Source organism: Quercus robur, chromosome 4, assembly GCF_932294415.1.
Source record: "Quercus robur chromosome 4, dhQueRobu3.1, whole genome shotgun sequence".
NCBI classification, from domain to species: domain Eukaryota; kingdom Viridiplantae; phylum Streptophyta; class Magnoliopsida; order Fagales; family Fagaceae; genus Quercus; species Quercus robur.
Window position 1 is genome coordinate 55,381,054 of NC_065537.1, and position 127,226 is coordinate 55,508,279.

Below are 127,226 nucleotides of genomic sequence, written 5' to 3' on the forward strand. Positions count from 1 at the left end.
TCGATCCTGGTTGTTGGTTCCTTGGCTTCAATTTTTTGTTGGACTTTCCAAGGACCATTTTCGATGACCATATTCTTGGGTCATTTGCACCTTATTCAAGGCAATTTTCTCTCTTTATTTACTATTAGGCTTTTATCCCATTCTTCATGGTTCTTCAACCTCTTTTACAAGAGTATCTTTATAGAATAATGGGTCATTTGTATTCACATAAGGCCCATGGTCTAGTTCCTAGAGTTGGGCTTGTTGTTATGATTTTTGTTTATCAACAAGAGGTTATTCCTACCCATATGGATTAAAGGATTCTCTATAAATCTAGGTATCACGACTAATAATGTTACAGAACTGGAAGCTGTTAGATTTGGTTTAAACTTAACTTGGAACTTGGGGCTTAAACATGTAAATTTTTGCATGGATTCTATTTTGGTTTTACATTGGCTAATAAAAGATGGTGTTTACGCATCACATCTTGTTTCGTTAATTGGTGATTGTAGGAATCTTAGCAAGTGATAGTGGATTGTCCTTCCACTTTACACATACTATAAGGCCAAGACTGTAGCTAATGGCTTGGCCAAGAGAGGAAGCTCACAACAAGATCTTGGACACAATCCCTCAAATGGTAAAATTCTTCAAAGCTATTCCCCTCGGCCCCAAAATGGTGTTCACACTTCTTGGACAAATCAAAACTAGGTACTGAAGGGCCTTCTTTGGGCCTAGAAAACATCATGGTTACTAGCTTCCTTTCCATCAAGTAAGCATAGAGATCTGCCATGGGCATGGGTAACGGAGCGTACTCTTGGTTTTCCTTTCTCAGGGGTCGAGGTGGGTCTAGCCTCCCTCTCTGATTAAAGGCTTGGTTAGGTGCTTGAGTAGACTGAACCTGTTGCTGATAAGGTCTAACAGTTGGGGTTGCATAAGCAGAAGTAATACCCCTAGGCCTTTCTGATGCATTGTCGATGATATGAATATCAGCTTCTTTAGCCTTGCGGCCAGTCATTTTCTTAACTTGTTGTTCAACCATGAAACTCAAAGACTCAGGATCCATGATCTTTTTGCTCCTAACACCCTCACCAATACGCTCCCGAATAGGGATGAGGTTGGCAAAATGAGTGGCTTGGGTGCTGATCATCTTCTCATAGTAAGGAGGCTTAAGGTTGTCAATGAACCATTTGATCATCCCATTTTCCATCATAAGGGGTTGCACCTGTGCAACTAGCTCACCCCATTTCTGGGCATATTCTCGAAAAGACTCCCCACTCTTCTTCTCTGTTCTCATAAGGATCGTGCGGTCGGGAGCTATCTCGGTGTTAAACCTATAATATTCCAAGAAAGAGTTATCCATTTCCCTCCAACTAGAGGTCTTTTCCAATCTCGCATACCATGTGGCCGCGGGGCCTGTCAAACTATCAGGGAAAATCTGGCAAAGCAAAGGGTGATTATCCCCATGGGGATTCTACAAAACATATGCAAGTGCGCACAAGGGTCTCCAGTACCATCATACTTGACGAACTCTAGTGCCTTGAAATTGGGGGGCATAATGACTTGTGAGAAGTTGGTTAAGCTGTCTAGATCAACGCTTCCATGGGTGCAGGAGCCCTCTATGATTCAAAGCTTTTCGGCCAGAGTTTCCACTTGGCTCTTGACTTGGTCATACCTGAATTCAAGAGTCTTATCCTTAGAAGGACCCAATTCTTGGTTGTTGCCTTGGGGTGGTATATGGTGGCCCTGATCTTGTTTTGGTAGGGGTGTTTTGATTTTCATTCTCGGTTTGGGGACCTCCTTGACTATGACCAGAAAAGTTTTGTCCTCCTTCTACAACTAGCTATTGCACCATGCACATCAATTCTAACATTTGCTCTTTTATCTGAGTGAACTCGATAGGACTCACTTCGAGAGTCGAAGGCCCACTAGTAGACATCTCTCTTGCATGGAACCTAGTGATGATGGGATCACGATGTGGTAGTAGCTTAGACTATTTCTTTTTAGCAATTTTTAGCAACCTTTTGATCTTGAGAATGAATGGGACGTGATAGAAATGGGCTGCATTTGACAATGTGAAAACACAACACCAAAATCGAGTTAGTTTACATCCTTGTTATTTAACATGCATCTACCATTTTCAAAAAAATTTGGCTTTGCAACCTTGATTGGGTATTTATCATGGTGAGTTTCTACTATGATGCAAGATTAATGCATGAGATTAGCAAGTAATCGAAACTTTCATGACATGCTCAACAATGCAGGAAGGACGCTTCTTTTGATTACATGCTTGTACAATATTTGCTTTCACAATGTTGGGTTCATCAGCTCCAATAGTGGGCCTTTTACAATGCAATCACGAGGAAAAGCTCGACTTTTGACAATGTGGACTTCTTGAGGAAACTCTTGGACACTTAGATCTCTTACTAACTTGGATCTTGGACCCTCCTAGCCACTTTAACAGCTTGTGATTTCTTTGATGTTTTAAGCTTCTAGGCAATCCTTTTGGATCTTTTCTAGGAAAGCTTTGGAACTCTTGATGCTTTGGAATTCTTTACAGCTTTTCTGCAACATTTCCTCCTAAACGGAGTTTTATCTACTTGCCATGAATTTTATCTTTGCACAATTAGGTGATGGAACCAATTAGTGTATACATGAATGCCCTTGTAGGGTTATAAACCCTTAGGGATAGAGTATGATTAGCATGTACAGGCAATGGAGTTGCTTTCCCTTGGGTTTTAATCATGGATGTTGTGCAAGCAGGATAGAAGGAACCTAGAGTAGAGCACAATTTCTTTGGCATAAGCAAAAAGGGTGCACCTGTTACAAAACACTTTCCCCTGACCTCTAGCCCTATAAGGGTATCCTTTCCTAGGCTTAGATGTTCACTCTTTGGGCTTTACCTAGTACTTATAGGCTCTGGGCTTGATCTAGTCCTCACGGGTTTGACATAACTAGGCTAACTATATGCAAAGGCTTAACTAGTAGGTTGTTCATATCCTAAGGGGACTATATCACCATACCCCTCCCTTCATGGAAGTTGTGGGGCAGGAAGGATCAAAGGGGCCTTTTTAGATACTCCTGTCCACCCATGGACCCAAAAGTGCCTACAAAGTTAGCCCCAAATCGAACTATAGGTAACACTGCCGATGTTTGTGTTTAGGCATCTGCAAATGAGGTGATGAAATCCCCAAAGAGATGTGACTACACCAGTAGTGCGGAGCCTGAGTTCGGCTCAAAAAGGGTGTATATGTCATGCAATTCTTAATAAAGGGGAAAGACTTTTTCAAAGCACAATAGAGATATAAAAGCAAATAAAGGTGCAGCGGAAATTAAGTTTTGCTACCCTAATGTTTGCATGTGAAGGAAAGCTGTAAACCATGTGAGGAAAGCCCCATGAAAATACCTCACACCCCTTTTTGGAAAACATTTTTTTCTCTTTTGAAGATAGTCTACTAGGATATAGTAGAAGCCTTTTCCAAAAGGAAAGCCCTGGAGGCCAATGCCAATTTTCGTGTTTTTGAAAGCCAATGTTCAAAGATTATGGTTTCATCAAAAGCTCTAAAGGCTAAACTCTTATATATTCCTAGTGAAGTCTCCAGTCTGTCGATGCCTGGCCTCAAGTGGAGCATAAAACCACCACCAAGCCTTCGTTCGACCACCCACCATGGCGACGCTCTAGCATGCGCGGGGCCCGTTGAAGGCTCTTTTCGATGAGTAGGCATAGAGTGTAGTTTATGCTAAGCTTTGAGTGCTCTCTCTCTTGGTGGAGGAAGGAATTTGTCTACCTTTGGAGGTATGGCAGGAATCTTGGCCAATTTTTAAAGGATTACCAAAGATAGGTGAAGTTGCCACCAATCATTGGGTTTTTCTAAGGTGTGATTAGTGACCTATTTCTAGTTGATTTTATTACCAATCCTAGGCTAAGAAAGAAGGCATTTTTCCTAATCTAACGTGGATGGCAAGAAAATCTTGATTCTTGAGTCCGGAAGTTTGGTTACGTGGGGAAAGTGTTAGGCACCCCACAACGCTTGTCCAATGACAATCATTTGTTTTGACAAAACCTTAAATTTTGGAGATTGGCAGTAAAACATGATTTTGGCATTGGCTTTCGAGGCTTTGTATGCATGGGGACTTTGAGGTTTGGCTTTTGAATGGGTGTGGTTTCAATCTATGCTTTCCTAAGGCATTCGAGAAAAGTATTAGATTTCCACAGCGAAAATTCAGCAACATGTCACCTTACTTTTGTGGCATAAATTAGGCATCGCTTTGCCTTAGGTGACATGGACTATGACAATCATACCGAAAAGGGGCGAGCAGATATATATATACATACATCATGCACAATGCAAGCACATAGAGTAGGAAAGTAAATGCCTACATCCCTAAAGCATGGCCCCAAATATAGGTGCAGAAAAGTAAACAGGGGTCGCCATACTTTAGAGATGAGGACGAATGGTACATGGCATGATAAACCTAATACAACCCATCTAGGAGAGAAATTATGGAGGAAGGAAGGGGGTTTAAAAGAGTACATAACCAAATGGGAGAAGCTAGACCCCCAAATCTACTGAACATAGCCGCTTGGCTTATGTCCACATGCTCGCATCCTCACCCTTTTTGCTTGCGCCCGGGAGACCATGCTCTAGCTCCATGCGTCCTCACTCCATGTGTGTACATGCAAAGGCAAAGACAAGAAACCAGCAGGCAAGCAATGGAGGGGAAAGGTGTAAAGAGCATATGAAAGAGGCATAAAGCAGATAAGCATGATAGGCATGGTAAGCAAAGAAACAAGGAAGCAAGCAAACAAGCAAGAAAGCAAACGAAAGGTGGTGTCTGCGAGGGACAAATGTAGATTTGGATCAGATGTCCATAGCTTCATTGTGTTAAAGTATGGATGACGCACTAGCAAGCAAGACTCATGCATGAACATGTAAGAAAGCGTGTAGAGATGCATAGAAAGCCAACGGGTGGCACAAACAAGCATGGTAAGCATAGCATCACGCGGGGCAGAAAAGGAAAGGGTACACGTAGAGCAAATCAGCATTCGAAGATGCCTTCCAAATAGTCACGTCCAAACAAGGCCTCATGGGCATCAAATGTAACCAAACAAGATCAAGCTCGCAGAGGGCGTCAAGCATGGCAAAGCCTAGAACAAGAGAGGCTAGCACAAGTATAAAGCATAGAAGCGAGCAAGCATAGACATGCAAATAGGATGATCCAAACCCTTTGTTGTGGGCCTTGGTGTGTGGACGATGACAAAGACAATAGGGTCTAGATCGGGTCTGAACCAATAGGCCAAAACACAAGAAAATGCAATAAAGGAACAAAAGGGGTGAATAGCACATGGCATGACAAACAAGGTCTAGGCTTAAACACATAAACATGGCGTGAAGCACGCAAGCACATAGATAATGGCATAAAGCATGTAGAGAATGTCGATCTAAGTATGTAAACACACCAATCTACATGTATAAACATGGAAATGCGCATGTAAGCATGTGGATATACATCTAAGCATGTAGATCTAAACATAAAGGCATGGGAGAATGCAAACCCAAGCATAAAATCATGTGAAGGCATAGACATAGGCATGGGAGCATAGAATATGCATACAAACATGTAGATCTAAGCAAGACATAACCATAGACATGATACCAAGTACGTGAGCATGTAGACCCAAACATCAACAAGGAACAAAAGGAAGAGCAAAGCATAGGAAATCATGGCATAAAGTATAAAGCATGTAGATCAAGACAAATAAAATATAAACAAGCATGGAAAAACATGGATCTAAACTAAGAACATGTTAAGAGCAAGATAAAGCAAGAAACATGTTAAGAAAGGAAATAAATCATGTTATTAAGGCAAAAAGAGCAAAATAATTGCTAGAGAAAGATTTAGAAAGTTAGGGGTGTGGATAGTAGCTAAAAAGCTACATCCACATAGGAATGGCAACGGGTCGGGTTTGGGCCAAGTTTTTGCATACCCAGACCCGACCCGTGGGCCAAGACCCACGACTCGGATCCAGCCCGATTATTAATTGGGTTTTTTTTTTTTTCTGGGGCCCAGACCCGCCCCGTCGGGCCCCACGTGCCTCATTTAGCCATTTGGGCATAAATCTGGCCCAACCAATTTTTTTTTTTTTTTAAGTCCATTAAGATTTTTGGCATATGCAGCCAAATCAATCAAAATCAAAAGTTAATCATAAATCACCTGTTAATTATACATCTATAAATCAATAAATCCTAACTAAAATCACCAACTAAACATAAAAATAAATTAAATCCAACAAATCCAAGAACTAAGTATCACAAGTCCAACAAGTTTAAGAAATTAAAAAGTTACAAAACAAATCCCACAAGTCTAAGAAATTAAAAAGGCTAAGAAATTACAAAAGGCTAAAAAGGCTTAGCATAATTACAAACCAACAAATTAATCTAACAAGTCTAAGAAATTAAAAAGGCTACTAAATAAATACAAAATGTCTAATCATCCACAATTGTGACAAAACTCCCATCCTCTTCATTAGGCTCCCCATCATTAAGAATTGATTGAAGTGTACAATCTCTAGACATAGTTGAAAAACCTACTACAACAATGAATTAAAGAATGGAATAAACTTCATCAAATTGTAACTAGCAAATATAAAAATACAATTTTGATTTTATAAATAGAAATTAGACAATTGCTAACCATTGATTTCACTCCATAACCAATTCTGAGCACACATCATTGCCTCTATAGTCTTGGGATGTAGCCTACTACGGTGTGTACTTAAAAGTCTCCTACTAGTGCTAAAGGCAGATTCTGAAGTAATAGTTGTGACAGGAATGGCTAAAATATCTCTTGCAATCCTTTGTAAAGTAGGATACTTGAGACCATTACTTTTCCACCATCCCAAAATATCAAAATCTTCACTCCTCTTCAACACTCCCTCATCAATGAAATGATCAAATTTCATTCTAGCACTCCCATGTTTCTTTGAACTACTTGAACTATTGTTCACAAATAAATCAAAAGATGACATTGCCCCACTCAACCTAAACTTCATTTGTGCCACAGGGCTTGAAGTACTTGCAGGAATATGAGAACTTTCTTCATTATCTATAGAAGACTCATTTATATCTCCATACTCATCAAGCAAATCATAACAAAGATTCTAAATTTTTTCAATCTCCAAATCAGAATTATCACCATAAATGTTAGGATAATAAAATTCTAATAACTTCATCTTATATCTTGGATCTAAAATAGCAACAATAGCCATAACAACACTAACATTAGCCCAATAAGAATTAAATTTAGCAAGCATGCTTTCTGCCATCGTACTTATCATCTCATTTGAAGACAAACTCCATTCATTCAATTCAATTTTCAACTCACACACCAAATTAAAATACATATTAGTTGTGGGGTACTTACGACTAGAGAAAAACTCAGTCACACTATGAAATAACTCCAACGTCCCACAAATATCTTTGGCTAACTCCCAATCATAATCATATGGTAAACAAGTATAAGATATTTCACGTTTAACCAAACGTGAGAAAACATTTTTATAAATCAATGCAGTAGAAAGCATTAAGTAAGTTGAATTCCAACGAGTTTTACAATCTAAGACTAACTCTTTGGTGCATTGAACACGCAATTAACATGCATTTTCTTCAAATTTCTGCCTCCTTTTTGGTGGTCTAGTCCAATAAATCACACTATCACAAATCCTTTCAATACCATCACCAATAAAAGACAACCCATCTTGAACAATCAAATTCAAAATATGTGCAGCACATCTCATATGCAACATAGACCCATCCAACATAAGAGAACTAGTATCAAGCATATTCAAGAGAAGTCTTATCATGACATCATTAGTACTACAATTATCAATAGTAATTGTGGACAACTTCCTATCAATGTTCCACTCTAAAAAACAATCAACAAGGACTTCAGCAAGGACATCTTTCATGTGTGGAGAAGGAACATAAACAAACCTAGAAAAATAATATGAATAATTATAACATAACTCAATAAACATTCTAAATGTAAAGTCTTCAACATTCAATTTATAGATAAAAAAAATTACCTTAAAACCTGGCTTTGCAACGTCCAAGTATGATCAATAAAATGAGCAGTAATGACCATAAACCCTCTCTTTTTGGTACTTGAAGTCCACATATTAGTTGTAATTGCCATCCTACTTCCATTCTTGTCCATCATCTTCAAAGCTTTCTCCCTCTCATTATCATAGATTTTAAGAATGTCACTCTTCAAAATATTTCTTGTGACAAGTTTAAACATAGGTTGAAGATCAGCCACAAATTCTTTAAACCCAATATGGTCAACCATTGAAAGGGGATATTCATGTAGGATGACCATACGAGCAAGCTTATTCCTCACTCTAACTTGATCAAATTGGTAAGTATTCAAACTCATAGTTCCATCCACCTTATTTTGTTGTTTAATTAAGACTTGTTGTCGCATATCCCTTATATCTTTAAACTTCATCCGTGGACATCTTGCTAAATGATTACGCAAATGAGTTGTAATTTGGCTAGACTCACCCAAGTAAAGTTTGTTACAATGATGGCATTGGGCTTTAACTTTTCCATCAACTTTCTTCCTTGTAAAATGAGACCAAACATCTGAGGTAGTCTTTCTTTTTCTACTTGTATCCAAGTCCTCATTTGTAGGCTCTTGCTCTCCCTCTGTCCCTTCTTGTTCCTCTACCTCTAAGTCTTCTCCCACTAAGTCCACCGTCGGGGATTTCGGATTCCTAATTGGTTCAGTAGTTTGGGAGTTAGAATCAAAACAAATTATCACAAATTTATTATTACACATACTCATTGATTAATAGGAACAAATTCATAATTACATAGATTCACAAATTCTATCAACGCAATCATAATTAAACATGATTAACTACAAATTCAAACACTTACTCATTATTTAATGGTGATCCTGAGGGTGAGCTGCCAGGCGACAATGGCAAGGGTGATCGTGAAAATGGCGAAGGAGACCGCATAGTCGGCAAGGGACACCGTCCGATTCTCACGGGAGAGCCATTTGGTGAGGAAGAACTAGATTTGTTTGTGTCTGTGTTTGTGTCTTCCATCTCCGTTTTAGGATCTGCATTCCTAACAAACACCAAAAACAAAACAATTTCTTCCATTAAACAAACTATTCAGAAATGAAGAAGACACCAAAGTTATCACATGAAACAAGCGTAATGATCAAAGATAATTTAAGGTTGTAGGTTGTTTCCTTGAAGATTATATGCATTAAGAAATAGGTATTATATACTCTGTTCCATATTTATTAGTTCCATGTTAGCAAAATCATTTCTTAAGAAAAGAAATCAATCTATCTATAGGAGTTTAAGGTGCATTTACCAACTGTCCCAGTTACTTTCCTTTTTTTTTTTTTTTTTTATACATGTTATACTAGAAAACAATATATTGAAAAAGAAAACAATCAATAAATGAGAAACTAATAAATCTATAATAAGGATTTATTTTTCACCAAAGCAGTATGATAGACATTAAAGTGTCATATAAGCAATTTCTCAACCAAAAAAAAAAGTATTATATAAGCTAAAAATTTCCTCGTTATGGAAAAATGTTGTGTGCACAACAAAAATTGTTACTTTTATTTGGGGATTACTCTGTGTGTGACATATGTGTGAGTCAAGACCAACAAGCACACAATACTACAACAAGAAGAATCAATCTTAAATTTCAATGACCATAAACAAACTAGAATCTACAGTGATACAACCAATACACCTCAAAAAAACCGAATCAATCAATCAAACCATGACCCCACTGGTACAAAACAAAGCATCCAATTTCTGTACACTTAACCTATGAATTTACATAAAATAAGAGACCCAGAAAGCAACAACCAAAAAAAAGGAAAATGAAAGGAGAAGACAGTGAGAGCATAAACCAGATGGGTCTTCCAAGGAGATCAGAACAAAGCAAAATGAGCTGAGGGAGAGGGAGTGAGGGAGTCGGTCAACAACAACAACAACAACAACAAAAAGAAAAAAAAAAAAAAAAAAAAAAAAAAAAAAAGGGAAAATGAAAGAAGAAGACGGTGAGAGCACAAACTTGATGGGTCTTCCAAGGAGATTAGAACAGAGCAAAATGAGTTGAGGGAGAGGGAGTAAGGGAGTGTTGGTCAACAACAACAACAACAAAAATGAAAGAAGAAGATAGTGAGAGCACAAACCTGATGGAGATTAGAACAGAGCAAAATGAGTTGAGGGAGAGGGAGTGTCAGTCAACAATAACAACAACAACAAAAAGAAAAAAAAAAAAAAAAAAAAAGGAAAATGAAAGAAGAAGACGATGAGAGCACAAACCTGATGAAGATGAGCTGAGGGAGAGGGAGTGAGGGAGGCTGAAGAAAATTGAAATGAGGGATTATCAGATTAGGGATTTAGGGTTAGATTATAGGTTTATATATATAGAGGGTATTTTTGTAATTTAGGGTATCGGGTTTTTAAACAGGCCAGGTTTCGAGTCGAGTCTTGGATTTTTTTTATAAAACTCGGACCCGCTTCGGGTTCTTTTTTAGACCCATACCCGACCCTATTCCTAATTAGATTGGGTAAAACCCGGCCCATTAGGGTTGGGCTGGGCCGGGTACCCGCGAGTCGGGCAAAAATTGCCATCCCTACATCCACACCCCTAAACCCTGAATCCCAAGGTATAAAATCAAGGGAAAGAAGATTGGGTATAAGAACAATACCTTGTATTTTTGGTGAAGAGAGAAGAATCAAGAAGCTCTGATGTGTTTTTTGTGTTTGGAAGAGAGGAGAAATGTGTAGAAAGCGTCTAGGCAGAGAGCAGGCAACCAAGAAGTTGTTCCTTTTTGTTCTAGAGGGTGCCTAGGGCCTTCAAGGGCCACTATCTTCAAATGGCCTCAAATCGGGTTGATCTTGACACCCCTGGAAAGATCTTGATTTCCTGTTTCTGATGAAACTTGAAAATCCAATGGTCAGATCAAAAATTATGGCTCTCAGAAGTTAGTGGTGCATCGATCGGTGCATTATCTCGGTTTTTGTGATATCTCGACCGTTCTAACTCTAATTTCAATCCATGAATAGTTGTTGGATTGAGAATTTGATATTCTTTACAATGGCGCTGGTTTCAACTTGTTTTGATGGCTGAATCAAAATTAGGGTTTCTGGGGCCCGTTAGGAGTTAACTACAGGTCAACTTGGTCAAAGTTGCCAAAAATCTCCGAAAAGCTTAGGTTTGATGTAAAACTATGAAAAGTGATATTTTGAGGGGATTTTGACCTTGTTTGACCTTTGGTCAACCCAAGGTTGACCAAGGGCATTTTGGTCATTTTAGCGGAAAAAGGCATTTTAGGTGCTTCGGTGTCTAAAAGGGTTACGCCACATCATTTTGGATGTTCTCACGGCCACATGGAGAAAAAATAATATTTTGGATTTTTTGGGTTCTAGCATGCAAATCTAGGGCGGACAAAATACGGTATCAACATGTATTACTAAGTATTTAAATGCATGAATATTTAAAAAAAAAAAAAATTGTTTTATTGCAGAATTAACTTGTTAAACACTTTGGATAATATTGTTCAATCCTTACTTTTTGATTAAAATAATAAATTTAATTGTTATCTCAAACATATTTATATTAATGCAATAGATTTTATACATTAAAAAAGAAAAAGAAAATTGTAATAAGGCTAAGGAGAGATGTGACAAATTAACATGAAGTAAAGTTTTCCGAGGCAGGACCTCACAAAGCCCTAAGGGGTGGGGATATGGGGCAAGGGAGTTTGTCCCACCATGTACGGACAGGGTAAGATAAAACCATGCGGGGTAGGGGTGAAGGCCCCATCTTACAATCTCATGCCCCTACCCCATTACCATCCCTGGTTAGAATTTTGGGCATGTAATTGATGATTCCAAGATGTTAAAAATAGCTCCCAGACATTATGCTTGGTCTTTTGGTTCAACCTCATCCTCTATGCTAGAACTTGTCTTTTGCACTTAAGCTCTTTTGCCCAAGCTCTTGGTATCTCTATCAAGTGTTCTTGTTCATAATGACATATCAAGTTATACTTATGTGACTTGATATGACAAGATTCTTTGTATCAAGTTTGAATAGAGTTAGTAGGTTACAATTAGCTCAATTAATAAAGTCTTTTGTCTTTGAATACAAGATCTGAGGTTACCAAAATCCAATTCATGACTTAGTTTGACAATAAAGAACAATTATTAGGAGCAAACGTCATAGATTGAAACTATCTCTTAAAAAAAGTTTGAATAGAATTTAATGTGAAATGTGCTATACCTTTGGAAAACGGATTTGGGTAAATTTATTTTATACCTTACATGATTGGTGATGCTCCAATTCCCCCTCACCCCCTTGAGTAACTCGAAATCCCAGTTTACAACTTACAAATCGTTAAAAATCATACTACGCATTTACTTTAAACACAGCATTATATTTGTGCCATACACAACTTAATTAATTATATATACATAAATAAAAATTATATTGATAATTAATAAGAAATTTGAATTTCTTTAATGAAAAAAAGGTATTGGGGCATAACATAACACCCAAACAAATACATATGTATCGCACAGTTTTACAAGACAAAAGATATAGTTTTTTTATAAAAAAATTATTTATTAAATATATGACAAAAAGATATATATATATATATATATATATATATAGAGAGAGAGAGAGAGAGAGAGAGAGAGAGAGAGAGAGAGAGAGAGAGAGAGAGAGAGAGAGAGAGAGAGAGAGCTGAGTTCAAGTTACACCTGGTGTAATTTTAAGCAATGTTACACCACTCAATATTTTTTAATTGGATGCAAATTTTGACAAATTCACCGTTATATTACATTATTTTTATATATTCTCCATGCTTGCAAAATTTCAAGGTGATCAAAGATTAATAGTCATGTTATCAATCAATTGTTTAAATTCAAGTTTTTGTAATTTAAAATAATGCATAAAAGATGAATTTGTTGATTAAATGGTAAATAACATCCAATTGACATGAAAATTGGCATGAATTGTAAGAACATATAAAACATATAATTCAACGGTAAGATTTTCAAAATATAAATTTTATAATAAGTTATTGGGTGATGTAACATTGCTTAGAATAACATTAGCCACCAGGTGTAACTTGAACCCAACTCATATATGTATATATATATATATAGTTGGGTTGAAATTATATCTAGTGTAATTCTAAACAATATTACACCACTTAATAACTTACTATTAGATGCGAATTTTGACAAATCTACCGTTAGATTACATTATATTCACATACTCTCCATGCTTGCAAAATTTCATGGTAATCAAAGATTAATAGTCATGTTATCAATCAATAATTTAAATTCAAGTTTTTGTAATTTAAAATAATTCATAAAAGATGAGTTTATGGATCACATGGTAAATAACATCTGATTGGCATGAAATTTGGCATGCCTGTTAAGCACATATAGAACATATAATTTAATGGTGGCATTCTTAAAATATGAATTTAATAAAAAGTTATTGGGTGGTATAACATTGCTTAGAATTACACCAGGTGTAACTTAAACTTAACTCATATATATATATATATATATATATGTACGTATATATATTGTGTTAAAGTAAAATTTAAAAGAAAAAAAAATTGAGACAAAAACAAAAACCAAAAACCAAAAAACATTTTGCCCAACCGGATGCCAAATGGATGGACTTTGCTTGACTTTGTGTTAAAAAATAAATAAATAAATAAATAAATAAAACATTTTGCCTAACCGGATGCCAAATGGATGGACTTTGCTTGACTTTGTGTTAAAAATAAATAAATAAAAAATAAAAAATAAAAAACATTTTGCCTAACCGGATAACAAATGGACGGACTTACTTTGCTTGACTGCCTTCTTAGGAAATGCATTTATTCAAGTCTGGTGGCTCAGGAAATCAAGAATCATCTTGTAGCTTACTCTTTTGCTCTTTCTCTGGTTTTCTGCATTCTCATTGCTCATCAATTTTGTTAATCAATCTCTATAGAAAAAGATTAACGCCATGGTGGGATCACCACCACTTCTAGCTATAGCTTTTTGTGCTGCTTTCATCTTCGGCCAGCTGGTGGAGGTAACTCAATCTCAATCTCAATATCAAAATCAAACCCAACCTCGTACAGACCCTGCTGAAGGTGTGCCTCTCTTTTTCTCTCTCTCCTACAGATTATTGGATTATAGTATTAGTCGCAGTGCTCTGCTGCCTTGTGTGTATGTGTATGTATATATATATATATATATATATATATATATATATATTGTTGATAAGTTGGTAAATAGGAGCATAGAGATTTGAAGTCTCTGTGTCTCTGCTGAAAATAGTTAGTTTCAATTGACATTTTGCGTATACAAAGTGAGGTCTTAAAACAAGAAAAATTATTAGGTACTTCCGGAGTATCATAAATGCGTACTTTCTCCTCTCACATGAATGGTGGATCCCTAAATTCATGGTGAGATCCACCATTCATGTGAGAGGAGGGAGTATGCATTTATGGTACTCCGGAATTACACAATAATTTCCCCTTAAACAATAATACAAAACTACTTTTTAATAATATTAAGCTGCTTAATAATACCAAGTTACTCAAACAAGCACAACATTTATTATTATATTTTTTATAGGAAACATTAAACAACAATATAGTTTTTCTCGGAGTACCATAAATGCGTATTTCTTCCTCTCACATGAATGGTGGGTCCCACTAATTAAATTCATGGTAGGACCCACCATATATGTGAGAGGGGAGAGTATGTATTTATGGTACTCCGGAAGTACCTAATAATTTTCCAGTTTTTAGTACAAGTTTTTTTTTTTTTTTTTTTTTTTTTTTTTTTTTTTTTTTTTTTTTTTTTTTTAGTTTTATTCATTTATTCTCCCCCAAAAAAAAAAAAAAAAACAACCCTAATACATCTTCTAGGCTTCTAGCCAAACCTCAACATCTTTTATATATTGGACATGACTAACTAATTTGACTTTGAAGATTATTTAAGGGAAATGCGTAGTATACTGCCAAGAAATACAATGAATTATATAACCAAACATAGAGAAAACTGCAAGATTATATGGTGTCTTCTCCAAATAACAGTATGGAAAAAAATAATAATAATAAACAGATGAAGAATACCGTATCATCTATTTCTTGGTGGGATAACGTTATCTAAGATGGCTTTCCTGTTTTTTGTTTCAACTTTATTATAAAACTAGTACGTAGTCAAACATAGTTCATATAAAAAAATTACATTTTTTTCTTCTTTCTTAAATAGTTATTTAAATTTTTTAAGACACACTAATATAAACCTTATACAAAAATCCTTTCAATTTTTTTTTTTTTTTTTTGGTCACTCTTTAATTATCTTCTTTCTTTCTCTCCCCAATTCCTATCTTCCTCTCCTACCACCCCGTAACCCCCAATCCCCTTAGTGTCTTCTTTCTTTCTTATCTTTGTCACCACGCCGCTCCCCTTTCTAAAATTTTCCCCTTATCTTTCCACCATTTCCCTCTCTCCAAAAGAGAAATTTTATGGACCCAACTAATTTCACAACAAATATGTCAAATTGTTAATGTATGTAAAAAAAAAAAAATATATATATATATATATATTTAGAAAGCTATGTTCACAACATTTTTACTATAAATTTTGAGTGACAAGTAGTCACTGTTAGGCAAAAGAGTGATATTAGTGATGGGCATGAATTAAAGCTAGTAACAGCTTGCCACATAAATATTTTTAAAAATTATTATGAAAATGTTGTGGAAGTTGTATTTTTTTTTATAAAGCATTGCTTCTCTCCAAAAACTTCACCCAAGCTCTATTCTTTTCTTCCATCTCCTTCTCTCCCTTTCATTCTTCTTCTTTTGGACCCAAAAGTCCAAAACCCAATTGTTTCTTTAATGCTCTAACAAAGGGAGACAAAGATTGGAATCATTCTTCACATGTAGTTTCAGAATCTGAGATTGAAGATCTTTGATTGAGCCATTGATCTAAACATCCAAAACTCAATTGTATCTTTAATGCTCAGAGAGAGAGAGAGAGAGAGAGAGAGAGAGAGAGAGAGAGAGAGAGAGAGAGAGAGAGAGAGAGAGAGAGAGAGAGAGAGAGAGAGAGAGAGAGAGAGAGAGGAATTGTCCTTCACAAAGTCATTTCGGAATCTAAGATTGGAGATCTTCGATTGAGCCATGCATGATAGTTGTTGTGATTTTGGGTTGAGAGAAAAAATTTGTTCTTTAGATTTTGGGTTGAGAAAGAGTGTGTTGCTGTGATTTTGGGATGAAAGAGAGAGTGTTGTGATTCATACTTGACATTTTGAGAAAAACCATAGCGTGGAACTTGCATTAAGTTTATTGTATTGACTTTTGGGCCAAAAAAATAATAGTGGAACCTGAAAAAATTAAGCTAACAAAAAAAAAAAAAAAACTCATTTATTGAGAAAATTTAGAGACACAACAAAAGGAGTTTTTTTGTGTGGCTATAGTAGATTATTTTTTGCAAGTCCCACTATTATGTTTTTGGTCGAAAAGTCAATACAATTAACTTAATCTAGGTCTCATGTTATAGTTTTTCTCACCATAACATGTCTGCTAAAAACAAGCTAATCAAACTCACCAAGTCTATGGATATAACTAATTTCACAAATCATAATATTTTTCACAAATCCTAATTTTTTTAATAGCATCATCAACCATGCTAGATCATTTAAACACTCACAAGTTGCAATAAAAGTGGTGGGACCACATAATCAATGATGAGCTCACTATCTAGTAAATCCTTAACATTCTCTAAATTTCCCAATTCCTCTTTCAAGTCCATCACCTCCAATTTTTTATTTGTCCCACAAGGAAAATTATTAGGTACTCTCAGAGTACAATGATGTGGTTCTTCCTCTTTCACATTCATGATTGATCTCATTAATTAAATTCATGGTCGAATCTATCATGAATGTCAAAAAGAGGGAATGCTATATCATTATACTTTGGGAGTATCTAATAATTACTCTGCCCACAAAAACCTTGAACCACATAGGTGAAAATTCCTTGGTTCTTCCTCGCTAAAATTTTTATTTAAAAATAACATAAGGGTTTGATTGAAAGGTTGGACCTATATTTTACATTGTCACCAGTTTTGTTGTGTACATGTTTGGGTGTCCAATATTATTTTTGTTGAACCAAAATTGGTGGGATTATCAAGTTAGGGTGTTTAATTTTTTTTTTTAAGGTAGACAAAATATGTTAGTTTAAAACGAACTTTGTCAGGTGTTCATATGAACACCCTAACTTACATGCAAGGCCATATTTTAGGGAAAATATGGAAATTAGGGATTATTTATATGGAATGGATTAGGGCTAGTTATTTTTAGTTTTTGAATGAGATTTTTGTAATATTTTATTTGTTTGGTGTTGTTATGCCTAATCTTGTTGTTTGGGATATTTTTGCTATTATTTGGGCTCTGATTTTTAGAGTTGTGCTAGAGAAACAACAAATTGTCATAATATTTTCACAACAGTTGAGGTGTCAATCCCTTATAGGTCAAAATAAATAATATAATATTAGATTGAAAATGTTGTGAGATGTTGTTGTTTCTATATAATTTCTCTAATTTTTATTATTGCTATTTAGGATTTTATTTTTTGAACCAAAACTTTTGGGATTCTCAAACCAAGTATTCAATATTTTTTTTTTTAGTGCAGACAAAACATGTTAGTTTAAAAATAGGACAAAGTTTAGCTACAAACCTAGTTGTAGCTTAAATTTATAACCTTACTCAATAAAATAAACAATACTGCATATTTTGAAAAACTAACCGTTAGATTTCATATTCTTTACACTCTTAATGCACATGTCAAATTTTGTATTAATCGGATATTGTTTACTATATGATCTATGAACTTATATTTTATGCATAATTTTAAACTATAAAAACTTGCAATTTAAACAATTTATTAATGACATAGCTATTAATTTTTAATTTTTTAGAAATTTTGCAAGCATAAAGGATATAAGAAAAATATGTAATTCATTGGTTCTTTTGTCAAAATTCACCTTTAATAAAAAGATATTAAGTAAAATTGTAGTCTTAGGTTAGAACTAATTTTGTAGCTAAATTTTATACTTAAAAATAATACCTATATATATATATATATATATATATTTTTTTTTTTTTTTTGAGAAGTGAACTTCCTAACTTACATGTGAAGCTGCCACTGAAAATTCAGCAGCAATTTAGGAGGCAAGGCCATTACTGGATTTTGTTTCCTGAACTTGACAGAACGACTTTTTATTTTGAATTTGATTGCAGTGCAAGTTTTGAATTCAATATTTCAAAAATGGGGGATCACAGCACCATCAGGTCAATGGAATATAAGTGGGGAACTATGCAATGGAGCAGCCATCGACTCAACTGACATTGACAACCTAAACTACAACCCCTTAATCAAATGCGAGTGTTTGTCTAACTCTACTTGCCATATTACCCAATTGTACGTGTCTCACTTTTTATATCCTCATGTTTTGTTTCCTATGCTTCTCAACCTCTTAGATATGGATATGACTTATGAGTAATGAATACTTTCTCTAAAACATTTACCAATGAATTTTATTTGACTATGGTTTTACTGAAATTTTGTTTAACAAATTCAAAATTTACTAATACTAGGAGGATATAGTAATAAATAAATAAATTAAAGGTTCTGCTTAGAATTTTTTTTTTTTTGGTTAACCAAGAACACAAAGAAAAAGCTACTCCGCCAAGTCTTCAAGAGATAGAGAGAGTTTATATCAAGTGTAACTTGAACCCATCTTTTTGGTATAAAAGCTGATTGGTATTCGAAGATTATAGGTGGAAGAATTTTATTTTTCAATCTACTGGCTATTAGAATTTACGCATGTAACAAGCTTCATTAATGGAATGATAATATCGGAGATGAAGAAGAGAGAGATATTTGAACATGCATTGAATTCTCATTAATCAAAATAAACAAACTCTGTTTCTTATATAGGAAATAGATTGGAGTGAAAAGCTATAACCAACTAACAAACTAACCAATGAACAAGTGCCATCTGTCAACTACTCCTAACTAACTTTTCTATACAATAAAACTATATGTAGCCTAACTAACTAATACATAAAACAACCTGTAGTTTATCTTTATGTACAAACTTTATGCTACTATCCTTACATTATAGATTTACAGTAAGACTACATTGATGAATTACAATCTAACATCTATCACTCACCCTCAAGATGAATTGTAAATGTTGATCAAGTTCATCTTGGATAAAAAAACATAAATTGCCTTTGGTGGAGAGGTTTAGTAAACAAATCAGCTAGCTAATGTCTTGTAGGCACATGGAAGGTCTTGATCACTCCATCTTCAATCTTCTCCCTCATTAGGGATCTAAAATAGCCTGAGCATAGGTATCAGGTTCCTTGTGAACAGTGATTGCAATGAAGAAATCCCTTTGAGAGGGAGACAATTTAGTGTAAGAGAGAGTAGATGAAAGGGGATACAAATTACCTGAACTAGAAGCAAAGGAATCATTTGATGGACTGAGAGAAGCTGAGGCCAACATAGGAGCAACAACAAGATTACAATGATAATCTCTTAGATAAGTGGGAGGCCTGTGAATTCTAGAAGACTTCCTAATAGGAACAACATCAGTAACTTGTGGTTCAGGAGGAATAAGACCAATGGAATCAGCTTGATTTGAAACATCAGTAGGATGAACCAAATCAAGGAAGTCATCAGGTGGCACAGCCATATCAGAAAATGAAATTGGAGGGGAAAACTCAGTAGAAGCATTAGGGCTTTTAGAGGAATGATCAAGAATAGAAGGTTGAGGAGGAAAAATAGAATGAAAAGAAGAAGGAGCATTGACATACTTGGAAATCCAAGATTTGAAAGGGAAAATATACTTCTTAAAAACAACATCTCTAGACAAGAAACAAGACTTGGTTCTTAAATCATACAATTTATATCCTTTAAGACCTTGTGGATAACCAAGAAAAATGCAGGACTTTGCTCTAGGGTCAAACTTAGTTCTATCTCTAGCTAAGGTAGATGCATAACAAAGACAGCCAAACACTCTAAGGTGAGAATAAGTGGGTGGATGTCCTAACAACTTTTCATAGGGAGTAATGTCTTGTAATAAAGGACTAGGTATCATATAAATAAGGTAAGTGGCAGTAAGGCTACAATCTCCCTAAAATTTTAATGGCAAACAAGCATGAAGCCTCAAAGCTCTAACTACACTCAGAAGATGTTGGTGCTTTCTCTCAACAATAGAGTTCTGTTGAGGTGTTTCAACACAAGATAATTGGTGTATGATTCCTTTAGAAGCATAGAAAGAATGTAAGGAAAATTCTGGACCAATATTAGACCTAATAACCTTGATAGTTTTGTTAAATTGATTAACTACCAAATTGTAAAAGGACTGAATTAAATGGGAAACATTAGACTTATGTGACATGAGAAAAGTCCAAGTGCATCTACTAAATTCATCCACAATAGTAAGGAAGTATTTAGAACCATTCAATGAAGGAGTGGAATAAGGTCCCCAAATGTCAACATGTATCAAATCAAAACAAGAATTAGAAACATGAATAGAAGATTGAAATGGTAACCTTTTTTGCTTAGAAATTGGACAAATAGGACAATCAAAAGACTTATTATTGCCGCAATTGATAACATCAGGTACAAGAGATTGTAAATTGGCCAATCTTTGAAAAGAAGGATACCCTAACTTGCTATGCCAAAGGCTAGTACTATCAATTACAGAAGCAGAATTACAAGAGTTTATTGAATTTACAAAGCTGAAAGAAGAAAGCTTGGACAACATATAAAAAACAGACTTAGGAAGAACAATATCTGCAAGCTCTAATGTATAAAGGCCTCCCTGCTTTCTACCCAACCCAATCATCCTCCTGGATAAAACCGTAATGAGAAAGAAATATACAGCAACAAGAAGGAGATTGTGTTAGTTTGCTAATAGACACAAGATTAAAGGAGGAAGATGGAATGCAAAGCACATTTTCTAATGTCAATGTAAGAGTTAACTTGATAGTCCCTATATGAGTGACCTTAGCCATGTCCCCATTAGGAAGCTTAACAGAAAAATGGACAATAGAAGTTATTGAAGTAAAGAATTAAAGTGAATGAATCATGTGATCTGTTGCTCCACTATCAAGAATCCAATCAGTGGAACAAAGATGAGCAGTATCAACTTGAGAAGAAAAAACTAAATAGTCCAAAGAAGGAGAAACCAATCTAGGAAGGTGAGATAAAAGAGGAATGGAAGAATTGATACCTAACATCTCATGCCCTTGAAAATCCAAAGAAGTCTGTGAAGGAGGTTGAGTGATAATGGTGGCTACTTAATGAACACTAGAAGTGGATTCTTGTGAAGCTTGTGTACCAAAATGGTTCTGTGAGTTGATCAAGCCAAGTTGTTGTTGATATTCTAATTTAGTGAGATTGAAACTTTCTTCATTGCTGCATTTAGTGGTAACAAGGTAAAAGCAAAATGTCCACCTTGCTGCCCCTTGTTCTTAAACTTGTAGCCAGGTGGATAGCCTTGTAATTTGTAACATTTATCAACAACATGGCCAAAGCTCCACAATGAGTGCACTGAGGTCTACCAGACTTACCCTTATTAGATCCTTTAACAAAAGGACCATTGTTCTTGACTGCTAAGGCAGAAGTTTCAGTGGTGGGATTCTTTCCTACTTTCCTTTGTTTCTCATCTTGAACCAAGAGAGAAAATACCTTGCTTAGAGAAGGAATAGGATCCATTAGCAAGATCTGCCCTCTCACAGCTATGTAAGTGTCATTAAGACTCATCAAGAAAGACATCACACATTCTTCAGCTTGATGACCACAAGAACAGGTCTTGTATTCTGATAGCTCATCCCACAATCCTTTAAACTTTGTATAATAAGCATTGATGGTTAGATCCTCTTGACTCAAAGAAAAAAATTCCTTTCTCAACTCAAAAATCCGAGGACCATTACCTTGAGAAAACCTATGTTGCAGATCAAGCCATACGTCTCTTGTTGTCTTGAAATATACCACAGTAGGCTGTAAATCTTTAGAAATTAAGTTGAACAACCAGGCCAAAACAGTACTATTGCATTCACACTAGGCTGTGTAACAAGGGTGATCAACAGAATGAGGCTTTGGTATGGAGCCATCAATAAAACCCAACTTGGTTTTTGCATCCAAGGCAATAAAAACAGCTCTACTCCAAGTGCTGTAATTTTCTTCAGTTAAATGTTGAATAACAAGGGAAACCCTAGGATAATCACTACTGGACAAGTAGTAAGGACTAGAAGAATTCTCCCAAGGCTGAATAGTTGGAACAGAAGTACTTGAAGTACTATTTGTCATATCCTCAAACTCAGATGTACAATCAAGAACGTCAAAGATTACAATCCAGAATCACACAAACCTCCAAGAACTGTCACTTTTGAACTAGAATTGGGCAATCAACAAATCAAGATCCTCAGACACAAAGAATCAAGTAACAAACTTTCTTGATCAAGGGATTTGAATGAACAAAAATCCAATTGCAATTATCAAAACAATCCAATTGCAAATATCACAATCAACAAGATAAACCCTAAATCAAGAATCCAATTTGCCAATCACCGCAAAGAAATCAAGATCTAAAGCAAAGATTCTAGTGCACGAATCAAGTAAAAGATGAGCAACTTGATTGGAAGAAGAGCACTAGAAACGAAAAAGAAAACAAGAGGAACTGAACTAAGAATTTCAGAGAATATCAAAATTGAAGACTCTGAAATTTAGTTATGCTTTGATACCATGTTAGAATTCACACATGTAACAAGCTTCATCAATGGAATGATTAGATCAGAGATGAAGAAGAGAGAGATATTTGAGTATGCATTGAATTCTCATTGATCAAAATAAACAAACTCCGTTTCTTATATAGGAAACAGATTGGAGGGGAATGCTATAACCAACTAACAAACTAACCAATGAACAAGTGCCATCTATCAACTACTTCTAACTAACTCTTCTATACAGTAAAACTACATGTAACCTAACTAACTAATACATAAAACGACATGTAGTTTATCTTTATGTACAAACTTTACACTACTATCATTACATTAAACATTTATAGTAAGACTACATTGATGAATTACAATCTAACATCTGACACTGGCCATTGTCTTTGACAAAAACTTCTATAAAACATTGCATAAGCTGATCCGGTGATATTTGGTCCTATTTTTGGGAGCTTTTGTTTTGGGGATAAGGACCAAATGGGTGTGATTGATTGATTTCAGAGGTATACCTTTGTTCAAGCATTCCAGCACTATTTTTGTTACATTACCTCCAAAAGATGACAAAAACATCGCCACATCTCTTTAAAAAAGCCACATCATTGTCCCGTTATGTAATGCTCATTCTTTTAAGCACTCCCTAAACTTTAGGGATCATCAGTGTATTTTGGCCAAATCACTTTCTCCAAATAGGCAATCACACAAATGATTCATTTTTATGTTGCCAAGAAAATCTAGGATCACAACCTTTTGTACTACAACTTTACTACAACACTCTGACATGACAAATTGTGAGTGGTGGAAAAAAAGTGATGGGTCCAGCTGGTCACAGTCTATCATATAAGATAGTTGCAAAAAATAGTGTGGTAAAGATTGTGGTCCTAGAAAAAGAACAAAGCTACCATGGGGCATAGGGTTGCCCTTATGGTGCTCCTATGTGCTCTTCTTTAATTAAAATGTTTTGAGCGTGTAATATCATACTCACAATAGACCATCAAATTGAGCATAAGAAAACAAAGCAAATTTTCATTTTAAAATTTTGATAGAATGTATTCTCATGTGCCAATTTAAGTCACAGGCATCTATCAGTCTTACGTAAAAGTACAGATTCTACACTGCAAAATATCTTGCGCATCTTCAGTATATGAATCTTTATTTTCATGTTTGATATTTTTTTTCTATACAGGAGGGTTTATGCCTTGAATGTTGTTGGTGTAATCCCAGATGAACTATGGACTTTAACTTTCCTCTCCAATCTGTAAGATTTCTTCTTTCTATATGTTTGCTTTCTTGTATATTGCATGAATATTGATTAATTATTTTTCATGTAAGTTAGAATCGAACTTAGATCTTGAAACTGTAGTGCATTATGTCAACCAGTTGAAATCTACATTAGATGATGTGGTGCACTAGTTTTACAGGATGGTTCATTTTCATTATTTTCTGTTAAATGTGCTAAGTTTCCAAATTTCTTTCAGGAATTTGGCCCAAAATTACTTGACAGGTAACCTGTCTGCATCCATTGCCAATCTAACTCGCATGCAATACCTGTAAGCCTATCTGAATTTTGATTTAAAACTCATAGGATAGGACATATTACATCTGCTGTTAGTTAACCATTCTCTCTCTTTTTTTCCCTAATGTTTAATAAATTAGGAGTTTTGCTGCCAATGCACTATCAGGGACAATTCCAAAGGAACTTGGAAATCTTACAAATTTATTATCATTGTAAGTTACCCTCATTCAAAATTTGTAAGTCATGTGGCATCATTTTTTTTTTTTTTTTTTTTTAAACACGGATGGTTCAAGGTCCATAGGATGCATATATAACTTCCCATTAAAATATTTGAAGAAGGGTTTCACAATAATATGAATTCACTAGTCTCGCAGATGCAAGTCTACAGTACACCAATTCTGTTACTTTTTGCATTTCGCTTAAATTTTTTTTGGGCTGGAATTATGCCTTTCACATACTTGATCATGATGATCTACACTAAGAGAATCAAATCCTTGGTTTATAATTCTTTTTTTTTTTTTTACTTGTTAATTTTATAGGTCTTTTCTGGGAAATAACTTCACCGGTTCTCTCCCATCTGAGCTTGGGAATTTAGTGAAATTAGAACAGCTGTAAGTTTTAGTACAATATAACTTTCCATTTTCAGTTTTAGTTCAGAAAATCTATTTGATTATATTTCATAGCTGGTTGAGGCAGACTTTGGAATGGTTCTAGTAATATCATGAATGTGGCTTAAGCTCATAAGAACTTTGTCACAACACTTATTATATGCCAATTGCAAGGTTTTGCATATGCAAGACTGTATATGCTATCCCAAGACATTTAAAAAAAATGTGAATCATAATTTTTAAAATATATCTTATATGGTAGAGTACATAAGTATTAGCATTAATGAATTGGTGGAAATGATACAACTATTGCAGAGATTTATCGCCAGCAATCAAATTGGATGTGATATTTAATTTGTAGATACTTACCATTTGAAATTTTGAAATTGTTCTTATGACAAGTTTGCAATTTGATTTAGAATCTAATGATGGCTTGAGCCCTGTCTTTTGGTCATTAAATTCATTAACCATTACTACTAAATTTTATTTAAGCTGATGATAGGAAGTTAAATATCAATTGATTCATGTAAATTTCTACCTTGACAGCTACATAGATAGTTCTGGAATTAGTGGTGAGATTCCTTCGACATTTGCTAATTTAAGAAACCTCCAAAAAGTGTATGAACTACCTCACAACTTTTCTCAATTGCAAACTTTCTAAAATATACATAATGATAATTTTTTATTTTTTATTTAATTGTGATAAGATTGAGGAAATACTTCATATGGTCTCAGGTGGGCATCAGACACTGAACTCACAGGCAGGATACCCGACTTCATAGGGAATTGGTCAAAACTTATTACCTTGTAAGATAATATTGCTAGCCCTAACCTATTTGTTTCTCTCTAAATCATACTTGATAAAGCTTAAGTTTCATAGCAAAGTCAAAGTGAAATATTGTTCACTGTAAGAGTTATGATTTAGAATTTTAGTGTTTACTTGTACATTCTACCTAAAAGATGCAATTGTGCACAATTTATGATTAACTACTTCAAAATACTTTTGTAGGAAGCTTGTAGGAAACTCTTTTGAAGGTCCAATACCCTCAACGTTTTCCAATTTGACTTCTCTGACAGAGTTGTGAGTGTCTACATCTCTTAATTATTTATTTGTATTTTGCAGATCTGTAAAGCTAACAATTTCATGTGTGATATTATTGTAGGAGAATAAGTGATTTGTCTAATGGGAACTCTTCACTAGCATTTATAAAGAATATGAAATTTCTAAATACCTTGTAAGAAACACCAAAGCAACTATGTTTCAAATTCTTAATGATGAACATACCTATTTTCTTTCCTTCTTTATTGTTCTTCCAGAGTATGGTATAACAGTTTAGTTACATGTGTTGCAGATTACTAAGGAATAATAAAATTTCTGATTCAATTCCATCCAATATAGGAGAATACCAACAGTTGACACAGCTGTAAGTTATACCAATATTGGACTTGGAAATGTGTTAGGTTAAATTTGATTATTGTTCACAGAACCCAGAACATATCTGCTATTTATTAGGTTGGACAACTCCTACATGAAGAAAGAAATTTATATGGGTCTTGTACTAAAACTTAAATTATAAATACTCATCATGGCTTGCAAAATGAACTCACCCTATTTGTAATTGAATAAAGGGCCACTTCATATTATTTCAAACTCATCCTGTTTCTTTTAAGCTTCTCTTATCTTTTCTCCGTCTTTTTTTTCTTGTTGGGATGGTGAATCTAGCTTATAATTTACTGACTCTAGTTGCATAAGGATTTTAATTGTTAATTACTTCCTGTAGATAGCTAGTTTTATGTATCACACAACCATGTGATAATAACTTTAGGACAAAAATTATGTACAATACCTTATGTGCTGCTCTTTATGTTTTCCTCTTAAGATTCTGCTATGTGGCGACTTAACTTAAAAAATACACTTCCATTCATGAAAAAAAAAAAAAAAAACTATATGATAAAATCTTAAGAGAGGAACCTAAGGAACAACACTTAAGTATTGTACTAAGTCTTGCTCATAACTTTATTATAACTTTATTATCAATAATAATAATAATAATACTAATATTGTTTTACTATTTTTAGGGATTTGAGCTTCAACAATATAACAGGACAGATTCCAGATGCACTTTTCAATTTGAGTTCGCTCTCTTACTTGTAAAATATACCTCATTTTCTTAATTGAATTTTATACATCCCAATATTGTTCTTTATTGTATTGAACCATATACTATTGCTTTCATTATCAGGTTTCTTGGAAATAATAAGTTAAATGGCACTCTACCTGCACGAAAAACCACATCTCTCCTCAACATGTAAGTACATAAAACATTATTTTAATAAAAGCGCATTATGAAACATTTAAAATGGAGATGTCTAACAACTAGTTTTTTAATTGAAAAAGTCCCTTATTTGTTGATTGCATGTATAAGGTTTTTATGAATCTCTTATGTATATATACAAGAAGTTATATTCAATCTAATGTCAAGGGGGTAGTATGACTCCTATCTCTTATTAACACTAAGCTATTTTAGGGTGGTTTTTTGGTAGAAAACCTTGAGTTTCACATCCCAAAATCTTGTATGAGCTAAGTGAACATTTATATAAAGTGAGCTATAACAATCTAATGGAGAAGATGCTTTTACATTGGAAGGTTATAACACACTTAGATTAAACAAAGATTTGATCTCATGTAATATTTTAGTGATTACTCTAAAATGATGAAGTATTTTCTTTCTTTTTTTCTTTTTCTTTTATTTGGGAGGAGGAGGGGGGAGGGGATTGTTCACCAATTGAAGTGATTATGTATCTAACATCCTAGTTATGTTATGCGTGCAGTGATTTGTCTTACAATAATTTAGAGGGAAGCTTTCCTTCTTGGGTCAGCGAACAAAAGTTACAACTGTATGTATACTATTGTATTTGAAAAAAATTTATATTATATTTACTTTTTCTGATATTCTATAGCCTGCTACTCTGGAATAAAAACTGACATTCTGATCTTATGCTGTATAATGTGCAGTAATTTAGTTGCCAACAATTTCAGTATAGAAAGTTCAAACAGCAGGTAAATTTCTCCATGCTATATTTTCTTATTTTAACGCTTGAAGTTTTACCATAATGAAACAAATTGTTGGTTCTAATCTAGTTTAAAATGTTATTAGTCTCGTCAATTATGGTGGTGAAGCTATTAGAAGCTGATAGCCATATTGCTTTTAACATGGTAACTTGTCGTCTCAAATATTTTGGAACTTTTTTTTTATGCGGAGCATGAATTATCATTAACTCACTACTCCTGAGAATTATAATGTTTTATTAGCACTAAATTATAGATAGAAAATCAAGTAGCTGCTTTCCAGCATGTAAATTACTTAAACATGTCCATTAAAAGAAGTGGACCAATGGACGTCTGATGCAGGACAAATCCTTTGATACCAAATTAATTTGGGATTTTTTGTTGGGTTTTGGGATAGGTAGGGCTACTGTTTTAAAAATTGATGGAAATTGAATAGAAAAAGTGAGAAGTAGAAAATATTCTCTAAGCTTCACACATGGAGATCCTGAGCATGACTAATATAGTTTCCAGCTCCAACAACCTGGGAGTCATCAATTACCAAGATATGCAAATTGAAGAATTAATTTTATTAAGTAGACTGGGTCAAGCCTGGTTATATCATCTTACAGTGTTTTCCTCATATAGAACAATGAGAAAAAATGTGTTGGGAATATATTCCTGTTTCTATGTGTGAATTAAACTATATGATAATAGCCCAAGTAATAGAAACAACTACAAATAGTCCAAGCAAGCACCAAGAAACATGGGTCCTAGAGAAATCAATACAACAACAAGATCTTCCTTATGAATACCTCAACTCTCAGTAGTTATAACACCCAAACAATCCTTCAAGAGATAACCCCCAATTTATCTCCATTGTGTGTTGTTAAAGGTATTGGGTTTATGTTTATGTAATGGCCCAAGAAGCCCAGTTATGTTTTAAGCCTATATAGGGCTAACCTAGCTTCTAGTCTTTATATATACTTTATTAAGGGGTTATCCCACTTCTCTATTTCCTGTTTTAGTCTCTATTGTTTTATTCTTGTCTTTAATCTATGTGTAGCTTGAGCAAAGAAAAAAATATTATTTTTTCTTTAATTTGTGTGTATGCTTATATCTCACACACACCCCTCTTCTTAAAATAAGAGAATGCTGACTTTTCAAAGACTTACTGTAACTACAAGCTCATGAAAGAGCTTCTGTCTACTGTGGGCTGGACCACACCGTGCTATGCACGCAATAAAATGTACATTAATTATGCTGATAAGTTACTTTAGTAACTAGTTCACAAAGTCCAAAAGTATCAATGCTGCCTAAATATTATACGTTTCTCTTTATGGAAGTTTTCTGTTGAGAATCAATTTCATAATATATTTACTTCTTTGTGATTGCAATTAATACCTTAGATTAAAAAAACACAAGTCATAACTCATGTAGTTTGCAGTTAGTAACACATAGCATTCCAGCAGCTTATTTGCTAAATATAAGACAAAAGATATAGTTTTTGGTAAGTTATTGGTTAAATGTGTGAAAAAATAAAAAATAAAAGATACCCTCTTGTACAAAAAAGATATTTTTGTTAAATTTCAAATTAAAATTGAGACAAAATGTAAAAGGCAATTTTTTTTTTCTTTTTCAAACTCACCCTAAAAAGCCCTCTTTCATCATGGGGCAATGATGGGTTAGTATTATTAGGATAATGTTTATTTGCATATCACCAAGAGATCATTTCTCATTACATGAGTGACAACTTAATCCTAATAAGAATATTTGTATCAATCAGATATATATATATATATATATGCTTTAATAACTAGTGTTTCATGTGCACCAATAATCACTATATTCCTTGTCTAAGTGTATTTCTGTTCTGCTTTTAGTGTTTTGCCTTCAGGATTGAACTGTCTTCAACGGGATTTTCCTTGCAATAGAGGCACTGGATTATGTAAGTACAATTAACATAATTGTAAGATTGAAAAGCATTAGCAGGTACTGAGGCCGAACAATGAGGAGATTATACTCTAGGATTGTTGTTTCTAAGAAGAATTCAGATTGATCAAACCTCAAATGTTTACAAAATATTGATATGGATGCAGTACAACCAGGATGCATTCCAAATTTTTAGTAGACAGGAAAATTGGATCTATCTTTTTAAAGGGCTAAATTGGAAATGGATCATAACTATATTCCAGTGCCAATTCGGTATTCAGTAATTGATAATGGCGGCGTAATGTACTTCAGAAAAAAATTGCAAGGTCAACATCTATCAAGAACCCTTTACTGGTGATCTTTAGAAGAGTATTTAAAGCTTGGGTCTGATTATGACTATAGACCCTCCAAGCTCTTGCTTGCATCCAACTTTACCGAGTCCTTTCTTCTATGCGGTCTTGCTAGTTGAGCAACCAACCGCTATTCAACAAGTTGAACTTGGATTTAAACTTAGGCTTTCTAAAAATTCCCAATACCAATCTTCTCTCTAACACTCAGATAAGGTGTAGATGGTGATGGTAAAAATCCTCTCAAGGTATTGGCATGGTGAGAGGGAAAGAGAAGAGAAATGCTATGGTTTCACTCTATGTGTGTAGGTTTTCTCTCTCTAAGATTGAACACAAGAATCTCTACAAAATCACTTTATTTGTTTTAGGGTTTCTTGGATTTCTGGAGTTGTAGAGATACAAGAGGATGGGTGTGTGTTATTCTTCATATATATATATATATACCCACACACACAGAAAAGATATTAGGTCATAAATATCTAGATATGGATATTGCATTTTTTTTGGGGTGTGTGTGTGTTATTCTTAAGCTGGTTGTGGATTGGATCAAGTAGCTAGAATTTTTCCATGATCTTTTCTGAGATTACACATCAATGACTGCTTCTTTTATGTTGGATTTCAGATTATGACTTTGCAATTAAGTGTGGTGGTCCTCAGATTACCTCTTCTAAAGGGATTGTGTATGAGAGGGATAATGAGACACTTGGTCCAGCTACATATTATGTGATTAACACACACAGGTGGGCAGTTAGCAATGTTGGATATTTTAGTGGGACCAATAATCCTCAGTATACAAGTTCTTCATCATCTCAGTTTACGAATACTTTAGACTCAGAGCTATTCCAAACAGCTCGACTCTCTGCTTCATCATTAAGATACTATGGCTTAGGGCTTGAGAATGGAAACTACACTGTGAGCCTCCAATTTGCAGAAATAGCTTTTGATAACACTAACACTTGGCGAAGTCTTGGGAGACGTGTATTTGATATTTATATCCAGGTCTGCATCATAATATCAAATTGTTTTAGAATTACAATGTTTTATTTTAAAATGAAGTTTGCTTTGCCTAAAAAGTTTTTTCACCCTAGTATACAATCACATGGAAAAAAAAAAAAAAAAAAAAGTGTATGCAGCAAATATATTGACTGTCTTATTCATCAATGCATAAATTAACTTGAATATGATGCATATATATGATTGAAGGGAAATGTCTATTACGAATTGCATATCTACCTATTACAGACAAAGGTTTTTTTTTTGATGTGTAATTGTTTATGTAGGGGCTAGAACCCCTAAGCTAACGATCATCAAGTAATCCGGGTACCACTTAGGCCAGGAGGTCCGGTGGTCCTATTATAGGCAAAGTTGTGTGTAAAGTTTTTTAAAACTGAAATTGTGACTTCACAATTCTAGTTTTAAAAAAGTTTACACATAATTTTGTGTGCACTAATCATTTCCCTACGATTGAAATTATCAAAGTAATTCTAAATTGACCACTAGAGGTTATCTATTTTGGACCCACCACACATTTTCTTTAACCATCTAATTAGCTCTTATTTTTTCATAACTGCAGTTGACTATGGTAAAACCGCTACCTATGTAATTTCTTCACTACTTTTGCAATTAATTCCAAAACCGAATATAGCTTTGATATCCAAAATATCTCTATAATCATGATAAGGATTTTGAATGAAACCTCTGATGTAGTCCCTCTCCAATTTTCCCATAAATTACCTCCTTCCTCTTATCCTCATTCTTGTTTTTTTGTGAACCTTTGAATATTTTTACTCCAGGGCAATCTTGTAGTAAAGGATTTTGATATACGAAAGAATGCCAGTAGTGCCTCTTACCGAGCAGTTCAGATGCAGTATAATAAGGTTCAGGTATCAGAAAACTACCTTGAAATCCATCTCTTTTGGGCTGGAAAAGGGACTTGCTGTATACCTAATCAAGGCACTTACGGACCTTCTATTTCAGCCATCAGTGCTAGCCCAGGTAATAAAGTGCAAAAACTGTAGTTTCAAATCAGAAGATTAGGTACTAGTTTCCTCACATGTTAGTAACCCTGTTATTGACTATCTTATTTTGGTATAGAATTTACACCCACTGTTAGTAACAGACCTCCAAGCAGCAACAAGAACAGGACTGGTTTGATTGTGGGTCTCGTTGTTGGTGTTGGGGTTTTGAGCTTTATGTCTGTTTTCGTGGTTTTTTGTATTGTTCGAAGAAGAAAACCTTCAACCAATGATGATGAAGGTAAGCCAAAAATCATGTTGCACATACATGATAGTTGTCAAACTTGATTCAATTTTCTCTACTTGTTAGCAATATGGAGCTCTTTCCTTTGTTTGTTGCTATATTACTCACTATTAGTGAGGTGGCCTCTACATACTGCATATTAGGTTGAGCAGTGTATCATTTCATGTATACATTGGCATTTTTACCAAAATCTCTTCTATACGTGTCTTGGAATAATACACATGCACACACAGACATAAATGACCAGGGAGAAACATAAGTTATGTGGCCAATGAAGCCCCAGGTTATAAGCAAATTTCCACAATTAAGCTTGCTACCAAATCTCCAGCATCAGTCCAACAACTTTCTGTTCTAAAACACATTGATGGTTGATGCTTAGGAAAAGGATAGTTACTCAATTTAGCATGCAAAAGTTTTCTGCATTTTCTGTTTTAAACCACTAAACCATATCAATTACTAGATAATAGATTCAGTGTTATAGCCTGTGTTTATGTTGAAATTGCAGAGCTCCATGGAATAGATGCTAAAACATTCACTTTCAATTATACTGAACTAAGGACTGCTACAGAAGATTTTAACCCAGATAATAAGCTTGGAGAGGGAGGATTTGGACCAGTTTATAAGGTAATCCCTTATTCCAATCAAGAACTTTAGTGGCTGAACCCAAGCCATTGCCTTAAATTTGACTATCTGATATAAGTTCAGAGCTGCTATACATGTATTGCTATTTTTAAGAAATAACAATTAACAAAGCACATATTGAAACATCACCCTTTATCTTTTTGGTTTTTACCTTTATATTCTTTTTTCTTTTTGTTGTGAATTTGCATGGCACTCCTTAACATGATATCTTGTTCTTGTGACTGGCAAGAAGTTGGCAATTGCAATATTGTACAAGTATGTTGATCCAAAAATAAATGAAGATTCATGACCCCATAGCCTGAAACCATTTCTATTTTTGTAGTAGTTCTAATGCACATGGATCTTCTGTTATTGTTTTCTTTCAACTTTAGTAAGAGTTGCAAGTTATTCAAAATATTTTCTTAATCAAATGAACAACCTATTTTTCTAGTTGTTTTCTGATTCAGGCCATTTTCCCAAATTTAAACTTGTCTAAGTTGACATAACATAATATATTTAACACTTTTTTTTCCCCTTTTTGGCCTGATTACTCATTCAAAATTATGGTTTTTGTGCCTTCTTTTACGTGTACTGTGGATTTGTAGGATTCTTAAATCTTCAGTGTAACTTGTTCTTTATACTTGGTATACTTATAAAAGAAAGCATCTTATGTTGAAATGAGGATCTCAATTGCAAGAAGTGAATCTGTTTTTGAAAATCACTCATTTACAGCAAACTACTTATAGAGGCTGATGAATTGATAAAAGGGGGAAAAATACATTTAAAACCTTATAGTTTATGATTAATTTCAAATAAACCCTAAACTTCAAAAAGTTATATTTAAATCCGTGTGGTTTCTCAAAAGTTTCAATTAACCCCTTCTGTTCATATTTCCTATAACTCTATTATAGGAATCAATCCAAACTATTAAGGTTTTAATTGAAACTTTTCAAAATTTAGGGTCTAAGTGCAATCAACCCAAAGTATATGGCTTAAAATATAATTTAGCCAAAAAAAAAAATTGAAGTCATTAGCAAACAAGATTTTCGTTTTTTTACTAATTATTTGTTAGGAGCATCAAATAACAATTTCATTTTTCTTTTCTAGACGTACATTTGTATGGTTGGTTACCTGATCTAAGAAATGGGATCCATAGGATGATCTTTTCGGTAGTTAATTTACAGCTTGCTAGATGTATTGCTTGTATCATTGGAGGGATAAACACTCTAGAAAGTAAATATTAGATTTTAAAATTCCAAGTTTTGGGCCAAATTAAAGCAATCTAGTGTGTTGTAGAACATTTGTATTGGGCAATCTTGTCATCCCTGCCGATTCTTTTCCTATGAATAGTATGAGTCATGAAATTGAAAATGATTAAACTGCACATCATTTTAATTTTATGGTGAAGATAACCCATTCAGCAGCTACCGTGTTTTGAGTTTTTCCATATATATTTTATATATAAATTGTTATTGTGTGGTTTTTTTTTTTACATTGCATTACTTGAGCCATCAATCAGATAAGCGTAAATTACATCTATTAAGCCATCCATCCCAGTTTGCCAAACTCTCCTTTTTCTATTTGCTTTGATGGATTAAATCCATATGCAGATCAATAATTATTTTTAAGAAACATTTTGTTTGGTACTTTGTAATAGGGAACACTTAAAGACGGGAGAGGAATTGCCGTGAAGCAACTGTCCGTAACATCACACCAAGGAGAGAACCAATTCATAAATGAGATTGCTACTATATCTGAAGTGCAGCACCGCAACCTTGTGAAGTTGTATGGATGTTGCATTGAGGGAGATAAAAAACTCCTTGTGTATGAGTATCTAGAGAATAAAAGTCTTGATCAAGCATTATTTGGTATGTGAACACATCTTTGCTGTTGCTCTATATGTGGGTGTGCATACAATCTAAATTAAAATTTACATACTTGCATGAGACAGGAAACAGAACTTTGAATCTCGATTGGTCAACACGCTTTGATATATGCTTGGGTGTAGCAAGAGGTTTAGCTTATCTTCATGAGGAGTCACGGCTTCGAATAGTGCACAGAGATGTGAAGGCCAGTAATATTCTACTTGATTCTGATCTTATCCCCAAAATATCAGACTTTGGCTTGGCCAAACTTTATGATGATAAAAAAAGCCACATAAGCACCCGCGTTGCAGGGACCATGTAAGATTTTAGAGGCATAGCTGTCACCTTGTCTTTTTGAATTACATAATCATATATTTCATATTACTGATATATTTATGTTAGTACTATTTGTTCATGTGATTATTACTGATATAGTGGGTATCTTGCACCGGAGTACGCCATGCGTGGGCACCTTACAGAGAAGGTTGATGTGTTTGCCTTTGGTATTGTGGCTCTAGAGATTGTTAGTGGGAGGCCAAATTCTGACTCAAGCTTGGAAGAAGAAAAGAAGCATCTTCTTGAATGGGTATGAACAATAATTTTGTCCCTCAAAAAGTTTCTGTAGTATTTATCTTCATCTGGATATGTGTTTGCATGACAACCATGATCCATCCACAACTCTCTCTCTCTCTCTCTCTCTCTCTCTCTCTCTCTCTCTCTCTATATATATATATATATATATATTTTTTTTTTTTTTTCTGCCAAAAGTTGAAGTACCATTAGAACTTGGATCATAACTTATCAAAAATAAATAAATAGATAAAACTTGGATCACATTAAGAGGAAAGTTTGGATTTCCAAACGAAGCAGAATAATTTTATTTTCTTATTTAGAATATTTGAAAATGAGTCCACTTGCAACATGTCTCAATACCTAGGATGCACGGACGCGGCAAAATGGCCGCTGCACCCGCGTCTGACACGGCAAAATGGCCGCCGCATCTGCTTTCGACGCGATGAATTGCGTCCATTTTTTTTTCCATTTCCGGATTCACGCCGACTCGCACCGATTCAGCTCCGACGCGCACCAATTCTCGTTGAACCGGGCCGATTCACGCCCATTCGGGCCGAATCGGATCATATCGGCCGAATATCGGTGTGTTTTGGCCAGAAAAAGGAAATCAACTGGTAAGGAAAAAAAAAAAAAAAACTTAAAACTGAAAATACCAGTGGATTTGATACGCCGCTATCGCCGTCTTCAACAGCCTTAACCCCTTTCCTCTTCTTCTTTGTTCTTTGTCTTCTTCTCCCCCTTTTTTCACGAGCCTAGGTTGTCGTTCTGTTTTGTTTTTTTGTTTTTTTTTTTTTTAATAAGTTTTGTTTGTTTGTTTTTTTTTTTTTTTTTGAAAAGAATTGTTAAATGCGTTTGGTCAGAGAGGCTTTATTTTGTTTTTTGTGCCTCTCACGTGAGCCACATCTCCCTCTTTTTCTTTTTCTTTTTTACCTTGGGCCACTGAACCACTAAGCCTTTGGTACGTGAGCCACTAAGCCTTTGGTCAGAGAGGCTTTATTTTGTACATTATTATTATTATTATTATTATTATATGAGTTTTCTATTATTATTATTATATAAAAAAGCATGCTTAGCAATATATAAATAAAAATATTTTTAATAATTTTTTAATTGCCGAGTCCCGCTGCACCTGCACCCACCATTTTCAAAAATTGCCAAGTCCTGCACCTGCACCCGAGTCCTGAAACACACCCGTACTTCATAGCTCAATACCCAATCTACCCTAGTAAGAGCCTTTTTTTTTTTTTTTTTTGTGACCAAACATTATGTAATGGTCTCTTTCCGAGTTATTTAATGAAATTTAAGATAACACATAAGTTTATTTTTAGTTTTTGGTTTTTCTTGTTTATACATAATTTTTTATGCTCCTGGTTTTTAAGTTTACTTATTCTTTGATATTGAATTGTATGTCAATCTTGATTTGTCACAAAACATTTAAAATAAGTGCTTAAAATGGAGTGTTATTTAGATTCACAAAATAAGCCTGTGAATGAGTTGAGGGAGAACTATAGGATTTATCTAGATCCCCTGTAAATACCTGTCTCATTTATTCAGATAATTAGAATACTCATTACCAGTACTCTTATACTATATTATGAACAGTTAGATTTTTTGAAGTAAAGAGTATGACTTTTAAAATAGCATGATAGAAAAGAATACATATGGCTGACCCTAACTAATCTATTGAGAATTCATAGTCAATCTCAAAAAATTTGGTATTAAGGCTTGATTGTTACCGTTGTTGTTGTTGTTGTTAGACTCATTAAAAAAATTGGATTATTCACTTGCACCACTTCTGTACTATAATAAGTTGACTCATTGAAACAAATTAATCACTCACTGGCACCACTTGCATACAATATGGTAAAAGTACTTTGACAACTCATCTATCTTTCTCAGAATTGGCAATTGCATGAAAACAACCGTGAAGTTGATCTTGTGGACTTTACATTATCAGAATTCAATGAGGATGAGGTAAAACGACTGATAGGAGTATCTCTTCTATGCACTCAAGCATCCCCAATTTTACGGCCATCAATGTCGCGTGTGGTGGCAATGCTTTTAGGAGATATTGAAGTGAGCACTGTAACTTCAAGGCCAGGATATTTGACGGATTGGACATATGATGATATAACCAATGCATTGATTGAGGGTGCAACTATAGGAATTGATACTAGCTATGTCAATTCATCATCGACAAGTACAAGCATGGTGGTTGCTGTAGAAAATTCAACAGCAATTGAATCTAACCCTATGCTTGGTGAGATTATTAGTGAGGGTCAATGAGAATTATTCTCTATTTTTCTTCAAATTTTATCTAAGTGTGTAAATTGAAGAACTTTTTTGTGTATTATTCAATTCCTAATTGTGTACATATTTAAATCATCATAGATATAATTGAGCACTGTAACTTTAAGGCCAGGATATTTGACAGACTGGAAATTTGCCAGGATATTTGACAGACTGGAAATTTGAAGATGTATCCAAATGAATGAGGTTGCAACTAAAGGCATCGATTACAGATTATCATCATCAAGTACAAGCATGGTAGGTGATGCAGACATTCCACCAACAAATGCTTCTAAACCTATGGTTGGTGAGACTATCAAAGAGGTGAAATGAGAATTAGTCTTTATTTTTCTTCAAAATTTTTCTGGTGTGTGAATTCAAACACTTTTGTGTATTCTTCAAATCAAAAATCGTATACGTATTTAAATAATCATAGTCATAGATGTAATTGTTTAGCATGAATGTTTTTCAATCTTCCTTTTGTGGGTTTGACACCGTAGTTTCATTATACTTCTTGGTAAAGGCATTGTTTGTGTCATGTTGTAACTAAAACATTGTCATATGTACTATTCAAGAAACTGTACAAATGTTTTACATGGAGATGTACTTTTTTTTTATACTGCTACTAGATGAAGTTCTTATTAAAAAAAGGCCATCTCACTTATCCATTCAACAAGGTGAAATTGATAGTATACAAAAATAATAAATAATAAATATTTAATATTCGGCATAAGGCTGGATTGTAATTGAGTCAAAAATGTATAATTAATGGATTTTTCTATAGTGGATATATCTGAATCCTTACCAGACTAAAATGACTACTATTATTGGTATCAAACTAATAGTGATTCATACAAGATAAATCTTCTAATTGATAATTGGGCTAAAGAAAGAACTTTAATTTAATTAGTATCTTTTTATCTCTATAAAGATCTTTTTATTCAAACTTGATCGCAATCACAATTTTCTTAAAACTTATTTACATTGCAAAATACAATATTTTTATGTATACCGTTTCTATTCCTTGAATTGTAACAAATTAGAATTCTCAATTCTCTATGACAACGCCTTGGGGATTAAAAATTTCCAAGTTAAAGAAAATCATATTGATTTTTGTCTCTATTTCTAGTCATTTTTTTTCATTTAGTGCAATGGATTCATCAAAACTCTTCTTATTCTTATGAAGATAGGCTGGGATTTTTTCTAGGTATTTTTGATGAATTTGTTGCTTAATCTTAAGAACCAATAAAATACCTATAATTTGATATTTAAAAATTTGTCCATCCGTTTTAGTTGGGAATAAGCTAGTTTGGACATGACAAATCAAACTATCCACAAGCATTTTTAAAACAAGTTACATGACTCATTAGATAGGTCATTTGACTAAAGTACGCATGAATAATTTAATCAATCACTATATAGTGAGTTGCAGAAATGTTTTTCCAAACTAATTTAGAGGTGAATTTTTTCAATTAGCCTGAACCTCACGTCAAGAGTGTGTGAGGCTAAAATATGAAAATAAGAAGATAGCTGATTAATGATAGTTAAACTACACATTTCAGATATGTAAGCTTTGTTGGCATGTAAGACATGCTTGAGTATGTTAGATAGTCATAGACTCCCATTCAATTGAGACTTTAGAAGGAAAGAAGAGATTTAATCCCCCAAAGAATCTTGTCTATATTTAAGTTACACCAAAGAAGGATATTACTTGATTGGCAAGCAATAGCTTTGATCTACCGGAATTCTTGGTGTGTTACGCTAAGGCAGGCAAATTAGAGGAAGACTTCCTAGTAGAACACTTAACTATACCAAGTTGTCACCTATATAGGGCTTGTGAATTAACCCGAAAATGAAATGTGAATATGTACTACCAAGTTGTCACCTATACCAAGCTTGTGAGTGGGGCATGATGTGACATCCTAACTGAATTATGTAGTTTTTCTATTAACTATATAAAAAGAAGCTATGCCTCTACAGTGATTTGGTACTGTACAATCAACGTTTTTCACACTGTTTGTCTACGATGTAATTTTGGTGAGTACTTCTTTTTTGTCCGTTTGTGGAGGGCTAAACTATGCGTTTTGGTTGAATAGCCTCTCTCCTCTGTATCTCTTCTCTATCTTTTCTCTCTATCATTTCAGGAAGAGAGGACCAGATCAGCATTCCGGTTTCGTCAATCACTGCCCAAAATCAAACACATTGTGGTTAACAACTCAAACCCCATCATAATCATTCAAAAGCCAAATATACCCTAAAAAGAAAAAAGAAACAAAAGAAAACACACAAACACAAACAAATTCACAATCTTTCCCTCAAAAATATCTTATTTCAAACCACAAAAAACCCATTTAAAAAAAAAAAACTAAACTGAACACTGCCCAAAATCAAACACAATCTGGTTAACAACTCAAACCCCATCATAATCATTAATCATACAAAAAGCCAAATATACCATAAAAAGAAAAAAGAAACAAAAGAAAACACACAAACGCAAACATTTCAGGAAGAACTCTCTATACAAATATACCATAAAAAGAAAAAAGAAACAAAAGAAAACACACAAACGCAAACAAATTCACAATCTTTCTCTCAAAAATATCTTATTTCAAATCACAAAAACCCCGTTTAAAAAAAAAAAAAAAAAAACTAAACTGAATCCATATACGATCATTCAAACCCATTGAAAATAAAATACATAAACAAACCTCAAAGAAAGCATTGTGAGAAGGAGCATCAAAATTCGAAATCTTCCATAAAACTTCCTGAGAATAGCGAAAACGGCAGAGGAAAGACTGACACTCCAAGAATTGTGATATTAAGGGGCAGAATATGGTGGTAGCAAGTAGCAAACAGTGGAGGTGAAGGCAGAGAAGCGAGGCAGACGTTTATGGGAGAGGGAGAGTTTGGGGCTGGGCGGCTGATGAAAGAGTAAGAGGTGGGTATAAATAATTCTAGGGTTATAAAAAAAGAGCTGCTGACGTTTTTTTTTTTTTTTTTAAGCTAAATACCAAAACGACGTAGTTTTGGAACTAACATTAAACTTAATGTCAGATCCAAAACTACGTCGTTTTGGTATCAGAGTATATATAAAATATTTTTATATTATAAAATAATATCTATAGAAAACCTAACGCTCTTAAGGTTTCTGTAGTGTTCTATGTCTTTCTTCCTTGCCTCTCTCAAACCCACTCTCTTGCCGGTCAGGCCAAAATGGCTCATTAGCATTAATTTTTGAAATATTTAGCAACAGAGCACTGTTTCGGAAATAATTAGGGAAATACCACTTTTTCTGGTACTCGAGCATGGTGAGCTCGAGTACCATCTTTTCATTGGTCAAAAATCTTCTCAAAAAAAAAAAAAACACCGCTATAGGGCCCGAAAACGTCACTATAGGGCTTAAAAACGCCACTATAGGGCCCCTTGAACCTGTTATGGGGACTTATAAAAAAATTTTGCAGGAAAACGCTGCTATAGGGCCCAAAAACGTCACTATAGGGCCCCTTGAACCTGTTATGGGGACTTATAAAAAAAATTTTGTAGGAAAACGCCGCTATAGGGCCCGAAAACGTCACTATAGGGCTTAAAAACGCCACTATAGGGCTCCTTGAATATGGGGCGACAGTGGATTAAAAAAAGCATGGTACTCGAGCTCACCAAGCTCGAGTACCAGAAAAAGTGGTATTTCTCTAATTATTTCCGAAACAGTGCTCTGTTACTAAATATTTCAAAAATTAATGCTAATGGGCCATTTTGGCCTGCCGGTCAGATCCTGAACAGTCCTACACTACTGCTTTTTCTTTGTTTTATTTGGGCTTATCATTGTTTTAATTGGGCTTATATGGGCTTAATTTTCTCTTATATTTCAGCAAATGATTTTGCCTGAGAAAGAAAAGCAGGTCTGGCGGGCAAAAGTGGAAAAAAATTTGTTCTTCTTCTGGAGTCTGACAGAAAGATAAGCTTAGCTGAGTACGTGTGTGGTTCTGTTGCAATCCGTACATATTTGGGGAGATAAGTCTCAAAGACAGAGGGTTGTAGGTTTGTAGGGGTAGAAGATTGTGCGGTTTAAAGGATGGCCGTGGGTTATGTGCTTTTCTTGAAAGTTGAAATTGTTGGTGGAGATTGTCAAAGCATATGGGTTTGTTGGAAGTTGAGAGAAAAGAGTGGAAGATCAGATAAAACTTTTTACTGTTCTGTAGTTCAGCATTCTCAACTAATCACAATACAGGTATCTCTCTAAAGTTCTCTTCTCTACGGCTTGATTGATTTTTTTTTTTTTAAGACTGATTTATCATTCTTTTATAGTTCCGTTTTCTTCTCTATGGATTGATTGATTTCTTAAAGACTGATTTATCATTCTTTTTTTAGTTCCGTTGCTTCATTTTTTATTAAATATCTGGTGAAAAAATATGGAGTTTATGGGTTGATTGATTTTTAAAAGATTCATTATCATTTTATTTTAGTTCCGTTAAACATTTCATGAAGAAATATGGAGTGGTTGTTGAATATTTATTTTTATACATACATGTTATTAAGCTTTGTTTTCTGATAGTGTTTGTTTTGGAATTTGGGATGTAGAGCAACCAAATTGGGATGAGTAAAACTAATAGTATATATTCATCATACTTTGTTTTTCCCTTCTTCTATTAATCTGGAGCCTACAACATATTAATTCATTTTTCAACAATATTAAAAAATTTGTGACCTTTGGTATTTTATATCTCTCTCCCGTTTAATTTTGTTTTCAATTTGGTGATATTTTTTTTTTTAAAACAAATATTTTATATTATTGTTTCAAATATTTTTTTTAACTGGTATGACAGCTAGCTAAAGGATCTCAGTCTAATTGGAGCTCAGCCTGCTGAATTAGGAAATCTTGCTCAGTTGTCAAAATTGTAAGAGAAATATGCATGTTTTGCTCAATTATAAAGGTCATAAACTCATCATATTATTATTTTCAATTATAAAAGTCATAAACTCATCATGTTATTATTTTGCTCAATAATTCTTAGAGATTATTAATTTTTCGCAGTTGTTAATGAGTAATCCATACAAATTCCCTTGTTTTATTTTTATACATGCATGTTATTAAGGTCAGATTTATTATTCTGATAGTGTTATACATGCATGTTACTAAGTTTAACACTCTCTCTCTCTCTGTTTCTGTATCTCTGTGTTTGTGTGGAGCTGGTGGGAATGCATTCAGGGCCAATCACTAGGCCTCTGCAGCTTCAAAAAGGTATATACATATGAACAAAACAAAACCATTTTCACTATGTAATTTTCGGTACCCTTTTGGTATTTATTGAAGTATGGCTTGCATTTATGGTTGAACAATTTTACGTTTTGATATTGTGTTTCCAATTTTCAAATTCATTTCTTGTTTGTTCCTACCCCCAGTTTCCTTTTGGGGGATTACATGTTGTAATAATTGTTAATAATAATAATAATATATATATATATATATATAATTGTTAGGCATTAAATACATCTTGATCAATGTTTGGATACCTTCCAAAGATATTAAATTTATTTCCTTTTTTTTTTTAATTTTAGAAATTGGATGCATATGCCTTGCACTTTGAGCTTAATTATCATACTTTTAAGCCTATAAAAATTTAAAAAAAATTTAAAAAAAAAAAAAAAAAACCATGCATTAAGCAATTTGTAACAAATTTGAGATCCATATGTTCAATTTTACATTGAAATTGCGTGACACACTTTTGAATAGAACCAATTCCAGGTTGTCATATTGGTTATCCAAATGACAGTGGTTCTCTTTTTTGTGTGTGTGTTACCCGAGCCAAGGTGAGGAGGGGGGGGGGGGGGTTGTTTATTGAATTAAACCCCAGTTTGTATGAATTCCAGGGACCGATACTGTTGGAGTTTTATAATTACTATGAACAAAAAAAATTTATATTTAGATTATATGGAAATATGTGATACTATAAGCTAAAGGCTTTTATGTTTCTTCGTAAACTCTTTAAGCAAGGTTAGATTTTGAGTTAATTTAACATTTCCCATAGGAAGAGCTTGCATATTCTTTTATTTTAAAAGATAATTTTGATAATCATAAGAACTTAAGAACCATTCACAATTTTATCTGGGGTTTAAGCGCATTGTTATTACAATTTTTTTTTTTTGTTCTTGAAAATTGTTATTTTCCTAGCCAACAATGCTACTTTTTAGACTTCAAACGATGTTGTCCTATTATTGCATGTGTTAGGATTTGGCTGGATTGTCTTTTCACTTATGCAGCACTCTAAACGAAGAACTTTGTTTAATCTCAAGGATAGAGAAAACTATTGCTAAAAAAAGAGTTTTATCCATAATGATATAAGCTCTTCAGTTTCTAGAAGTGTTGTGATGCTTTTTTTTTTTTTTCAAAAAAAAAAATCCTTCAAAGCTTTAGTAATCATGTTAAGTCAAATATTTCCCTTTTTAATTAGTGGCATTTAATTGGTTGTTGCTTTAGATGCATTCTGGTTTTCGATATTAAGCAACATTATATGGAAATTTATAAAGCTCCTTTTGCTCCTGTCATTTATCATTACTTGGGTCGCTAAGGATCACCTCTTCACCTCTGCATGAAGAAGTGATCTCACTCTTTTCTTTGGACAAATCTGAGAGATGGAGAGTGGGGTGGGTTTAGTGTTTTTACTCAAATTACACTTCAGGTATTTTTTTTCTCTCTAAAAAATTTATCTTTCTCTATGGTTTGCTTCTTTTCTTCTTTCCATTCTTTTTGGTTTCATTTCTTAAAATTTTAACAACTAAATTTTCGGATGAAGAAGATGTAGTGGTGGTTGTTTTTTGTTTTTGGTGTATTGTATTGGGGGCATGATTTCTGAATAAAGGTCTCTGTCCCTAGGGTTGTATACATATAGAAGGGTACCATATCAACATAGGAAGATCTGATTGCAAATGATGAGACGCATAAATGTTATTTTTATTTTTATTTTTTTTTTGGGGTACTGCTTTCATTCTTTTCTTTGGTATGACAGCCAGCTAAAAGACCTCAATCTAATGGGAGTTTAGCCTGCTGAATTTAAAAATATTTCTCATTTGTGAGAACTATAAGAAAAACATGCATGTTTTCTAGCATTATACAAGTCAATTAACCTAATCATGTCATCATTTTTTTGCTGAATTTTTCTTAAAGATTATTGATTTTGGAGAGTTGTTAGTGAGTAGTCCATGCAAGGTCTGTTGCTTGAGTCTAGGGAAATTGTCTGATATGTGACTTGTGTGTGATAGTTTTCTGCTGTTTGTGTAGGCCCTGTAAATAGCTTTTTGGAACTATTACCGTGTACTGTTAGTGTTAACTGTATAGCTGTTCCAAGTAGCTTGATGTTGGTTTTATGGACTTAATTTGGGTTGTGGCTTAATTTGTTGATTTGTTTTTTGAAAAATGAAAAATTCTATTTAAATAACCAAACTAGCTGTAGTGCTGTGTTTTAAATAACCAAACTAGCTGTAGTGTTGTGTTTTTGTACTTGGGTCCTAGATATAATGTCTATTTTTTGTTTTCTTGACCAAAGGTTTTGTTGTGGATTATTGATATGTTGATTGTAATAGTTTTAGGATGCATTAACTAAGAGGGGGTAATAAGAACAACCTTTAATTGAGTTCATGTTTTAGTGTTTTAAATCATTGGTTTTTACCTTATTTATTAAATTTGATATTGCCCTCATGTTGGACTTTTGGTTGGTTAAGTTTTTGTTATACCATCATAAAACCAACTATGACTATGATCATTGTATTCATTTCAGGTGGCATGACATTATCACTTGGTAAGATAAGAGATTTACAGTGGCGACAAGTTTTCTGCTGAACTTCTAGATAAAACATTCAAAATTAATCCTTTTAAGAAGAAAAGATTGGATCAACTTTAGCATGCAAGGACAACCTGGAGAAAGCTATAGTGCTTTGCTGTTATGGTGCTACTGCAACAATAAAAAAGGGGATATTCATTGTAGCTCTTAGAAAAGCTCTTGGGGAAGTTTTTTTTTATAACCTTTGGAAGTTTTTGGAGAGTGATTAATGATTAGGTTATACTTTTACATTGTATAGCTCTAAAAAGATAACTTAATTATATAGATAAATCTGTATCTTATATGTAAATCTATTTAATACACTCAGTTAGTATGGCTATCGAACGAGTGTCTTCTCCTTTTCCTCTTTTTTTTGGTTTCTGGATTAATCAACTTGCATAAAATACATTGTTGTATTCAATAAAGTTCTTGTAAACCCCAGTACTTTTGAAGTTATATAACTATTATGAACAAAAAAATTCAATACATATTATATGAAAATGTATATGACAGTAAGCTAAAGGCTCTTATGTTTCATTTTAAACTTTTTAAGCAAATTTAACTATCCTTTTATTTTAAAATATAATTTTGTTAGTTATAAGAACCATTCACAATTTCATCTGCGGATTGCACATCTTTATGTTTGGGTACAGAGGATTGCACATATGTGGTCATGCACCCCTTATAGGACACTCAAGTAGACTGCTACACAAGAGAAAGGATTCTTTGTTAATAAAATAGACAGCAAAAGATTTCTGTGAGAGAGAGAGAGAGAGAGAGTTTATCCATAATGATATGAGGTCTTCATTTTCTAGAAATGTTTTGATGCTTTGGAAAAAAAAAAAAAAAAAAACCTTCCAAAGCTTTATTAATCATGTCAAATAAAATATTTCCTTTTATACAGCTCTTTCTGCTTCTTCCTTCATTAATTTTGTTTTCAATTTGGTGATTTTTTTTTAAAAACAAATATTTTATATTATTATTTCATATATATTTTTTATTTGGTATGACAGCTAGCTAAAGGATCTCAGTCTAATTGGAGTTCAGCCTGCTGAATTAGGAAATCTTGCTCATTTGTGAAAAATGTAAGAGAAATATGCATGTTTTACTCAATTATAAAAGTCATAAACTCCTCATGTTATTATTTTCAATTATAAAAGTCATAAACTCATCATGTTATTATTTTGCTCAATAATTCTTAGAGATTGTTAATGAGTAATCCATACTAATTCCATTGTTTAAATCCATGAAAATTGTCTATGCTTATAATTTTTGTGTGATAGTTTTCTTTTGTGTATAAGTTCTATAAACAGCTTTCTGCAACTGTTATCATATTCTTGGTATTAATTGTGTAGTGTGTGAAATTAGTCTTTGTTATAACTTAATTTGACCAAACTTTGACTGTATGTGTATCTCTTGATTTGTGTTAATTGCAACTGTTTTGATTCATAAATTTTTTTTTAAATGTCAAACCAGTAGCATTCTTTGTGAAATAGGCAGTGTATATGGAGAATGATGATTTAATATATCAAGAAAACAACCTATGACACAATAGAAACATTTAAACATAAATTACCAAATAACTCTTTCATTTGCACTTTGTATGGCTAATTTTAAAGGTTTCATTGTTTTAGTTTGTAAATGGTGGAATATTGTTTTTCTATTGTATATGTCTTTCACAATGTTATCCATTGCTTCATTTTTTATTAAATACTAGTCGCCAACCCGTGCTATGCACGGGAACCTACCTATTTATGTGGTAAACTAAATTGATTTTATAAAATTTTAAATTGATTAAGAAACTATATTATTGCATGAATTGCTCTTGTATAACTTTAATTTGTGTTACAATTTGATAAAGAAGTCATTGTTTGAACGTGCAATGACTTACGAAAAATATTAAAGAATAGTTCATGACTATAAACTTATAACTATTGAAAAGAATCAAAAGATTAAGAGCTTAAAAATTATAAAAATATATGTGTGTGTGACTACACAACAGAGAAATATAAGAGAAAAATTTGTTACACTCAAAATAATAATTCATGGTTATAATTATTGAAATTTTCCAGATAGTTTTGGATATTACAAAAATATAACTCAAAAAGTCAGATGTTAAAACTTCCAAAAGGCCAAAAAATATTAAGGAATCATAAGATTTACATCCTATAAATTATTGAAACAAAACTATATATATATATGATTTTATAATAGAGAAATATAAAAGAAAAATTGATTACCTTCAAAAGAATAATACATGGTATAGTTGTTGAAATCTGCTAAACATGTTCAAATATTGCAAAAACTAACACAAAATATATGACTATTCAAAAGAGAAAAATAAGAAGAAGAAAAAAGTATATGAACCTATAAAGTAATTAGTTTTAAATTTTAATGGGTCTAAACTTTAAACAATGAAAAAAAATCACATGTTAGGTTGTGTTCCTAGCAACCTTGAAAGTAAAAGTAAAGGGAAAAAAAAAACCATGAAATACCATCAGCCAATAAGTTTTAATGGGTTTAAACTACAAACAATGAACAAAAATAATCATAAACAATCATAGGTGCAGGGTTTGGTTACCAAGATCAGATGGTTGTAAAACACAACATTTCAACATTGATTTAGGGTTATGCAGAAGGCAACATAAATGACAGAAAATTGTTTTTACATTGTCTGCTATGCCAACCATCTAAATATATTAATTCCAAAAAAAATTAAATAAAATAATTCCTAGAATTATATGAGATAATTAAGAAGAACATCAAGCCCTTGCGTGGATGTTATTTGTGGACGACTGTCTATCACTGCAATTCATAGACTTTGTTGTTAATAAGACAATCGAGTTCAAAACTAAAAGCAATTAGGTGGCCTTTGTACTACAGGATTTGTTCTCGTTGAAGAATCAACTTGCTTCCTGCTATGGCTTCAATTTGATATATATGTATGTTTTCTTTGTGAAAATTTGAGTGAGTATGAAGGGTTTCGACCTTGGTAGAAGTTTATATTTGTGAAAATTTTTGTTATAGAATTTTAGTTGAAATAGAATTTTCAAGCTTTTGAAACATATATCTAATAGAATTTTATTTAAACTAAACTATTGTAATACTTGATAAGATATAAAACCAAAAATAAAAAGAATCTAAAATAAAAAGAAAAGGAAAAAGAAAATAGTGATGACGTGGAAAATTGTGGGAGCTCCAAAGGCTATTTTCAAGCTTTTGAAACATATATCTAATAGAATTTTATTTAAACTAAACTATTGTAATACTTGATAAGATATAAAACCAAAAATAAAAAGAATCCAAAATAAAAAGAAAAAGAAAAAGAAAATAGTGATGACGTGGAAAATTGAACCAAAAATAAAAAGAATCTAAAATAAAAAGAAAAAGAAAATAGTGATGACGTGGAAAATTGTGGGAGCTCCAAAGGTTTCGGTTTTATATATATATATATATATATTAGCCACAAACCTGCGCGTTGCGCATGATAATTATTTTTATGGTAGTTTTATTAAATTTTTTTTATACAATTTAAACTAATTTAATAAAGAGTAATGTATTTTGTAATTATATTTTTATTCATTATAAGAATAATCATAAATGTAATATAGAAACAATCATAAATCATAAATTTAATAATTTTTGTTGTACTAAAATGAAAAAAAATACAATTTTTCTCAAAAATTCAAAAGGCAATTTAACGAAAATATTTATTTTTTAATAAAAGTTATTTATAACATTTTTGTGAATCATTAAAAAGAAAATAAAATTTAGAAATTATTCTTTTAGTTTTAAACAAACTTTCTCAAACTTATTTTTTCTACCTACAATCCAAAACACTGAAAAAAGTAACTAAAAAAATTAATAAAACTTAACTATGATTAATTGAACCAATTAGGAAAAAAAATTGTTATTTATAATCTACTAAGGTTATTTTCTTTGCGGAAATTGTAATTTCGTCCACCCAAAACATATTATCAAATAATCAATTATTAGCAAAATCTAAGAATTAAATTTTTATATATGCATTGTTATAAAATAATAATAATAATAATTAAAGTAAAATTGCGAAAGATAAAATTTGTCTCTCATCCAATAACTTTTGTTTAGCCAACCTTTGCTTTTCTCTAAATAAATTGCATTATAGAGTACTTTGTCTACCACAAAGGATTAAAAAATAAACAAAAATGATTAAAGTCTCATAGTTTAACATCTAAATTAAGCACTATAAAAATCATGCTATCAAATTACAGTAGCTACCAAATTAAATTATCCAAATCATGCTATGTATTAGAATAATATTATATTTTTATATTTAATCCTTTATAATGCAATAGGATAACATTTAACAATCAAAGAGAGAGAGAGAGAGAGAGAGAACTGAATCGCATTAACCTAAAGTAGATTAAAGAATATAAAAAATTATCAACCTAAAGCGAAGATGCAAGAAAAATAAAAAATAAAAATTCACTCAAAAATTGTGTGTGTGTGTGTGTGTGTGTGTGTGTGAGAGAGAGAGAGAGAGAGAGAGAGAGAGAGAACCTTTTTTTTGTAAGGAAAAACTATGCATGGAATGAATGAGATAGTGACAAATTTATAGTAAGAAAGTGTGAATAAGAAGAGACAAAAATAGAAGAAGATGAAGGGAAAGATGAAGAATGATATTAATGTAGAGAGTAGTGGGGAGATGAGAAGGTGAGAGAATGAGAGAAGGAGAAATGTTAAAGAAGTAGTGGGGAGATGAAAAGGTAAGGGATGAAGAAAGGTTAGAGAAGTGTAAATATGAAATAAAAAAAAATTATAAATAATTATAAGAAAATGGGAAAAAAAAAAAAAAAAAAAGATGATGACGTGGACGTTGACGTGGCTCAACGTGAGCGCAGCAGCATTAAACGCTACGTTTCAGCTTTTAGTAATATATTGATTTGATGAAGAAATATGGAATCTATGGGTTGATTGATTTTTAAAAGATTCATTATCATTTTATTTTAGTTCCGTTAAACATTTGATGAAGAAATATGAAGTAGTTGTTGAATATTTATTTTTATACATGCATGTTATTAAGGTCAGCTTTGTTTTCTGATAGTGTTTGCTTTGGAATTTGGGATGTAGAGCGACCAAATTGGGATAAGTAAAACCAATAGTATATATATATATATTTTTTTTGATAAGTAATAAGAATTCATTGATAATAAAAAGATACACCCAAGCACATAGGTAGTATACAAGGGGGAGCAAGTCAAGAACGAAAATTACAAAAGTCAAGTAAATCCAAAATAGAAAAAGGATGGTTTCTCCACACAGAGAACCATTCAAGTAAGGTTCAGAAGAAAAGAAGCTTGAGGTCAGGCATAGCACGCTCAGAGTCTTCAAAGCATCTACTATTCCTCTCCTTCCAAATACACCACATCAAACAAAGAGGAATGACCTTCCAAATAACTCCATTGCGGAGGCGACCAAAGTGACCTTGCCAGCAAGCAAAGAGACCAACAACAGACGAGGGCATGATCCAACACACTCCAAATAAACCAAAAACCATATCCCATAACTCCGAAGCAACCGGGCAATGAAGGAAAAGATGGTCAACACTTTCACTACTACGCTTGCACATATAACACCAATCCAAAATGCAAACCTTTCTTTTCCTAAGATTGTCAATAGTCAAACATTTCCCCAAGGCTGCGGTCCAGACAAAAAAAGCCACTCTAGAGGGGATCTTCTGCTTCCAAATACTTTTCCAAGGGAAAAAATGCTCACTATGGCCAACAAGAAGATGGTAGTAAGTACTAACCGTGAACCCCTTACTCTTACAAGGCAGCCAAAATCTCTTATCCTCCTCGATTCCCCTTACAGGAGTGCTATAAATGGAGTTGATGAAGCACCTGAAAGCTTCCAATTCACGATTATGCACCTCCCTACAAAACTGAATCTCCCAATGGAGGACTCCATTGGAGAATCTCATAAGATCCGCCACACTTGCCTCTTTGCTACAGCTAATCCTATATAAATCGGGATAGCGGACAGCGAGAGAGGAAGTCCCACACCAACGATCTAGCCAAAACTGCACTTTTGAACCATCACCAATCTCATACATAATAAACCGAGATAAAGAGTGCCACCCCCTGCTAATATTTTTCCACAAACTGACACCATAAGGACTAGAGGAAGAGCTAGAACACCAACCACCCCAATCACAACCATACTTTACCGCTATCACTTGACGCCAGAGAGCATCCCTTTCTTGCCCGAATCTCCAAAGCCATTTCCCTAAAAGAGCTATATTGAAAGTTCTCAGGTTCCTAATCCCTAAACCACCTGAAGAAAGCGGGGTACACACCGTAGACCAATCAACCAAATGAAATTTGGGCTCATCTCCTAGGCCACCCCACAGAAAGTCCCGCTGAAGTCTAGCAATACGGTTGGCCACAGAGGCAGGAATAGGGAATAAAGAGAGAAAATAAGTAGGAAGGTTAGAGAGCGTGCTTTTAATTAAAGTGACTCTACCTCCCTTAGATAAATATAATTTTTTCCAGCCTGCTAATTTTCTTTCCATCTTCTCAAGAATTGGATTCCAAATAGACTTGTCTTTGAATTTTGCCCCCAAAGGAAGACCCAAATATTTCATTGGGAGAGATCCTTGTTTGCAGCCTAAGATAGCCACCAAAAGATCCATGTTATGGACAGCCCCCACAGCCACCAGCTCAGACTTACCCAAATTGACCTTCAAACCAGACACAGCCTCAAACCAAATGAGCACCATACGGAGAATCAGCAGTTGATCAATATTAGCATCACAGAAAATTAGAGTATCATCAGCGAAAAGGAGATGAGAAACCATCAAAGATCTACCAGAAGAAGCACCTGCATTAAAACCTGACAAGCGACCTTCATGGACCGCCTTATCCAACATCCTACTGACAGCCTCCATAACCAGAACAAATAATAAGGGAGACAAAGGATCACCTTGCCGTAACCCCCTAGAACTTCCAAAGAACCCATGGGGAGTACCATTAATAAGGATAGAAAAACGAACAGTAGATAAACAAAAAGAGATCCATCGCCTCCACTTATCAGGAAAACCACAACGCTCAAGCAAGAGAGTAAGAAAGCTCCAGTTCACATGATCGAATGCTTTCTCAATGTCCAGTTTACATAACAACCCTGTTTGACCAGACTTCAGTCTACTATCAAGACACTCATTAGCAATAAGAACAGAGTCGAGAATTTGCCTATTAAGAATAAAGGCATTCTGAGGAGCAGAGATGATCTCGCCTAAAACCAAGCGAAGACGAGAAGCCAAAACTTTAGCAAGAATTTTATAAACTCCCCCAACAAGGCTAATAGGCCGAAAGTCTTTTATTTCCACAGCTGCGGCTTTTTTTGGAATGAGAGCAATGAAGGTTGCATTCAAGCTTTTTTCAAACTGGCCAGTGACATGGAAGTGATGGAACACCGCCATGATGTCTGTTTTGAGAATCCCCCAGCAAGCTTGAAAGAAAGCCATCGAAAAACCGTCAGGCCCAGGAGATTTATCCCCATTAAACTCCTTGATGACTTCTAAAACCTCAGATTCCTTGAAAGGTTTTTCTAACCAATCCGCATTGTCCCCAGAAATACATGGGAAATCCAATACATCCGGAAAAGGGTGCTGCACTTGCTGCTCAGAGTATAGGTTTATAAAGAATTGTTCAACATGGTCAACAATCCTATCCTGGTTGGTAGTCACAGCCCCATCAATCATAAGGGTTTCAATACAATTATTTCTTCTATTAGAATTAGCCATTCTATGAAAAAATTTCGTATTAGAGTCGCCCTCCTTTAAAAATAACATTTTGGACTTTTGCCTCCAACTAATCTCCTCAAGCAAGGCAGCCTTCTCAAGATCGACGCGAAAGGAAGCTTGATCCAATTTTTCCTCTTCAGATAAGGGTTGAAAGTCCTCTTTGACATTTAAAGCATTCAACTTACTCCAAAGCAGCTGCTTCTTTGCTGTGATATTGCCGAAATCGGACTCATTCCACTTCTTTAGGTCCGATTTTAGAGCAATCAACTTCTTGGCAAGAATGAAACTAGGGGTCCCTTGAAAATGGTAATTCTCCCACCAGGACTTCACCTTATCTAAGAACCCTTCCGCCTTCAACCACATATTCTCAAAACGAAAAGGAATTCGCCCTCTTCGATGACTCCCACTCTCCAAAAGAATAGGGAAGTGATCGGATAACACTCTAGGAAGCCTTTTTTGGGAGAAGTGAGTGAAGTGATCTACTAGAGTCGGAGAGAAGAGAAACCGATCAATTCTAGAGGCTGAGGTGGAATTAGACCAAGAGAAGAGACCTCCCTCTAAAGGAATATCCATAAGCCCATGAAGAGCAATAAAATCCGAGAAGTCATACATGCAGCGAGAGAATCTTCCTGCCCCTAATCTCTCCGAAGGAAAGCGGATAACATTAAAATCACCTCCCAAACACCAAGGCAAATTCCACCAACTAATCAAGCCAGCCAGCTCTTCCCACATAAGATGCCGATTCCTGTTTAAGTTTGGACAATAGATGCCAGAGAAGGCCCACTCAAAATGATCAAAGACATTTTTGAACCTACACGAAATCGAAAAATTCCCCACTGCTTCCTCTAACTTTTCCACCACCCTTCTATCCCACATGAGAAGGATACCACCCGAAGCACCCTGAGAGCCTAAATATAACCAATCAATGAAGGGACAACTCCAAATGCTTCTAACTAGGCCTCTAGTAACCCATTCCAGTTTTGTCTCTTGCAAACAAACAATATCAGCCCTCCAAGAGCGTAAAAAATTGCGAATCTTAAGCTGTTTATCTTTGTCATTCAAACCTCTAACATTCCAGGATATAATCTTCAGATTCATTGGGAAACAAAGAGAGCCCTGTCCTTACCAACACTAGAGCGTCTTGAAGACGCGGAACCATAATTGACAGAGCTGAATAAGCCCCTTAATTCTCTTATTCCTTTCCTCCCTGAGCTCTTCTCGGCTTTGACAGTTTTATCCTTAAAGTCCCTCTGCTGTATCTCAGTTTCAACAGCTAACAAGAATTTGGTTGCTGGCTCTTCTAATCCTTTAAGGGAAGTCCCAAGAAAATCATCAAAGCCACAGAATTTATCCTGAAACCATTCCGAGTAACTGCCTTTACCCAGCAAATTCTCTACTACCAGAGTTGCTGGCTGATCAGAAACATCCGTGGCAGCCAAAGGTAAAGAGAAAGCCAGAGGATCGACATTGAGGGGAGGCGAAGAATCAGTGAATTGAGAGGCATTCTCGGAAGAAAAATCTAAAGACCAATCCTCCACAATAACATCAATCCCTTTTTCCGACTCAGAATAAAGCTCCTTAGATTCCGAATCCTTCGCCGGAACTATCGCTAAATGGTTTGAGTTGTCCACTCCGACAAAGTCATCTCCCGGAGGCAAAGAAATATGAATCGGAACTGCCACCCTCTTCCCATCTCGAAATTCGAGAACCCACTGGTCGGAATTTCCCCATTTCCTGATGACATCATCTGAGTGCTGCTGAATGATCTGTTGGATGTTGCGATGCAAATCCACATCATCATCGGAGCACCAGGAATCATTTAAAGAACCATCGGAGGCCATAGACTCAGAGACGGAGGCGTTGGAGTTGTCCAGGACAGAGAGAAGCTTGTCGGTGCCTGTCGGATCCATGTGGGTCAGAGGCAGCACCGCGTCGGACATCATGCTACTCGTGAATGAAGGTGACGGAGAGAAAGGGAGAGTGGGAAGAGATTGGAAATGAGTCAAAGAGGTCCGGTGGGGTTTGGGCTTCAAAATATGGGAGGGTTTAATTTTGGGTAATGGGTTAGGGGCTGGAAGGGCTTTGGGTTTAGAATTAGGAGTGGGCTTTGTGTTTGAGAAAGGCTTAGGCTTAGGGTTTGAGATGGGCTTTGGGTTTGAGATGGGCTTTGGCTTTGGGCTTGAGATAGGCTTAGGTTTAGAGGCTTCTGAGTTTCGGCCAACAGTAGGAGGTTTGGGCTTAAAGGGATCAGAGGGTTTTGGCTTTGGGCTTGAGATGGGCTTTGGGTTTGAGGCTTTTGAGTTTCGGCCAACTGTAGGGAGATTGGGCTTAAAGGGATCAGTGGGTTTTGGGTTAGAGGAATGGCTAAGTGGAGAGTCACCTCAGTGACATTGGAGCAACTGATCTCCCACGTACCAAGAGGCCCACGAAACAATCTAAAATAAATGTCTAATTGCACCTCACCTTCAGTCCCATCAGAGGAGACAGGAGGGAGCTTCGTCCTGATCAAATTTTTCTCCTTCCCAAGGAAGCTCTCGCGAGAATCCTGAGTCTGAGAACCCAGAATTGCTAAGTTAGGATTTCGAGAGTCCAACATTAAATGCCCAGGATTTACTTTGTCGAGAGAATCCTGGGTCTGAGGAAGCTCCACCTCTGCCAACCTGTGAGCTTTGGGTTCACTTCGACGGCCATGAACCACCGCTGCTGCAAAGGATTTGGAGGCTTGAAGTTCAGACCCAGGAAGGAGTTTAATGGGCAGATTAATAGCACTATCCCCCGGAGCTAAAACCTTCTTCAAATGCCCAACAAAACCTCTCCAACCATTGCCCATTCTTCCTTCCGGGATTACCAAGAAACCTTTCTGACTACCATGTACAAGTTCAGAAATCATAAGAAAAGAACCATGAGCATTGGAGCCTGATTGAAGAATAAACACCGTCTCTCCCTCTCTAACAGTACGAGCAAAGTGACCAGGGGATTCAGAGTAAATAAAATTCTCCATTAAAGATAACAATCTCTTAGCACTCTCTTTGCCCAAGAACACTGATCGGAGAGAATCTCTGCTTCTCTCAAAGATACGCAATAAGAAAAAAGAACCCCCTTCTTCAACAGAGAATTCAAAAGATTTTGACTCAACGAAGAAAAAGAGAGAGCCACCCATATTGAAAAAGAAAACAACAAAAGAAGCATAAAAAGCACAGAAAGAAGCAGTAGGACAGAAAAATCTATGGCTAATTCAAGGTAGCCAGGCCTTCAACAAAGGCAAACTTGCTGAACACTTCTACTTTTGACATACCTGGAAAAGTTTTGGGAATTGTCACATGAATCCTACAGAATTTCTACCTACACCTCCATAATATTGTGATCAGAAAATTTCTTAAGGGGTTAATACTCTTATCAGAAACATGAATATCCTCACAAAACCTTATTTAGTGCCACTAACAAATTGGATTTACCAATAGTATATATTCATCATACTTTGTTTTCCTCTTCTTCTATTAATCTGTAGCCTACAACATATTAATTCATTTTTTAACAATATTAAAAAATTAGTGACCTTTGGTATTTTATATCTTTCTTCCGTTTAATTTTATTCTCAATTTGGTGATAATTTTTTTTGTAAACAAATATTTTATATTATTGTTTCATATATATATATATATATATATATTTTTTTTTTTTTTATCTGGTATGACAGTTAGCTAAAGGATCTTAGTGTAATTGGAGCTCAACCTGCTGAATTAGGAAATCTTGCTCATTTGTGAAATATGTAAGAGAAATATACATGTTTTGCTCAATTATAAAAGTCATAAACTCATCATGTTATTATTTTGCTCAATAGTTCTTAGAAATTATTAATTTTTGGTAGTTGTTAATGAGTAATCCATACAAATTCCATTGTTTAAGTCTATGAAAATTGTCTATACATATGATTTGTATGTGATAGTTTTCTATTGTGTGGAAGTTCTATAAACAACTTTCTACAACTGTTATTGTATTCTTGGTGTTAATTGTGTAGTGTGTGAGATTAGTCTTTGTTATAACTTAAATTGGCCAAACTTTGACTGTATGTGTATCTCTTGGTTTGTCTTGATTGCAAGTGTTTTGATTCATAATTTTTTTTTTAAATGCCAAACCAATAGCATTCTTTGTGAAATAGGCAGTGTATATGAAGAATAATGATTTAATATATCAAGAAAACAACCTATGACACAATAGAAACTTTTAAGCATAAATTACAAAATAAGTCTCTCATTTGCGCTTTGTATGGCTAATTTTAGAGGTTTGATTGTTTTAGTTTGTAAATGGTGGAATTTTTTTTTTCTTGTTGTTCTTGTGAATTTTTTGGAGTTTTCAGAGTAATAAAGTTAAATTGTTCAATTCTGATTTATATTTATTATTATTTTTTTTTCCTTTATGGATTTGTAGAAAGTTTAATTCTAGATGTGTATAATATAGATTAGCTACCTATCGAATTTTCAATACAATTTGTGATAATATTGCTATGCTTTCACTTGCTATGCCTTGTAAACAAGGTACATAATTGGCTATACCTTAGAAATTTAATGGGAACGTTAATAGTAATTGTATGGAGTTACAAGATTATTTATTTTTTTGGCTTAAGCTCAAATGGCCAATGTTAATGTATTTAGCAATATAGAAAATAAGTTCTGATTATGCCGTTTGCAATCTAATTTATGAAATTTGACTATCTTCTCAATATCACCATTAGCGGTCTTGTTGAAACTGGTTCAAAATGTTATACTCACTACACAAAAGATAAAGTATATCTTCAGCTTGTGTTTTATAGAGATAAAGAATCAAGAAACTTTGAATCATTTGTTTTGCTTGTTCAATTTTCAATTGCCAAAGCAATATGGTTTGCTTGTAGTAGCAAGGTTTGATTTGTTGCAACCTCAATAACTTTTTAGCGATTACCAATTATTTTGAACATGATTTTAATAATTACTTCTCTATAGTTTTGATGAAAAGTGTCTTATTCTTTGCTTTATTTTGATTATTTGGTTTTCTAGAAACAAAGCTATGTTTGAAAGATAATCTATATTACCTAAAGAGATGGTCGAATATAGCATATGGTAGGCTTATACATGTAAAGGAATGCTTGTTGCTGAAATTAATCTAAAAAATGATGCAAGCCTTTTATGAAAAAATATAATCAATTTTTAGATGATGCATTTTTTTGGTTGTTATGTTTTGTTTATCTTTTGTTTGTGTGTGTGTGTGTGTGTGTTTTTTTTTTTTTTTTTTTTTTTAATTTTAATTTATATTTTATTTATAAGTTCATGGTGTTATCTTCATAAATGTTGCTTCTTGTGTTGCAGTTCATCTGGTATTTTACTCTCTAGATTGTGATAGTACTTGATCTCCAAAGCAACAAGTAAGTTCAATTAACGCTTCAAATTACATGAAATTGTTCTCAATTTGTGAACTTTATCTTTGGAATGTATAATGATTCTATTGTTTATCGTTTACTATTATATCTTATTTACCCCTTTTTGTATATTGCTTTTTTCTTTTCTAACTCAAAATTTGTGGATATTTGTTTTATCTTTGTAGTTGATTTCACTGTTATTGTTTCTTCCCAACTTTGTTATCATTTATTGCTCTCTTAATTTCCACGTTTTTTCTTTTAATCAAAATATGGTAGCCTAGAATTACATGGAGAGTGAAGATTTAGATGATACCTCAATTAAGAGGAATTCCTATCGTTCTAGCCAAAAAAGGAAAAGCAAATCGACATCTGATGAAGTGATAAACTATAACAATAATGATACAATCATTATAAATCCAACAGATCCCTTAGTTACTACTTCAAAAAAAAGAGGTAAGTTTAAGTATATGAAAACAATAGTCTTTTAGGTTGAATTTTAAACATGGCGCTAATTTTTTGTCACCTTTTATAAATATAAAGGTATTACAAAAGGTCCTAAGAGAAAAAAAATATTGGTACGGTACACTATCTAATGAACAAAAAAAAAGATTTATGCAAGAAAAGGAGAGAAGCATATGCACAAAAGAAAGCTCTTGCAAAAGAGGCAATCACAAACAACCAATGTAAGTTTATATATGTAAAACAGTACACTTTTCATCTGATCTAGACATGTGGTGTTAATTTGCTATTACTTAATATGAATAAAGGTGTTAGAGGACAACAAAAGAGAGCAGAGCATTGGTATTCGTGTAGTGCATTATCTGAGGAAAGGAAAAGAGAAATTTGCAAGATAAGAAGGGAAGCATATGCACAAAGAATAGCTCTTCCAAAAGAAGCTATTAAGAATGCTTAGATCAACTCAATTGCAAGTACGGAAACTTCTAGAGAAGTTGATGCTCCTAGAATGCACATTTTAGTAGAAGAAGATATCAATAAAGGGGGATCTAGGATGAAAAGAAAGCAATGTATTGCAACAGTTGATGATAGAAATGAACAAATGCTTAAGAAAAAATCTAAAATATGTGCTGTTGAAAGTGATAGATGTAGAAAGTTTGTCCCGGTTAGCAATCATGGTATACTGATCAATGAAGATTCTCGAACAAATATAGGTAAGAATTGACTACTAAAAATATTATTCTAGCCACAGATATGGCATCTTAATATCCTGAAATACCAACTATTCCCCTGATTTGAACTTTTAGAAAACCGACACTACCACATGATGCTAAGGCAGAGTTTGGATTCAACTTATTCTGCGTTTGCGTTTTTGTCTTTTTTTTTTTTTTCCCTGCCGTTGTTTTTGACTTTTCAACCTATTCACTGTACATTTTTCATCAACTCATGTACTGTTTACAACAAAATAAGCCGTGGAATGCACACCAGTAGGTCCCATTTACTGTTCACGAACCCACAAACTTCACTTTTCAACAATTTTTTCATTAAAAATGGGTTCCATAATACTATTCACACATTTAAAAATTATTTTGCTACAGTGTTTTCAGTTTTCAGTTTTCAGTTTCAACAAAATAAGTTCTATCCAAACAGATCCTAAATCTATCTGATAGAGGAAAGAAGCAAATTAGTGAGTACAGCATCTTTGAAGTTGGTAAGTGTTAGTCAAATAGTTTAAATCTTCTATATTTCTATAAGATTTGCATTAAAGTTTTGAATAATAAAATGTCATTCAAAATAGGATCATGCTCTACTGGAGTAACCAGTTTGATTCCAACAAAATTAGTGCAAAGCTACACAGGTACGGTACCTCATAGATAAAAAATACTACCCCTACTAGGCTATACGTTTTAAATACTTGTCCTTCTAAAGATTTTAGATTTCTATTAGTTTACAGCTAAACTTGAATTAATAGGTTCTTGTTACTCTTGGTATCTATCTTCTTTTTCTGCAGTAAAAAAAATTTGAAGTTGCAAAAATCTTAGATCTGTCTTGCAAAGTATACCGTTCCAAGCAGATACTTTGTTACCCGTATCAGCATGTATGCATTGTCAAGCAAAAAGGTTCAATCATGAGCCTAAAGGATTTTGCTGTTCTGATGGATAGATTTGCTTGGTCTCCAATGGTGTTCCTGATGATCTCTATAGCCTGTTCACTTCTAATTCAGAAGAATCAATAGAGTTTCTCAAATATATTCGTACCTACAATAACACATTTGCATGCACATCCTTTGGTGTCAAATATGACCAAAATTTTTGTAAAAGAAACAAGGGCATACACAGATTTAGGGTTCAAGGCCAAGTGTACCATTATATAAATGACTTACTGCCATTAGATGATCATCCTTCATACTTGCAATTGTATTTCTATGATACTGAACATGAAGTACAAAACAGGCTATATAATTCAGATCGACTAAACCCATCCATTTTGACCCAAATAATAGATATATTAAAAGTAAATCCATATTGTGCATTCTTTCATTCTCTTAAGAATATACCAACTTTGAAAGATCTCCGTATTCATATAATATCAGATGCTGCATTAGACCAACGTGTCTATAATACTCCTTCAGCTTCACAAGTAGCTGCAATATGGGTCGAAGATTATAGTTCAAGAGACTATAGTAGTCGGGACATTATTGTTTATAGTCATTCTGGGAGTAGTCATAGGGTACAATACTACTTTGGTTGTTATGACCCTTTACAATATCCTTTGTTATTCCCCTATGGAGATACTGGTTGGCATCAAGGAATACAAAGAGTTGAAAAGGGAAAGAAATATTTGCCTTCTAAAGTTGAAGTACTAATTAATCCATGTGAATCAAGCTCTGCCACAGAACTAATTAACAAGGAAATGAAAAGTAAACATTATCTTAAATATTAGTGTTGTTGCTTATAACGTAACATATAGGATTATTTAGCTTCTAACATTATGCCACTATATTTTCAGTACTAGAGAAGAAGAAGAAAAGAGGCGTGGTCTCATGCCGTGAATATTATTGCTATAAATTACAAATAAGAGTTTTTATAAGATCAATCTTATTGCATTCAGGTTGGCTCTTTCAACAATATGTTGTTGACATGTATATCAAAATTGAAACAGCTAGATTAGATTGTTTTCGAAACAAGCAAGATGAGATTCGAGCTGAGGCCTATCAAGGCATTATTGATAGCATTCATATGGGTGAAACGCGTGGTTCTAAAGTTGGACGTAGAATAATTTTGCCAGCTTCATTCATAGGTGGACCAAGGGATATGCGAAAGAGGTACATGGATGCAATGGCATTGGTGCAGCGCTTTGGAAAACTGGATTTCTTTCTCACTATGACATGCAACCCAAATTGGCTAGAAATTAAACAAGAATTACGATTAGGAGAAGAAGCACAAAATCGACCTGATTTGATTGCCCGAGTCTTTAGAGCAAAATTAAGGAGCTGAAAATTGAATTATTTAAGAAACAAGTATTTGGAATCATTGCTGCATATGTATATGTAATTGAGAATCAAAAAAGAGGACTTCCACAGGCGCATTTCTTAATCATATTAAAGAAAGATTGGAAAATTATTGCACCTGAAACATTTGATGATATTGTATCAGCAGAACTTCCAAACAAAGATAAAAACCCACACCTATATTCAGCTGTTGTGAAGCACATGATGCACGGTCCTTGTGGTGCTCTTAATCCGAAGAACATATGTATGAAAAAAACTGGTCGATGCAAGAACCATTATCCGAGAGATTTTTGTGAGCAAACTACTGTAGGCAATGATTCATTCCCCAAATATAGACGCCGGGATGATGGTGCAAGCATTAAGATCAGGGGAAAAGATTTAGATAACCGTTGGGTTGTACCATATAATGCTTACCTGCTTGCAAAATTTGATTGCCATATAAATGTAGAGATATGTTCAACAATCAAAGCAGTTAAATATCTATACAAATACATATATAAGGGGCATGGTCGTGTTGCTTTCCATGTTACTCCAGAAGATAATTCACAAGATATAGATGAAATTGAAAGATTTCAATTAGCACGTTGGATAACTCCCCCTGAAGCAATGTGGAGAATTTATGGTTTCGAATTAAATGAGATGTATCCCTCAGTCTATACTTTACAATTACATCTTGAAGATCAACACTCTGTTAGTTTTAGAAAATATGATGATCTTAGTCGTGTTCTAAGAGATGATTCTTCTTCAAGATCAATGCTGACTGAATTTTTTTGTAGAAATAAGATAGATGAAAATGCACGTATGCTATTATATAAAGAATATCCTGAGCAGTTTGTATGGAATCAACGAGATAAAATATGGACTCCAAGAAAAAAGAAAAATGTGATTGGAAGAATTGTTGCAACAAATCCTGTTGAAGGTGAAAGATATTATTTGCGATTGTTGTTGAATCATGTGAGAGGACCAACATCATTTGAAGACTTAAAAACTATTGGTGGTGTCGTAGCTTCAACATTTCGTGAAGCTGCTTTGCTATCTGGACTGCTAGAAGCTGACAATAGTTTAGACAAGTGCTTGGAAGAAGCATCTATGTATCAAATGCCATATAGTTTGAGGCGCTTATTTGCTACAATATTAGTCTATTGTAATCCAAGCAACCCTAAATTATTATGGAACAAGTTTGAACAAGTGATGTCTGAGGACTTTAGACAACTCAATGGTGTTGTACTCAATGTTAGAACAAAAGTCTTGCAAAGTATTGCTTCCACACTTGAATCAATGGGAAAAGATATAAATAGTTATAACTTGGTTGATTTTAAGGTTACTTTTGATGAAGATCAAGTGGGATCAAGGGAGATTCATGATGAACTAAACATAACAATTTCAGAAGATCTACTTGCAGCTGAATCACTAAATGCAAAACAGAAATATGCATATGAAAGAATACTACAAAAGGTTTTCTCAAATACACTTGGGGCATTTTTCATTGATGGACCTGGTGGAACAGGAAAGACTTTTCTTTATAGAGCTCTTCTTGCCACAATAAGATCAAAACACCTTGTGGCTCTTGCAACTGCATCATCAGGAGTGGCTACTTCCATACTACATGGGGGTCGAACAGCACATTCACGATTTAAGATTCCTCTCGAGGTTGAGAACAATATAACTTGTTGTGTTAGCAAGCAAAGTGGACTAGCCAAACTTTTACAAGTTTCAAAGTTAATTATATGGGATGAAGCACCAATGTCAAGAAGACAAACAATAGAAGCTCTAGATAAGATGCTGCAAGATATAAATGAATCTGAGTTACCATTTGGCAGCAAAGTAGTTGTATTTGGAGGTGACTTCTACCAGGTCTTACCTGTTGTTCCAAAAGCATAAAGACAAGAAACAATTGATGCTAACTTAGTCAAGTCATATTTATGGCCTACATTAGAAAAGATCAAATTAACTGAAAACATGAGAGCACAATTAGATCCTGCCTTTTCAGATTACTTGTTACGAGTAGAAAATGGAACAGAACAAATAGTTACTGATGATACAATAAATCTCCCAACTACCATGATTATACCATACATAGATGACATGACTTCTTTAACTGCTTTGATAGATGCTATATTTTAAAATATAAATGATTATCCAAGAAATTTACATCTTATGATTAATAGAGCTATTTTAACACCTAAAAATGATTGTGTTGATGAGATAAATAACTTGCTTATAAAAAAGTTTCCGGGTGAGGTTACCCGATATTATAGCTTTGATGAGACCATAGATAGAACTGAACAAGGTCTACAAGAAGACTTCTTAAATAGTTTAACACTAAATGGACTCCCTCCACATGAATTAATGCTTAAACCAAATTGCCCTGTCATATTGCTTAGAAACATTGATCCCTCTCAAGGATTATGCAATGGAACACGATTGATTTGTCGTCAATTTAAACCAAATGTAATTGATGCAGAAATTGCTGTAGGTCATTATCGTGGTAAAAGAGTTTTTCTTCCAAGGATTCCATTTTTGCCTCTCCAAAATGAAAAGCAACCATTTCCATTCAAAAGAACCCAATTTCCCATTAGACTAAGTTTTGCTATGACAATAAATAAAGCCCAAGGACAAACGCTAGATTATGTGGGAATATATTTACCTCAACCAGTTTTCTCTCATGGACAACTCTATGTAGCATTATCTAGAGCAAAAACTGCAAATTCTGTTAAAGTTCTTATTCGACCAATTTCTATTGATGATTCTAATGACACTTGCACAAAGAACATTGTCTATAGAGAATTATTAGCGCTGGTAAATTGATTTTTATATTTGAAAGCTATTTCAAATAAACCAAGTAATTAGCTTAGCTTCTCTCTCTCTCTCTCTCTCTCTCTCCTTAATTTGCTTTTATTACATTTGCATTTCCTTATATGTTTTTGCTTGGTACTTATCATTTTTATCAACATCCAAATCATTCTTATTAAATATTGTACTATTAACTATAGCTAATGATTATTTTTCTTATTTCCATTGTTAATTCAATAGGATGCGCAAACTATATAACTCTATTAAAGACATTAATCCAAAAACTAGAAATTGGAAAGTGAAGGTTGTTGTTGCTGAAAAGACAATGACACGTACATCAATGCAAAGCCCAACCAAATATATGAGGCTCATATTGGCTGATAGCCAGGTAAATTAACAATCTATTTTTTAAATTTTATATAATAGTGCTTATAAGATAGATGTTGATTTTCACCCTCTCACATCTAACAATTCTACTTATATAGGGAAACAAAGTACAAGTTGTTATCTTCAATCAACGTGAGATTGACATGTTTGACCATTTGCTACACATAATAAGGACATACTACATCCATAATGCAATCGTCAAACCAATCAAACCAGAGCATCGAATTGTTGATAATGTTTATCAATGGACGATCAATGCAACTACGTTAATTGAAGAGATATCAAATGATGATTCATCACTTTCTGCACCTTCCTTTAGCTTTGTTCCTTTTGTCGAGCTTCATAAACATATGGATTACTCTGCACTTGTCGGTAAGAATTGGAATGTTAACTTAATTTACTTATCAAAAAAATTAATTGCAAGATTAATTCTCATACCTTTTCTTTAGTTTAATATTAACCAACAATAATATGACATTTATTTATTTCAGATGTTATTGCTGTTGCAATTGATGTGTGCCCAGCTCGACAACTACAAACTAGAAATGGCTCATCAACAATCCAGGAAGTCATTCTAATTGACCAATTGTAAGATTTAATAATTTCTTCTATCTTTTCTCACAATGGATTTCTTTATGATTCAATTCTTTATACCTAGCCAATCTAAATCAGCTACTACTACTATTAATAAAAAGTCATGTATAAACCAACACTTTTAAACTGTTCTTTCACATAATAACAAAATAAAATGCATTCAAGAGCTTTAAATTTATTTTAAGGGTTTTAATATACCTTTGGTTGAGGAATTTATAATATATATATATATATATATATATATATATATATACCTCCAATCAAGTTTGAAAGATACTTCTTGTGTATGTGTCCACCAAGCGTTTGACGAAATGTTCTGCTATCACAGTTTGTTTAGCAATTCATGATTCAAAGATGAGAGCTTTTTTCACAGCATATATACTTAGCTTTATAATGTACCTTTTAAAGCAAATGTATGAATTTAAACTATAAGAATTTAAGTGATAGCTCAATGGTAATAATATATTTTGTATTGATCCTATCTATGATTCAAAACTTGCCTCCTCTTCTCTCACTATCTATCTATTAAAAAAATTATATATTTGAAATACATTATAATGTTCATATTATATCAATTCAAATATTTTGTCTCACTATTTATACATTACAGGCTGAAACCAATAATTCTGACAATGTGGGATCAATTTGTTACCAATGAATCAGCTGCCATTGCACAGATTATCACTACCAGACCTGTTATTATGGCAATCAGATTAAAAGTTGTTTCCCACAATGGTAAACTCTTTTCAAAAAAGAACAAAATATTGGCTTAGTAGTTGCTTATTACCCTAACATTTTTATCTATCATAGGTTTGTCTCTCTCAACAAGATCATCAAGTTTCTTCATCATTGATCCACGCATTCCTGAAGCAACTGCATTACAAACCTGGTACATTATGCATCTCTTTTAAATTCTTTATTACTTCATATAAGTGATTAATATCCACTTTTTAAAACATTGAGCAATATGACTTCAATTCAATTTATAAATGCATCAGTCTTTAGTAAACTTTAGGATTGATGTGCATCAACAATCTACTACAACAAATAGATTCCTTTTTTCCCTTTTTATTTTTTTACCTCTATACACAACCAAACACCTTGTGTATATTACACTCTTAAAAATCTCCAACTAATTGAAAATCATCCTTCTATATAAAAATATTAATCATTATAAAAATATTATATCTTTACCTCTATTGTTATTGTGAATTTTTTGGAGTTTTCAGAGGTAATGAAGTCAAATTGTTCAATTCTGATTTATATTTTCATTTTTTTTTAATAAATACAATTTTGACAAGTGTATAATTTTTATGCTTTGTATTACTTATTAGTTGTATGATTATTTATTTATTCTTTTGCTTTGTAGATTTCTAGAAAGTTTAATTCTTGATGTGTATAATATAGATTAGCTACTTGTTGAATTTCCAATACAATTTGTGATAATATTGATGTGCTTTCACTTGTTACGCCTTATAAACAAGGTGCATAATTGGCTATACCTTAGAAATTTAATGGGAACATTAATAGTAATTAAATGGAGTTACAAAATTATTTATTTTTTTGGCTTAAACTCAAATGACCAATGTTAATGTATATATTATTATAAAAAATAAGTTTTGATTATGCTGTTTGTAATCTAATTCATAAATTTAACTACCTTCTTAATTTCACCATTAGCGGTCTTGTTGAAACTGGTTCAAAATGCCCTATTCACTACACAAAAGACAAAGTATATCTTCAGCTTGTCTTTTATAGAAATAGAGAATCAAGAAACTTTGAATCATTTATTTTTGCTTGTTCAATTTTCAATTGCCAGAGCAATGTGATTTGCTTGTAGCATCAACATTTGATTTGTTGCAACCTCACAGTCTTATCTTCATAAATGTTGCCTCTTATGTCGCAGTTCATTTGATTACAACTTTTTCCTCTATATAGAATGCAATGGAAATTAACATCAGAATTTAAAACATTTTAGTCATTGGAACAATATTATTCATTTACTGTTATAATCCTTGCAATATATGTATTTTTATTTTTCATAGGGCTACTGAAAAGGAAAAGCAGCTAAATGAGATAATCACTGAAAAGCATTATCTCACAGCTTCATCAAGCTCCCTGGCACCAACAATAGAAAATACTACCGAGATTGCTTTAATAGCAACTTTGGTTCAAACGGTGATATCTATTTCTACCTCTTATTATAGTTTCTTTCATCTAGATTAAAAAAATAAAAACTATCAACTAATAATGGAAATGTGTAACAATCAATTGATGTAGCGATCCAACTTTTGGATAAATGCAACAATATCCATTACAAAGTTAGACCAACATTTTTGGTACATGGCTTGCAATAAGTGTCACAAAGCCACTGGTGTAGACTATAATGAACAATTTTCATGCTTATATTGCAAGGAAAAGGCTGTTGCAAATCCACGGTATGTACACTACTAAAAACCCCGTTTGTAACACTAATGATATGGATAAAAAAAATCAGTTAATCTTAAATTTATATTTGTATACAATTGATTATTAATTTTGTTGTCCAACTTCTAGATGCCGACTGGAAGTTAAGTTGGATGATACAACTGGACATTTAATGGCAACTCTATTTGGAGATGAGGCTGAAAATTTTTTATCATGCTCAGCAATTAAGCTGATGAAGGAGACTACAGAGGTAACAAACAATCATAACTAATCTTTAAATAAATAGTTTATTCACTCTAACATACAAACATGACAGAAAATTTAAAAGCTAAATTTTTTACTTTTTATAACAAAATATTAAAAACTTCATATTTTTGACATATGATTTGACCTTTTGGCTCTTTATAAGAATAATAAATGTAATCCATACAAATTCTATTGTTTAAATCTATTAAAATTATCTATACATATGATTTATGTATGATAGGCAGTGGGTTTGCATTTTCTGGAGCTGTTAGTGTTTTTTGGGTTGATGTTCTGGGTTTTTTTTTTCTTTTCTGCTTGGTTTGCTTGTGTTTTATGGGTAACTGTTCTGTGCTGTTCTGGGTTTCTGCGTTGCTCTGTATTGATTTTCTTTTCTAGGTTGCTGCATTTTCTGGTTTTTGGATTGCTGCATTTTCTGCTTGCTGCACATTTTCTGCTTGCTGCATTATGTGATTTCTTCCTGAGTGTTGCTGCATTTTCTGGTTGCTATGTACTGTGATTTCCTCCTGCGTGTTGCTGCATTTTCTGGTTGCTATATTCTGTCATTTCTTCCTACATTTTCTTCCTGCATTCTGTGATTTGCGATGGAGAGAACTCAAGTCTCTAATACTTGAGTTCCAAACCTTAGCTAACTAATAAAATAGTTTGGCTTTTATAGTGGTTATTTTTTTAAAAAAATCCCTAATTTTAGACATTTAATCTAAATATATATATAAAACCGAAGCCTCTGCTAGCACCACAATTTTCCACGTCAGTATAATATTTAAAAAATAAAAAATAAAAATAAAAACATTATAACACCTCAAAACCCTAGCAACCTTACCCTCAAAACCCTAGCAACCTTACCCCTCTCTCAAGTTAAGAAATATAAAGCCACAGTTTCTGCAAACTCTCTCTCTCCAAACGTAAATATCAAATTCAACCCCTTTAATTTCTCTTTATATTTTTGAGGCTTCTATAGAGTTATAGTGAGTTATGCTGATTTTGTTTTTTTGGTGTGTGTGTATAGATGTTCATAATACTCCGGTATTCCAAGAAAAGTTTTTGTTTTCGTTAATTGAAGGTCTTAGAGAGATAAGTGTTGTAGTTTGGAACAGCAATACAAAAGACGATTTCATTGGCAGCGGAAAGTAATTACTTTGTCTCATATTTTTGTTTTTTGAATTGATTTTGTGTGCTTTTTAGACCCTTTTGGATCAATTTTGTTAATTGGGTGTTTTTTTTTTTTTTTTTTTTGATAGGGTCCAATTGGGGAAGGTTCTTTCAAAGGGTTACGACGACCGCACTTGGTATCTGTATACTAATAGTGGGGGGTAAGTGCTATAAATTACTAACCCTTTTAAGTGTATAATCTGTTTCTAAAATTATCTATAATATTTTGTCCTCCGAAAATTTTATCTTTTTAATTTTATTATATTGTGTTTCTTAAGTTATAGACAGATTTTCTTTGTTTCTTATTTTCAATAATAAATCATTTTATTGCAATACCGGTAATTGTTTGAGAAATCCAATATGTTCATATCTCTATAGAATAGAGAATAGTAGAAACCAATTTTATTACAACTACTTAAATTGAGTTGACTTAATTCCGTACAATTACAAAGTATAGCATGAAAGATAATGGAATTAATTGTTGTAATTTTTATTTTCTTTCCATGTTTTGAATTTCCATGTTTTTATTGTTGATGAGAAATTAAGGCTCAGTTGCACAATATGTGTAAATTCTTCAGAAGGCTATTTTAAATAGTAAGTCAATGTGTCTCTTACATTTGGGTATTAGTTGGAATTATTTTCAAATGATTGTACCAATAAAAGTGAATGTGTATAAATTTTATTTAACTATCCCGTGCATCGCACGGATTAGCGACTAGTTGTCTTAGTTTCTAAATGATAGAATATTGTTTTTCTATTGTTCTTGTTAATCAAATTCTTATTTTAGTTTAATTAAGTGTACTTATTTGGTTATAGGATGGAATCAAAAATATTGAAAGCTTTGTCAAGCTCTCCACTGATAAGAACTTTCTCATCCAAGTGAAAGCAATAAAGTTGGACACCCCTGCAGAACCGCGCTATAAGTTCAACATCGTTGCCATTCATGATCCACCTCAAGAAAATCCATGAAAATGAAGTTCAAAAAGAACTATGTAATGCAAGACATCTTATATTTTGGAACGATGTAAAAAAAAAAAAAATAGGCACATACAAAAGACAAATAGATACATTATTCATATATAATGTATCACTTTGTCTTTTCATATGACTAAATGAAATCATCAAATCATTACCTCATTTTTGTTACTCCATTATGTGCCTATTATTAGAAATCAACATTTTGGGTTTCTTTTTGCACATCATATATACTTATCATATGGTGCTTTTCAAAGCGCATGTATATATTTGAAGTATGTAAATCATATATACTTATGATATTATCCACATGTATATATTTGAAGTACGTAGAACCTATATACTTATACTATGGTGCGTTTCAAAGCACATGTACTTATTTGAACTTTGTTAATTTATTATGTTATGATGCTATAATTGTTAGATTATGACTTCATTAATATCCAGGAGTTGAGTTGAGTGGCTCTATGGAGCAGACACCGCCCAGATTATTTTGAATGTCTTAAGGGATTTAATTGCTATCTTGGTTATGATTTAATTTCCCTGCCTTATTTGATGTACCTGGTACCTTATTTATAGGCCCACAATAAACATTATTGTTATTTTGAATTTGATGAACCCTTACTGGTGAAGCCTAAGGTTTATCTTGTTCTGTTTTTTGCCTTTGCCCTGCATCACTCTAGCTATATTTAAAGCATCATAGGGATGATAAACTGGGTTTGAAACTTTGACTTCTACCACCAATCCTGCTGGGAGAACCACACATGCCTGGAAAATATTCTGGTACTTGAAGAGCCCTGGAGACTGTATTAGCATAAAAAAAAAAAGAAAGATAACGAGAAAGAAAAAGAAGATTATGGCTTTCTATGATTGAATGGTAAAATGAAAATTCTATGTTGGGCATTCATATAATCTGTGTGAAAGTAGCCTATGAAAATTTTATTTTTTTAGTAGGAAAATTTTAAACTTAATTACCTTTTTTTTTCACTAAAGCCAGCACGTGCCTTGCACGTGCGGCCCTACCTAGTATAACTAAAAAATGGTCAACCCTTATGTCCCAATTGGCAGTTTATGTAGTTTTTAATAGTTTACCAAGGGGATACGAACGTGGGGATTTGGATATATACATAGGAAATTCTTTGTTTTTTTTTTTGGCTGAATAGGAAATGCATTTGTCAGAGATTGGTCTGGTGGCTTTGCAAGTCAAGGAGAAGCCTTTATCTTCCTCTATTGCTCTCTCTCTCTCTAGCTCTGTTGCATGAATGCTCGTCTATTTTGTTAGTCAATCAATCTCATAGAGAAAAATTTAAGTCATGGAAGGATCATCACCTCTTCTAGTTTTAGCTTTTTGTGCTTCTTGCATCTTTGGCCACCTGATTGAGTTAGTTCAAGCTCAAAATCAATCCCAAGCTACTACAGATCCTACTGAAGGTGTGCCTCTCTCTCTCTCTCTCTCTCTCTCTCTCTCTCTCTCTCTCTCTCTCTCTCTCTCTCTCTCTCTAACACAGTTTCTTACCTTACATATTATTTGTTCTTGGCTGAGTGCTTTGTCCTCTTTGGATATATTACACGTAATTATTTTTTTAAAACATTAATAGTTGGAGATGGGATGTGAATATTAAATGTCTCTGTTGGAAATGCTAAAATATGCCAGTTAAACTAAATGTGAATATATTACACATTATTAAAGTTTGCTTTTCTTATTTTCTTGGTTAGAACTTATAACTAATAAACATGATGAATACCGAAAACTGTGTTTGGTTTATAATTGTTGAGTGTAAACTTGAAGTATAAGGCTTAAAATTGGTAGGACTTTCAGAATTTGATCGTGCTGCTATAGCTTGCAAATCTTTGGATGAAATCGATAATAGGCTTAGTAACTTCATACTCAGTATTATACAAACTAAAGAATCATGTTGCTGAAAAATAAAATAGATATTGAAGTTTTGATATTGGTGATGGAAATTGGTTAATACCAAATACAAAATAGTGGGGCTTAGATGCCTTGTAAATTCGGGTATATAGTTACATATTGTTGGAGGCATTTTTAAAGCAACAAGCCATGAAACAAAGCCCACTTCCACGGCCCAATATCCACCAAAAAAAAAACCCACACCCTGTTAAAATTGAGTCTACAGATTCAAAAAAACCCAAATTTCAGCCCAATCATGAAACAAAGCCCACAAATTATTCAAGGGCTACAGCCCATACCAATGGTCAAAGTAAGCTCAAGCTTCAAGGAATTGATTTAGTTCGGATCTGGGCCATGAGATTAATTGGGCCAATACTCAAGTGGGTTAGGTCCACAAGTGCTTGGGAACAAGATATCTATTGGTTTGTTTTTTAAAGCTGAACCAACAAAGGGGGAAAGGAAAACATGGGCAAAGCCTAGGTATGAAGCCCATCTCTAAACCACTCTCACAGCCCACACGTGTTGGGCTATACCAACCGGTGAAAAACAAAATCCAACGGCAAATCAGCGGAACGTCTTGTTGAAATTGTCGTATTAGAGCTGAAACAAATCAAAGGGAAGTCAACCAAAGCTAAGTGATTGAGACAAGTAAACAAAGAACTCATAAAGACCCCCAAACACATACCACCCTAGTAATTATAAAATAAAAAGACTTATTGGATATCTAATAATAATAATAATAATAATAATTAGGGCTTACACTTCTTAAGATTTAAATTTGGATATAATCAATTCAAAAAATATATAAATATATATGTGTGTATGTATGTATAGTTGAAAGTTGAAACTGTGATGGGTATGAATGATTTGAAAGGGATTATTATTATTATTTAAAATACATAACATTTTGTTTGTTTTTTTTTTTTTTTTTTTTTTTTAAGTATAACTTTTAAAAGATTCTATTTTTTAGATACACCATAAATATTTAACGACCAAAATAAACTATTGGTCTATCAAGATTATTAAATGAGCATATTTTGGTCAAAGCTTTAAATTTTGTTAACTGCAATTAATCTCCTTACTTATCTGCCTAATAAAACATTTTTATGTTAAGTGGTAGCGCTATTTTGAGACTTCAAGGACTAAACGCATTTTACTAAATTAAATTCCAACACTAACAATATAATTTAGCCCATTTTAAACAAATAATTTTATCAATCACCGACTTAGTGGTTTTGTTTCCCAAACTCAAACAAAATCGTTATTATTTAGCCCATTTTAATCAAATAATTTTATCAATCACTGGCTTGGTGGTTTTGTTTCCCAAACTCAAACAAAATCATTATTATTATGATCAAAATGATATTTAATAACTGTGAATTTGATTGCAGTTAGAGCATTGAATACAATATTTCAAAAATGGGGGATCTCAGCAAATTCAAAGCAATGGAATATAAGTGGGGAACCATGCAGTGGAGCAGCTATTGACTCCACCAGCTTCAATGACGGAAACTACAACCCCTTGATCAAATGCGATTGTTCGTTTAATAATAGCACTACTTGCCACATGACCCAATTGTACGTGTCTCTCTTTTATATCCTCTTGTTTCGTTTTTGTTTTTGTTTTTTTGTTTTTTTTTTATAATGTAATTTTTTCTTAGAATTACTTAAATATGGCTTAATTGTCCCTTAAAAATACATAGCTGTATTGAGTTTAATAGTCTTAATTATCCCTTAAAATATAATTTTATTTGAATATCATTACTCAATGCAACCATGTGTTTTGAATTTAAACGGAGAACCTAGTGTGTGTTTGGCTCTAAATTAAAAAGTCGACTTATTTTACTATTCAGCTTATTTTTGCTACTATTTATGGGCTCCACTACACTTTTTGGTACTATTTATGGATTTTACTGTACTATTTCAGCTAACTTTTACTTTTATTTACAGTACTTTCAGCAAAAAATTTTCACTTTCAGCAAAAAATTTTCAATTTTAGCAAAATAAGTGGATCCCAAACAGACCCCTAATGTGAAGTTAACTGTGTCCATTTTCTCTTTTTGAGAAACAAACATATACACACACATAAGGGAGAGAAAATGAGGTTTTGACACAAATGCATACCACAAACTCCACTAAAAAGTAAAAAATCATGGTAACTTTTAAGGAATGGGAAGACAAGTTTTACTACACACAACACACTTTTAAGGTCTGTTTGAGATTTGTTTATTTTGCTGAAACTAAAAACTTTTTGCTGAAAGTACTGTAGATAAAGATAAAAGTTAGTAGAAATAGTATAGTGAGACCCATGAATAATACCAAAAAGTGCAATGGAACCCATGAATAGTACCAAAAATAAGTTGCATATTAAAATAAGTTGGCAAAAATTATTTTTGCCAAACGGACACTTAAGCAATGTGAACTATATCTAAGTTTTGCACTTACAATTTATATGCATTACCAAGGGTTAAATTATGTGTCTCTCTTTTGAATTTTTTTTTTACTAAATTACATTTTAAACCCTCCACTTTAAAAAGTTACAAACTAAACCTTATAATTCCAAAATTAACAAATCAAAGCCTAAAGTTTCAAATTAAACCAAAAATTGTGGAGAGCTTGAGAGATCAACTCCTTGCCGAGAGCTCGTTTGTAAGCACTTTGTTTCATTGGTCTCGAACTTGAGGACTCACATCTAGGAATTCCATTAATGTTTATAACTCTATTCTTTCTTGTACATAGTAGTTAGTTTTCTTTGTACTTTTTTGGCTACTTCATGTCTTTTCTGCATTTTTTTTTTGGCATGAAATAGTCTTTTTTTTTTTTTCCAATTAAATTAGTTATAAAAAAAAAAAAAAAAAGGAGTATACAAGCACTAGTTGAGATGCCATTTAGCACAAAATATAGAACAAAATCCTTGCAAAGGATAATCAGGTTGGGCCTTAACATTATATGTATTATTTTTGCAAAGTGTAAGTTAAGGGGATTCAACCCTCAAATCAAATCCCATAAGAAAAAAGTGGAATGCCACTAGGCTATATGGCCATTAATTGGCAACTCATCATTATATGTAAACATTGCTCTTGTAAAAATCTAGTGTATGATATTAATCACTAATATTCTTGAGCAGTCATTTAATGCAAGCTTACAATTTTAGCAATCCACAAGTTTTTTTTTTTTTTTTTTTTTTTTTTTTTTTTTTTGAGAGAGTTTCAACCTATGGTGTTCACTCCTGATAATAACTCCTAATCAACAAACTAAGACACCAATTGGTTTTTGGTATAGGCGGGAAATTAGACCTCTTATTCAACCATCAGAGATTTTATTAGTTAAACTAACTGGAACCCACTTAGCAATCCACAAGTTAATTTCATATACAAAATCATTTCGTATAGATTTTTTTTTTTTTTTTTTGGATTTAAAATTAAAATTCTTTGGAAATTTTGCAAAACTTGGAAAGAGACCAGGATGTGGTGTATGTAATAGTACAAAACCTATACTTCAACATATATCTTGAGCATCTTCAGTATATCTGTTAGTGTATAGCTTAGACTAGTTTAGCCCATTGGGCTTAGCCCAGTATACTGTACTTGTAGTTTACTCCTTTTACTTGTACTGCACACATACCTAGCCTATATAAGGCTCTCTATTGTATATTATTTTATATACATTAATATACAGACTATTCAGTCTTTCTCACACTTTATATTCTTAACATGGTATCAGAGCCAATCCTCTGACTTTCTGGTTCCTGTGGACATCTCCGGCGTTCTTCCGCTGCCCTCGCCTTCATCCAGTAGCCACTGTCAGAAGCGAGTCACCGCCGTCACGCCCACAGTCCCAGCAAATCTCGGATTTCAATGTTCTGCTCATCCAACTGCTAAAACAAAGGCATTGAGTGACAGAACACACAATCCCGAGAAAAACCCAACCAAGAACGGCCAGAAAACACTTCACACGCGCCCCCACACGCCGCCTGAAGTTTCTGCCTCACGAGCACGCGCTCCACGCGCCGCCACGCGCCGCCACGCGCCGTCTGTCTCACTCACGCGCCCCACGCGCCAGACCGGAATTCTTCCACGCGCCCTCACGCGCTTACACGCGCCCCACGCGCCAGCTCTGTTTCGCGATTTTCCACGTCAGCCCTAGTGTGACGTCACCCTGCCACGTCAGCACACGTCAGCCGTTGACTGGACCAGACTTGACCGTTGACTTTGACCGTTGACTTTGACCGTTGACCAAGTCAAAATTTTTCAACAGGACCTGTCTTGCTCAGTTTTTCGCGTAGATTCTGATTTTGGGCTCCTTTTCTGCATTTGAGGTATCTAAATATCACTTTTTGGTCATTTTCTTCATTATGGCTCAACAAAATGAACGAGATATCATACGTCCTATCACCATCATGTTGGATGGTCCTACTAGCTATCATGCATGGTCTCAGAATATGACCATCTTTCTCAAGGGTCGTAAACTGTGGAGATATGTGACTGGTTCAATTCCTAAGCCAGTACCAAACCCTAAGTCCAAAGCCACAGCTGCTGAAGAGTCTTCCAAGACTGCTGTTACAACAGATGATTATGAAGAACGTCTAGAAGAATGGGAGAGTATTCAGAGTAAGATTTTATCTTGGTTTATCAATACCTCTATTCCCTCTATTCATAATCTTCTTCCTCGTCTTGAAACTGCTGAGGCTGCTTGGAAATTTTTGGCCGATCGTTATAACTGCACTAATGATTCAAGCTTGGAGTTTCACATTGAATCCAAGCTTTATCAAATGCGCCAAGAGACAGGTCAGTCTATTTCTGATTTTTATTCTCAGACTTCTACTATGTGGGAACAACTCTCTGCTGCAGATCCTCCACTGGTGTGTTCTAAGGACATTGAGCTCTTTGTCAAATATCGGGATCGCCGTAGATTTATGCACTTCATGATGGGTTTACGTGAGGATTTTGAGCCTACTAGGGCTTCTCTACTTAGCCGATCTCCTACTCCTTCTCTTGATGCTGCAGTAAAGGAGCTCATTTCTGAGGAGAATCGTCGGCCCACTTATCACATGACATCATCTGATCATGTCTTGGCTACACCCTCACCACAGCCTCCCATTGTTGCATTCACTGCTCCTCCGCGAATAAACTCCGGACGTCCCACCTCTCAGTCTTCCAAAGGTGCTCACTGCAAGTTTTGCCGTGCCAAAGGCCATGACATCTCTGTTTGTCGTAAGCTACAGAAATTTGTGCAAGAGCAGAATAAAACTTCTCTTCCTCAGGCAGCTGCTGTATGTCCTTCAGATCCATCGGTTCCTACAGGTCCATCTTTGGCTTCCTCACTTACTACGGCTGATATTGAGGCAGTTGTTCAACAGGTTTTATCCCGCACTTCCACTGCCCTTTCTGTCACCTCAGGTAAACAACCTTGGTTTTTTGATACTGCATGTTGTAACCATATGACTCCTGATGAATCCCAATTTTCTGATAAGGCACCCTTAGAACATCCAATCACCATTTACACTGCTGATGGAACTCCTATGCCTGTTAGTCATAAAGGAACAATCTCTTCTTCTTGTTTATCCCTTAGTGACACTTTTCATATTCCAAAGTTATCCCTCAATTTGCTTTCTGTTGGTCAACTTTGCGAATTAGGCGTAGATCTTCTATTTACTAATCATGGTGTGGATGTGCAGGATCCTCGGACGGGTCAAGTGCTTGGGACAGGCCGTAAGGTTGGTCGCATGTTTGAGGTTCATGACTTGAAGATTCCTTCACAAGTTGTTTCTGCAGCTGCTACAACTGCCACCTCCTCACCTGATCTATGGCATGCTCGTCTTGGTCATCCATCCTTATCTCGTCTTCAATTGTTAGCTTCTCAAGGTCATTTAGGTTCAGTTCAGTTTTCAAAATTTGATTGTACTTCCTGTCATTTTGGCAAACAAACAAAATTGCCATTTAATAAAAGTGACTCATTTTCTTCTGCTCCTTTTGATCTTATACATTCTGATATTTGGGGTCCTGCACCTGTTCCCACTGAGGGGGGATCTAAATATTTTGTCATATTTGTGGATGATTTTTCTCGGTATACTTGGATTTATCTGCTTCACCATAGGTCTGAACTTGTGTCTATTTACCAAACATTTCATAAAATGATTGAAACACAGTTCAATTGCACCGTTAAAGTCTTTCGATCAGATAATGCTCAAGAATATAATGATAAATCTTTCCTATCCTTTTTAGACAGACATGGTACTCTTCCTCAGCGGTCTTGTCCTTACACCTCTCAACAAAATGGTCGTGCAGAACGAAAACATCGTCACATTCTTGATGTTGTCCGCACCCTTCTCATTTCTGCCTCTCTTCCTGAGCGATTTTGGGGTGAGGCCGCACTCACTGCTGTGCACACTATTAATCGTATTCCTTCACCAACTACACACAACAAATCACCATTTGAGCTTCTCTATGGTCAAACTCCTGACTACTCCTCTCTTCGGGTTTTTGGTTGTGCTTGCTTTGTCTCTAACCTCGTACTCGTCTCTGTTGTTTCCTTGGTTATGGTGTGTCTCAAAAAGGGTTTCGCTGCTATGATCCCATTTCTCATCGCCTTCGTGTCTCCCGTCATGTTGAGTTTTGGGAACATCGTCCTTTCACGAGTCTTCAACAGTTTCCTACATCTTCTTCCTCAGAGTCTCCCATTTTTACTGATCTTTTTCTCCCTCTCTATCCTGAACTTGTGGAGGATTCTTCAGCATCGACTGCCTCTCCAGACGACTCATCTCCGGTTCTGTCTCCGGCATATGACCCGCCTGTCTTGGATCTTGTGGCACCACCCTCTCCTGAGTCTCCTATTGGTCCTGAACTTCGTCGTTCCACTCGGGTAAGCATTCCTCCCCCTTATCTCACTGATTATCATTGCTCTTTTGCTCTTGCCACTCTCTATGAACCTCACACCTATCGTGAGGCTCATACTGACCCTCTTTGGCAGCAAGCTATGAATGAAGAACTAGATGCCCTTCATAAGAATCACACGTGGGATATGGTTGATTTGCCTCCTGGTCAGTCTGTAGTAGGTTGTAGGTGGGTTTACAAGATCAAGACCAAGGCTGATGGATCTGTTGAACGATACAAGGCTCGCCTAGTTGCCAAGGGCTTTACTCAGGAGTATGGTATTGATTATGAGGAAACATTTGCTCCTGTTGCTCGTCTTACATCTGTTAGATGTCTCATTGCTGTGGCTGCTGTTCGCCATTGGCCTCTTTATCAAATGGATGTGAAGAATGCTTTCCTCAATGGCGACCTCCATGAAGAAGTGTACATGCAACCACCCCCTGGCTATCCACACTCAGGCAATCAAGTTTGCCGCCTTCGCCGTGCTCTTTATGGCCTCAAGCAGGCTCCTCGAGCTTGGTTTGAAAAGTTTAGCTCAGTTGTTGCTCAGCAGGGTTTCACTTCGAGTCCTCATGACACTGCTCTCTTTGTTCGGAGATCCTCTGCTGGTATCACTCTTATTCTTCTTTATGTTGATGATATGATTATTACTGGAGATGATTCTGCAGGTATCCGCTCTCTTCAGAGCTTCCTTAGTCAGCATTTTGAGATGAAAGATTTGGGCACTCTCAGCTATTTTCTTGGGCTTGAGGTTACCTCATCCTCTGATGGATACTATCTTTCCCAGGCTAAATATGCTTCTGATCTTCTCTCCAAAGTCGGTGTCACTGATAACAAGACTGTTTCCACTCCTTTGGAATACAATGCAAAGCTCACACCCTTGGACGGTGAACCTATATCCGATGCTACTCGCTATCGTCAGTTGGTTGGCAGTTTGATCTATCTCACTGTTACTTGTCCGGATATTTCACATGCCGTGGGTATGGTTAGTAAGTTCATGGATGCACCTCGTTCTGTCCACTATGCTGCTGTTCATCGGATTCTCCGATATGTCAAAGGCACACTTTATCATGGTCTGCATTACTCCTCTCGATCTTCTCTCGAGCTTCATGCTTATTCAGATGCTGACTGGGCAGGTGATCCGACTGATCGATGCTCTATCACAGGTTTCTGTTTCCTGTTAGGTACTTCTCTGGTCTCGTGGCGCAGCAAGAAGCAGGATGTGGTTTCCCGTTCTAGTACTGAGGCTGAGTATCGTGCCCTTGCCGACACCACTTGTGAGCTTGTTTGGCTTCGCTGGCTCTTGGCTGACATGGATGCTCCACAGCCCACTGCCACTCCTCTTTATTGTGACAATCGTAGTGCTATCTACATTGCTCATAATGATGTCTTCCATGAACGCACTAAGCATATTGAGATCGACTGCCACATCACTCGCCAGCATCTTAAGAAAGGAAATCTCCAGTTATTCTCCATCTCCTCTGCTGACCAGCCTGCTGATATCTTTACCAAGACTCACCCGCCTGGTCGTCTTCGAGATCTTATATCCAAACTCCAGTTGGCTTCCTCCTTGCCACCTCGAGTTTGAGGGGGGATGTTAGTGTATAGCTTAGACTAGTTTAGCCCATTGGGCTTAGCCCAGTATACTGTACTTGTAGTTTACTCCTTTTACTTGTACTGCACACATACCTAGCCTATATAAGGCTCTCTATTGTATATTATTTTATATACATTAATATACAGACTATTCAGTCTTTCTCACACTTTATATTCTTAACAATATCAATCTTTCTTTTGGTTGATGTTTTATTATTTTATTATTAAATTTTCTTTTTTAGGAAGGTTTATGCTGTGAGTGTTTTTGGAGGAATCCCAGAAGAATTATGGACTTTGACTTTCCTCTTCAATCTGTACGATTTCTTCTTTATGTGTTTGTTTACTTGCTTTTTGCATGAATATTGATTACCTTCTTTTCATGTAAGATAGGATTGAACTTAGACCTTGAAATTGTATTACATTATGTTAACCAATTGAAATTTATACTAGATGTGGTGTACTAGTTTTGCAGGATGGTTCATTTTCATTAGTCTATTAAATATGCTAAGTTTCCAATATTTCTTATAGGAATTTGGCCCAAAATTACTTGATAGGTAACCTGTCTGCATCCATTGGCAATCTAACTCGCATGCAATACCTGTAAGCCTGTCTGAATTTTGATATGAAACTTATAGGACATAGTACATTTAATGTTAGTTAACCTTTCTCTTTTTTCTGATGTCTAATAAATTAGGAGTTTTGGCATCAATGCATTATCAAGGACACTTCCAAAGGAACTTGGAAATCTTATGGAGTTATCGTCATTGTAAGTTACCCTCATTCAAATTTGTAGGTCATCTATGTGGCGTCTTGGTGGTGTTGTCCTTTGTTTATTTAGGTACTAGTGGTCTTCAACTACAACCATTTATTTATTATAATATATTTGAAGAAAGGATTTTTGAATGACATCTATCTCAAATGGCATTTCCTCCTCCCTCAAAATAGTGTGGAGGTAAGGTCTTAGGTTCAAGGTGCATAGATGCAAGTGTAACTTCCCATTAAATATATATGAAGAAGGGTTTCACAAAATATAAATTTAGTAGTCAACCAAATGCAATTGTACACCTATTTTGATGTTTTCTACATTTCACATTACTTTTTTTGTTGGGTTGGAATTCTTCATTTCACATACTTGACCTTGATGATCTACACCTAAGAGAATCAAATCCTAGTTTATAATTCATATATTGTTTTACTTGCTAATTTTGTAGATCTTTTTCAACTAACAACTTCACTGGTTCTCTCCCATCGGAGCTTGGGAATTTAGTGAAATTACAACAGCCGTAAGTTCTAGTACAATTAATATAGCTTTCCATTTTCAGTGTCACTTCTGAAGTCAATTTAATTGTATTTTATAGCTCGGTGAGGCAGACTTTGGAAATTGTTCTAGCAAAGCTTCTAGTAATATCATGTTTGTGGCTAAAGATAATTAGAATTTTGTGAGAAAAAATCCTTTTGATAATTTGAGAGTTGGGGAAGGAGAATTTGAACCCTGGATGTCTCATTTGAAAACATCAGAAGGTACCAACCAGTTGATTTATAAGGCTCTTAACAACTTTGGGACAACAAATCTTATATGCTATATAACAATTTTCTTTTGCATATGCAAGACTATATATATTATCCCAAGAAAGAAAAAAAAAAAAAGTAGTCATAATTTTTTAAAATATATTTTACATTATAGAGTCAATCACTATTAGCAAAAATGATTTGGTGGAAATGGTACAGCTATTGCAGAGATTTGGTGCCAGCAATCATGTTAAATTTGATATTTAATTTGTAGATACTTACGGTGGGAAATTTTGAAAATTTTTCTCATAACAAGTTAGTAACATGAATAATCTAATGATGGCTTGAGACCTATCCTTTCGTCTTTATTCATTACTGTTTTTACCAAATTTATTTATGCTGAGGATATGATATCAAATATCAATTGATTCATGTAAATTCATTACCTTGATAGCTACTTTGATAGTTTTGGAGTTACTGGTGAGATTCCTTCGACATTTGCTAATTTAAAAAGCCTACAGGCGATGTAAGAACCAGCCTACTACTTCTTTTTTCAATTGCAAACTTTCTAAAATTTACATAATGATAAATATAAATACAAAAAATTGTGATAGGATTGTGTGAGGAAACACTCCTTGTGGTCTTAGGTGGGCATCAGACACTGAACTCACAGGAAAGATACTTGACTTCATAGGGAATTGGTCAAAGCTTAATACCTTGTAAGATGATATTGCTAGCCCTATCCTACATAATGAAATATTGTTTATTGTAGAGTTCTGATTGAGAAAATTTTAGCGTTTACTTGTACATTCTACTGAAAAGATGCATTTGTGCTCAATTTAAGATTGACTACTCCAAAATGCTTTTGTAGGAGGCTTGAAGGTAACTCTTTCGAAGGTCCAATACCCTCAAAACATTTTCCAATTTGACATCTTTGTAGGACTTGTGAGTCTCTAAATCTCTTGGTTACTTTCATTTGTATTTTGCAGACATGTAAAGCTAACAATCTCATGTGTGGTATTATTGTAGGAGAATAAGTGATTTGTCTAATGGAAGCTCTCCACTGTAAAGGATATGAAGTCTCTAAGTATCTCGTAAGAAAACACCAAAGTAGCAATGTTTTAGATTCCAAATTATGAATATACACGTAGCAGTGTTTCCTAATTATGAAAACACCAAAGTAGCAATGTTTCAGATTCTTTCCTTCTTTATTGCTCTTTCAGAATATTATATGACAGTTTAATTAAATGTGTTGCAGGGTGCTGAGAAATAATAATATCCCTGATTCAATTCCATTCAATATAGGAGAATACCAACAGTTGAAACAGTTGTAAGTAATGCCATTGGTCGATAACTGTTTAGATACACTTTTTTTTTGAGAAAAAAAAAATTGATTATTTGTTTAGATACACTTGGAGTTAGAATTGTGTTCAGTTAAATTTAATTATTGTTCAAACCAATGGAACTAGGAACATCTCTACTATTTATTAGGTTTAACAACCTAACCTGAAGAAAGAAATTTATATGGGTTCATGTACTAAAATTTAAGTGGTAAATGGTACTGATCAAATTAAGTGATATAATTCCCTGTTTGTAATCAAATAAGGGGCCACTTCATAGTATTTCAAACTCATCCCGATTACTTTCAACTTCTCTTATCTTTTCTTTATCCTTTCCTTGTTCCTTCTTTTGTGTTGGGATGGTGTATCTGGCTTATATTTTACTAGCTCTAGTTGTATAAGGATTATAATTATTAATTACTTCTTGTAGATAACTAGTTTTATGTATCAGATTGATTCCAGACTTGCTTTTCAATTTGAGTTCACTCTCTTTATTGTAATAGACCTCATTTTCTTAATTGCATATTATACACCCAATATTATTCTTTTTTGGTATTGAAACATATTTTATTTTGTTCATTATCAGGTTTCTTGGAAATAACAAGTTAAGTGGCACTGTGCCTGCACAAAAAAGCACTTCTCTTCTCAATATGCAAGAAAATAAGACATTATTTGCATTTAACAACATCATGAAACATTTAAAATGAAAATGGAGGTGTCTAACAAATAGCTTTTTAATTGAAAAAAGCCATTTGTCGATTGAATGTACAAGGCTTTTTTGATTCTCTAATGTACAAGGAGTAATAATCAATCTGATGTCAAGGGAGGGGTATTATGATTCTAATCTCTTATTAACACTAAGCTATTTTAGTGTGGTATTTTGGTAGGAAAACCTTGAGTAACACATCCCATAATCTTGTATGAGCTAAGTGAACATTTATATATAGGAGCTATAATAATTATACGAAGAAGATACTTTTACATTGGGAGGTTAGATGCTTTTAATTGACTGGTTATAACACACTCAGTTTAATCAAAGATTTGATCTCTATGTATTAACTTAGTGATGAAACATTTTCTGTATATGTAGATGCAAGAATTTATAGAAAAGTGTATTCTGTATTACCACTGGAGTAATTGTACTGGCCTAATCTTATAGTCTCAGAAAAGAGTAATCCCATGCTAGATTCGTAAGTTTCCATGTGTAGCTAATAGCATAAACAAGCATGGTATTATTAGCAAACATGGAAAAATAGAGGTTCTGGATTTCAAATGATGTGGTTTCAAAATTTTGTTTCAAAGTGTTAAAGATATTGGATTTATGTTGATATAATGGCCCAAGAGGCCTAGTTATGTTGTAAGCCCATGTTGGGCTAAATCAAGCTTCTAGCTAGTCTATATAAATACCCTGTTAATGGGTTCATTGTGTTGGTTTGAGTACACAGTAAAGATGTAACCGCTAGGGTTTTATCTCATGAATGTAGCTAGTTGACTAAACCACATAATCCCTCGTATTCTCTCTTTCTAGTTTTCGCTACTTATATTATTTTATTCTCAACTTTAACACAGAGCATCAGTGTCACATAACTTTACCTATTTACACGTTGAATAGATCAAGTATCTAACATCCTTGTAATGCTATGCTTGCAGTGATTTGTCTTACAATAATTTAGAGGGAAGCTTTCCTTCGTGGGTCAGTGAACAAAATTTACAGCTGTATGTATACAATTGTATTTGAAATTTTTATATTATATTTAATTTTTCTGATATTCTATAACCTACTACACTTGAATAAAAACTGACATTTAGATCTTATGTTGTATACTATGCAGTAATTTAGTTGCCAACAATTTCTCAATAGACAACTCTAACAACAGGTAAATTTTTCCAAGCTATATTTCTATTTTAATGCTCGTGTTTTACAATAATGAATTTTTTTTTCTGCTCTAGTTTAAAATGTTATTAGTCTTGTCAATTATGGTGGTGAGGTTGTTAGAAGCTAGTAGCCATGATGCTTTCAACATGGTAACTTGTCCTCTCAAATGTTTTGGAGCTTTATGTGGAGTGTGAATTGTCATCAACTCACCACTTCTGAGAATTATAATGTTTGACTAGCAGTAAATTATCGATAGTTAATCAATTATCAGATGTCTAGCATGAAAATTACTTAAGACATTTCCAGTAAAAGGAGTGGACCAATGGGCGTCTGATGTAGGAAAAAACCTACCTACCAAACTAGTGTAGATAGGACTTGTGTTTGTTTTCAAGAAGGCTGGAAAATATTAGAAAGTGAAAAGAAAAAAAAAAGTAAAATTAATTGAAAATTGCAGGAAGTTGAACAGAAAAAGGAAGAAGTAGAAAATATTCTTTGAGCCTCACATCCTGAATATGACAAATCGAATTTCCAGCTCCAACAACTCATGAGTCATCAGTTATCAAAATATACAAATTTTTTATTAATTAGAATGGGTCAAACTGGTTGCGTCATCTTACTGAGATTTATATGGTCAAATGAGCATCTAATCTATGTTATCCTGCCACAGAACATTGAGAAAAAAGTAGAGTAATTATCTGATTTGATACCTAGGAGAGTAAAGGGGACGATCAAAGTCTGATTGACAAAGTGCCACTCCCCCCTCCCCAATATACCGATTCTGCATAACTCATTTGAAGAAACCTTTTTCATCATGGGCAAACATGAGTAGAATTATTAGGAGAATGCTTATTTGCATTTTGCCAAGAGCTCATTTGTCATTGCATGAGTGAAAGCTTAATTCTAATAAGAATATTTGTATCGATCAAATAAATTTCTTTAATAACTAATGTTTCATGTGCACCATTAAACTCCATATTCCAAATCTAAGTGTATTTCGGTTCTACTTCTAGTGTTCTGCCTTTAGGACTGAACTGTCTTCAATGGGGTTTTCCTTGCAATCAAGGCACTGGAATAAGCAAGTACAATTTAAATCTTAGTTGATTGTAAGATTCTAAATCATTCATTGGTATTGAGGCCAAAAAATGAGAGCTTAGACTCTAGGATTGGTGTTTCTATGAAGAATGCAAAGTAATGAAACTTCAAATGTTTACAAAATTGATATGGCCATGGAACAACCGGGATGCATTCCAAATTTTTGTTAGAAATGAATATTGGATTGATCTTTTTAAAGGGCTAAATTGGCAATGCATCATAGCTATATTCTAGTGTCAATTCAATTTTCAGTAATTGATGATGGCAGTTTTAGAAAAAATTGCAAGGTCATTGAGCCTCTGTCAAGAACCCTTTACTGGTGATTATTAAATGAGTATTTAAAGCTCAGGTTTGAATACGTCAATCTTTTGTCACACATTCAACTTCTAGATAAATTAAAGTGTTTTTCAACTTAAATTTTAATTTATTTATAATAAATCACTAGAATTGATTAGGCTTCTAATTCAATCATTGTTGACAATTGAAATGTATAGTATGCTTATGAGCGCACAAGTTTAATTACCTTTTCTGAGCTCATATCAATCAATACTTCTTTTATATTGGATTTCAGATTCTGGTCTTGCAATTAAGTGTGGTGGTCCTCAGATTACTGCTTCTAATGGAATTGTGTATGAGAGGGATAATGAGACACTTGGTCCAGCTGCATATTATGTGATTAACACAAACAGGTAGGCTGTTAGCAATGTTGGATATTCTTTTGGGACCAATAATGCTCAATATACAAGTTCTTCATTATCTCAATTCACAAATGCTTTAGAATCAGAGTTGTTCCAAACAGCTCGACTCTCTGCTTCGTCATTAAGATACTATGGCCTAGGGCTTGAGAATGGAAACTACACTGTGAGCCTCCAGTTTGCAAAAACAACTTTTCTGAACTCTGATGTGTGGCAAAATCTTGGGAGGTGTGCCTTTGATGTTTACATTCAGGTCTGCATCATCTTGTAAAATTCTTTTAGAATTACTGTGTTTTCTTTTAAAATGAAGTTTGCAAGTTTGCATTGCCTAAAAAGTTTATTCTCCCTTGTAAATAAGTGTTACTTTTATTTTGCTAACCATTAATACGTAGAATAATTTTCTTCTCCTCTCGTTAGGAGCTCTTCTTCTCATCTTGGGTGAGACCTTCTTCCTACTCTATGTGGGAAAAAGCAATACACACTTTCACTACTGATACTTTCCACTAGTGACGCACCAGCATTGTGGTTGCTCAACATGGATTCGGATTTCATAGAACGCTTACGACGAGTGAGTTTGATGCCAGAGGGGGGTGAGGTCATACAGGTTCGTTTTGAGCATCGCAAACAAATACTAGAAGAATGCTCCTTGTGGGTAGGTTCCTCAAGACCAAACCCATAAACCTTAGGGCAGCAAAAAATCTCTTGAGGTCAGTATGGAAGATGGGCAGCGACTTGAAGATTACTAATGTTGGGGACGGGCTTATACAGTTTAAATTCACCATCGAGAGTCAATTAGTGTGGGTTCTTAACAATGGTCTATGGAGTTTTGATAACCATACGTTATTACTCCGCCGATGGGAGAAGGGGATAATAGCTTTCTCAGTAAACTTTCAATATGTGCCCATTTGGGTCCAAGTGTGGGGTTTACCGTTCAACCTCATCAATGAAAAAGTAGGAAGAGATATAGGGAAGGGAATTGGCCGAGTCATTGAGGTGGATTGCAAGGCAATTGCGTCAGACCAAGCAAGGTTCCTTCGTATTCGAGTAGAGATGCCAATAGACAAACCAATTCGGTGCAGCGCTCCTGTGATCAGCCCAGAAGGTGATCAAGTTTGGGTGGCATTCCAATATGAAAGGCTCCAGGGTTTATGCTTCCACTGTGGCTTGCTAGGCCATGAAGCTAAGTCGTGCATAGTCAGGCTTAGGGATGGCGAGGAAACTCCATATGGGGAGTGGCTGCGTGCTAGTTTTCGGAGGCCGAAATTCCAACAAACATGGGCACCACCAACCCCACCACGTTGGGACCAAGGAGATAAAGTGCAAGGGCTCCACCGCTGACCAGCCACACCCCTGAGACGGCAAATCCTCCACCTATAAGTCACGTGATTAATGGCATTGATGAGGGAGTAACGGACATGCAGCCCGCCTTAAATACACATAGAGAGACATTCGTTTCTATTCAAGCTGATTCCGAAAACGGTCCTGAGTTTATGATACACACCGAAGTTAATGGGATAGAGCACAATCCCAAAAATCATGGAGCACAGCTTGTTAGTGTTCCTATCTCCTACGTGGAAATTGTGGAGAGCAAAGACTCTGAAACCCTTGGAAACACAAGCACGAGGGAGTCACGTGACACAAAAAAGAAACCAAATGCAAAAACTCCAAAGTTCAAAAAAATTCCACACCTAGAACATGACGCCACAAGTAAACCCGTGGTCTCTGAAGGCTTGGTAGGGAAGAAGCGAACTTGTGAGGCGGAGTATGAGGTTGTTGAAGGAAGGAAGCGTACAAAAACATGCACAACGGCGGCGGCTACCACTCAGCCCCGCCAAGCACAATGATCGTCTTGAGTTGGAATTGCCGGGGGCTTGGGAACCCCTGTGCAGTTACTGTCCTCTCTCACTTGGTGAGGGAAAAAGCTCCCAACGTTTTGTTTCTCAAGAAGATGAAGCGTACAGTAGACGAGATGAAAACAATACAAGCCGATTTGCACTATGATGCCATGCTTGTGGTTTCCTGCATTCGTAGAGTCGGTGGACTAGCTATGCTATGGAAAGTACGAGTAGATTTACATGTCCAAAACTACACTTAAAACCATATCGATGCTCATATTAGGACTGACCCATTTGCACCATGGAGAATCACAGGTTTTTACGGCAAACCGAAGGAGTATCGAAAGCATGAATCTTGGAGTTTGTTGAGACACCTTCATATTAGAGACTCACTGCCATGGCTATGTTTGGGAGATTTCAAAGAAATCCTCTCATCTGAGGTGAAGCAAGGACGGATTCCGAGATCACTTCGTCTGATGGAGGAATTTCGGAGTGTATTGCTGCATTGTGAACTTATTGATCTTGGCTTCAATGGAAACATGTTTACTTGGAGGAAAGCTGGGATGCATGGACGCGGCTCCCAGGCCGGCGCACCCGCGTCCGACGCGGCGGGACGCGGCGACGCGGGAGGGACCCCGCAGACCGCGCGTCTGTCCCGCGTCGTGCCGCGTCGCGCCACGTGGCGGATCCCGACTCGGGCCGACGCGGCCAAAGTCGACGCCGACGCGGCTGAAATCGGCGCCGACGCGGCCGAAATCGGGCCGACTCGGTCCGTATTGGCCGTATCGGCCTATATCGGCCGAAATTCAAAAAAAAAAAAAAAAAAAAAAAAAGGGTGCAAACGCACCGTTTGACTTAAGGGGTCTTAACCTAAATACCCAGACCCCTTAAGTCACTCACATTTCATCCAAATCTCCTCTCTCACTCCGTCCCTCATCTCCCTTCTGCCTTCTCTGTGTGCTTCACTGCTTCGTCCCTCATCTCTGTGTGCACACTGCGCTACTTCAGCCTTTAGGTGTGCTCTCTCTGCTCTTTTCTTGAATTTTTATTCTTTGTTCTTTACGATTTCTCTCTTTCAAATTGCTTAGAAATAAATTTGTGAATCTGAAAATTTATGTGCTTGACTGCTTGCTGTGTTTTTTTGCTTGTTTTTTCAATTCTTGTGGGAGTTAAAGGGTTTTGTTAACCTATGATTTGTGATTTGTGGTTTGTGGGAGTTAAAGGGTTCTGCGTTTTTTTTGCTATGAACCTGGTTGCTGTGTTTTTTTTACTGTGAACTTGGTTTGATTTATCATTAATTTATTTAGTTAATAGTTATTATTTGTAGGTTATTTGTGGGGAGTTAAAGGGTTTTTTTGGTTTTGTGGTTTTGTGTTTTTTTGCTGTGAAGTTCACGGTGTGAACCTGGCTGCTGTGTTTTGTTGCTATGAACTTGGTTTGATTTATCATTAATTTGTAGGTTAAATTGAATCTATTGAATTTACAATGGACGAAGTTAATAGCACAGAAAGTTCACAAAAAGTGTCAAATGCTGAATCCCCTCTTTGGCAGTATGTGACTAAAGTAGAAAAACCAGCTGGTGCATCTGTGAAATCTGGTGGAAACACATATTTTAAGTGCAACTATTGTGATATAGTTTTTATGGGATCCTATTCTAGGGTTAAGGCTCATTTATTACAAATTTCTTGCAAAGGTATTAGAGCATGCCGTAATGTGTCAAAGAGCCATAGGTTGGAAATGCAGCGAATGCATGATCAAGTTGAGGCTAATAAGTTAGAGCAAGAACAGAGAAGTCATATTCCCTTACCCCCACCTCCCCCAGGCCGTGGGATACCTATTTCCCCATTTCGGAGACAAGAAGGGAGTGATAGTAGTCATAGTACAAATCCGGTTGATGCTAAGAAGAGGAAAGTGACTATGAATACTACTTTGGAGAAAGCATTTCAGAATAATGCTAGACATGATTTAGATAGTAGAATTGCTAGGATGTTTTACACCGGTGGGCTTCCGTTTAACTTTGCAAGGAACCCACATTATCGTAGTTCCTATGCATTTGCTGCTACTCATAGCATTCCGGGTTATCTTCCTCCTGGATACAATGCTTTGAGAACAACACTTTTGCAAAAGGAAAGAGCTCATGTTGAAAGACTCTTGAAACCAATTAAGGACTCTTGGCTTGAAAATGGTGTAAGTATAGTTTCTGATGGATGGTCAGATCCACAAAGGAGGCTTCTTATTAATATTATGGCTGTATCAGATGGGGGTCCAGTGTTTATAAAGGCAATTGATGGGTCAGGTGAGTTCAAAGATAAGCATTACATTGCTGGGGTGTTGAAGGATGCTCTAAAAGAGATTGGACATGAAAAAGTTGTCCAAGTCATCACTGATAATGCAAATGTGATGAAGGCTGCTGGAGCTCTTATTGAGGGTGAGTATCCTAAAATATTTTGGACACCTTGTGTTGTCCACACTCTCAATCTAGCTTTGAAGAATATTTGTGCAGCAAAAAACACTGAAAAGAATGAAGTTACATATGAGGAATGTAGTTGGATTACACGTGTTGCTGATGATGCATCCTTCATACGTGTTTTTATCATGAACCATTCTATGAGGTTGGCAATGTTTAATGAATTTTGTCCATTAAAATTGCTCCAAGTTGTTGATACTAGATTTGCTTCGGTGGTTGTAACGTTGAAAAGGTTGAAGTTGATAAAAAGATGCCTTCAAGCCATGGCTATTAGTGACCAATGGGCTTCTTATAGGGAGGATGACGTTGGAAAAGCTCAAAAGGTGAAAGATATGATTCTAAGTGATCTTTGGTGGGATAATATTGATTATATCCTTGAATTCACGGCACCCATTTATGATATGCTACGAATAGCCAACACAGATAAGCCTTGTCTTCATCTTGTGTATGAGATGTGGAATTCCATGATAGAGAAGGTGAAAGCAGTGATATATCGGCATGAAAGCTTGGAAGAGGATCAATATAGCTCATTTTGGGGTGTGGTGTATGATATACTCATTGATCGGTGGACTAAAAATTCTACACCACTACATTGCTTGGCTCATTCCTTAAATCCTAAGTAAGTACATTTATTATCTATTTTCCTTAGTTCACCCTTTTAGTAAAACATACGTTTGATCTATATTTGTTTTTTAATCTTTAACTAGGTATTACTCCATTGAATGGATTTCGGAGAATCCAAAACGCATCCCTCCACATCGGGATCATGAAATTTCTATGGAAAGAAGCAAGTGTTTGGAGAGATACTTTGAAGATGAGAATGACTTAACGGTGGTGAAGTATGAGTTTGCTAAATTTTCAGGAGGGAGGTTTCCTTCACCAAGTGCCTTGACGGATAGGTGGACCTTACTACCTTTGGTTTGGTGGCAATACCATGGCTCCGCATTTCCAACTCTTCAAACCCTTGCCCTTAAACTTCTTGGACAACCTTGCTCATCCTCATGTGCTGAGAGAAATTGGAGCACGTACAAATTCATTCATTCCTTAAAAAGAAACAAAATGGCTCCTGCACGCGCTGAGGATTTGGTATATGTGCATTCTAATCTTCGACTCTTGTCAAGGCGCAATGAAGAGTACATACATACCGCAACAAAGATGTGGGATATTGCAGGAGACTCTTGGAATGAGAGCGACATGCATGGAGGAGCTGGAATTCTTGAGAATGCAGCTCTTACACTTGATGAGCCAGAGTTGGAGGCTATAGTTATTGGGAATGTTAACACTAGTGCTACTACTAGTGAAAGTGAAGTTCGAAGTGAAGCTATTGATCTTGAGGATGATGATATTTGTGTTTGATTGTCTTGTTGATTATCTTTTATTTTGTTTTAGTTTCAAACTTATGAGTTGTATTCTAATTTCCAAACATCATGGAATGTTTTAGTTTCAATCTTGTGGATTACATTTAATTTATGAACATCATGTTTTAGTTGTTATCTACTATTGCTCTTAAATTTGGTATTTGTTTATATAATGTGAAAAAGTAAAAGTATGCTTAGCAATATATTAAACATATATTATAAAAATATTTTTAATAATTTTTTAATCGCCGAGTCCTGCCGCACCCGCACCCACCCTTTTCAAAAATTGCCGAGTCCCGCATCCGCACCCGCACCCGAGTCCCGAAACGCACCCGTGCTTCATAGGAGGAAAGATAGATGGGGTGACGTGTTTGTACAATAAAGATTGGATCATGCTTGCGCAACAACTGAATGGAGGGATATCTTTCCAAACAATAAGTTATACCATCTTCAGGCAGCATATTCGAACCATGACCCAATCATGCTCAATACCCAAGCGTGTACACAAGGTGCTCATTGGGAAAAAAATACTGAAGCATTTTGAGGAGAAGTGGGCCTCTCACTCGGAGTGCGATAATGTAATCTTTGAAGCCTAGAATGGAGTGGTGACCAGCGGCAGCCCCATGTTTGAACTCTTTGAGAAGATTAAAAAATGCCGAATGGCTTTAGTGGCATGGGGAAGAAATTTGGGAAACTCCAAAACAAAAATTGAAGAGAAGCACAAACAATTAGAAGCACTGACTTCTATGAATACGGCGGACACTGACTTCTATGAATACGGCGGACAATGTTGAATTAATACAAAAGGCGAGGGATGGGATTCAGTTGCTACTCTTCCAAGACGAACTATTCTGGAGGTAGAGGTCGAGATCAATATGGTTATCAATAGGCAACAAGAATACAAAATATTTCCAACAAAGAGCTAGTCAAAAGTGGCGGAAAAATCAAATCCATGGTTTCTTAGACGAGAATGACCAATGGTGCACCTTTGAATCTGATACGGCTAGGGTGGCTGAAGCATATTTTCAGAATTTATTCACATCAACAAATCCAACAAATCTGGAATTAGTGTTGGACTCGGTGGATGGAGTAGTAACTCCAGACATGAACCACTTAATACAAAAGGTGAGGGATGAGATTCAGTCGCTACTCTTCGAAGACGAACTATTCTGGAGGCAGAGGTCGAGATCAATATGGTTATCAACAGGCAACAAGAATACAAAATATTTCCACCAAAGAGCTAGTCAAAGGTGGCAGAAAAATCAAATCCATGGTTTCTTAGACGAGAATGACCAATGGTGCACCTTTGAATCTGATACGGCTAGGGTGGCTTAAGCATATTTTCAGAATTTATTCACATCAACAAACCCACAAATCTAGAATTAGTGTTGGACTCGGTGGATGGAGTAGTAACTCCAGACATGAACCACACACTGCTCCAACCATACACTCTTGAAGAGGTGAAGCAAGCTCTATTCCAAATGCACCCCTCCAAATCACCAGGATTGGATGGTATGTCCCCTTTCTTTTTCCAAAAATATTGGCACATAGTTGGAAGGGATGTTTGTAACGTCCTGTCATTTAAAAAAAAGAAAAAAAAGAAAAGATATTTTTGGTTTCACATGTGTTGTGAGGTGGGTAGAGCCCCACCTAACCCCACTACCCACCACACAATCACTCTATCTTTTCATTCCTTGGCCGGCTCACTCCCTCACTTCTCTTTTCTTTCTTTTTCTTCTCTTTCATTTTCAGTAGAACACTCTTTGCTCTCATCCTCTCCACCAGCACTTCCACACCACCACCATCACCATTTCCACCATCTTTTTTTTGGCAAGATCACCGGAAAATTTTTGGAACCCATAAACATCTTCACATCTTTTTTTTTGAGGTTCTAGCTAATCTCCTTTGACCTTGGAGAATTAGGATTTTGCGGTCGCGAGGTAAGTAGTTTTTTTAAATGGGATTTTGAAAAAGAACCATGTTATATAAATGTTTTTGGGTTAGACACGCTTTTGGAAACTACCTATGGAAATTATATTTTCCTAAAAACTATTGTGTCGTAACCTTAATATATATATATATATATATATATATATATGGAAATGCATATTTGGTATTGCATTTGGGGAAATGCATGAATTGTTGATATGAAAAAATGAGCATCTTTTATTTAATCTTTGATAAGAAAATCATTGATTTTATGGTGTATTGAAAAATTTAAAGATGCTTATCTTGTCTTGTATTAATTGGGAAATTGATAAAAAATCTCTTGACAAGAATGAAGTTGAAAACCTTACAAATTTTGAAAAAGTTAGATTATTTAAGGTTTTTTGAAACTACTTGGATATGAACTATGTGTTTTAAAGTAATGTAACCTGTGAGTTGTTTTAACACCATGCTATGTGTGATTTCTTGGTGATTACCTGATTTGGTTTCAGTAGTCTTTGTGACAACGGAATCAAATCCAAGTCAGTGCCCTTTCACTTTGGATGACGTGTTCTTCCCTGTTGTCCATGGGGGGAAGAGGTTCCTTAATTGTGTGTGGGTGAGGCTGCTGCCCATAGGACCAAGAGAGGTCCTATTTGACGCACTCTCTCCTGCCCATGGGGGGAGAGAAAAACCTTGAGAGTATGGGTGAGGCTGCTGTCCATGGGGCCAAGAGTCTGCATATCAGAGAGGACAATATCATGCTAATTGTGAATGGGTGGATCCCATGACCGGTTTATGTGGTAGTATGGTATATGATAAATTACCATATGTTAGATTTTATGGCTTTGGAAATTATATTGTTAGTGCTCACAAATTATAGTATATAGTTTCAAGGTATTTATTTTGAGAAACTTTGTGTTTCATTATTAAATCATTCTTGTCATATTATTATTATTATTATTGAAGATGAAACTTGCATTTCCCCCACCCCCATTAAATATACTACTTACTGTGTTCTGTCTCATCCCATTATTTTATAAACTTTTCAGAGTAGGCAACAATATTTTGAGACAGCTTTTTGGTGGCTAATAGTAATTAGACTAACTATTGATGGAGGCTGAACTTTTGTAATGGAGATATTAGATGTTGTACATCTTAGAATAGGCTTGACTCATTCTTTTGTATATTATAGTAGTTGTGACTTTATTTCCACTAATGGGACAAGCTATTGATATGTAATTATTTATTCAAACCTCTATTATTTTGTGGCCAGTTGTCATTGTAATTAATGCTTAGAGCTCTGACTTACTCTGAGAGTATATTCAATGGAATTATAATGATAATTCTTGATATTAGAACTTGATATAATTTTTGTGGATTGGATTGTCTTAAAGGAAAGAAAGAAAAAAAAATCTACAGGTACTTTAAGATGTGATTTCTCACGCCGTGGACCCTTTTGCTTTTGGGGCGTGACAATTATGGTATCAGAGCTTAGGTTATGATTCTGTAGACTTTGAAAATAGGAATTGATTTTGATTTAAGTCAGAGCATTAGGGGGTTTGATGAATTCTTTATTTTGTACCTTTATTTTAGCTTCCACCTACTATTCTTTTTTTTTCCTTATCTATCTTTTCTATGTTAACCTTCTATGTTGCCTTGTGATTTACTTGCTTGTTTCTTGGGTATAGGTATAAATACCTTGGTACATTATGCCTCCTAAAAAGAAAGCACGTAAAGTAAGGCATGTGGATGAGGTTACAGCTCCAGAGCATGGCCATAGGCATTGCCAAGAGCATGAGAGATCTGCCACTCCTAATGGTGGCGAGATTGATGAGGTGGCAAACAGGATTTATGCTAGGACTGCTAGAGTAGTCCAGGGTGGTGAGCGTAGGAGGGAGGGTTGCACTTTTAGGATTCCATAAGCAAAACCCTCCAACTTTTGATGGGGGACCTGATCCTATGGTAGTAGAGAATTGGCTGCTAAAGATGGAAAAATTACTAAGAGCCCTTGAATGTACTGATGCTCAGAAGGTGTTGTATGCCACTTATGCTCTTCAGGGTTCTGCTGATAGATGGTGGTCAAGCACTGAGCCATTGTTGAGTACGGAGTTGGGAAGGGACACTTCCATTACTTGGGAGAAGTTTAAGGAAGTTTTCAATAGGACATACTTCCCTGATGTAGTAAGGGACCGTAAGGCAAGAGAATTTTCTGATTTGGATCAAGGGGCTATGACAGTGGAGGAGTATGTTGCTAAGTTTGTTGAGCTCTCTCGCTTTGCTCCTTACATGATTCCAAATGAGTCCAAGAAAGTGAAAACGTTTCGGGAGGGCCTTAATGGTAGGATTCGCCCTCTCATTATAGCCTCTGGAGTGGATACTTTTACGGAGGCTGTGAAGTGGGCAATGAGTCTTGAAGAAGACTTTAAGTACAACCCCAGTTCCAAGGAGAGTGAAATGAAGCAAGGGCCCTTTAATTCTCAACATGGTAAGGGTCAAGGGCATAAGAAAGGATTCTTCAAAAACTCGGGTAATAGAGGACAATCTTCTAGGCATAGCAAGAATGCCTATCCTCAGTCTAGTGATAAGAAGTCTTGCTCTCGTTGTGGTAAACTTCATGATGGACAAAATTGTGATAGGGTCAAGATTTGTTTTGTTTGTAAGCAACCCAGACACTTTGCTAGAGATTGGCCAAGTTCTAAGGGCTCGGGTTCCTCTTCCTCATCTCAAGTTGCAAAGGGTAATGACAATGGGAAGAAGGTGCAAGGTAGAGTGTAAGCCTTGACTACTCAAGATGCTCAGGTCACAGATACAGTGGTGGCAGGTACACTTCCTTTATTCTCTACACATGCTAAAGTTCTTTTTGATCTTGGTTCTACACATTCTTTTGTTTCTTGTGCATTTGCTAAAAATCATGACAAGAGCCCCGAACTACTTGATTTTGAGTTATCGGTTTCTACCCTTGTTGGTGATACTTTAATGACTAATCTTGTGCTTAAGTCTTGTATTATTTGTATTGAGGGTAGAGAGTTATTGGCTGATTTGGTGTTGTTAGATATGCATGATTTTGATGTCATTTTGAGCATGGATTGGTTGGCTTCTTACCATGCTAGTGTGCATTGTTTTGAGAAAGAGGTGGTGTTTAGGCCTCCAGGTGAATCAGAATTTCTATTTAAGGCTTCATGTTTTCCTTTTATGCCTCGTGTGATATCATGCATACAAGCAAAGCGCTTGCTTAGAAAGGGATGCCAAGGATTCCTTGCTAGTGTAGTGGATTTACAAAGTGGAGAATTGGAGATAGGAGACATTCCCATTGTGAGGGAATTTTCGGATGTTTTCCTGATGATCTACTTGGGTTGCCCCTTGATCGTGAGATTGAGTTCTCTATTGATCTCCTTCCTGGCACTGCACCTATTTCTAAGGCACCATATAGAATGGCACCCACAGAGTTGAAAGAACTTAAGGAGCAATTGGTAGAACTACTGGACAAAGGGTTTATTCGCCCTAGTGCCTCGCCTTGGGGAGCTCCAGTTTTATTTGTCAAGAAAAAGGATGGGTCTATGAGGTTATGTATTGATTACCATGAGCTTAATAGAGTCACCATAAAGAATAAATATCCTTTGCCTCGTATTGATGACCTATTTGATCAGTTGCAAGGAGCACAAGTCTTTTCTAAGATTGATCTTCGTTCTGGTTACCACCAGTTGAAGATTAAGGGTGAGGACATACCAAAGATGGCCTTTCGGACTAGATATGGTCATTATGAATTTTTGGTGATGCCGTTTGGATTAACTAATGCCCCTGCTGCTTTTATGGATCTGATGAATAGGGTATTTCATGAGTACTTGGATCAATTTGTCATTGTGTTCATTGAGATATGGTCATTATGAATTTTTGGTAATGCCGTTTGGATTAACTAATGCCCCTGCTGCTTTTATGGATCTGATGAATAGGGTATTTCATGAGTACTTGGATCAATTTGTCATTGTGTTCATTGATGATATTTTGATTTATTCTAAGAGTCAAGAAGAGCATGAAGAACACTTGAGGATTGTTTTACTGATTCTAAGAGAAAGGAAGTTGTATGCTAAGCTGAAGAAGTGTGAATTCTGGTTGAATCAAGTAGTGTTCTTGGGTCATGTGATATCTAAGGATGGAATTACAGTGGATCCTAATAAGATAGAAGCGGTGGTTAATTGGGATAGGCCTACAAATGTGAGTGAGGTTAGAAGTTTCTTGGGCCTTGCTGGTTACTACAGAAGATTTGTAGAGGGATTTTCCCACATTGCGGCTCCTTTGACACAATTAACTCAAAAGAATGTTAAATTCGAGTGGAATGAAGAATGTGAGAAAAGCTTCCAAGGGCTAAAGCGGAGATTGGTCACAGCTCCAGTGTTAACTATCCCTTCAGGTACAGGGGGGGTTTTGTCATTTATAGTGATGCTTCTCATAAGAGCCTTGGTTGTGTGTTGATGCAAAATGGGAAGGTTGTGGCTTATGCCTCTCGTCAATTAGAAAATTATGAGAAAAATTACCCCACAATGGGAAGGTTGATGCAAAAAGTTGTTGTTGATATTCTAATTTAGTGAGATTGAAACTTTCTTCATTGCTGCATTTAGTGGTAACAACATTACTGGTAAAAGCAAAATGTCCACCTTCCTGCCCCTTGTTCTTAAACTTGTAGCTAGGTGGATAGCCTTGTAATTTGTAACATTTATCAACAACATGGCCAAAGCTCCACAATGAGTGCACTGAGGTCTACCAAACTTACCCTTATTAGATCCTTTAACAAAAGAACCATTGTTCTTGACTGCTAAGGCTGAAGCTTCAGTGGTGGGATTCTTTCCTACTTTCCTTTGTTTCTCATCTTGAACCAAGAAAGAAAATACCTTGCTTAGAGAAGGAATAGGATCCATTAGCAAGATCTGCCCTCTCACAGCTATGTAAGTGTCATTAAGACTCATCAAGAAAGACATCACACATTCTTCAGCTTGATGACCACAAGAATAGGTCCCGTATTCTGATAGCTCATCCCACAATCCTTTAAACTTTGTATAATAAGCATTGATGGTTAGATCCTCTTGACTCAAAGAAAACTCTCAACTCAAAAATCCGAGGACCATTACCTTGAGAAAACCTATGTTGCAGATCAAGCCATACATCTCTTGTTGTCTTGAAATACACCACACTAGGCTGTAAATCTTTAGAAATTAAGTTGAACAACCAGGCCAAAACAGTACTATTGCATTTACACTAGGCTGTGTAACAAGGGTGGTCAACAGAATGAGGCTTTGGTATGGAGCCATCAATAAAACCCAACTTGGTTTTTGCATCCAAGGCAATAAAAACAGCTCTACTCCAAGTGCTGTAATTTTCTTCAATTAAATGTTGAATAACAAGGGAAACCCCAGGATAATCACTTCTGGACAAGTAGTAAGGACTAGAAGAATTCTCCCAAGGCTGAATAGTTGGAACAGAAGTACTTGAAGTACTATTTGTCATATCCTCAAACTCAGATGTACAATCAAGAACATCAAAGATTACAATCTAGAATCACACAAACCTCCAAGAACTGTCACTTTTGAACTAGAATTGGGCAATCAACAAATCAAGATCCTCAGACACAAAGAATCAAGTCACAAACTTTGTTGATCAAGGGATTTGAATGAACAAAAATCCAATTGCAATTATCAAAACAATCCAATTGCAAATATCACAATCAACAAGATAAACCCTAAATCAAGAATCCAATTTGCCAATCACCGCAAAGAAATCAAGATCTAGAGCAAAGATTCTAGTGCACGAATCAAGTAAAAGATGAGCAACTTGATTGGAAGAAGAGCACTAGAAATGGAAAAGAAAACAAGAGGAACTGAACTAAGAATTTTAGAGAATATCGAAATTGAAGACTCTGAAATTTAGTTTTGCTCTGATACCATGTTAGAATTCACACATGTAACAAGCTTCATCAATGGAATGATTAGATCAGAGATGAAGAAGAGAGAGATATTTGAGTATGCATTGAATTCTCATTGATCAAAATAAACAAACTTCGTTTCTTATATAGGAAACAGATTGGAGGGGAAAGCTATAACCAACTAACAAACTAACCAATGAACAAGTGCCATCTATCAACTACTCCTAACTAACTCTTCTATACAGTAAAACTATATGTAACCTAACTAACTAATACATAAAACGACATGTAGTTTATCTTTATGTACAAACTTTACACTACTATCATTACATTAAACATTTACAGTAAGTCTACATTGATGAATTACAATCTAACATCTAACACTGGCCATTGTCTTTGACAAAAACTTCTACAAAACATTGCATAAGCTGATCCGGTGATATTCGGTCCTATTTTTGGGAGCTTTTGTTTTGGGGATAAGGACTAAATGGGTGTGTTTGATTTGATTCAGAGGTGTACCTTTGTTCAAGCATTCCAGCACTATTTTTGTTACATTACCTCCAAAAGATGACAAAAACATCGCCACATCACTTTAAAAAAGCCACATCATTGTCCCGTTATGTAATGTTCATTCTTTTAAGCACTCCCTAAACTTTAGGGATCATCAGTGTATTTTGGCCAAATCACTTTCTCCAAACAGTCAATCACTCAAATGATTCATTTTTATGTTGCCAAGAAAATCTAGGATCACAACCTTTTGTACTACAACTTTACTACAACTCTGACATGACAAATTGTGAGTGGTGGAAAAAAAGTGATGGGTCTAGCTGTTCACAGTCTGTCATATAAGATAGTTGCAAAAAATAGTGTGGTAAAGATTGTGGTCCTAGAAAAAGAACAAAGCTACCATGGGGCATAGGGTTGCCCTTATGGTGCTCCTATGTGCTCTTCTTTAATTAAAATGTTTTGAGCATGTAATATCATACTCACAATAGACCATCAAATTGAGCATAAGAAAACAAAGTAAATTTTCATTTTAAAATTTTGATAGAATGTATTCTCATGTGCCAATTTAAGTCACAGGCATCTATCAGTCTTATGTAAAAGTACAGATTCTACACTGCAAAATATCTTGCGCATCATCAGTATATGAATCTTTATTTTCATGTTTGATATTTTTTTTCTATACAGGAGGGTTTATGCCTTGAATGTTGTTGGTGTAATCCCAGATGAACTATGGACTTTAACTTTCCTCTCCAATCTGTAAGATTTCTTCTTTCTATATGTTTGCTTTCTTGTATATTGCATGAATATTGATTAATTATTTTTCATGTAAGTTAGAATTGAACTTAGACCTTGAAACTGTAGTGCATTATGTCAACCAATTGAAATCTACATTAGATGATGTGGTGCACTAGTTTTACAGGATGGTTCATTTTCATTATTTTTTGTTAAATGTGCTAAGTTTCCAAATTTCTTTTAGGAATTTGGCCCAAAATTACTTGACAGGTAACCTGTCTGCATCCATTGCCAATCTAACTCGCATGCAATACTTGTAAGCCTATCTGAATTTTGATTTTAAACTCATAGGATAGGACATATTACATCTGCTATTAGTTAACCATTCTCTCTCTTTTTTTCCCTAATGTTTAATACATTAGGAGTTTTGCTGCCAATGCACTATCAGGGACAATTCCAAAGGAACTTGGAAATCTTACAAATTTATTATCATTGTAAGTTACCCTCATTCAAAATTTGTAAGTCATGTGGCATCTTGGTGGTGGTGGTTGTGTGTGTATTTTTTTTTTTTTTTTTAACACGGATGATTCAATGTGCATAGGATGCATATATAACTTCCCATTAAAATATTTGAAGAAGGGTTTCACAATAATATGAATTCACTAGTCTCCCAGATGCAAGTCTACAGTACATCAATTCTGTTACTTTCTGCATTTCGCTTAAACTTTTTTTTGGGCTGGAATTATGCCTTTCACATACTTGATCATGATGATCTGCACTAAGAGAATCAAATCCTTGGTTTATAATTCTTTTTTTTTTTTTTTACTTGTTAATTTTATAGGTCTTTTCTGGGAAATAACTTCACTGGTTCTCTCCCGTCTGAGCTTGGGAATTTAGTGAAATTAGAACAGCTATAAGTTTTAGTACAATATAACTTTCCATTTTCAGTTTTAGTTCAGAAAATCTATTTGATTATATTTCATAGCTGGGTGAGGCAGACTTTGGAATGGTTCTAGTAATATCATGAATGTGGCTTAAGCTCATAAGAACTTTGTCACAACAATTATTATATGCCAATTGCAAGGTTTTGCATATGCAAGACTGTATATGCTATCCCAAGACATTTTAAAAAAAAAATGTGAATCATAATTTTTAAAATATATCTTATATGGTAGAGTACATTAGTATTAGCATTAATGAATTGGTGGAAATGATACAGCTATTGCAGAGATTTATCACCAGCAATCAAATTGAATGTGATATTTAATTTGTAGATACTTACCATTTGAAATTTTGAAATTGTTCTTATAACAAGTTTGAAACTTGATTTAGAATCTAATGATGGCTTGAGCCCTGTCTTTTGGTCATTAAATTCATTAACCATTACTACTAAATTTTATGTAAGCTGATGATAGGAAATTAAATATCAATTGATTCATGTAAATTTCTACCTTGACAGCTACATAGATAGTTCTGGAATTAGTGGTGAGATTCCTTCAACATTGCTAATTTAAGAAACCTCCAGACAGTGTATGAACTACCTCACAACTTTTCTCAATTGCAAACTTTCTAAAATATACATAATGATAATTTAAAAAAAAAAAAAATTGTGATAAGATTGAGGAAATACTTCATGTGGTCTCAGGTGGGCATCAGACACTGAACTCACAGGCAGGATACCTGACTTCATAGGGAATTGGTCAAAACTTATTACCTTGTAAGATAATATTGCTAGCCCTATCCTATTTGTTTCTCTCTAAATCATACTTGATAAAGCTCAAGTTTCATAGCAAAGTCAAAGTGAAATATTGTTCATTGTAAGAGTTATGATTTAGAATTTTAGTGTTTACTTGTACATTCTACCTAAAAGATGCAATTGGGCACAATTTATGATTAACTACTTCAAAATACTTTTGTAGGAAGCTTGTAGGAAACTCTTTTGAAGGTCCAATACCCTCAACGTTTTCCAATTTGACTTCTCTAACAGAGTTGTGAGTGTCTACATCTCTTAATTATTTATTTGTATTTTGCAGATCTGTAAAGCTAACAATTTCATGTGTGATATTATTGTAGGAGAATAAGTGATTTGTCTAATGGGAACTCTTCACTAGCATTTATAAAGAATATGAAATTTCTAAGTACCTTGTAAGAAACACCAAAGCAACTATGTTTCAAATTCTTAATGATGAACATACCTATTTTCTTTCCTTCTTTATTGTTCTACCAGAGTATGGTATAACAGTTTAGTTACATGTGTTGCAGAGTACTAAGGAATAAAAAAATTTCTAATTCAATTCCATCCAATATAGGAGAATACCAACAGTTGACACAGCTGTAAGTTATACCAATATTGGACTTGGAAATGTGTTAGGTTAAATTTGATTATTGTTCATGGAACCCAGAACATATATGCTATTTATTAGGTTGGACAACTCCTACATGAAGAAAGAAATTTATATGGGTCTTGTACTAAAACTTAAATTATAAATACTCATCATGGCTTGCAAAATGAACTCACCCTATTTGTAATTGAATAAAGGGCCACTTCATATTATTTCAAACTCATCCTGTTTCTTTTAAGCTTCTCTTATCTTTTCTCCGTTTTTTTTTTTCTTGTTGAGATGGTGAATCTAGCTTATATTTTACTAACTCTAGTTGCATAAGGATTTTAATTGTTAATTACTTCCTGTAGATAGCTAGCTTTATGTATCACACAACCATGTGATAATAACTTTAGACAAAAATTATGTATAATACCTTATGTGTTGTTCTTTAGGTTTCCCTCTTAAGATTCTGCTATGTGGCAACTTAACTTAAAAAATACACTTCCATTCATGAAAAAAAAAACTATATGGCAAAATCTTAAGAGAAGAACCTAAGGAACAACACTTAAGTATTGTACTAAGTCTTGCTCATAACTTTATTATAACTTTATTATCAATAATAATAATAATACTAATATTGTTTTACTATTTTTAGGGATTTGAGCTTCAACAATATAACAGGACAGATTCCAGATGCACTTTTCAATTTGAGTTCGCTCTCTTACTTGTAAAATATACCTCATTTTCTTAATTGCATTTTATTCATCCCAATATTGTTCTTTATTGTATTGAACCATATACTATTGCTTTCATTATCAGGTTTCTTGGAAATAATAAGTTAAATGGCACTCTACCTGCACGAAAAACCACATCTCTTCTCAACATGTAAGTACATAAAACATTATTTTAATAAAAGCACATTATGAAACATTTAAAATGAAGGTGTCTAACAATTAGTTTTTTAATTGAAAAAGTCCCTTATTTGTTGATTGCATGTATAAGGTTTTTATTAATCTCTTATGTATATATACAAGAAGTTATATTCAATCTAATGTCAAGGGGGTAGTATGACTCCTATCTCTTATTAACACTAAGCTATTTTAGGGTGGTTTTTTGGTAGAAAACCTTGAGTTTCACATCCCAAAATCTTGTATGAGCTAAGTGAACATTTATATAAAGTGAGCTATAACAATCTTATGGAGAAGATGCTTTTACATTGGAAGGTTATAACACACTTAGATTAAACAAAGATTTGATCTCATGTAATATTTTAGTGATTACTCTAAAATGATGAAGTATTTTCTTTCTTTTTTTCTTTTTCTTTTATTTGGGGGGAGGGGATTGTTCACCAGTTGAAGTGATTATGTATCTAACATCCTTGTTATGTTATGTGTGCAGTGATTTGTCTTACAATAATTTAGAGGGAAGCTTTCCTTCTTGGGTCAGCAAACAAAAGTTACAAGTGTATGTATACTATTGTATTTGAAAAAATTTTATATTATATTTACTTTTTTTGATATTCTATAACCTGCTACTCTGGAATAAAAACTGACATTCTGATCTTATGCTATATAATGTGCAGTAATTTAGTTGCCAACAATTTCACTATAGAAAGTTCAAACAACAGGTAAATTTCTCCATGCTATATTTTGTTATTTTAACGCTTGAAGTTTTACCATAATGAAAAAAATTGTTGGTTCTAATCTAGTTTAAAATGTTATTAGTCTCGTCAATTATGGTGGTGAAGCTATTAGAAGCTGATAGCCATATTGCTTTTAACATGGTAACTTGTCCTCTCAAATATTTTGGAACTTTTGTTTTATGCGGAGTATGAATTATCATTAACTCACTACTCCTGAGAATTATAATGTTTTATTAGCAGTAAATTATAGATAGAAAATCAAGTAGCTACTGTCCAGCATGTAAATTACTTAAACATGTCCATTAAAAGAAGTGGACCAATGGACGTCTGATGCAGGACAAATCCTTTGATACCAAATTAATTAATTTGGGATTTGTTGTTGGGTTTTGGGATAGGTAGGGCTACTGTTTTAAAAATTGATGGAAATTGAATAGAAAAAGTGAGAAGTAGAAAATATTCTCTAAGCTTCACACATGGAGATCCAGAGCATGACTACTATAGTTTCCAGCTCCAACAACCTGGGAGTCATCAGTTACCAAGATATGCAAATTGAAGAATTAATTTTATTAAGTAGACTGGGTCAAGCCTGGTTATATCATCTTACAGTGTTTTCCTCATATAGAACAATGAGAAAAAATGTGTTGGGAATATATTCCTGTTTCTATGTGTGAATTAAATTATATGATAATAGCCCAAGTAATAGAAACAACTAGAAATAGTCCAAGCAAGCACCAAGAAACATGGGTCCTAGAGAAATCAATACAACAACAAGATCTTCCTTATGAATACCTCAACTCTCAGTAGTTATAACACCCAAACAATCCTTCAAGAGATAACCCCCAATTTATTTCCATTGTGTGTTGTTAAAGGTATTGGGTTTATGTTTATGTAATGGTCCAAGAGGCCCAGTTATGTTTTAAGCCCATATAGGGCTAACCTAGCTTCTAGTCTTTATAAATACTTTATTAAGGGGTTATCCCACTTCTCTATTTCCTGTTTTAGTCTCAATTGTTTTATTTGCATATCACCAAGAGATCAGTTCTCATTACATGAGTGACAACTTAATCCTAATAAGAATATTTGTATCAATTAGATATATATATATATATATATATATATGCTTAATAACTAGTGTTTCATGTGCACCAATAATCACTATATTCCTTGTCTAAGTGTATTTCTGTTCTACTTTTAGTGTTTTGCCTTCAGGATTGAACTGTCTTCAACGGGATTTTCCTTGCAATAGAGGCACTGTGTAAGGTTGAATTTATTCAACCATCTAATTGGCTTTATTCCGTGCCAAATTTGCTTGTAATTCAGCATTTAGTAACCCTGTATTTAGGTGGGATTGTTGTAAGGGTAGTGAGTGAGATAGTGTGAAGATTGCTCAAGAGTGTGCAAGAAAACAGAGTGTCGCGGCTGGGACTCGCTGGTGGACTCGCGGCTTCAACCCGCCAGAAGATGCACACGTGCCAAGCATGCTGGAAGATGAACAGTCATGCTAGCTGGAGCACTACAGGACAAAACAGGACAACTGGCCATACGGTTAACTCGCGACTTAGTCAAGCCGCGAGGTCAAGCCGCGAGCCACCCCTGTTTTGGAAAAACCTGACGTTTCGCATTCCTCTTCACTCCAGTATAAATACCCTTTTAACCCACGATTGAAAGAGAGCTTCCAGAGAGAATTTTGAGAGAGAAACCCTAAAGAAAAACCAGATTGTTTCACCCACAATCTCTACCTTAGAGTCTCATCAAAATCCCTCACTCTCTTCCTCTCCATTGTCAAATCCTTGAGAGGCATTATACCAAACCTGGTTCTCACCATTATCATCTCTGTGAGACAGACGTTTGGAGTTCTGGGAAGCAGTTAGGAAGGAGCCAATCTTCATTGGTTGATGCTACGGTGTAGTAGCGGAATCCGGAAAGCTAGAAAAGAAAAAGGTTCGGCGCAACCTCGTTGGAGCAAGAAGCTTGGAGGGCTTAGGTGCATTGGGTAGATTAGGCTTGGAGGGTCTATTGCTGTCCTTGTATCCCAACTGTATTTTCTAGTGGATTGATTACCGCTTGGAGGGCGGCGGAGAGGTTTTTCGCCGAGGTCTTCGGTTTCCTCTTCGATAACATATCTGGTGTTATCTCTGTGTTTGCATCTTCCTTCCTCTCTATCTCTGCCTTTACATTATCTGCTGTGGTTTATTTTGTTGTGGCTTAGATAGTTGTTTAATCAATTCCTTATTATAGCATATGTTAAGTTTCCGCACACTAGTTGTTTGACATATTGCTTGGGTTGGTTAAGTTGGTTTTTGGGGGTCTAAACGTTCAAAAGTGTTTTTGTACACGTTTTTGAACTTTCACACTGGATTATGTAAGTACAATTAACATAATTGTAAGATTGAAAAGCATTAGCAGGTACAGAGGCCTCACAATAAGAAGATTATACTCTAGGATTGGTGTTTCTAAGAAGAATTCAGATTGATCAAACTTCAAATGTTTACAAAATATTGATATGGATGCAGTACAACCAGGATGCATTCCAAATTTTTAGTAGACAGGAAAATTGGATCTATCTTTTTAAAGGGCTAAATTGGAAATGGATCATAACTATATTCCAGTGCCAATTTGGTATTCAGTAATTGATAATGGCAGCGTAATGTACTTCAGAAAAAAATTGCAAGGTCAACATCTACCAAGAACCCTTTACTGGTGATCTTTAGAAGAGTATTTAAAGCTTGGGTCTGATTATGTCAATCTTTTGTCATTAGCACTTAGTCGCACATTCAACTTGTAGAGAATAGATGCAATACAAGATTGACTATAGACCCTCCAAGCTCTTGCTTGCATCCGACTTTATCAAGTCCTTTCTTCTATGGGGTCTTGCTAGTTGAGCAACCAACCACTATTCAACAAGTGGAACTTGGATTTAAACTTAGGCTTTCTAAAAATTCCCAATACCAATCTTCTCTCTAACACTTAGATAAGGTGTAGATGGTGATGATAAAAATCCTCTCAAGGTATTGGCATGGTAAGAGGGAAAGAGAAGAGAAATGCTACGGTTTCACTCTATGTGTGTAGGTTTTCTCTCTCTAAGATTGAACACAAGTAGCTCTACAAAATCACTTTATTTCTTTTAGGGTTTCTTGGATTTCTGGAGTTTTAGAGATACGAGAGGATGGGTGTGTGTTATTCTTCATATATATATATATATATATACACACACACACAGAAAAGATATTAGGTCATAAATATCTAGATATGGATATTGCATTTTTTTGGTGTGTGTGTGTGTTATTCTTAAGCTGGTTGTGGATTGGATCAAGTAGCTAGAATTTTTCCATGATCTTTTCTGAGATTACACATCAATGACTGCTTCTTTTATGTTGGATTTCAGATTATGACTTTGCAATTAAGTGTGGTGGTCCTCAGATTACCTCTTCTAAAGGGATTGTGTATGAGAGGGATAATGAGACACTTGGTCTAGCTACATATTATGTGATTAACACACACAGGTGGGCAGTTAGCAATGTTGGATATTTTAGAGGGACCAATAATCCTCAGTATATAAGTTCTTCGTCATCTCAGTTTACGAGTACTTTAGACTCAAAGCTATTCCAAACAGCTTGACTCTCTGCTTCATCATTAAGATACTATGGCTTAGGGCTTGAGAATGGAAACTACACTGTGAGCCTCCAATTTGCAGAAATAGCTTTTGATAACACTAACACTTGGCGAAGTCTTGGGAGACGTGTATTTGATATTTATATCCAGGTCTGCATCATAATATCAAATTGTTTTAGAATTACAATGTTTTATTTTAAAATGAAGTTTGCTTTGCCTAAAAAGTTTTTTCACCCTAGTATACAATCACATGGAAAAAAAAAAAAAGTGTATGCAGCAAATATATTGACTGTCTTATTCATCAATGCATAAATTAACTTGAATATGATGCATATATATGATTGAAGGGAAATGTCTATTACGAACTGCATATCTACCTATTACAGACAAAGGTTTTTTTTTTTTTTGATGTGTAATTGTTTATGTAGGGGCTAGAACCCCTAAGCTGACGGTCACCAAGTGATCCGGGTACCACTTAGGCCAGGAGGTCCGGTGGTCCTACTACAGGCAAAGTTGTGTGTAAAGTTTTTTAAAACTGAAATCGTGACTTCACAATTTTAGTTTTAAAAAAGTTTACACATAATTTTGTGTGCACTAATCATTTCCCTATGATTGAAATTATCAAAGTAATTCTAAATTGACCACTAGAGGTTATCTATTTTGGACCCACCGCAAATTTTCTTTAACCATCTAATTAGCTCTTATTTTTTCATAATTGCAGTTGACTATGGTAAAACCGCTACCTATGTAATTTCTTCACTACTTTTGCAATTAATTCCAAAACCGAATATAGCTTTGATATCCAAAATATCTCTATAATCATGATAAGGATTTTGAATGAAACCTCTGATGTAGTCCCTCTCCAATTTTCCCATAAATTACCTCCTTCCTCTTATCCTCATTCTTGTTTTTTTGTGAACCTTTGAATATTTTTACTCCAGGGCAATCTTGTAGTAAAGGATTTTGATATACGAAAGAATGCCAGTAGTGCCTCTTACCGAGCAGTTCAGATGCAGTATAATAAGGTTCAGGTATCAGAAAACTACCTTGAAATCCATCTCTTTTGGGCTGGAAAAGGGACTTGCTGTATACCTAATCAAGGCACTTACGGACCTTCTATTTCAGCCATCAGTGCTAGCCCAGGTAATAAAGTGCAAAAACTGTAGTTTCAAATCAGAAGATTAGGTACTAGTTTCCTCACATATTAGTAACCCTGTTATTGACTATCTTATTTTGGTATAGAATTTACACCCACTGTTAGTAACAGACCTCCAAGCAGCAACAAGAATAGGACTGGTTTGATTGTGGGTCTCGTTGTTGGGGTTTTGAGCTTTATATCTGTTTTCGTGGTTTTTGTATTGTTTGAAGAAGAAAACCTTCAACCAATGATGATGAAGGTAAGCCAAAAATCATGTTGCACATAAATGATAGTTGTCAAACTTGATTCAATTTTCTCTACTTGTTAGCAAAATGGAGCTCCTTCCTTTGTTTGTTGCTATATTAGTCACTATTAGTGAGGTGGCCTCTACATACTGCATATTAGGTTGAGCAGTGTATCATTTCATGTATACATTGGCATTTTTACCAAAATCTCTTCTATACGTGTCTTGGAATAATACACATGCACACACAGACATAAATGACCAGGGAGAAACATAAGTTATGTGGCCAATGAAGCCCCAGGTTATAAGCAAATTTCCACAATTAAGCTTGCAACCAAATCTCCAGCATCAGTCCAACAACTTTCTGTTCTAAAACACATTGATGGTTGATGCTTAGGAAAAGGATAGTTACTCAATTTAGTGTTATAGCCTGTGTTTATGTTGAAATTGCAGAGCTCCATGAAATAGATGCTAAAACATTCACTTTCAATTATACTGAACTAAGGACTGCTACAGAAGATTTTAACATGATATCTTGTTCTTGTGACTGGCAAGAAGTTGGCAATTGCAATATTGTACAAGTATGTTGATCCAAAAATAAATGAAGATTCATGACCCCATAGCCTGAAACCATTTCTATTTTTGTAGTAGTTCTAATGCACATGGATCTTCTGTTATTGTTTTCTTTCAACTTTAGTAAGAGTTGCAAGTTATTCAAAATATATTCTTAATCAAATGAACAACCTATTTTTCTAGTTGTTTTCTGATTCAGGCCATTTTCCCAAATTTAAACTTGTCTAAGTTGACATAACATAATATATTTAACACTTTTTTTCTTCTTTTTGGCCCGATTACTCATTCAAAATTATGGTTTTTGTGCCTTCTTTTACGACTACTGTGGATTTGTAGGATTCTTAAATCTTCAGTGTAACTTGTTCTTTATACTTGGTATACTTATAAAAGAAAGCATCTTATGTTGAAATGAGGATCTCAATTACAAGAAGTGAATCTGTTTTTGAAAATCACTCATTTACAGCAAACTATTTATAGAGGCTGATGAATTGATAAAAGGGGGAAAAATACATTTAAAACCTTATAGTTTATGATTAATTTCAAATAAACCCTAAACTTCAAAAAGTTATATTTAAATCTGTGTGGTTTCTCAAAAGTTTCAATTAACCCCTTCTGTTCATATTTCCTATAACTCTGTTATAGGAATCAATCCAAACTATTAAGGTTTTAATTGAAACTTTTCAAAATTTAAGGTCTAATTGCAATCAACCCAAAGTATATGGTTTAAAATATAATTTAGCCAAAAAAAAAAATTTGAAGTCATTAGCAAACAAGATTTTCGTTTTTTTACTAATTATTTGTTAGGAGCATCAAATAGCAATTTCATTTTTCTTTTCTAGACGTACATTTGTATGGTTGGTTACGTGATCTAAGAAATGGAATCCATAGGATGATCTTTTCGGTAGTTTACAGCTTGCTAGATGTATTGCTTGTATCATTGGAGGGATAAACACTCTAGAAAGTAAATATTAGATTTTAAAATTCCAAGTTTTGGGCCAAATTAAAGCAATCTAGTGTGTTGTAGAACATTTGTATTGGGCAATCTTGTCATCCCTGCTGATTCTTTTCCTATGAATAGTATGAGGCATGAAATTGAAAATGATTAAACTGCACATCATTTTTAATTTTATGGTGAAGATAACCCATTCAGCAGCTACCGTGTTTTGAGTTTTTCCATATATATTTTATATATAAATTGTTATTGTGTGGTTTTTGTTTTACATTGCATTACTTGAGCCATCAATCAGATAAGCGTAAATTACATCTATTAAGCCATCCATCCCAGTTTGCCAAACTCTCCTTTTTCTATTTGCTTTGATGGATTAAATCCATATGTAGATCAATAATTATTTTTAAGAAACATTTTGTTTGGTACTTTGTAATAGGGAACACTTAAAGACGGGAGAGGAATTGCCGAGAAGCAACTGTCCGTAACATCACACCAAGGAGAGAACCAATTCATAAATGAGATTGCTACTATATCTGAAGTGCAGCACCGCAACCTTGTGAAGTTGTATGGATGTTGCATTGAGGGAGATAAAAAATTCCTTGTGTATGAGTATCTAGAGAATAAAAGTCTTGATCTAGCATTATTTGGTATGTGAACACATCTTTTCTGTTGCTCTATCTGTGGGTGTGCATACTATCTAAATTAAAATTTACATACTTGCATGAGACAGGAAACAGAACTTTGAATCTTGATTGGTCAACACGCTTTGATATATGCTTGGGTGTAGCAAGAGGTTTAGCTTATCTTCATCAGGAGTCACGACTTCGAATAGTGCACAGAGATGTGAAGGCCAGTAATATTCTGCTTGATTCTGATCTTATCCCCAAAATATCAGACTTTGGCTTGGCCAAACTTTATGATGATAAAAAAAAGCCACATAAGCACCCGCGTGGCAGGGACCATGTAAGATTTTAGAGGCATAGCTGTCACCTTGTCTTTTTGAATTACATAATCATATATTTCATGTTACTAATATATTTATGTTAGTACTATTTGTTCATGTGATTATTACTGATATAGTGGGTATCTTGCACCGGAGTATGCCATGCGTGGGTACCTTACAGAGAAGGCTGATGTGTTTGCCTTTGGTATTGTGGCTCTAGAGATTGTTAGTGGGAGGCCAAATTCTGACTCAAGCTTGGAAGAAGAAAAGAAGCATCTTCTTGAATGGGTATGAATAATAATTTTGTCCCTCAAAAAGTTTTTGTAGTATTTATCTTCATCTGGATATGTATTTGCATGACAACCATGATCCATCCATAACTCTCTCTCTCTCTCTCTCTCTCTCTCTCTCTCTCTCTCTCTCTCTCTATATATATATATATATATATATATATTATTTTTTTTTTTTCTGCCAAAAGTTGAAGTACCATTAGAACTTGGATCATAACTTATCAAAAATAAATAAATAGATAAAACTTGGATCACATTAAGAGGAAAGTTTGGATTTCCAAACGAAGCAGAATAATTTTATTTTCTTATTTAGAATATTTGAAAATGAGTCCACTTTGCAACATGTCTCAATACCTAGGATGCACGGACGCGGCAAAATGGCTGCCGCATCAACTTCCGACGCAACGACGCGCGAGGGATGCCGCTCCCTACCCGTCGAATTGCGTCCATTTTTTTTATTCCATTTCCGGATTCACGCTGACTCGCACCAATTCAGCTCCGATGCGCACCAATTCTCGTTGAATCGGGCCGATTCGCGCCCATTTGGGCCGAATCGAATCGTATCGACCGAATATCAGTGTGTTTCAGTTGGAATAAGGAAATCAGCTGCTAAGGAAAAAAAAAAAAAAAACTTAAAACTGAAAATACTAGTGGATTTGATACACCGCTATCGCCATCTTCAACGGCCTTAACCCCTTTCCTCTTCTTCTTTGCTTCTTTGTCTTCTTCTCGCTTTTTTTTCGCGAGCCCAAGTTGTCGTTCTGTTTTTTTTTTTTTTTTTTTTTTAATAAGTTTTGTTTTGTTTGTTTTTTTTTTTTTTTTTGAAAAGGATTGTTAAATGCGTTTGGTCAAAGAGGCTTTATTTTGGTTTTTGTGCCTCTCACGTGAGCCACATCTCTATCTTTTTCTTTTTCTTTTTACATTGGGCCATTGAACCACTAAGCCTTTGGTACGTGAGCCACTAAGCCTTTGGTCAGAGAGGCTTTATTTTGTATATTATTATTATTATTATTATTATATGAGTTTTCTATTATTATTATTATATAAAAAAGCATGCTTAGCAATATATAAAATATATAAATAAAAATATTTTTAATAATTTTTTAATTGCCGAGTCCCGCCGCACCCGCACCCACCATTTTCAAAAATTCCCAAGTCCCACACCCGCACCCGAGTCCTGAAACGCACCCGTACTTCATAGCTCAATACCTAGGGATGGCAACGGGTCGGGTTCGGGCCGGGTTTCTTAATGCCCGAACCCGACCCGCGAGTCTGTCCCAAAAACCCGAACCCGCCCCGTTTAATAAACGGGTTTTTTTCCTGTGCCCCAGACCCACCTCGTCGGGCCCCGCGGGTCTCGTGGGCCCCGTCCAAGATCAGAAATCCCCAAAAAAAAACCCCAAATCACGTTCATCAATCTACATCAGTCTGATCAGAAACCCAAAAAAAAAACCCCCAAGACGCCGAGAACATGTTCATTAACCTAGATTAGAAACCCAAAAACAAAAACCCCAGATCATATTCTTCAATCGAAACAGAGTAGCAACTAAAAGCCCAAAAACAATCACAAAGATTTCAGATTTTTTATTTTTACTTTCAAAATCACAAACACAAACACAAATCCTAACACAGAAATCACAAACCCAAACTTGATTCTCAAAAAAAAAAAAAAAAAAGGAACCCAAACTCCCTAACGATCCCAAAGGTCCCAAACCATAATGAACCCAAACAGAACGAACTGAGATCGGCGGTGAACGGTGACACTAACAGAGCTTGGGACGGCGGCGAAAGCTTGGGACGGCGGCGAAAGGTTGGGACGGCGGTGAGAGGTTGGGTAGTTGGCCGAAGGTGAGATTGAGATTTGTGAGTGAGTGAGTGAGATTGTGATTTGTGAGTGAGAGAGTGAGATTGTGTGAGTGAGAGTATTACAGATGAGAGGCGGGCTGCAAGTGAGCTGAAATGAAATGAAATGAAGAAGAAAATGTTGGGGTTTATAAAAAAATATATATAGGAGGGTATTTTAGTATTTATATATATATATAACCGGGTCGGGTCGGGTTAGGGCCGGATTTTCATAAAACCCGGACCCGACCCGAACCCGGTTCGGGTTTTTTTTTAAGACCCAAATCCGACCCTATTCCTTATCGGACCGGGTAAAATCCGGCCCATTAGGATCGGACCGGACCGGGTACCCGCGGATCGGGAAGAAATTGTCATCCCTAAATAAACTGCCCTTATTTACATTTCCCTTCATATCATTATCTTTTTGGTTTTTTTGATTCTATTCTCCCCTGCTTTTATTGTCTCCATGCTCATTAATTTTGTCTCTCTGTGGAATTTTGTCATTGGCTGCCAATAAAGTTGAAGATTGGAATTGTAAAATTGGAAATATTTGGATCTTATAAGGGTAAGATACAAAGAGCTCACCTTTAGATATTGAGCAATCTTTTTGAGTCAAGCCAGAGTATTAGATACGGTTTTGTTTTCCTTTTTTTATGGAGATGTAATTAATTTTCTGAACTTTTCATATCCTCAATCCGAAAAATACTAGATTTTATCCCAGAATTTGCTCCTACTAACTTATAATTTTTTTTTTTTTAATTTCAAATTAGTACACAAGAGAAGTATGGAAAATTATTAGGTACTCCTGGAAATCATAAATGCATACTCCTCCCTCTCACATGAATGGTAAGTCCCACCATGAATTTAATTAGTGGATCCCACCATTCATGTGAGATAAGGGAATACACATTTATGGTACTCCGAGAGTACACAATAATTTCTTGAGAAGTATATATATTTGTTTAATTTTCATGCACATCTTCTTTAATAGTGCTTTTCTATATATATATATTTGATAGATACGAAAATATATGAAAAACGATTTTAAATTTTAGTGGGTCTAAATGTAACTTTTGATTAAAAAGTTATTTGTTTATTTTAAAAATTAGTTAAAAATGGTTACTAAAAAAAAAAAAACAATAAGAGTTTAAAAAGTTGTACAAAGGAAAAAGTTTTTGTCAAATAGACATTAACTTTAGTTTGTAAAAACATCTATTGTAGTACTATTCTTTTTTTCTTTTTCTTTATTTCTTCTTTTTGGCTAAATGACTGAGTTGTATTATACAACAAAATCACAGGGACAGGGGTCCATACCATGTTTAATGTAAAAGGAAGATTCTCATACCATTTATCGAAAATTCGCTGGACTACATTTTGCATTATTAAGTTCTTTAAATTTCTTAATTTATATTTATTTTTATTTTTATTTTTTGCTTAATATGTATGTTATTGTTCTTTTTTTTTTTTTTTAAATTTGAATATTGATATTTTATTAAAGGGTCTTTGAATTTTTATTTTTATTTTTATTGAAATGCAGAGATTTTTCTTATGCACAATTCGAATTTTTGTTTTTATTTTTATTGAAATGTAAAAGATATTCATTTTTTTGTAGAATTAAAAAAAAAGATATTCATTTAATTTCTAATATTTCCACCCTTCAACTATATGTTGCATATAATCTGAGACATTTTATGTTCTTTATCTAGAATTAAGCAAGAAATCCATCACCGCATGGCTTGCTGTGGTTGGCTTTAGCTTTAGTAATCTACTTATCCTCGTCGGATTAATGTATCAAGGCTCTGCTGCTGCTCTATTCCATGAACACAATGCAATCATGCTAGGCCTAATAATAGATGTAGTTACTTTCACTACAGCATTGGCAGCGTGGGTACTAGCCACTTCCAACAGAAATTCTCCCTTATTCTTCAAGAGCTTCTTATTTTGGGGGTTCTGGCTTGTGACTTACTCCTCTTCATCCTTAACCCGATCTTGGGGTGGGTTATTTATGCATTATGTGCATCCACTCTTGTACATTTACTTTATGGCTCCTACAAACAAGTTTTCGAGTCCTATCAAGAAAATTTTCAATCAATTTCAAACTGGCTTAAACAAAAATTCCCACAAATTTTCAAGTCCTGCCAAGAAAATCTTCAACCAGTTTTAAATTGGTTCGAACAAAAATTCCAACAAATTTTTGAGCCTTGCCGAGAAAATATCCAATCAGTTTCAAACTGGTTTGAACAGAAATTCAATTCCCAATCAATTTCCCAAACTTCTTCCCAAGCATCCAATGGATTTCTCATGCTTACTCCCAATGTGACAGTGAAACAAGCAATGAAATCAGAAGAATGCTTGACTGAAGGTTAAGCACAACAAATGGAGGGAGGTTGTGTTCTTATTATGCATTGATTTGGAATACAATAAGTCTAGTAACATTTTGTCTACAACATGTTGAAGTGGTAGGTTGTGAGTGATGAGAAAAAAAGATATGGTATTAGTATTAGGTCCATGTGAAAGTGACCTTCTTCAATTCACAATTTGTTGTCATAACAAGTTGTGAAATAATTTACGATATAAACTGTATTTGTAACAAAGTAATATGTAACAAGGTGTTAATGTTTTATAGTGAATCCTAATGCACAATATTTATGTGATTATTGATAAATTTGTAACGTATGCAATATGCATCAAAAGAAAATAATTAGTTTTGGTTTGAAGATATGGCCTAGTTATCGAGAGCCCATTTATGCCTCCTACAAACAAATTTTCGAGTCCTATCGAGAAAATTTCCAATCAATTTCAAACTGGTTTAAATAGAAATTCTCACAAACTTTTGAGTCTTGCTGAGAAAATCTCTTACGAGTTTTAAATTGGTTCGAACAAAAATTCCAACAAATTTTTGAGTCTTGCCGAGAAAATATCCAATTAGTTTCAAACTGGTTCAAACAGAAATTCAATTCCCTATCAATTTCCCAAAATTCTTCCCAAGCATCCAATGGATCTCTCATGCTTACTTCCAATGTGATAGAGAAACAAGTGACGAAATTAGAAGAATGACTGACTGAAGGTTAAGCACAACAAATGGAGGGAGATCCGTGTTCTTATTATGCATTGATTTGAAATACTATAAGTCTAGTAACATTTTGTCTCCAACATGTTAAAGTGGTAGGTTGTGAGTGATAAATAAAAAATAATAAAAAAAAAAAAAAAGAAAAAGAAAAGAAAGAAAGATATGGTATTAGTGTTAGGTCCATGTGACAACAACCTTCTACAATTCACAGTTTGTTGTTACAACAAGTTATGAAATAAGTTATGATATAAATAGTATTTATAACAAAGTAATATGTAACATGGTGTTAATGTTTTATAGTGAATCCTAATGCACAATATTTACGTGACTATTGATAAATTTGTAACGTATGCAATAATTAGACATGGCAAAATAGGTTAGAATTTTTTGACCCGACCCAACCTGACCTGATTTTTTTTACCTGAAGCAAAAACAAGTTAACTTGTGACCCGACTCATGTTTTTTGTGGGTCAACCTGACCAACCCGTGACCTGAACCATTTTTTTAAACTTTTTTTTTGGTATAAAATTAATAAAATTAAGACAATATTGGTTTATTTGTTTATTGTTATCTTTAATGAAACTGTTAGGTTCTAAGACTTTAGAAACTAATGTATTAGAATTTCAATATGTATTATATTGGCAAACCATAATCAAAACAAAGAGTCTAGGTTTAGGCTTGCTCAAAGTGTGATATATTGTAAAATTGGAATTGAGTGATTGCAGGATTTATTGGACAAACTTTGCAAGGCTCAATCGATCGAAAATTAGACACGATCGATCAAAACTCGTGTAGATTTAATTTTCTATAGAAACTCCAATTCAACCTAAGCCCATATAACATGTAGGGTTTTGTGTTTCACTCCAAGTATAAAAGGAAAAACCCTAGCTACGTTTTAGAAGTCTTTGGAGAGTTGTGTGTTGAATCTTCTATGAGATCTAGAGATGTTTACCTTCATACACACACATAGAGTTGTCAAGATCAAGATTCGCTTCAAGAACTTGATGATATCTTCAATTGCTGTATAAAGAACTTTAAAGAAGATCTGAAACCTTTGAGTTGAGTTTTAAATTCACAAGTAGGAGAACTTGTGGTTGCTGCAGATCAAAGAAAGAAGTAGTTCATGGACTCGGAGCTGTCATGTGGTCGTGGTAGTAAGTTTTCTACTCTAGGTAGCAATAGGATGTTAATGGTCTATCCTTGAACAGAGTGACGACTTCATCAAGTCCGAGGTGGATCCAAAGGATGATAGTGTCGTTCTTGCCCAGCCCGTTATGGACCAGCCCGTTATTCCTCTAACCCTGTTAGCCAACCCTCCAAATGCTGAAGATCCTTCAACTCAAGATGTCCAAGACCCTCCTCCTAAAGGTGACAAGATCCCTTAAGACCCCCCGACCTCCTGAACTTGGCCTTTTTCTTTCCTCTTTATTGTAAATTTAATTTAATTTTCGGAAAATGTTTAAGGCCCCTTTTTTTTTTTTTGGGCTCTGTTTGTAAAAACTTCACTTTATTTATGGTATTTAATATTCATCATTTTCAATATGTGTGTTGCTTATTGCCCTTGTGAACCCGTCTTTTTTATAACTTAATAATTTCATCTATTTGTGGGCTAATAAACTTCATAATGGACTCGTCCACTTTATGGGCTAAGAAGCTTGTTCCTTTGTGGATTATAATCTCTTCATGTGATGAATTTGTCCACTTGTGGACTTTTTAAACTTTATAATGGACTCGTCCACTTTGTGGGCTTGATCATAGATCCATCCACTTTATTGGACTCATCAACTTTACGGGATGAATTCGTCAATTTTGTAGGATGAACTCGTCAACTTTATTGACTAAGTTATGAACCCTTCTTTTTGTGAATCTGTCTTCTTTGATCATGGATTATATTAAGTCATCCTTGCGGAATGAGCTCGTCTACTTCATGGATCAGTCCATTTGTGGGCCAAATCATGAACCCATCCACTTGTGGGATGAACTCGTCCTTTTATGGACCTATGAATTCGGATACTTGTTGATTTTATGTTAATAACTTATCCTTTATGGGATGAACTTATCCACTCTATGGGCTTACTAGCAAACTTGTCCACTTTATGGACTTATTAATAAACTCGTCCATCTTATGGACAATAATTCATCCTCTTGGAATGAACTCGTCCACTTTATGGACTTACTAATAAACTCATCCACTTTATGGATTCATGAACTGTCCACTTTATGGACTTAATAATAAACTTGTCCACTTGTGGACTTGAAAATATTTTGTAGAAAAACACATTAGTCATATCTGAATAACCTCCTCTTATTATGATAAATCATGCATTCATAGAAAAATTGTTCCCTAAAAAAAAACCTGCCCTTTGGGCTTAAAAAGTATTGTAGCAAAAATTAACAAAGGTAAACTAAAAAATTGAGGACTGTAGCTAAAATTAACTAAAGTAAGTGGAAAATGAAGAGTGTTGCTTTCCACGCTATCAACTCTACTGGTAGTACTTACGTAGGTGCTTGGTGTTCCATGGATGGTGCAACTTCCATCCATCTAGTGTCTCTAGGTGGTAGGTGCCTTTCCTCTGCCATGACGTAATCTTGTAAGGCCCCTCTCAGTTAGGGCCGAGCTTCCCTTAGGTAGGGTCTTTAGCAGCGTGCATTACCTTTCTTAAAACGAGATCTCCAACCTGAAAGTCTCTGTTTCTGACCCGAGAGTTGTAATGCTTGGCCATGAGGTCCTGGTACCGTGCGAGTCTTTGTTCGGCTGTCACCCTAACTTCGTCCAATGGATTGAGCTGTAGATGCATAGCCTCTTTGTTTTTTCTTTCATCATGGTTGTCCACCCTGTAACTTGTAAGCCCGACCTCGGCTAGAATGATTGCCTCACTCCCGTATGTTAGCCGAAATTGTGTCTCTCTAGTAGGTGTCCTTGCTGTTGTCCTGTACGCCCATAGTATTCTTGGCAGCTCTTCAGGCCATATACCCTTTGCCCCCTCAAGCTGAGTCTTGATAATTTTAAACAATGATTGGATTGTGGCTTTAACTTGTCCGTTAACTTAAGGGTGGGCAAGAGAGGAGTAGTGGTTTTTGATCCCCAACTGCGAGCAAAAATCTGGGAAGGAGTCATTGTCGAATTGTTTCCCGTTGTCTAAGACCAGGACCCTAGGGATCCCATACTTGCAATTGATGTACCTCCAGACAAAGCTTTGTACGTTATTCTCTATAATGGTTTCCAAGGCTTCAACTTCCTCCCACTTTGTAAAGTAGTCTATGCCTACTATAAGAAACTTCAACTGTCTCACTGCTATCGGGAATGGTCCCATGATTTCTAATCCCCACTGAGCAAATGGCCATGGGACTGTCATCGGGGTCAGCTCTTTGGATGGCTGTCTGATGATGTTGCTGAACCTTTGACACTTGTCACAGGTTTTGACATAAGTCTAGGCATCCTTTTGCATGGTGGGCCAATAGTACCCTACTCGAATCAATTTGCATACCAACAATCATGACCTTGAGTGCTTTCCACAAATCCCTTCGTGGACTTCTCTCATGACGTAGTTTGCTTCCTCAGGGCCCAAATACCTTAAGTATGGGCTGGAGAAGCCCCTCTTGTACAAGACGTCCTTTATTAGAACGAATCGTGTTGCTTAAACCTTCAGCTTTCTTGCGGCTTCCTTCCCATTTGGTAACATGCCATTTTTCAAGTAGGAGACTAATGGTGTGGTCCAGTTATTTTCATAACCAATCTCCTGCACATCGACGGAATCTATTAGTGGAGAGAGCTAAACAATGGAGAGTACATTGCCAGGGATGATCATATGTTCTACTAAAGCAGCTTTGGCAAGGCGGTCGGCTTGCTAATTTTCTCCTCTATGGATTTGAACAATCTTGGCTTGTAAGTCATCTACCCTTCTCTTTACTTGCTACAGGTACTTCTTCATCCTTTCACCCTTACATTCGTAATCCCCGTTTACTTGGTTGGTGAAGATCTGGGAGTCGCAATGAATGACCACACTTGTAGCCCCCGCCACTTTGGCTAGATCAAGTCCTACCACTAAAGCTTTGTACTCTGCTTCATTGTTGGTGGTAGGGAAGTCGAGGCTAACCATATATTCAATATTATCTCCTTTTAGAGAAAGAAGCATGATACCTACTCCACCAACCTGTCTGTTAGACGATCCATCTATATGTATGCTCTGCCAAGGACACTCATCTGCCCCCTTGCCTTCCCCATTGGTGAACTCTGCTATGAAATCAGTGACGACCTATCCCTAGATGGTGGTACACGGGCGATACTAAATATCAAATTCACTCAACTCTATAGCCCATAGTGCCAATGATCCAGTAGCTTCAGGGTTGCTCATCGCCCACCGTAATGGTTTGTCAGTTAGGATGATCATCATATGGACTTGGAAGTATGGTTTGAGCTTGTGGGCTACCGTGACCACAACAAAGGCGAGCTTTTCCATTGGCAAGGACCTTTCTTCTGCACCACAAAGCGCCCGGCTAGCGTAGTACACGGGCTTTTGAATCTTGTCTTCTTCCTTGACTAAGGCCATGCTAACGGCTACCGGGGAGACGACAAAGTAGAGGAAGAGCTTTTCCCCAAGTTGTGAGGGACTCAGTAGTGGTAGGGAAGAGAGGTAGGCCTTTAGATCCTCAAACGCCTGTTGACACTCGGCCGTCCACTCAAAAGACTTTTTTCAGCGTGCAGAAGAAGGGTAGACACTTGTTCGTTGCTCTCGACATAAATCTGTTCAACGCTGCTACTTTGCCGTTAAGGCTTTGTACTTCTTTCACGTTTGGGGGTGCCATCTCTACTATGGCCCAGATCTTGTCAGGGTTGGCTTCAATACTCCTTTGAGACACCATGAATCCTAGGAACTTTCCTGCCGTCACCCCGAAGGCACACTTACTTGGGTTGAGTTTCATGTTGTAAGAGGGAAGGATGTCGAATGTTTTCTTGAGATCCTCCAAATGGTCATACTCCCTTTGACTTTTTACCAGTATGTCGTCGACATAGACCTGAACATTCCTCCCGATTTGGTTTACGAACATCTTGTTCATGAGCCTCTGATACGTCACACCTGCTTTCTTGAGGCCAAATGATATTATTTTGTAACAAAAAAGGCCTTTGCTGGTAACAAATGAAGTCTTCTAGGAAACCAGAAAAGGCGTCAATGAAGCTCAACAGCTAGTGTTGGGCTGTGGAGTCTACTAGGACGTCGACTTGTGGAAGAGGGTAGCTATCCTTTGGGCAAGCTTTATTCAGGTCCATGAAATCTACGCATATTCTCCATTTCCCGTTGGCTTTCTTGACCATTACCACATTTGCTAGCCAATCGGGATAGTATACTTCTCTGATGAAGCCTACCTCTTGCAATTTGCCAACTTTTTCTGCTATTGCGTGGTCCCATTCCTAGGCAAACAGCTGTTTCTTTTAACAGATGGGTGGAAAAGAAGGCGACACATTCAGCCTATGTACTGTGACCGAGGGGTTGATTCCTGGTATGTCTCCATGGCTCCAAGCAAATACATCCTGGTTCATTTTGAGAAAAGTTATGAGTGCTAGGCGAACCATCGGGCTGGCGAGGGTGCCGATCCTTATGGTCCGGTCTAGCCTAGAGCCTTCAAGGGGTATCTCCTCAAGTCTTTCTACCGGTTCCGCCATCGTCCGCTGCTCTTCTATATTCATGGTCTGTAGATGGTCGTTGGAACCAATCGCTCTTTGTCAATCCTCATCTGCTAGAATGCTGGCTAGTATAAGATGTCAGCTGAGTTGCCATTGTCAACCAGAACCCAGTGCGTATTGTAGTCGCCTACTTGAATGCTGACGACAAGCGCATCATCATGTGGGTGGTGAAGACATCGAACATCTTCTTTCGAGAATCTAATGGAAGGGTTGTCGATCCGCAGCATCTTTGGCATGGAACCTGTCAACTGGACATTGTGAACCATCTTGAGGTAAGTTTTACGGGCCTTTTTAAATGACCCAGCGGCCGTTGTACCCCCCACAATCATTCTTATATCTCCTATGGGCAGCCTAGGACACTTGTTTTCCTGTTGGGGAGCCTACTCTTGGGATGGATCTGCTCTCTCCTTGCTGATAAACTTCTGCAGCTTTCCTTGCCCGATAAAGGCTTCAATTTGCTGCTTCAAGTCGTAGCAGTCAGTGGTGTCATGGCTATGATCACGATGGAAGTGGCAATATTTGTCTCTAGACCTTTTATTAAGATCTCCCTTCAGCTTGCTAGGAAAGGTTAGGGCCTCTTTGTCTTTAATCTGCATCAAGACTTTGTCAATTGGGGCGGTCAGCAGGGTGAAGCTTGTGAACTTCCCTACCGAGGGCTTGGAACGTCTGTCCTCTTGTTGTTCTTTGGTTCTTGCTATCTTTCGCCCCCTATATGGCTGCACGTCCTCCTATCTTCCGCATTCATGTACTTGGTCAACCTATAAAGTACATTTGACATAGTCTTCGAGTCATTCTTATATAGTGAAAATAGAAACTTACCCTTCCGTAGCACGTTGGTGAACGCTGCCACAAGTATCTTGTCGTCCGCTTCATTGATTGAAAGGGCCTCCTTGTTAAAGCAGGTTATGTAAGATCTTAGCATCTCGTCCTCCCGTTGTTTGATACTCATCAGGCACATGGTGAAATTCTTATACTTGTGCCCCCCTATGAAGTGTGAGGTGAACTAGGCGCTAAACTCCTTGAAGGTACCAATGGAGTTAGGTGTTAGCCTACTAAACCAGATCCTTGCGGGTACCTTCAGCGTGGTGGGGAAGGCTCTGCACATGATCTCGTCTGGCTCCCCTTAAATGTACATCAGGGTCTTGAAAGACTCCAAGTGATCCAAGGAATCCTTGGACCCATTATAATTTTCCACCTGCAGCATACAAAACTTTGGTGGAAGAGGGAATGAAGTGACGGGCGCTATGAATTGGGAATCGGTTCGATGGACCAAGTCTTCGAGGTCGCTAGACACCCGTCCTCTAAGGGTGTTCATCATAAAGTCCATCCATTCCTTCATCATTTACATCTCAGCGACTATGTGAGGTGGAACTGTGTCGATAATGGATGGGCAACTCATGTCTAGTCGCTCTGGCCTACTTGGGACATTACTTCCTTCCGGCCCTTCTTGGTTCCTTCTCTCAATGCTGGTACCCTCTTGGTCTTCCTCCTAAGTATTAAGGTCTACGTTCTTTTGACGTAACTGCTTCTCTAGATCATGGTTCTGTTTGGTGAGGCACTCCACGACAGTAGTGAGAGTTTGAACCTATCTCTCGAGGGTGGTCGTGCGTGGTTCGTCTCCTTGAACATCATTAGTGATTGCCATCGAGTGAGTGAGCACCATGCAACTCTTCATCCGAGAAGCAATAGTACGGCTTATAAGTTGCAACTTCCCACAGACGGCTGATGATGCTAAAAAAATCACCAGTAGTGAGTTACATAGTCCTTGCGCGCTTGCAACCGTACTTGCATAACAAAAAGAGAAGACCTAATAGAGAGCACCGGTGTCGTGCCAGTGAAATACCTTCTAAAGGTCAAGTTAGAACTTTTCACAACTCTAGAGTGCCAGAGCTAAGGTAAATTATGCGTACCTTGGTTTGTAAGGGTTTTGGGGTTTTTATAGTAGTAGAGGACTGACATCTCTTCTTTGGTTTAGAAGTCTTTTCCTTAGAGGAGTCCCTATGAGCGTATTTTGCGGAACCCTTTCCTTGTAGGACTCCTTTTGATTAGCACTAAGCGTGGGGCACAAGATATTTTCTTATACACGCATGCATGGAGACCTAGTTAGGGCCATGTCAGAACCGTCAGTCTCGCATACCCCCTTCAACTTATTGGCGTCAGCTTTCCATCTTCCTTGCCCAAGGTGCTCTCGTCAGCTTCGAGGTGAACCCATAGACCTCCCACTGTCGTCACTTGCCAATGGACACAAGTAAGGCCGAAGGGTTGGATTGGAATGTCACCTTATTCCTTTTCATCGGTGAGTGTTAATATTACAATTTTGTCCT

General features: G+C 35.2%; 4 protein-coding genes and 1 long non-coding RNA gene across 6 annotated transcripts; all 5 read left to right on the forward strand.

Moving 5' to 3' along the window:
- Window positions 1-13,981: 13,981 nt before the first annotated feature.
- Window positions 13,982-37,952, forward strand: LOC126723019 (probable LRR receptor-like serine/threonine-protein kinase At1g56140). The gene is made up of 24 exons (XM_050426198.1): window positions 13,982-14,187; window positions 18,347-18,527; window positions 24,042-24,113; window positions 24,334-24,405; window positions 24,512-24,583; window positions 24,911-24,982; window positions 25,526-25,597; window positions 25,715-25,786; window positions 25,989-26,060; window positions 26,143-26,214; window positions 26,332-26,403; window positions 27,059-27,130; window positions 27,223-27,288; window positions 27,812-27,877; window positions 27,996-28,040; window positions 29,909-29,973; window positions 30,927-31,303; window positions 32,098-32,299; window positions 32,399-32,560; window positions 33,069-33,187; window positions 34,842-35,052; window positions 35,136-35,367; window positions 35,485-35,635; window positions 37,522-37,952. Exons 1-24 carry the CDS (start codon window positions 14,058-14,060, stop codon window positions 37,906-37,908), a joined length of 3,114 nt encoding a protein of 1,037 aa, XP_050282155.1. The 5' UTR covers window positions 13,982-14,057; the 3' UTR covers window positions 37,909-37,952.
- A 19,239-nt stretch (window positions 37,953-57,191) lies between these two features.
- Window positions 57,192-68,759, forward strand: LOC126723016 (replication protein A 70 kDa DNA-binding subunit B-like). 2 transcript variants are annotated; one of them, XM_050426195.1, is made up of 8 exons: window positions 57,192-57,277; window positions 58,851-58,906; window positions 65,400-65,547; window positions 65,645-65,918; window positions 66,038-66,134; window positions 66,751-67,029; window positions 68,186-68,318; window positions 68,421-68,759. In XM_050426195.1, exons 3-6 carry the CDS (start codon window positions 65,401-65,403, stop codon window positions 66,911-66,913), a joined length of 681 nt encoding a protein of 226 aa, XP_050282152.1. In that variant the 5' UTR covers window positions 57,192-57,277; window positions 58,851-58,906; window position 65,400; the 3' UTR covers window positions 66,914-67,029; window positions 68,186-68,318; window positions 68,421-68,759. The 2 variants fall into 2 exon arrangements, with proteins under 2 accessions (XP_050282152.1, XP_050282153.1); XM_050426196.1 differs by lacking the exons at window positions 57,192-57,277; window positions 58,851-58,906 and adding an exon at window positions 60,596-61,966.
- LOC126722199 (uncharacterized) lies at window positions 60,952-64,247 on the forward strand. The gene is made up of 4 exons (XM_050425345.1): window positions 60,952-60,975; window positions 61,019-61,775; window positions 61,967-62,325; window positions 62,439-64,247. Exons 1-4 carry the CDS (start codon window positions 60,952-60,954, stop codon window positions 64,245-64,247), a joined length of 2,949 nt encoding a protein of 982 aa, XP_050281302.1.
- Window positions 68,760-72,125: 3,366 nt separating the features above from the next.
- Window positions 72,126-120,604, forward strand: LOC126722200 (probable LRR receptor-like serine/threonine-protein kinase At1g56140). The gene is made up of 24 exons (XM_050425346.1): window positions 72,126-72,389; window positions 74,262-74,448; window positions 81,581-81,652; window positions 81,867-81,938; window positions 82,033-82,104; window positions 82,550-82,621; window positions 83,302-83,373; window positions 104,238-104,309; window positions 104,512-104,583; window positions 104,666-104,737; window positions 104,855-104,926; window positions 105,572-105,643; window positions 105,736-105,801; window positions 106,315-106,380; window positions 106,499-106,543; window positions 107,754-107,806; window positions 109,944-110,061; window positions 110,197-110,320; window positions 111,112-111,313; window positions 111,413-111,567; window positions 113,511-113,721; window positions 113,805-114,037; window positions 114,174-114,305; window positions 120,428-120,604. Exons 1-24 carry the CDS (start codon window positions 72,272-72,274, stop codon window positions 120,602-120,604), a joined length of 2,607 nt encoding a protein of 868 aa, XP_050281303.1. The 5' UTR covers window positions 72,126-72,271.
- Window positions 83,708-84,839, forward strand: LOC126723021 (uncharacterized). The gene is made up of 4 exons (XR_007654101.1): window positions 83,708-83,792; window positions 83,877-83,941; window positions 84,106-84,177; window positions 84,774-84,839. It is a non-coding gene; the product is annotated as an uncharacterized LOC126723021 (long non-coding RNA).
- Window positions 120,605-127,226: the final 6,622 nt, after the last annotated feature.

Excerpts from the sequence above, each read along its gene's own strand:
- LOC126722199 (XM_050425345.1), top strand. The coding sequence starts at position 60,952 with ATGTATGCATTGTCAAGCAAAAAG. Across the intron at positions 61,776-61,966 it reads AATTAACAAGGAAATGAAAA|GTTGGCTCTTTCAACAATAT; the intron begins GTAAACATTATC and ends TATTGCATTCAG. Across the intron at positions 62,326-62,438 it reads GACCTGATTTGATTGCCCGA|GCGCATTTCTTAATCATATT; the intron begins GTCTTTAGAGCA and ends GGACTTCCACAG.
- LOC126723019 (XM_050426198.1), top strand. The coding sequence starts at position 14,058 with ATGGTGGGATCACCACCACTTCTAGCTATAGCTTTTTGTGCTGCTTTC. Across the intron at positions 26,215-26,331 it reads ATGAAATTTCTAAATACCTT|ATTACTAAGGAATAATAAAA; the intron begins GTAAGAAACACC and ends CATGTGTTGCAG. Across the intron at positions 27,289-27,811 it reads ACCACATCTCTCCTCAACAT|TGATTTGTCTTACAATAATT; the intron begins GTAAGTACATAA and ends TTATGCGTGCAG.
- LOC126722200 (XM_050425346.1), top strand. The coding sequence starts at position 72,272 with ATGGAAGGATCATCACCTCTTCTAGTTTTAGCTTTTTGTGCTTCTTGC. Across the intron at positions 81,653-81,866 it reads TTGACTTTCCTCTTCAATCT|GAATTTGGCCCAAAATTACT; the intron begins GTACGATTTCTT and ends TATTTCTTATAG. Across the intron at positions 113,722-113,804 it reads TCTTGATCTAGCATTATTTG|GAAACAGAACTTTGAATCTT; the intron begins GTATGTGAACAC and ends TGCATGAGACAG.
- LOC126723016 (XM_050426195.1), top strand. The coding sequence starts at position 65,401 with ATGCGCAAACTATATAACTCTATTAAAGACATTAATCCAAAAACTAGA. Across the intron at positions 65,548-65,644 it reads TCATATTGGCTGATAGCCAG|GGAAACAAAGTACAAGTTGT; the intron begins GTAAATTAACAA and ends CTACTTATATAG. Across the intron at positions 66,135-66,750 it reads GTCATTCTAATTGACCAATT|GCTGAAACCAATAATTCTGA; the intron begins GTAAGATTTAAT and ends TATACATTACAG.